Source organism: Magnolia sinica, chromosome 18 (genome assembly GCF_029962835.1).
Source record: "Magnolia sinica isolate HGM2019 chromosome 18, MsV1, whole genome shotgun sequence".
NCBI lineage: Eukaryota > Viridiplantae > Streptophyta > Magnoliopsida > Magnoliales > Magnoliaceae > Magnolia > Magnolia sinica.
In genome coordinates this window covers 32,511,939-32,656,117 of record NC_080590.1, presented here as the reverse complement: position 1 = coordinate 32,656,117, position 144,179 = coordinate 32,511,939, and the positions used below count along the sequence as shown (strand labels likewise).

The 144,179-nt window shown below is 40.8% G+C and overlaps 3 protein-coding genes, 1 long non-coding RNA gene and 1 pseudogene across 10 annotated transcripts; all 5 read left to right on the top strand.

The window, feature by feature from the left end:
* Positions 1 to 10,322: 10,322 nt before the first annotated feature.
* LOC131232344 (transcription factor bHLH36-like) lies at positions 10,323 to 11,844 on the top strand. Its single transcript, XM_058228576.1, has 3 exons — positions 10,323 to 10,705; positions 10,792 to 11,136; positions 11,475 to 11,844. Exons 1-3 carry the CDS (start codon positions 10,415 to 10,417, stop codon positions 11,553 to 11,555), a joined length of 717 nt encoding a protein of 238 aa, XP_058084559.1. The 5' UTR covers positions 10,323 to 10,414; the 3' UTR covers positions 11,556 to 11,844.
* Positions 11,845 to 46,689: 34,845 nt separating this feature from the next.
* LOC131232343 (uncharacterized) lies at positions 46,690 to 47,808 on the top strand (annotated as a pseudogene).
* A 527-nt stretch (positions 47,809 to 48,335) lies between these two features.
* Positions 48,336 to 49,217, top strand: LOC131233157 (uncharacterized). The gene is made up of 2 exons (XR_009165103.1): positions 48,336 to 48,396; positions 48,505 to 49,217. It is a non-coding gene; the product is annotated as an uncharacterized LOC131233157 (long non-coding RNA).
* Positions 49,218 to 63,261: 14,044 nt separating this feature from the next.
* Positions 63,262 to 125,839, top strand: LOC131233838 (YTH domain-containing protein ECT2). 6 transcript variants are annotated; one of them, XM_058230650.1, is made up of 9 exons: positions 63,262 to 63,419; positions 76,858 to 76,963; positions 117,662 to 117,891; positions 117,974 to 118,225; positions 118,726 to 118,802; positions 118,887 to 119,286; positions 124,342 to 124,493; positions 124,960 to 125,024; positions 125,459 to 125,839. In XM_058230650.1, exons 2-9 carry the CDS (start codon positions 76,864 to 76,866, stop codon positions 125,473 to 125,475), a joined length of 1,293 nt encoding a protein of 430 aa, XP_058086633.1. In that variant the 5' UTR covers positions 63,262 to 63,419; positions 76,858 to 76,863; the 3' UTR covers positions 125,476 to 125,839. The 6 variants fall into 6 exon arrangements, with proteins under 6 accessions (XP_058086633.1, XP_058086632.1, XP_058086638.1 ...); XM_058230649.1 differs by having other exon boundaries at positions 118,866 to 119,286; XM_058230651.1 differs by having other exon boundaries at positions 63,263 to 63,419; positions 118,866 to 119,286; positions 124,437 to 124,493.
* A 2,972-nt stretch (positions 125,840 to 128,811) lies between these two features.
* Positions 128,812 to 133,261, top strand: LOC131232596 (uncharacterized). Of its 2 annotated transcripts, XM_058228938.1 has the most exons (3): positions 128,812 to 129,122; positions 129,270 to 129,359; positions 129,744 to 133,261. In XM_058228938.1, the coding sequence occupies exon 3, from the start codon at positions 129,746 to 129,748 to the stop codon at positions 132,860 to 132,862; it is 3,117 nt and encodes a 1,038-aa protein (XP_058084921.1). In that variant the 5' UTR covers positions 128,812 to 129,122; positions 129,270 to 129,359; positions 129,744 to 129,745; the 3' UTR covers positions 132,863 to 133,261. The 2 variants fall into 2 exon arrangements, with proteins under 2 accessions (XP_058084921.1, XP_058084920.1); XM_058228937.1 differs by lacking the exon at positions 129,270 to 129,359.
* Positions 133,262 to 144,179: the final 10,918 nt, after the last annotated feature.

Here is a 144,179-nt window from a genome sequence, read left to right as displayed (position 1 = left end):
CTCCATGCAGTAAACCTTACATCTTCACCTTGATTGCCTAGCACGCCCTCTCAAATTGCTTAAAAACAGTAAGGGCGTGTTTGGGAACCACTAAAAAAAATGCTTTTTAACACATTTTTTTTCTCCCATACACTGGAGGCCTGTTTGGGAGCCACCAAAAAAAAAAAAAAAATTGCTTTTTTAACACATTTTTCTCTTGTGCACAATGATGTCAATGCGTATTGAAAGCATCCCAACAGCTGGGGTGAACCTAGGATTGTGGCCCACTCAATTGGAGCCTGAAATTGCATTGGAGCGTGCTTTTGTGACGGTGGATTTGTTGAAAAAGGAGGGGACAACTTTCCCAACAAATGCACGTCCACTTGCAAATTTAATGAAAAATGTGAAATGAGTTGCATCCAAACACACCAGAATGGTAGGTGTAAAGGGATTCCACCCGCACTCCTGGTGATCACCCAATGTTATGAGTGGCCAGGGAGCACGTGAGTTTGCTGACGTGTTGGATTTTAAGCTGTTGATCTGATGCGAGCCTGTGGTTTGGGATTCTTTGAATGGACCCTACTCTGTTAAAATAAAATTTCTTCCAACGGATTGAGAGCTTCTCTCTGTCTTAATCATTAATAAGTTGCAGCTCACATTGATTTAATCAATAGTGGGGGCGCCTACTTCTTTTCTTACTATGGACCAAAAACCTCCCACTTTTAAACTATTGTAGGAAACTTGCCTATCTATTTCTTATACGTCATACATCTGCTTGCGCCAACGAATGCTTAACGGATAGAGCTGCTAACAGTGGAAAAGTCAGTTTTATCTTTTGTTGACGGCAGATATTATTGTTTGACACTACTCATGTACAGACTGAAGGAGACATAGAAGTTGTAAGTCATATTTTCTTTCTCATTTCAGGGCATGGGCCCAAATTGAGGCAGATGTGAAGCCCAGGCGGGCCACGAGACAAGAAAAAGTGGAATTGAACGCTAATCATTGCAATAATTTGAGGCCATTGTGGGACCTATTTTGAGCTTTGGATATGCCTATTTTTTGTCTCATGCCTTGAAATGAGCTGACAAAATAGACAGAGAGAATTTCTCACAAACATCAAGGTGGGTCCTGCATACCAGTTTAGGTGTCACCAAAATCCAATTCAATAAAAGGACCGAAGAGGTTAAGCCAGGGTTTACCATGATGTTTTGATGAATCTACTCCATCCGTTATATTTTCCATTTCCTGTTAGGGCATAGGTTCAAAATTGAGGCAGATTAAAAGCTCGAGTGGGGCATATGACAGGAAACAGCACAATTGAGCATCCATCATGGAAACATCCTAGAGCCATCACGGACCAACTTGAGATTTGGATCTACATCATTTTAGGAAATACACTAAAATGAGCTAGAAAAACAGATGGACAGGTAGATAATGGGACCCACAATAATGTTTTTCACAAATCAGAAGCTCAAGTGGGTCATATGTAAAGCTGAGCAGAATCCGACTCGATCTGGCGAATCGACCCGATCCGGTGGATCTGACCCATTTTGAACCAAGCCGAAGGCCTGGATCGATGTGAATCAAGTAGGACCACTCAAATCCGATCGTACAACGGATCGAGTTCGGATCATGGTCAATCTGGACCGATCCGATCTGAAATCCAAACAAACCCTAACCCCTCTTTCTCTACCCGAAGGAGGCGTCACACCCACTCATCTCTCCTCCTTTCTCTCTCTCTTTCTCTCCAATTTCCCTCCTCTACTTCCTTCTCTCCTCCTTTTCTCTCCCAATTTCCCTCGTCTCCTCCCTTCTCTCCTCCTTTCTCTCCTTCTTTCTCTCCGGGTTTCTCACGTCTCTTTCTTTCTCTCTTCCTTTCTCTCCCTCTCTCTCCCTACACTCAACTCGATCCGACTCGATTCGGTTTCCCAAAACAAGTCGGATTCGAATCGGGTCAGGCCAGTAATGATTCGGATCAAATCGAGCTGGCCCTGTTGGACTCGGTTCCGAATTATATCGAGCTCAAGTCAGGTTCTTGAAAAATCGGATTGAGCCGAGTTGGACCCAATCTGGTCTGACTCGACTCAATGCCCACCTCTAGTCATATAACAATAAATAATGGGATTAAATGTCCACCACTCAAACATGTCCATCTTGGAGTCTAACTTTGAGCTTTAGATTTGCCTCATTTCTTGAACCATGCGCAAAATGAGGTAGAAAAGCAAAATGGAAAGGATAGATCTTTCACAAATATCAAAGTGGCCTAAGTACTGCTAATGTTAGGTTGGCACGGCAATCAATGCCAATCAACCGCCGGCTGAGATTGGTGGAATTTAATTCCAAGGGAAAGATTGCTCGACCATAGGTGCGCCTGCCATGGTGTTTGTGATCCATTAGATTTTTCATCTCATTTTGGGACATGGGCGAACAATAAAGAAAATTCAATGCTCGAGTGGTTCACACCTCCAGGAAACAATGGAATTGAACGTCTGCCATTGAAACACATTGGGACCATCATAGAGCCCACTCTAAGTTTAAGATATGCCTCTGTTGTTAGCCCATGCTCTAAAATAAGGTTGAAAATAGATAGGAGTAGATTTCTCACAAAATAAAAGTGGACCCATGTACGGTATGGGTTAGGTTATCACGGCAATCAAATGTGCCAATCAAAGTGCAGACAGCTTTGGTGGCTACTTAAGTCCTGGGGGAGTTGTGTGATCACCGTGATGTTTGTAATAAATCCACTCCATCCATATATTTTTTCTATCTCATTTTAAGACTTGCCGCTAAAATGAGGAGGTTTCAAAGCCAAGTGGACCAAATGATCATCCCACAGTGGGGATTGAACGCCTGCTATTAAAATATTTATAGGATTACATAGTATTTGTGAACTAACACGCTAACAAAAAAAAAAAATCCCTAGTGGGGGTGGCTAACAGTGAAATGTGAACTGAAAAAGGGGGGGGGGGGGGGGGCTTGGGCTGAAACAGTTCAAAATCAGGGCCGGGACCTACCCCAGGCCCGGCCTGTTGACAAGACCCATGGGACTTGGGCTGCGAAGTATGGCACACAGCGCGTAGGCACTGTTTTGCTGGAATAGCTCTGTAGTCCACACCATGATGTATGTGTTTTATCCACACTGTCCACCCATTTTGGAATCTCATGATAGGGAATTATCCCAAAAATGATGCAGATCTAAATCTCAAGTGGACCACACCATAGGAAAAAGTGGTGACTAGACGCCCACCATTAAAAATTTTTGAGGGCTACAAAAGTTTTACCTGTGTTTTCCCTTCATCCAGGACTGTCCGACCAGGTCTGTGCAACCTAATCAACAGGTACATGGCAAATAAACGTTTCAGTGGGCTCTAGGAAGTTTTTGATGGTTGGCATTCCATCACCACCGTTTCCTGTGGTGTAGTCTACCAGTGATTTGGAACTACCTCGTTTTTGGGCTCATGCCTCGTATGTGCTGATAAAAAAAATGGATAGACGGAGTGGATAAAATACATACATCATGGTGGGGCCCACCGAGCTTTTCCAGTAGCACTCAGTTCCAATGTGGGTGCTGTGTGCCACCCTACATAAGACCCAGATTATCCATGGACAGATAATCCATGGACAGATAGACTATCCACTCTCAAGGATTTGTGGGGTAATCAGAGGCTCGCTAATCCACAGGCACCTACACCCAAACATACTTCCCGCACACGTGACAACGTAGCTCATGCATTCGAGATCCAAGCTGTCCATAAGGAGGGGCATGGCATGTAGATGCACCCGGACCCAAGAAATAGGGGGCTCTGCTCATCGAGTGTGGAAAAATGTACGTTCAATGTGGGCCATTGGACAAGCTTTCAATCAACCATCCCTTTGTTTCTTGCACTGTTGCCCACCTACTCAATGGGCCAGCCTGATCATTGCACAATTTGCCTAACCACGAGGGCCAATGTAATGACCGACTTGGATTTCACACAAATGATGCATGGCCTGCTGGGCGTGTGTGTGTGCTCTGCAATACAGGCGTATCGTTTAAGCAGACCTCTGTACGGGTACATGCAAAATAAGTCTCATCTCATGCCTGAAGTTTTGATAAAGCAATCTAATATAAAATGTACAGAATGTGGACCACTAAGTTATTTTGTACTCTTATAAAATATAAATCCAATAAAGCTGCCAAAAGGGAATGCTCTTGAACTTATTTGCGAACCCTAACTTTGGAAAAGATGATACACCAAATCTAATAATAAAACATAGAAGAAGAAAAAAATGAGATTTTATCATTAAAGATGGCTAGGTTCCTTGTATGTTTTGATATCACATGTTTGCTTGTAATATATTGATGTGATAGAATAATATCTCATAATATTATTGCAACCATTAATTAATGTGTGGGGACTTTAGCTGTCGGATGTATCCTGAACTCTTGGAAAACTCAAGTCTACAGCATAAATTTTAACCCGAGAGAATCATGTTTTGTAGAATGGATGTATTTTTGCTTATTCAGTGATAGATATTGTTACGTTTTTTAAATACAATAGAAATTAAGATTTTTAAAATGTCTCAATTAATTTATTAAGTTGTAAAAATCTTCATTTAAATATTATCAGACTTCTATAGAAAACCAAAATCAAATATTTGGATTCAAACATTCCTTTTAATCTTATTGCCAAAATCGTTAGAATGTCGATGTCATACTACTTTCAAAATAAAAGGTTCTCTTACAAATCCATTTCAGACAAAAATAAGTTGAAATCCAACATACAAATTAACCTTATAGCAATGCTAAGGCAGTGCACAAAGACAGGCACAATAAACCCCACCTATGCAGATTGTAAATGTATAGGGAAGGAGAGGATTTTCTCCTCTTTCTCACTTTTCTCTTTTTGTCTCTTTATGTGGTGATGCCTGGGGGTATGGTCATCCATGGCTCTCTCTCTCTCTCTCTCTCTCTCTCTCTCTCTCTCTCTCTCTCTCTCTCTCTCTCTCTCAGATATGTGCCTCGAAAAATCAGTGTAAGCCCAATCTTATAGGCATATGGATGTGACAAGGATGATCTCAATCGTAGATCGTGATGACCAAGTTTCCTAGGTGAACATAATGTTATGTCTTAATTAATTCGTTATGTCACTTTTTTTTAATATGTGGTGTCACCCTTAAAAACATTAATAAGGGTTAAGTATAGGAGTGATTTCTCTAAATGTCCTTGGGAAATCGATATTAGACACAAGGGAGAGTTGTGGCACATGAATCTCAGTACCATGTTATACCATAACCATCATACATTTTAAGGCAGACATGTGGTCATAACATGATGAAAGGAATGGTCACCTTGTCAAGGGGACTGACTTAGGTCAGGATGGACAATCTCCGCCATTAAGGGCCAACTTGCTATTGATGGGTCTTCGCCCTACCTTACATGGGAATATGAGTGTGCAATCAATATAAGATCTTGTTGGACTTAATGAACACTTACATTAGTGGATCAAGATAAAGTCACAAGTCTATGAGCCCATTTGTCTAGACAACGATCAGACTTGATGATGTATGAAACCGGAGGACATATGAGAATTAAGATCTTTGTTGTATGGCTTTTGATCACTTTACTAAGCTACTGCATGGCCAATGAAATTGGATGTGGCTGAGTACTTTTATTAGAGTCTGTAGATTCTTACATGAGCCAATAAAGGATCTACTTGTTTCTTGGGAACATGTTGATGGTGAGATCTAATAGATAAATAACTCATCAAGTGATTATTTGCACTAGGTATAGGACTTGAAATATTTTAAATTTTTTTATGAGGATTTCTAACCGTTGAAGTTTGTGTTAGTTATTAAAAATATTTTCATCACACCTAATGATAATATGATGGTCCACTATTCGATCGGTTTTCTCTGTTAAAATACTTGGGATGCCAGCAGTTCGTCTTTGCCCCGAGTCGGTTGGGCCAATCAAGTGTGGCACACCCTCTTACCTCCAAAAATCTCCCTCTTTTCTTAGAAATTAATGCATTCAAGGAGCGATTCCGGTCGAATGCGCAGCGCAGGCCAGGGGGGTCACATTGGCGTCATAGTGTGTCTGCTGTGATCGGGCAGTGGGTCTGGTCCCAGAGTGTGGACCTTTCCCCACTTATTTCTCCACAGCGACAAAGCGATAGCGATATGGTCGCATTTCGCAGCCATTTTCGGTAGAAACCAGCTAGCAACTAGCTCCATCGAGGATCGGCTATGGCAATGGTGGAGTGGGCCCACTCTTGGGGGCTGGGGTGGGGTCCTGAATAAGCTGATCCCTACCATCATTCTTTGGGAGATTTGGAGGGGAAGAAATGAAGCAAAATATGAGGCTTTGCATCCAGCTTGGCAAAAGCAAGTAGCGCGTGTCATTGGGTGGGCCCATGCGATCATCAACTCGCGGGTCCCTACTCCTTCTAGAGCGTGGGATCATAGTGGCATCCTAGTAGGTCTTGGGATCCCGGATCCTGCTAGTCTCTCTAGGAAGGCCCAAGTTGTGAGGTGGGTTAAGCCCCCGGCTACATGGGTGAAGCTTAATGTGGATGGGTCCTCGTTGAGAAACCCAAGATTCGCAGGAGGAGGTGGAATTTGTAGAAATGATCTGGGTGATTTTATTTTTGGATTCACTGCGGGGTATGGGGTGTCGTCGAACACCGGAGCAGAAGTTAAAGCGGTCCACGATGGGTTGTTATACTGCCTTAGAAGGGGTTTGACCAAGATTATAATTGAATCGGACTCTCTCCAAGTAGTGGACACGTTCTCTGGGAAGTCCACGCTTGGTTGGAAATGGAACTATTGGAGTTGCAGGATCAAGGGCCAAGTCAGTTTACACCATACTCTCAGGGAAGGAAATGGGCCGGCGAATGCCTTGGCTAGGCTGGGTAGCTCCTCGTAACTCTCAGCTTATTTCTTAGCTAGGTCGAATCTTCCCTGGGAGGTTAGGGGGCAGATTTTTCTTGACAAGCTGGGGTTATATTCTCTGAAGGCTTAGGGAAGATGTCATGTTGTTCGCCTAGGGGTGGAGTGTGGGTTTTGTTTTGTTTTTATTTTTTTTCCCAGTTTCTTTTGTCTGTTTTACGATAGGATCCGCCTCGCTTCTTTCAGGAGGTCCCTAATCTGTATAGGGGGGGGGGGGGGGGGCCACCTGTTAGGCTGCCCTCCGGGAGTTTAAATGGAATATATTTTCAATCTTCAAAAAAAAAAAAAAAAAGGTACATCTGATGGATGGCTTGGTTATTTCTCCTGTCTGCCGAGATGGCATATGTATGCAATGGCGTGTGTGATGGCCGATTTGTACACGCGCGTGGGCTTAAGAGTCTCGACGCATTTCTTGCAATACGTCGGATGTATTGGAGCGAGTTTTTATAGGAAGTTTACAAAATAATACTTCATTAGTATCTTATTTACATCCTGGTACCTCTTTAAACTAACTTTTCATTAAGGTACATTATTATTGTAAAAATAGTTTTTTCTAATTCTGTCCATGTAAACTTCCTAAAATGACAAAAATGTCCACCAATGTCGCTTAGTTAAAGTTAAATAGGCAGCGAAATGTATATATCATAATTAGGTGCTAAAGTCACGCTGCTAACTAGTAGCTGGGGCTAGCGGCTGGCGCTCTAGGGCCCACCATGCTATATGCATTTTATTCACACCATCCATCTATTTTTTTTAAGATCATTTTAGAGTATTAGACCAAAAATAAGGTAGTTCCAAATCTCAGGTGGACCACACCACATGAAATAATGGGATTAAACACTTACCATTGAAAACTTCTTGGGGTCCACTGCAATGTCTTTCTTGCCATCCAATCTGTTGATTAGGTCACACAAACTTGTATGAAGGAAAAACACAAATCTCAGCTTGATCTAAAATTTTTGTGGCCCCTAAGAAGATTTCAATGGTGTGCGTTTAGTCGCCACTATATCCTACAGTGTGGTCCACCTGAGATTTAGATCTTCCTATGTGTTTGCCAGAAACTACCAATTAAATCATGGAACTTCATCAGTCTACACGTGGCATTATCTAAGCCTTCCGAATCATTGACCCGTTGTGGATTTAGCCTAGTCTGAAAATCATACTAACAAGAATTCCTGTTAGAGTTACACTAGATTTTTTTTTTACTAATATATATATATATAAGCTGGGGTAATTACAATAGAGGTTTCGGGCCAACCCGAGAACAAAAAGAACAGGGCCCGCCTATCATAAGAAGGAAAGTAAAAGGTGACAATTAATGCTCTCTCAGATTACCCAGCCTCACCCTGTCTAGAAGAAAAAGACCTTTGGGGAATGAGGGACCTCCATCAGATAATTGAAAATCTTACATGCTTGGGATCCACTACCAATTTTTGCTTCACTATCGGCAACACCATTAGCCTCCCTAGGGGTGTGAGAAAAGGAAATTTCCATCTCTCCTCAGTGCTATGATCCGCAGCCGACAATAGCACATAGACCAAGAAGAATGAGAAATCTCTAAAACAAGTGAGATAACGAATTTGGAGTCACTGGCGACTTCCACTCTAGCGAGGCCCAACTTAGCACAAAGGGAGAGGCCCTCCCAGATGGCCCTAATCTCTGCTTTAGAATTGGAGCCAAATCCATATCCAGAGTAGAATCCAAAGAGGAACTCGCCATCGCCATTTCTACCGACACCTCCCCCACCCGCGGGGCCCGGATTCCCAAGAGACAAGCCATCAACATTTAATTTAATCCAACCTCCCTTAGGCCTTAACCACCTAACAACTTGGATCTGTCTAGGCTTCAAGAAAGTTCCATCCATGCCCAATTCGGCTAAGATAGAGGCTGAGAAACGATTAAGCATCTTCGGAGGAGGAAGAGAATATCCAATCCAAGACATCCAGAAGAGGACAGAAGATATCACTTTGGTAGCACTGGGGAGATAGTTATCAAACCAAGCTGCATTTCTAGTTTTCCAAAGTTGTTGGGATTGATACTGCGGAATCGCACATATTTGAATCTAGGATAGCAATCCAAGAGTACCAAGCAAACACAAGTGAACATAAAGATTTTACGTGGAAAAACCTTTCGGAAAAAAAAAACTACAGCATAAAGCGACGGATCTTCACTATGAAAATAGAAATTACAAAGAAAAAGGACATACCCAATTCAAACAACCTCGAATCTCACCCTTGTTATACCATTTAGAAACCCTTGGAACCCCTTTAGAAAGCCTTAGCATACTTTAAAATAACTCTAAGGACCCCTATTTATAGTCTAGGAAACTCCTTTTTCACACCGACTTTGGAATATATAGTCTGGAAACTGTCTCAAATTTACGCAGTCTGCACACAATCTACATAACCTTCGATTAGTCGAGTCAAAGCTTCGATTGGTCGAACCTGTCCCTCAACTGGTCAAGCGTCCCAGAAATCCCAAATATATTGTTAATAGACTTCGAGTCGAACAGGCTTCGACCAGTCGAAAGGGACCTTCGACTAGTTAAGTCAGCCCCTCGACTCGACTGGTCAAACACCTCAAACTCAAGATTAAAGATATCTATTTTAACAACAAAAGTTCCCAGAAAATGACATCAGGGGCCAAGCTTCCAATAGATGAGTTTACACTAGATCCCCATGAATCAGATGGTTCTGGATCATCCTTAGTTTCCAGGACATGATCCATTCACAATAAGATCGATGGTTTGAAAGGTCCCGAGTGGGTGCCTGTGTTCGTGAACTGTAAGGACTAGTTTTCAAGGATTTACAGGGTGCTGCAGGAGAGTATAAAGATGATATACATGCACTATACATGGCCAAATAAGTTTTCAATGGTAAGCGATCAATCCCCGTTGTTTCCTGCGGTGTGGTCTACCTTAGATTTGGATCTTTCTTATTTTTGGGCTCATACACTAAAATGATCCAGAGAAATGGATGGACGGCTTGGATAAAACACACGTCATGGTGGACCCATAGAGCACCGACTAGTAGCCACCTGTCTGGCTCTTTAATTTTAAGCAACCTCGTTAACTGATGGGCATTCTTATCATTTTAGGAACTTTAACCGACGGAAGTATACCCTTTTAACAATAACTTCATTAATGAGGTACTTCAATAAAAAGTTAATTTAAAAAGGTACCAGGATATAAATACCATTATAATGAGGTACTATTTTGTAAAATTCCCTTAAACTTTTTTTTTACTTTCACACTCACACCCACACGCCTCAGTGGGTTCACGCTGAAACTCCTGTGAGTCTACCACCACTGAGCCATGAGTAGGTACTCCTGGAGCAAACCTCTTTATGAAATACCAACACCAAAGATAGTCAAAAGACAACCTACCCAAAGAAGCTTATTGAGTTCGCACCTGATCTCACCTCTCTGAGAGAGAGAGATGGCCCATGAGAGATCTCCTTAATCAACAGAAGATCTTGTTCTCTTCTCAAACTACTGAAAAGCATGAATTATATTCCACCCACCCTTTATTTCCAGCCGGGAGATGAGCTGTGCTGCCCCATCACTTCCACCTCGACTGTCATAGTTGAGGACCGCCATCAAATGCCTCAGATGATCAACCCCAAGAATCCAACAGCTCACATCGAAACTTCCAGCAATTGTGATAACAGCAACCAAAGCAGCAGCAACAAGAAGAAGAAGATCATGCACCGCGACGTTGAGAGGCAGCGAAGGCATGAGATGGCGATTCTCTACGCTTCGCTGCGGTCGCACATGCCACCAGAATATCTCAAGGCAGCCCACCTCCCCTTCCACTTTCATGGTTTCGTTCTTTCTTTCAGTATTTCTTCGGGAAGGTCTCACATTTACATGGTTTGTAGGGAAAACGGTCGATCTGCGATCTCATGAAGGAGGCAGCAACTTACATCAAACTCCAGGAGGAGAAGATCCAACGGCTGATGGAGAAACGAGATGGTCTAAGAAGTCTGATCTCACCATCCGCATTCAGTTCCAGATCTTCCTGTGTGCAAGAAGGCTTTCTCTTGCCTTCTGTAACAGTCAGACCTTGTTATGCTGGTGTCGAGGTAGTTATCAGAAGCAGCGGGCCACGAGATGGAGTTCTCTTCTCGACAGTGATTTCTGTGTTAGTAAGCGAAGGCCTTGATGTTGTGAGTTGCATTTACACTAAAATAAATGTGGATTCGATTTACACTCTCCAGTCTGAGGTAATAATCAAGGCCCAAGTTCATCTTTGGTTATCCTTAGATTACAAGAGATCAGTGAAAGATTTGGTTTTTCACAGCTCTAGGTCGGGTTTGGATGCACAAGAAAATTTGATTGCGAAATTTCAGTTTAACAAATAGAAGAAGCCCTCAAATTTTAGTTACATTTCCTTCAAGTCTTACTTGAATGTAACATAATCGCAATTTGGATTCTGAAATCATCAACAGAAATGCTTATGAAAAGAAGTATAATTTTGTTATTTAATAATTCATTAGCTTATGTCGCAATTCGATTTGGTAGTGCATCCAGAAGCAACCCTAATTTCTAATCCTAACTACAGGCCAGCAATCAAAGTGAGGTTGATTTTCATGCGCTGCAACACAGACTGAGAGATTTGGTTAGTTGTCAGTTGGGAATTTAGGATGACTGGTTGTTGCAAGTACTCATCTCCTACATCGCTTTCTACCATCTCCAACGTTGTGTGCAAGCTCGGGGATTCCTGTTAGAGTTAGGGTTAGGGTTAGGGTTTTCTAGTTGAGCCAAGAATCTCTTTTTCCTTTCTAACTGTTAAAACAATCAGCACAAGAAAGGGAGAAGAAAGATATTGGATTATCTATATTCCTTTTATGTGTCTGTCAAAGATAAGATCTTGTATGGGTGCATATGATGCTGAGTGAGAACCTACAAAGAATGAAAATTTTCTCCTTGAGTTGTATTCTTCACTTCCTGTTATGAACATCTTTTAAAAAAAAAAAAAAAAAAAAAATTTAACTGCCATTTCTATTCAAATCCTGTTATGAACATCTCATACACCATGTAGGTTTTGTTCAAGGACATACATCATCATGACTTCCTTCTCTGTGGAATTGCATTTCTTTTCCTTTCACCAACTCGAAAGTAATGCAATTTCCACTTGGAGACTGGCCTCTCTCAATAAACTTTCTTTCTTGGCTATCAGATTGCAATTGCTTTTCCCTTTCGAATCCAGTTTGTAGGTAATGTGATTTCTGCTTGGAGCCTAGACTCTCAATATGAATGTTAAGGAATGTAATTTTGATTTATTCATCTCCACTTTATAAGACTAGAAATTTCAATTCTATTCTATCATGCTTTCAAACACAACCTTAGGGCCTGTTTAGTAGATGCCTAAAAATGAGTAAACTCATTTTGGCTAATCATAATTATGATTTAGAGATCATTCGTTTTCATTATTTCTTTTCTTTCTGGACTCCCATGCTTGGCCTAGACTCCGATATCAGTTTTGCATAATTTAATAAATGGTGGAGACTCTTCAAACATACACAAGGGCAATCAAATTGTCAATGTGGTATTGGGTGGCTAGAATCGAGGCTCGCCTGGTCAATGTGATATTGGGTGGCTAGAATCAAGGTTCTCAAGAGTAGAATGGTGGTCCACCTTATTCACATTCCCAGAGAGGCGAACTCGGTGGCGAATAGGCTCGCTAGGCTGGGGAGTGCTAGACAAGGTAATAGGCAGTATATGTTGCTGGGAGAGCTCCCATCGGCCATCTGTGGCCTTCTATTCCTTGATAGAGTGGGCCTTGGCTCGCTGCAAGAATGCTAGGCCCCCCATTTTTCTTTTTTCTTTTTTGTTTTCTTTTCCTTTACAATAGGTGGGCCTGCTTCCTTATCTTGGTAGGCCCTCCCGAAAACTGTTGTCTATATATATGCTGATTTTCCATTTTTTTTTATAAAAAAAAAAAAAAATTAAAAAGGGCAATCAAACCATCAAAACCAGTGACCCAACTGTAAATGGAGAATAATCGAAAAATTGCGATGAGAATGTTCCACGGGATGCCTTGGATTCTATCAGTCTAAGAGTTGATGTAGAGCTCTGTTGGTTGGACCGACGGACTGTTAGTCCAACTCACAAAGTGCGGATTTTCTCATAAGTAGAGTATGGTCTGTCGGTCTGATCAACAAGGGGTTTGTTGGTCCGACCGACGATGTGGTCTGTCTGACCAATGGACTCTAGTTTAGTTATGCAATTTTGTGAAAATCAGGATATTTAAGTCTAATTGTGATTAGGGCTTAGTATTATGAATGTTTTCTCTCTAAGGGCAAAGGTCTTGCGAGGTGAGAGAGTTTTCTATTATAAGGGCTTAGGATGCAATTTTCTCATAAGGTTAGGATTTTTCTTAGGTGTGCATCGCAAGAGTAGATCGGGTGATCTTGTAATCGAAGAAGGAGAGTAGTGTAAACTCTAAAGCTTTTGATTATAGTGGAAATCTCTATCGTTTTGTGCCATGGTTTTTCCCACAAGGGTTTTCCACGTAAAATTAGTGTGTTCTTTATTTGCTTGTTTGATTGTTTTGATTATTCTAATTATTTTGATTGTTCTATATACGTTGAGCGTACTTTTACAAAGCACATGAATTAATAGTGGTATTAGATCTGAATTTCTAATACCTAGGGTTGATCCGGGTATGTTGTGGCCCGTAATGACATCATAGTGATGTGAGATAAGAGTTGGTTAACTTCAATAGGAAAGATAATATTAGCCATCTAATTTTCACCTTTGAATTTGGACAACCCACCATTCTAATTTTAACCATCCATTTTTCACTAATTGTATGGTTAATTAGAATCAACAATGAGACCCACAATTTAGCTGGTCTGGATAGCTGTACATCACTGCCACATATGAGACGATCAGTCACCACCATTTTTAAAGTGCTAAACTAAGATCCTGTTTCGCTGCTAATCAAAAATGAGTTCAGCTCATTTTAGTTAACCATCATTATGTTGTGTTAGAAATCACGATGGTTGGTTATCAAAATTATTTCAAGGGATTAAGACCAAACACCCCTCTCGTGTGCTTTCAGGACCACCAGCCCCCTACTCTATTTTTCTTGCAGGCGCCCAGGTCATGTTTCCAAAAATGCATTCTGAAAGCCATCTTGCAAAACGGCCTTGTTAACAAGCTAGACTTCCATCATAGTTTCAAACATATGGTGGTGACTCCTTAATGATTTGAGCAGCATAGTTGTGTGGCAATTCAGACCGTCCAAACCATTATCCAAATTTGAATGGAGCATTATTGAAAAAATACACTGAGAATATGATTTTAACCATCTGATTGGGGCCTCAGAATTTGGACTGGTCACTGTTTTAGTTTTACCTGCATAATCGATGGCCATCAACTGAGTAGTTACACTTGCTTGATGGTGTCATTTTAAAGACATGACCCGACCACAACTTGCCCAATGGTTTGGATGGATTAAGGAGGATGGGTCACCACCATTTTCACAATGGGGATGAACAGGCCACAAGGGAAAATTAAGCTAGTGGAGATTTTTTTTTTTCCTTTCTTTCTTTTTTGCTCTTTTTGTTGAACATAATTCCCAGTGTGGTTTTAGAAGTTCTATTGCAGATAATGATACTCATAGTAACCTTTATAATCCTCATTATCGTAGATGAGGCTTCCATAAGACATGATCCCTTGCAGATATATTATAGTGGAGTCTTTATATCCAATCAATTCCCTCCATTCACCATCTACATGGTTAAACAGGTTTCCATGTACATTTCTATGAAAGCTTCGAACAGTGAACATCGTTGCCTGTTTAAGTTTTTATGCATCGATGCAGATTATTGTATTAGCTAAAGTATTAATGAATAGCTCTTACTGCAATACTTCCCAACTTGCTGATATAGGTTAGACCGGGACTATAGCCATTGGATTTGGGGTCATGTTCCAATATCCAGACCCATTTATATGATGAGCCTGATGTGGAAGGAGATACCGGAAAGAAAACTCTCCGATTGAAATATTTCAACCCTTTATATATCATTTAATTCTTTTGCTTTCAGTACATGCTGTGAAAAGTTTAGGATCTTCCAATCTTGAAGATTTTTGAGGCATATCCTGTAACAATAGCTCAGGACATATTGTAGTACTGCTGTCTGATTTTTATTTTTATTTTTAACTGAAGTATAGATTGTATTCATAATAACAGAAGGTTATAGCTATGAAAGCACCTAATTCAGGAGGGCCTTCCAAGAAAAGGGGGCAGGCCCTCCTATCTTAATGGAGAAAAAGGCAGAGAAGAAGCCTAGGTCTCGCGAATCGAGCCTAGGCCCATTCTCTCCAGGAACATGAGGCCTCAGATGGAGGGAGGGAGATCTCCCAACAATAGGTAATCACGGTTATCTTGTGTACCACTCTCCAGCCTAGCGAGCCCATCCGCCACCGCGTTTGCCTCTCTAGGGGTGTGAATAATGCGGACATCCATTCTTGACTTGAGCTATTCGATTTTTGCCACAAAGTACCACAGGGACCAAGCACAGCATGTTGGTGTAAATGATATTTTCATACATAGAAAATATCATAGGATAAAAATATTATCCAATTAATTTATAAAATCACTAATTATAGTTGTTATCAACTATTTAAATTATTTGAATTATGATATATTGTAGCGATTATTGATTTATATTTTTCACTTCATAATATGTATTTTTTTAGAGAAAGATGGGAGCACACCACCTATAATTTTGTTGATAAAATTAAAAAAATAATAATAATAATTGTTGTCCATCCATTCGGGTGAGCCCAACAAAAAGAACTGGGTAATACCTATCATATACACTTTGCCGAGAGGAAGACCTATACAAAATACAGCTTAACCACATCGAAAAACAAAGCAAAACAAAGCCTTCTCAATCATACAAAACATGATGAACCAACTCCATCGACCTCTTCCCTGTCTCATTAGAGGTTCCATTGTTCTGGACAATGCAGGGCTGGGGCCAGATTAGGCTCAGCAAGAACAAGAAAGGCATAGGATGGCCTTCCTCGTCTGTCGCCCTGCTAGTGGGTAGCCTTCGCTGCCCCTCTCCCAGCCCCTAAGTGGAGCAAGACGAGCAAGCTGGAGCTGCTGGTTATAACGCTGATGGCCCCTGCTCTGTCTAATTGATGCACCAGGCCTGCATAGGGGCTGCTTCAGTAACTTCTATTGATCAGTGATTGTATTGGCCGAGATTTGGCTGTTGCGGGTTGGAAGTTTTTCATCCAGATATGAGGTTGATGGATCAAATTTTCTGACCTTGGTTTTTTGGGCTTTGATTGCTGGGGCTGCTGGATATCCCCAGGAGGAGTCGTCTGTGCGGTTTGCGTGGTTGCATTGCTCTTGTAAGTAGGAGAGGCCGGTTGAAGTTAGTCAAGGTGGGGTAGACTTTCCCATTCCCATCTTCTGTTTGCTTCTCTGTTATATGATAGGTGAGGCCCGTTTTGCTTTTGTGGAGCCCACCTGAAATCTGTCTTGTACACCCCCCGCAAAAAAAAAAAAAAACCTCCATCGACCTCTCTCAAGCCTCCACTAAAACCCAAACGCATGAATCAGGCCTCCTTGAAACTACAGTACTCGCCAATGGAGCAGCACCACAACAGCCATATGATCCTCAAACTAGATCAGCACAGCGGCAGCCACTTGACCAGCCGCATGCTGAACCACACAAGGGCAGGACGACCCATCGATCCAGCGAACTGAGCATTCATTTTGATAGATTTCAATTGTTTTAGTTCATGTATTAAGAGAAGTAGAAAAGGAATTATATACAAAGGAGAGAACTAGCATCTTCTCTAGAAAAGAAAAGAAAAGAAAAGATAATTAGATAATGTTGCTTCCTTACCAAAGAAGAGATTTCCATAGAATGGTTTCCATTTCCTTGATGCTGCAACTTTCCTTCTGAAATAATGGTTAGAGGATCTATGAGTGGTACCAAGTTGTAGCTAAGATGGCATGATTAGAGTATCTATGATAACTCCAAGTTACGTAGCTAATGTGATATCACTTTTAAAGAGTATTTTGTCTCCAGAAGGAAGATAAACATTTTTTATTTTTATTTTTAAAAAAAAATCAAAAAGACCCTCTCTTTGTTTTTTGGCCTTGAGGGGTCCGAAATAGTGTGCAAAATATTTTATCAATGAAGGAAGATAAACATATATTTGCCAAAGAAAAAGCACATGTGGAAGTAAGTAGCTTCATGAAAATCAAAGAAATCATATATATATAAGATTTTAATTAGGTTAATGAAATAATTGTTTAAATAAATTCATTTATTTCTGGATAAAAGAAGGCAGAAATTTGTGTTAAAAATGAATAGATGAAACAAGAGAGTTTCTTCTTCTTATTCTTCCAAGACGCTTGATCCTCATCTCAAAATTGCATACAGATGGTTACTTTGTTGCCATTGAAAAACACTGGATTTCTATCCATAATATTCCCATTCTCAGAATTAAAACAAATTAGAATTCTCAATTCTCTATGACCGCTAGGAGATGGAATATTTTCAGGAAAAGGCAAATTATAATGATTTTCATCATCATCTCTTCTCCTTCTTCTATTTTTACCACGAATTAATTAAAAACAAAAAAAAAAAAAAAAAAAAAAAACAGTTTTTATTGAAATCCAAGGACCATTACCTAAGCATTGCTTGAAGAAGTTGTAAAACTAATATTTGGGGAATTGATGGATCATACAATGCATCGTAGATGGGGTTCAATGAAGCAGAACACAAAAATTCGTACATGGTTGGGACATCATCGCTATATAACTGATGTTGTAGTCTTCCACACCTTACAGTCTTCAAAGAAGCACTGCGATGTGAATGGAAGCTTCAACATGTGTAGGCTTAGGGTCCCCGCCCTACTAATATATATATATATATATATATATATATATATATATATATATATATATATATATAGTTTAGAGGGTTGAAGAGTTTAAATCTCATCGAAACTCCTCTTCCTTAGGCCCCACATGAATTAGTCAATCCTAATCCAACTAGAACATTGTGCATGTAATATAGTTGTAGCGCACCATCCCTTACATGATTTTAGATAAATCACTACTAAGTGGGGTCCATTGGTACTCTCAATCACACTATTCAACCCTTATAGGGTGATCCAAACCGTTGATCAATAAAGCCCACCTTATAAAATTCTTACAAAAGTATCCAAACATGGAACATGTGAAGTGGGATCTAAACCTTCATCATGTGGGCTACATTGTTAGTCTAAAAATCAAGCATTTCACTCCTCAGGTGACCCATAGCATACAAAATATTGGATGGACATTAATATGGGTTTAACCTTATTGATCTAAGAGCATCCCTATTTGGGGGCGAGCAAAGTACTGTCGTGGACGATCTGTCCCAGACGGTTTGTTTAGGATAGCCCATCATGGACGTTGTTTGTCAAATACCTTAAATAAGGAGGCATAGAATGGATGGTAGGACAGTGGGACATGTGGGGAGCTTGAAGATGGATGTTGAGCCATGTAGCACATGTGAGGTCCCTTAAGATTGATAGGGACACATGTGGGGCGTTTGAGGATGAATAGTAGCACATGTAGCATATGTAAGTGGATTATCATATTAAAAAAAGTCCGATAAGGACACGACTTTTTCCTTTTTCATGTTCTTTGCTTCAACGTTCTATCCTTGAAAGTATATTGTCGAGAATAAGCAATCCTTGGTTCCTATGCATTAACTGGGGGAGACATACCAGGGATTCCGTTTGTCGGTCCCAGACAGATTGTCCCAAACAGAATTTTGCTGTCAACCAAATGGCCCATCAAATGTCTTTTGGTAAATGGAATGCAGACAACTTAAAAGCATTTAAAGTTTGTTTTGAAAATTTTAATTTTATTCAAAAATGTTGTTTGGATGACATTGCCAGTTTCATCTGTTTCCATAGTCATTGATCATCAGCTCAAAAAATCTTTTTTCGTGTGACCGTGTTAGTTTTGGATTCCGCAGATTTTTGTGTCTTCCCTTCATCTGGTGATTAACACCTGATGAAAGGTTTTGATGAACGATAGACAGTACAACAGTGGCCCCACAAGAAATTATGGTCAGCATCCCACTCCGTTGTTCTTGTGTTATGTTGATCTGCCTAATTTTTTGTCTCAAAGCATAGAATCGAGTAGCTCACTTTATGTACGGAGTGGATTTTACATATATGCATGGTAAGGCCCACATAATTTAAGTGACTAGCTTAGAGTAGGTGTTGTTTTATAGGATTCCTGCAACTCTGGACGGTACAATTGCTTTGAGAGAACAAAAATTGCCATTGTAATGTTTAGACAGTTGATAATAGACTCCGTGGGGCCGAACTGTGATATTCTTGTGACATCCACTCTGTCCATAGCTTCACCAAATCATGTCAGGACATAAATCCAAAATGAGATTGACGCAAAACTCAATTGGGTCACCCGATCGATAGAAACAGTGGATGACAACGCCCACCATTGAAAGTGAAGGTTTTATGCCATCCAACTCATTCATAAGGAAAACACAAATATAAGCCTGATTCAAAACTTTTGTGGGCCTTAAGAAGGTTTCAACCGTGGGCGTTCCATTTTGTAAATTTGCCTTTACGAAAGAATCAAATGTTTTGTAAAAAAAAAAAAAAAAACCAAAACTGTGGTCATTTGATCTCCATGGTTTCTTATGGTGTGACCCACTTGAGGTTTGGATAAGCCTCATTTTTTTTCACACATCCTACATTGAGCTATAGAAACTGATGGACGGAGTGGATTTCACACAGACATTGTGGTGGTTTCCACAGAGCCTATGGATTATACCGTAGGAGATAACTTGCACAGCACAGGGAGATGGTTTAAGAATGGAAATTTTGGTAGAAAAACAACCCTGTAGCTTTTTTCCCGATATCCTTCTTTTTTTTCTTCTTTTTTTTTTTCAAGAAAAGTGGACTCTTGCCACTGAATTTCATTGAATTTCATTAATCAAGAACATGTACATCCATTTGGGAGGGCCCCTACAGAAAGGAACGGGAACACCTATCGTAAGCTACGAACAAAGAAAACAAAGCTGGGGAGAACAGGAAAGCACCGAAGAGAACAGAACTGGACAGGGGCGCTCAAAGGGAAGCAGCAGGCCAAGAGAAGAGAGGGCCGAGGGGACTCAGGAACTGGGCCCCAAAGAAGCCGCGACCCGCCAAACTGGGAGAAAACGGGCTGCTCAGCCCCCGCTAGGAAGCGAGCAACAAGCCCTCCCAGGCTGGGGTAAAACCCAATCAACCTATGCCTTTCTTTGATCTGAGGTGCCTGAGTAGGCCCATAGAAGCTTTGTCCAGAAAAGAAAGCCTCTAATGGGCCTGGGAAGGTCAGCTTAAGCTAGGAAGAGCGAGTTGGGGGACTCGCTGCTAGCTAATTTGGCGAGACCATCAGCAACTGAGTTGCCCTCCCACAGGGTGTGGGAGAACTAGATGCGCACGGACTAAACAAGCTGAAAAATCTTACCCATATTATACCAAACTTTCCAGCAACAGGATGACCTGAGATTGAGAATCACATCATAAATCACTCGAGAATCAGTCTCTGCAATGATGTTGGAGAGCCCCATGTCCCTACATAGTTGAGGCCGTCTGCTATCGCTTAGGCTTTAACAACAGTATTGGAAACCTGACCATAGAAATTATGGAACGCAAAGATCATGCATCCCTGATGGTCTCTACAGACACCACCACCTCCACCAATCCCTGGATTGTCCCTAGCCGAACCGTCGACATTGAGCTTTAGCCATCCCGTTGGCAGCTTTGCCCAAGAGATGATCCGAACTCTGTTGCTGATGAAGTTAGAGGGAGAATCCAGCCCCAAAGCTTGCATGATGGAATTCCCAATATCCTATTTTCAAGCACTTCGAAGGCTTTATAAAGTACATTAATTAATATTTAATACTTGCAGTGGCTACCAAACAAAGCACCTACCATAAATATGTTGAGGAGAAATGCACATTTGCAGGGAATGCATTTTCCAGCATTTACCAAACAGGCCCTTAGTGTTTTAGCATTTGCAAAGACCCACATGTCATTCGCATCTTGGGACACAACCCTCTAACTTTATAATAGAATATATCTCTCTCTCAAAAGATATGCATAGAATATGATATGCAAGTAACTCTTCGAATATCTACGCGTATCTGGATAGGTTACCTAATAAAATAAGCTCAACGAGAATCAAATCGAATTCCTTATACATGTGTGCTGGCAATCAAGCAAAATAAACTCAAGTTTATGATAAACATAAATGATTGAATTATATTAGAAAATTTTGAGGTTACACACATTTATAAAGGAGGTTCCTTTGCCCTTAAGTTAACACTTTTTACACACTCACAACCCACACCCCACACTCACACACACACCCTACATGGGCATTTGGGCCATGTAGGGTTACACACACGCCCTCACATTTTTCTCGGAGGATGTTTCCCCAGGGCTGTGTCAGCCACCCTCATCTGTCTCATCCCCAAATTGGTCGCCCCGAAATCCTTCTCTCATTTCCGACCCATTAGTCTATGCAACTATCTCTACAAGATTATTACTAGTGTTATATCAGCCCGTCTCAGTGACGTTCTCCCTCAGCTAATCTCCCCCGAACAGGGCGCTTTTGTAAAGGGTAGATCTATGGCTGAAAGCATCACCCTTACTTAAGAAATGGTCAGGGACCTAAACAGGAAAGTGCGAGGGGGAAACATTATCCTGAAACTGGATATGGAGAAAGCCTATGACCACCTCGACTGGCATTTCCTCAAACTGGTTTTGCTAAAATTCAATTTTAGTAACCTTTGGGTGAACATGGTTGAAAAATGCTGGAACAACGTCTTGTTCTCTATCCTTATCAACGGAGAAGCTGCTGGATTTTTCAAGTCCACTAGGGGAATCTGCCAAGGAGACCCCCTCCCCCCTTCCCCTTTTTATTCTGGCTGTTGAAGTTCTAAGCAGAGGTATAAACCATCTTATATCCCTCAATCGTTGCTCTCCTTTCAAGCTCAGGAGGAATTGCCTACAGATTTCGCATCTTCTCTATGCCGACGACACCCTTCTTTTTCTTAATAGTGGCCAGAATTCTCTTCGAGTTCTCACTGCTTTTTTGAAAAAAATACCAGCTAACCACAAGTCAAAGGATCAACCACTGCAAGAGTGCCCTTTACTGCTCATCCAAAATTTCCTCATCCAGAGTCAGGGCCATTGAAAACTCATTGGGAATCTCCAAGTGCAACTCGAGTCTACTCTATTTAGGAGTCCCCTTATTGTTCGGTAGGATGACCCCTAGATCTTTCCAACCCCTGATTCACAAGATTGAAAATCACATATGTGGGTGGCGCGCCCGGTGTCTCTCCCAAGTAGGCAGAATGGTCCTCGTCCGCCATGTTCCAGGTAGCATTCCGGTTCATACACTGGCAGCTATGGTGGTGCCCTCCTCGGTTCTTGCCTCGCTTGAATGCCTTTTCACTAACTTTCTATGGGGCTGGGCTAACGGGAAAAACAAACGTCACTGGATTAGATGGAAATCCATAGTCTTCCCAACTTCCGAAGGAGGCCTGGGTATTAGGCTTCTTTCTGTCTCCATGAAAGCTCTTCGGCTGAAGCTGGGTTGGGCTCTCAAATGTAACAACAAAGACAGTCTTTGGAAAGCCTTCATGTGCTCGAAATACCGTGTGGACCTCTCTTCCCTGAGCCTGATCTAGTCATCCGCTTTCGCCTCCCTGTTGTGGAAGAAGCTCCTTGCGCTCCTTCCTTTGCTGGACCAACATATGCGCTGGCACATCGGGCAGGGAACCTGCTTCTTCTGGACCGACAACTAGACAGGGTTGGGCCTTCTGTCTCTGATTGCCTCTCAGCCTGTTCCCCAGCAGCTTCTTCAAACCACGGTGAACCAGGTCTTGGGCCCATCTGCCCCCCCCCCCCCCCCCTCCCTCATTGTTGAGGGTCAAATATTACATATTAGACCCCAGTTATTACCTGCTTTTACGAACATGATATTGTTTAATGCCCTATTTTAATCGTATTTATGTTGCAAGGTGAATTCACGAGCATGGACTGAAAAGAATGCTAAAAGAATGGATTTAACACTCTGATGTCACCAAGGCAAGGGACAGACCCCAAGGGACCATGATCGACAGATTTATATGCCAAAGATCCGAAAAAATTGAGAAATTAAAGCTCAAGTGGCCCAACGGACAGATCAACCCACATATCAGTGATTTGGGGCCCACATGGTCTCCGGATATGCTTCAATTTTGGTCTCAACCCCTTAAATTACATGAGAAAAGGAATGGACGGAGCAGATTCTTCGTATACATCAAAGTGGGACCCACCTTACATGGTGTGTGTGCACACCACACGCACAGGCGCTGTGCACCGAACAAAGCAAAGTCGGTCAGCGTGATGCTGACCGACGATTTCTCTCAAAAAAAATAAAAGACGCAACAGCGTCTTTGCTGCAGACGCTGGGTCTTGATTGTGGGCCCCACTATTCGTTCTTTTGAAAGATCAGATCCGTCCATTCGATCTATAGGATGGCCAAGACCAATTCCTAGGTGTTTTTTTCTAACATGCAAGCGAACGCGTGATTATCTTATCGAAACGGAGAACGGACGGTGCAATACAAAGTTCTGTGGGACACACAGAAATCAGGTCAGTCTCAGCCTGTATAGAGATTTTTTCGTCATAAAGACAATGGACGGCATGGATTTTCTATGCAACGTCTTCCTGGGGCCCACCGATCATCAAAGCTGCGGTCCATAAGCTCTGTTTGGCGACAGAGGTTGCGGTTGATCTCTGTGGGCCACCATCATGGTCCATATGATGAATCTGGACCGTCAATCAGGCTTTAAAAGGCCCTATAAACATGACCTAGGTAACCGAATCTTAGAAGACCGTGGAGATCAGTCTCCATTCGTCCAAATAGAAGACTGACGGTGCAACGAAAAAGATGTGTGGGACACACCAAATTCAGTCCAAAATTTGTCTAGTTTTTACTGAATTTTCAAGGGCGATCCAATGAACGGATTGGATTTTTCAGCAATTCCGATAATGGGCCCCACTTTCAGCACAGCGCAAGACCGTTACAGCAGGGAATGCGTAAAACTTCCACACCTGTGCGTAAAGAAAACGCCATCTCCACCGCCTCTCTATGTGGAAGTTCTTACCGACCTGTTTCTGCTATAAAGAGAAGAGAAAAGACAGGGTTGAGGCATTGAATTTTCCAGGGAAGCTGGGATGTCTGCACAAGAGTTAGTGTTTGTTTAGAGATTTTTTTTACTTCCTGTTTATTTTTGTTATGATATTTTGAGAGCTAGTCCAATCATGTTGGGCTAAACCTCTTAGTTAGGGCTAAGAGGTGAAACTTGTAGCGTGTGGGAGAACTTTTTGCTTGTGCCTTTTGTTTAGACTGAACTGATGTTGATTTTGGTTTAATTAAGGAATGTTTTTAGTTTTTAATGGTCTGTTGTGACTAAAATTACAATGGGACTGCGATAGCTTTGAGCATATCCATTTCCTTATTTTGATTATGACGTCCGGAAGCCTTGTTATTCACTATTGTCTCCTGGGCATGGTCGGATGACGATACCCTTCCTAACCTTCATACATCTTATGATTAGTTATTAGTTAGTTTAATTCTGTTGTTTGCCTTATCTCCTAGGCATGGTTTGGTGATGGAATCAATTCTAATTCACATACCTTTCATCTCTTGAAAACTTGATCAAAGGATGTTCAGTTTTGATTTCCATGGTTACACCCTTCACTGGATGAAGATGGGACTCTAAGTTCAGTTGAATTCTTGAAACAAGCATAAGATCTCCCTGATCTCTACAAGTGGATCCTCTAGTTTCCTACCTCTAAATTCTTTAAGTTTTAGATTATACCTTCATATTCACTTGATTTGAATTTCATCTTATTCTAGTTCTAGTTCTAATTACTTTCAAATTACGTACAGGTTTCAGTCCCTTTGGATTTGACCTCGGTCTCACCGAGTTTATTACTACATCACAACCCTATACTTGGGGCGTAAACACTCGTCATCCTTCGAGTTTCTGCCACAACAAGTTATTGATTTTATCTTCCAAGCGGGCTTCTGTCTTTCGGATAAACCAGATTCCAAGGTCTGGTCCCTCACCCCTCAAAGCAAATTCTCGGTGCGCTCAGCTTGGAACCTCTGTAGGACAACTCAACTGCGCAAGGCCTGGTCCCGCTAGGTTTGGCACTCTTGCCTACCCCCGCAGATCTTTATATTTGTCTGGCACCTTCTTCACAAAGCCATCCCTCTTGATGAGGCCATTCAACGATGAGGAATTTCGCTAGCATCCTGTTGTGACTGTAGTACGAATTCCTCCTCCAACTGCCGGTCGGTTGAATCGCTGTGCCATGTCTTTACTCTCAGCCCAGTTGCAGCGGCTATGTGGGCTTTCTTTGGGGGCATTTTCGGGATTGCATGCAGTAATACCCACTCCATCAACAGAATGATGTCTATATGGTGGAACAACGTCAACACTCATGGTAGATCCTCCCACCTGCAGTGGATTGCCTCTTGTGTTATTCTCTGGGAGATTTGGAAAGCCCGGAATGCCGTCAGATAAAACGGGATCAAGATCCATGCTCCATCCATTAGGGAAAACATGAAACGCTGCATCGTGTCTCTGGCCTCCCTCTACCCTGACGTCCCCCCCTCCCCAACATTTTGCCTTCAGCCGACCTAGGCATGCCTTCCTTTCGTCGTGTTTCAGCCCCTCCGATTGTTGTCAGATGGCAGAAACCACCTAGGGGCTGGAGTAAACTAAACACCGATGGATCTGCGATAGGGAGCTCGGGCCCTTCGCGCAGCAGCGGACTATGTAGGAATGATAAAGGCAACTTCATCTTCGGTTTCTCAGTTGCCTATGGCCCAGGATCCAATGTTTCTGCAGAACTTAGGGCCATTCATGATGGGCTCGCGTTTTGTGCTACCCTTGGCCTGCAGAATGTTATTGTGGAGTCTGATTCCAGACTGGTCGTCGATTTCTTAAACAGTTTGCTGAAACCCTCCTGGAAATGGTCCTACTGGATATGCCGCATTAATCGTTTTCGTTCGAACTTACATGTGATTTTCTCCCACATTTATCGTGAGGGAAACGTCCCTGCTGACGGGATGGCCCGCCTGGATAGTAGCTTACAAGCGTCCTCTTTCATCATGGACTTCTCCCTCCTCCCCGTCAGGTTAAGGGCAGTATTTTCCTCGACACAGTTGGCCTCGACTCCGTTTAGATGGCCCTAGTCAGTAACAGCTATTTCAGTCCGGGTGTCAATCGGTCCTCATTTTTCTTTGTTGAGGTTGTCCTTTTGTACATGCTCGATGTGTTCTGTTCTTAACGATAAGTCCCTTTTAGACTCTTTAATCCTGAAGGGGCCCGAATGTCCTCATGTACTTCTTTGCATATATGAATGAAATGCTCCTTCCAAAAAAAAAAAAGCACACACCCTACATGGACACTTGATCTCATGATCTTAGTATTCAGACAGAGTTGATCTACCATTGAGCGATCGAGCTGACCCAGCCCTTAAGCTAACTTATAGCTTAATTACTAAGCAAGAGAAACTCTAACATAAAATTATATCAGAATGTCCCTTAATCACAATTCATTAGAATGGTATCAGGATTACATGATCCTAGACTTGTTTGAAATCTTACTTAACTGGCTTTCAAATCTTATCAATTTTATATTGTTCGTACATCGTGTGATATCCAACAACTCAGCTACAAGCTCAGTGTCTTCAATAATATAGGAAATGTGCCATCAGACTCTTAGACTAATTCGAAATTAGATTAGAGTTGAAAATTTCTCCCTGGCCCAATGGGCACATCTTGGAAACATCCATCGGTTTAGATTAACCAAAGGATCATTCGATCATAAAGAATCAATTAGATCAGTCTATGAACCTCGCTTAATTTAGTTCGAATGGTTGGATCTATATTGTCTTGTTATGGGTATCATGTATGTGCATGTTTCATCATTGATTGTTGATCTTCGTTGGACATCCACTCATGTGGGATATGTGTGGCCCTTCGTGCCCTTGGTGGGAAGTGGCACACATGTCTAGCCACTTATGGCGATGTATGGTCCTCACACAGTGTCTCACTCCACATGGCCACGTTTGAGATCTTGGCCATTTGTTAGCCATTTTCTTCTACTGCCTATTTTTCTCATATACAGCAGCATCCGTTGATGAGCGAATTGTCCTATTGGCCGGGGCCACGTCATGTTGGGTGCCATCCCATGCATGACTAACGTATCATAAGTTGCCATTATTCAAACTTATGCTATCATGATTCCCATGATGAAACATAATAGATCCATATCCAGACCACTCAATTGGTATATAGAATATGGTCTAAAATATTTGAGATCAAAATATCATAATTGCTCAATTTTGAAAGGAAAAATAAAAATAAAAATGGACGGTTTAGAAAAGTTGACTACGGTCCACATTTGATAGACAAATTCTACCATTAAGCGATTAAATAAGGTCTGACTGACCATGCCGGGAAGGTTTGCAAGCCTCATTTATTAAAAGTACCAAACAAAGTTAAAAAGCCACACCAAGACTAGGGTGGAAATGGGTCGGCGGCCAGTTGGGTTTTGGAGCCCAACTCATATGAGACGGCCTCCCAATGCAACAGAGGCTGCTGGAATATGGATCTGCTTTGGAGCCCGACCAGACTTGGGTTTTGCAAAAGTAAAAATTTTATATTTAGGTCTCACCCAATCTGAGAACAGGCACATTAGTGGCCATTTAGATGCACTTTCTCCAAAGCGAATTTCAAGAGAGCTTTTTTTTTTTTTTTTTTTTTTGTCAACTTGACAAAATCAATTGGGTTGTATTTTGCCCAGTTAACATTTTAGAGCCTATTTTGTCAAGGAAGAGATGAGACGCACTTTGCAAAGTACATCCAAACGCGCACACCAGCAGCTGTTTGGATAAAACGGCCTTTTTTTCTTCTTTTTTTTTTGAGATCCAAACTCTGTTTTTTTTTTGGTAAAACCAAGATTTCATTAAATAATGAGAGGAATTACAGTTCTACCAAAACAAACAAGAAACCTTCGGACTCCCCATAGAAAAACGAAGGAGGAGTCTATCTTATGACAAGAAACTACCTCCTGAGCCTCCTTCTGATCGCTCCAAGACCCACTCTTTCAAGGAAGAGTTGGCCCCTCACCACAAGTGGGAGGTCTGTTTGGGAGGAGATCAGGGCACAACCTTGATTCTTACTGCCCCACTTGGCCATCCCATCCGCTAGCCCATTACCTTCTCTACAAATATAAACAAAATTTACATTACAAGTACTACTAATCTTCCGGATTCGAGTGATCCAATACGCCCATTTCCATCCCGGGAGGGAGCTACCCAGCAACAGCTGGACCACCAGAAGCGAGTCGGACTCAACTAAGATGTTATTTAGGCCCTGATGGATGCAATGTATAAGGCCATCATGGACTGCTCATAACTCAGCCCGAGTATTAGAAACATGGCCGTAACCTGCATAAAACCCAAAACGAAAATCGCCCTTGTCACCCCTGCATACACCCCCACCACCCGCCATACCCGAGTTCCTTCTAGACGACCCATCAACATTGAGTTTCACCCAACCCAGCGGGGGCTTACTCCAACGCACCACCTGAGAGATCTCTTGCTGAGACTGCCCTACACTACCCGACGAACCCAAAGTCCCTCCTTGTCTGTGCGCGCGGGAGGGCTGAGCTCTCCACCTCAAATCAATGCCCCGTAACCAGGCGGATACTCGGGAGAGCAGCAAATTAATGCTACCCAAGGACCCGTCGAATCTAGAGGCGTTTAGATAAAACGGCCTATAAGCCTCGTATGCCCTTTCAAAGGGTACATCCAAACAGGCCCTTATGATGTTAATAGGCTGGATTCGGCCTGAAATTAAAAGTCAAATTACTACTAAATGGGCTAGGCCTAGGCTGTATTTTTAGGACCATAACTAAGTCTGTTACCACCTCTAGTCATGATCTTATAACAGCAAAGGGCCTACTCCCATTATATTTGTAAATGTTGCATTTAAATCGATTGCATTATGGTTGTAACTAAGCTAGGCCAAAATGTGTTGGGGAATGATTGGTGATATAAAGACAAGAGGGCCTCAGCCAACCTGCGAGCAAGAGAAGTGGGCCCATGCCGGTACAGACCCACAAAACAATCATACCAGCATCGTTAAAGTTCAGTAGAGCTGAATATGTAAGGCCCGTATGCTAGCCCGTACTGTTTTGTTGGCTTTTGCGGTCCTCTCGGTCAAATTTCAGTGACTCGCGATCTGTAATCGGCAGTTGCGCGTGACCCTAAGTCGTATCCTATTTTCCAGAGTCGGCTCGACCCTAGACCTATACCCTTGCAACCACGTCGTCGTCGCGGTTCCGATAACGCATCTCGCTCGCCGAGGCGATACCCATGCCAGGAAGTGTGGGCGCGCGTTCAGTTCGAGAAAAACACCACACGTTGCAAATTTCAAGAGAATCTATCACATCAATCACATCACTTGTCAAAAGTACACCCATCACTCAACCCATTACTCTCCCCATGCCCAAGTACAAAAGCAACCCCAAAAAGTCAACAAGCACCTTACCTCACCCATCACTCACACCCATCCCTCTCTCTCTCTCTCTCTCTCTCTCTCTCTCTCTCTCTCTCTCTCTCTCTCTCATTTCTCCATTTTCAAGCAAGCTCCCAAGAGCAACCGTCCATGATTTTCTAAGGTGAGGAAAAAGTCATGTATGTCCCACCTCCCTAACACCCAATCCAACCATCCAATCTTCATCATTTTCCATCAAAGTTGAAGCCGAGGAGCTTAGCTTGTCATTGATCCAAGAAGAAGCGGAAGAGGTGGGTGATTTTCTTAATTGATTTGTGATTTGAGGGCCCACATATGTGGGACCCATCTTGATGTATGTGTTTAGTCAAAGAGGGACCCATAGTGGCGGGGTACCTCCACCATCCGATTTCTCCCTCTTTCTCTCTCCTTCTCTCTCTTTCTTTTTCATATGATGGCCCACCTTGATGTTTGATCTACACCGTCCACAAAGGGACACTAGGGCCCTGATGTGGTGGCCGCTCACGTGGGACGTGATCATTGACCCCCACCTTAATGTATGCGTAATACACCCTCATCGTCCATCTGCTGGACCACCAATTGCATAGCTGTATGGGCGACAGCAGGAGGTACGTGTTATATCCTGTCCTTCCATTTAGAGAGATCATTGCAGGGCTAGCCCGCTAGACAGATCCATCATCCAGCAGGTGTGGGACCGCCCAGATGTATTTGTTTTACATCTCCACCGTCCATCTATGTATAGGTGGAAGTCCTCTTGATGAGTGTTGTCCACGTGGACACCACAGGATGCATGTACCTTATATTCTCACCGTCCAGCTCTCTGGACGGTGGAATCCACCGTAATGTTGTATTTTATCCTCACCGTGGGATCCTCCATGATGCGTGTACGTCATCCACGCCGTACCTTCATGAACCCACTTGATATGTATAGATCCTAGCCGTTCATCTGTTGGGTTCCGTGCAGCGGGCAGCTGCTGCTGCCCTGCACGTCACCAAGTTTTGGAGCCGCTGATGAATGAGTTTATATCAACGCCGTCCATCCCAACGTCCAGCGTCTGGACGCTGGACATGCTGGATGGTTTTAGATATTGTATATAGTAATATAATATAATATTATATATATAATATACCTTTTATATCATGTGGTGGTGGTCCCATGTGGGACCCACCTTGATATGGGCAACGGATTGGTTGGTGTACACCACACCAATAAATTGCTGGTGGAATTGATGTCAACAAGTTCTGTGGGTCCCACGGAATGTACATGTTACGTCCAAGCCGTCCAGATGGTGGGACCCGCCGCTGGACTGATGTCAGCAGATTCTGTGGGTCCCACGTGATGTATTTGTTTCATCCACACCATCCAAATCATCAAGACGGTGTTGGACTTAATGGACAGTGCTATGTGGGCCACACCGTGATGTACCTGTTAGTCATGTCGTTCATCTATATTCTGGACGGGCAGGGCCCGCTTTGAAGACATGTTGTATGTTCGCACGTCCAACCATTTTTCCTTGTCAGCGGGTCGAACCCACCCTGATGTATTTATTTCATCCACACCGTCCAGATTTGTACTGGACGGCGCTGGACACAGTTTGGATGGTGCTGATACACATGGACAATGTTTAGATGGCATTGATGCACCTGGACACAGTTTGGGATTGCGCTGATTTATATGGGCAATGTTTGGGCAGTGCTGGTCCTCGTTGATGGGCCATGAGCCCCATGGATTGATAGTGTATAGTAATACACATGATACACCTATAACTATTGAAATGAATTTTGATGTAATCCAAGCTTACTTGAGGCCCGTTGTGCGGCCAATCTATGAGGCCCATCATGATGTATTTTTTTGGCCCATGTGCGGGGCCCACCTGTTTGTATTTGGCCCATGTGACAGGTCCCACTTGCCTTATATTTTGAGGCCCATGTGATAGGGCCCACCTGCCTTATATTTAAGGCCCATACAATGGGGTCCACCTGCTTGAATCTGAGGCCTCTGGGCAAGGCCCATTGTGATATATTCGAGGCCTATGGGTAAGGCCCATTGGGGTCTATTCATGCCCTAAGGGCAAGGCCCATTATGATATGTATTAGGCCCATGATGTGTGGCCCACATGATGTATTCGAGGCCCATATGCATGGCCCATTTGATGTATATGAGACCCATGTGTAGGGCCCGCATGCTGTGTGTTTGAGGCCCATGTGTAGGGCTCACTTGTCATGTATATGAGACTCATTAATGCGGTCCACTTGATGTACATTGAGGCCCATGGGTCATAGCCTATTATGATGTATTTGAGGACCATTGGTCATGGCCCATGGTGATGGATATTAGGCCCGTGTATTCGACCCATTGTGATGTGAATTAGACCCGTGTATGAGGCCATGGGCCCATTATATGTTGAGCCGTATGTAGGCCACCCCTTTGGGAGCAATGTTGGTTTGACGTCCACATTGATGGGCAATGATGCTTGAATGTCCACATTGTGACCTTCCCTTAGGCCTTGTTAGGCCCATTCGGATTCTGATTCTCATGACCGATTTGCCGATTCTGATTATCGATCGATCCGATTCTCATGACCGATTTGCCGACTCTGATTATCGATTGATCCGATTGTCGTGACCGATTTGCCAACTCTGATTATCGATCGATCCGATTGTCGTGACCGATTTGCCGACTCTGATTATCGATCGATCCGATTCTCGTGACCGATTTGCTGACTCTGATTATCGATCGATCCAATTCTCGTGACCGATTTGCCAACTCTGATTATCGATGATACAATTGTCATGACCGATTTGCCGACTCTGATTATCGATGATCCGATTGTCGTGACCGATTTGCCGACTCTGATTATCGATCGATCCGATTGTCGTGACCGATTTGCCAACTCTGATTATCAATCGATCCGATTCTCGTGACCGATTTGCCGATTCTGATTATCGATCAATCCGATTCTCGTGACCGATTTTCCGACTCTAATTATCGATCGATCTAACTGTCGTGACCTATTTGCCGACTCTGATTATCGTTCGATCCGATTGTCGTGACCGATTTTTTGACTCTGATTATCGATCGACCCCAATTGTCGTGACCGATTTCTGATTTCGATTAACGTGACCGATTTGTCGATTCTGATTGTCATGACTAATTGTCGATTCCGATTGACGTGACCGATTTACTGTTTCTGATTATCGATCGATTCTGATTGTCCTGACCGATTGCTGATTCTGATTGATGCGACGATTTACCGATTCTGATTATCGATTGATTCTTATTGTCGTGACCGATTGCCGATTCCAATTTGTCGAGGCCGATTGTATAGACCGATTCCGATTGTCGAGACCGAGTGTCGAGGCCGATTCCGAGTGTCGATTCCGATTGTTGAGGCTGATTTCGTTTGTCGAGGTCAATTTTGATTGTCAAGGCCGATTGTCGAGGCCTATGTGATGAGGCCCATTGTGATGCATTTGAGGGTCAGGCGATGAAGCCCATTGTAATGTATGTTAGGCCCATGTGAAAGGCCCATCTGATGTGTATTATGCTCTTGAGTGAGGCCCATGGTGTTGTATATTAGGCCATTTGTGAGACCATGGGTCCACTATATGTTAGGCTCTATGTGGGTCACTCCTTGGGGGTAATGTTGGTTAAATGTCCACATTGACGAGGCCAATAATCGATGCCGATTGTCGGTGCCAGTTATTGATACTGATTATGAGTATGTGACAGCATAGCATCATGATACATGCCTATACGCATCATCTGCATGTTTGTTATGAGATGTGGTTGACCATTGCATATTTCATTAGGCAGATTATTATGAGACTCTCTAATAAGCGGAGGTTATCTCACATGAGCGCACGGTATGCGTAGGGTTGATGCATGACTGGATTGTATGACTCATGCATCTTTCATTGTGTGCCCTAGCGACATCAGGGCTGTAGCCTCTACAGGCATATCGTGGATGGCAAGACGGGACACCGAAAATCTGTTCTACATGGGGTGCTATAGATATCCCTGGGTGAAAGTCCCTAAACCCTCTTGGTTCCAGAGGTTGCTCCAACGTCTAGACCGAGTGGATGCATGAGCGCATGAGGGTCGTATACCGTTAGGCCGCGTCTCCCACTATATCATGGTCGGTTGGAAAGGGGTACGACCTTACCTGCCAGAGAGGAGGGGGCAATGCTAGGCTGAGTCTGACCAGCTCGAGGAATGGGTCCGCTATCGACGAGCCGAGCCTGATATTGGCAGGCAGATAGTGAGGTCTCTTCCACTCATCTTGTTGCGCGCGATGGGGCGGTAATCTAGTTTGGAGTGTAATAGACCCCGGTGATTTTCCAGAGAGTAACTGTACTGATATGTGGACTTATTGAGTAGGAATTGCATATTCATTCATTCATTCTTTCACTATCCACTCGGGCTGGTGGTGCGTAACTATTTGTTACGTGTACCTTCGCATGACCAAGATTTCGGTTGGGCGCGCGACTAACCTAAGATTAAGAGTTTACCACATTGAGTCTGATTATCCAAATTTAGGTATGGGAATGGTTTGGATAGAAGTTCCTTGTGGTGGACCCCGTAGTCTGCAACACTACGTACTATTATCCCGACTTCACACTCCAGCATGCTCATCACATTCGCACCGTATATTACATTGCATCCGCAGTACTTAGCATTTGGGTTATATGTTTCTGCATTTATATGGCCTAAAGGGACTTAGCAGGATTTACATATTGCATTGTACCCTCGGTATCTGATATCTCTTTGACTCCTCATTTATATGGCTGATCTGAATTGCGTACTCTGATATTGTATGACTCATGGGCATACCAGTATAATTCTGCTTACTCTGATATCGTATCTTGTTAGTATTTTTATTTATTCCATTGCCTGATTTATGGTATTGTATTGCATACTTGGCACTTACCTTGTGCACACACTTTCACCGCCCTCTAAGCTTTCTATAAGCTTATGCATGATAGATGCGTGCAGGTGGCATTAGGTTGAAGCAGCGTTGAGCTTGGAGCATGCAGTTATCTTCTGGAGCTTTGATTTCGATATATGTATTTTCCTTCAACATTGTATTCAAATGATTATATTAGTGAATATGTGATGATGATTTTGCCTTTATGATTTGGGTATACTTGTGGTTATGCTTCTTATGAGATAAATGTACGTTGGAAAATCCTTCTTGTAGAATCCCAGGATCGGAACCTGGCGTACAAATGCTGGGAGCCGAGAATGGGGTACTACGGAGGCTATCGCACCAGGTTTGGCAATCGTGATTCATGTGAATCCGATTTCCGGGTTTGGGGCGTGACAGAATATGCGTAAGCTTAGGTAGAGTCTAATTAGTTAATGAGTCTGAAAGTGATGTAGAGCGGGTCGCGGATAATTTCATGGCCAAGATGGAATAACAAAGGCCTGATCACAGATAGAGATGATTCGGACCGTCAGAACGGACATATCTCCCAAACCGAAATGAGTTATCGGACCAATCATATATGATTTTGGGTAGGACGAGCTACTTTAGCCACCCAACCTGCTATGCTGGGTTGCCCACGCCGAATTTGCAGGATTCCATTAGATCGACGTCTGTAGGGAAGCGCAGAAGGTGATCCCTCAAGATCTGACGGTGTGCACGAGTTTTGGAACCCTCACAAAGCAGAAGATTGACGCTCCAACGGCCTAACTATCTACTACTGGAGCAAATGGTTCTATTCACACCTCTGATCCTACGGTATAAGTGGCCCCGGATCGTGATTTATGGATTAGATCGTCCCAAGGACAAGCCAAAATGGACAAATTATAGTGCACATTATCTCTCTCTATATATATATAATCTTGGTATTTCGTAATATTAATTTACGAGAGAAGCTTATCCTTTTTTATAGGAAATGAAGGAGATTGGATGAGACCAGATTATTCGGTCTTCTCCCTTATCTCCTATCCAAAATCAAATTCAAAATTGAATTTGATATTTCAACAGAAAGGAAAAAAACTGGAAGAACCCACTAGTGATTGTTCATGAGTGGGCCTCACTGGCCTACGTCTAACATCTCTCACTCAATCACATAATGGGATAGGCATAAAAATTTATCCATCTAACTTGCCTAATAACAATCAAAGACCAAACATCGCGATCAAAAGAATCAGAGGTGTGGGATCAGCTAAATCACCGTAATCTTCTCACAAATGCTTAAGTACTAAGTAACCACCTAATTAATACTCAATAACCCAAGCTTTACAATGCTGATCCTAGTCCGCATGACCATACCGGATGGAGTTAACTCCCGATCTAGAGTACTCGGCCAACATACGCACTTATCCAACTTATCGAGTTATTCTGAAAACTTGATTTTTCACAAACTTCGACTAAAACCAATTTAAAGCAATACTTATATATATATATATATATATATATATATATATATATATATGCTTTTTAAGAAAAATATTGTTTGCAAAAGTTTAAGAAAAACAACTCGATATTGCCGGCGGATAAGTCTTCAAGTATGTATTTATAGTTCTAGAAACTTGGTATAACTATCACGGGATCTTCCCCACGCAGATCTGTAATTTGGAATTAATCAAGCCGCTTTCCTAGCGTAACTGAGTCTGGCCAATCAAGGACATTTCGTCATAGTATACTAAAGTAGCAACACTCAATCTCATCCTTATATATACAAGAGAATGGTAGCTAAGGACACAAAGAGTCACCTACGGGACTAGCTACTCGCACGTTACAATGATTAGATTGAATCAAAGCAATCTATAGATAAAAGGTCCCAGCACATGGCTACAATCCACGTCCTAAAGTAGACAATACTAGGTGAGGGTCTACAATACGTAGGTCATTCTATACGAGGTACGACTCATCTCATAACCTCATAACCTAGCTATAAATTCAAGCCATAACATTGATCGCATGTAAGGAAATGGTGCGATTATGTTATTCGACTTTATCAGTCACATCTTCAATCTTTATAAGATTGTAGGCGGATACGACTCACTCATATCATCATCCTTTATTATTCAAAATAAAGAGAAATTCATACCTTAACGTATAAACATGGCCCCAAATGTACCTCTCTTGTACATTCAAGGTTGGTCTACCCATGTGAGTGGGTGACCGACCTGCCGACAAAAATAGAAATCCTACATGATCTCAAGGTAAATGCTGATAATCCGCTTACCAAGTTTATATTAGTGTTCAACACTGAATAAATGAAATGTGTTATTAATTAATGAAAGATCAAAGGTACTACAAAACAAGTACATCACTCAAGCTTTCCTCAATCCCATTTGCCTGATGTGAACTTAAAATAGATCTCTAGCTATAGGTTTTATCATGGGATCAGCCATCATCTTCTTAGTAGGAATGTAGCTTAGGGTGACTTTTTTATCTCTCACTTAATCACGGACGTAATGATACTTGATCTCAATGTGCTTAGATTTCTGGTGGTGTTTAGGGTCCTTCGTCAAGTCAATAGCAGAAGTAATGTCTATCTTCAGTGATATAGCTGACAAACATTCGGTACAACACGCAGATTCAATAGAAATCTACGAACCCATACACACTCCTGAACTGCAGCACAACATGCAATGTACTCAGCCTCCATAGATGAAAGAGCTGTGGATATCTGTTTCTTACTCGACCATGAGATAGCTCCTCCTCCGAGTAAGAATACATACCCTGAAGTAGACTTTCCCTCGTCGGCGTCATTACCCCAAGTAGTATCGGAATATCCTCTGAGCTTGAGGCTTATTCTTTCATAACACAACATTAGGTCTTTTGTTCCTTTGACATAACGGAATATATGTTTGACGGCTTGCCAATGAGACCGTCCCGGGTTACTCTGATAATGGCTGATTATGCCAACTGCATAACTAATATCCAGTCTGGTACAAAGCATAGCATACATTTCCCTACTGCGCTTGCATAAGGTACTGAGGACATAGCCAATTTCTCGGCTTCAGTCTGGGGACATGATTTCCTGTTTAGCTTGGTAGCTTTATCCATAGGGGTTTCAACAGCTTTTGAATTTTTCATCCTGAACCGCTCTAAGATCTTTTATATATAGGTTGCTTGAGACAAGCCTAAAAATTTCTTAGGGCGATCCTTGATGATTTTTACCTCAAGAATAAAGTTAGTTTCACCGAGGTCTTTCATCTCAAAGTTCGAGAATAGCCAATCTTTAGTTAATATCAATAATTGCATGTCATTATCAGGTACCAAGATATCGTCTACATATAGAGATAATATCAGAAAAGATCTTCCAGACCGTTTCATGTATACATAATAATCTTCTTCACTCATCGTGAATTCAAAAGTGGTAACGGCTAAGTGGAACCTCATGTACCACTGTCTTGAAGATTGCTTCAGGTCATAGATAGATTTCAACAACTTGCAGACTTTCTTTAGATATTTTTTGTTCACATAACCCATGGGCTGTTGTATGTATATTTCTTCATCCAAGTCACCATTTAAGAATGCGGTCTTTACATCCATCTGATATAACTCTAAGTTTAAACTTGCGACAATTGACAAGATCATGCGGATTGAGGAGAACTTTACAACAGGTGAAAAGGTTTCCTCATAATCAATGCCTTCTTTTTATGTAAAACATTTAGCAACTAATCATGCTTTATACTTGTCCATGTACCATCAGCCTTTCTTTTGATCTTTAGTACTCATTTGTTACCTATCGCTTTTCGATTGGAAGGTAGATCAACAAGTTCCCAGACTTTATTCTTTTTCATGGAAGCGATCTCTTCGTCCATAGCATTAACCCAATCGGCTGAGTTAGAAGATAATAATGCATCCTAATACGAATCAGGTTCATCATCATTAACCGCAACTCAAGAGAATGTTTGCCCCTCAATATCGAAGTATATTCGGGGAATCAATCCTATTTTGCTTCGACGTAACTCAGGAGCCTGCTGAGATATCCTCCCACTGTCCTGACGAACCATAGGAGCATCATCATCGTAAGAAGCAGAACTCCCACTCTCCTGAGATACATCAAGTATTTCAAAGAGTTCTATTGGAATCTTTTGCTTCATTCGACTGGGATATCTATCTTCGACAAAGGTCACGTCTCGGGATTCTATCTCAATCCAATGTTTATGGTCCCATAAACTAGAACGTATCCCTTTGAATACATGGGGTACTTTATGAACACGTATCCAATGGTTTTACTATCAAGTTTACCTCTATGCGGAGTAGGCAGTAAAACATATCCCAAAGATCCCCAAGGGCATAGGTTAGCTAGAGAAGGAATTCTCCCAGGCCACATCTCATATGGGGTCCTAGGAATGGATTTGGATGGGACTCTATTAAGGACATAGACAGTTGTTAACAGTGCGTCTCCCCAGAATGTGGTAGAGAGATTAGCTTGTGTCATCATTGATCTAACCATGTCCAATAGTATCCTATTCCTTCTCTCTACAACACTATTTTGTTGTGAAGTGTAAGCCATTGTGTACTGCCGAACAATGCCAACATTTCCACAATACGATTTAAACGTTTCAGATATATACTCGCCACCTCTATCAGATCGAAAGATTTTAATCTTTTTCTCAAGCTGATTTTCCACCTCAGCTTTATATTTAAGAAAACAATCAAAAGCCTCAGATTTGTGTGAGATAAGATACACATATCCATAGCGCGAGTAATCGTCAATGAAAGTGACAAAGTATTGACATCCATTTCTAGCATGTACATTGAAGGGTCCACAGATATCTGAATAGATTATTTCTAGTATACCCTTGGACCTAGCCGCTTTAGGAAATAGTTTCTTCGAAGTTTTTCCGAACGCACAATGTTCATAAAATGACAAATCAACTTTGGATAAGGAGTCTAACAAACCAGGACGTATTAGTCTTTTCATACGATCATTTCCGATGTGACCTAACCTTGTGTGCACTACAAGAAATATGGTTTTTACCTACGAAACTTTTACCTACGAAATTAATTTTCGTAGGTAAAGATGACTTTTACCAACGAAAGTCATTTTCGTAGGTAAAAGTAACCTTTTGCCAACGCAATTAAATTTCGTAGGTACAAGTCATATTTACCTACAAAAAATTTCGTAGGTAAAGGGACTTTTTAATCAACGGTTTACTTTTACCTACGAAATCTAATTTCGTAGGTAAAAGCCATCTTTACCTACGCAAATTTTCGTAGGTAAAGGGTGTTTTGAATTTTTCAAAAAAATAAACAATCGAAAAGATTACTTTTACCGACGAAATATAATTTCGTAGGTAAAAGATATCTTCACCTATGAACCTTTTAGTAGGCAAAAGGTGTTTTCAATTTCGTAGGTAAAAGATATCTTCACCTATGAACCTTTTAGTAGGCAAAAGGTGTTTTCAATTTTTCGGATTACTTTTACCAACGAAATATAATTTCGTAGGTAAAAGATATCTTCACCTACGAAACTTTTAGACGAAACTTGGCAAAAGACATCTTTACCTACGAAAATATTCATAGCTAAAGGGTGCTCTAAATTTCAAAAAATTGAAAAGTTTACTTTTACATGCGAAAGAAGGTTTCGTAGGGAAAACCCCTCTTTACCTACGAAAATATTCATAGGTAAAAGGTCTTTTGAAAATTGAAAAATCGAAAACCTTACTTTTACCTGCGAAATATAAGTTTGTAGGTAATTAGCTATCTTTACCTACGAAAATGTTCGTAGCTAAAGGGTGTTCTGAACTTTTGAAATAAATCGATAAGTCTACTTACGAAAAATCCCTCTTTACCTACGAAAACTTTGGTAGGTAAACGGTGTTTTGCAATTTTTAAATTAAGAAAAATCGAAAACCTTACTTTAACCTATGAAATTTAGGTTCGTAGGTAAAAGCCCTATTTACCTACGAAAATTATCGTAGCTAAAGGGTGTTCTCAATTTTTTTAAAAATCGAATAACCTACTTTTACCTACCAAAGCCATATTTACCTAAGAAAAAATCCGTAGCTAAAGGGTGTTCTGAATTTTCTAAATATCAAAAAGTTTACTTGTACCTACAATACTATATTTCATAGGTAAAATCCATCTTTACCTACAAATATTTTATGTCGTAGGAAAAATCCATCTTTACCTACGAATTTGTAGGTAAAGGGTGTTTTGAAATTTTCGATTATACCTAAAAGTCTACTTTTAGCAATGAAATTGGATTTTGTAAGCAAAAGTTATAGGGTGTTTTGAAATTTTCAAAATACAAAAATCGAAAACCTTACTTCTACCTACGAAATAAAAGCCCTCTTTACCTACGAAACTTATCGTAGCTAAAGGGTGTTCTGAACATGTTTACCTACGAAACTATTCGTAGCTAAAGGGTGATTTGAATCGAAAATATTCGTAGGTAAAGGGTGTTTTGAAATTGCAAAGTCTAAATTTTTACGTACCTACGAAAATATTCGTAGCTAAAGGGTAAAACCTATGTTTACCTACGAAAATATTCGTTGGTAAAGGGTGTTTTGAAATTTGGATCTTTCTGCTATGTCGAAAAGTCTACGTTTACTTACGAAATAAGACAGCATAGGTAAAAGTCATCTTTACTTACGAAAAGTTTCATAGGTAAAGGGTGTTTTGAATTTTTCAAAATATAGGTAAAGGGTGTTTTAAATTTTTCAAAATACAACAATTGAAAACTTTAGCTTTACCTAGTCATCTTTACCTACGAAAATTTTCGTAGGTACAGTGTGTTTTGAATTTTTCAAAATACAAAAAATCATCGATAAAAGTATTTTTCCTAATGTAAAAATGTATATATTTTTGTAGTAATGTTAAAATGTTTTAATTTTTAAAAATTTTTGCCAGTAAAAATGTGTGTGTGTGTGTGTGTGTGTGTGTATATATATATATATATATATATATGTTTAGTTTTTATATCATATGAATGAAAATTTTTTTATATGTATAATTAAAAGGTAATATTTAGATGATTTGTAATGTCTCATAAAAAAGAATATTGAAAAGCTTAGAAATTTTAACTATTTTTAAGAAAAATTTCGAGAACAAAATAATTCTTTTGAAGGAAAAAATCGGCATTTTGAAATTTTTGAGAAAAAATTAAAAATATGAGAAAATATTTGAGATTTTGAAAATAAAAATTCAAAATTTGTATTTTAAATATTTTTGAAATATTTTATAATAAAAATGATATTTGGTTAAAAGAGTAAAAAAAATAATACATTTTGGAAAAAAATGTTATTTTTAAAAGGAAATTGAAATTTATTTGTGAAAAATAAAATTACTAAATTATTAGGCACATCCACTAATTTAACCTTTAATCATTTTTGGACAATCTAATCAGCTCAAATTAAAGAGTAAATAACTTTAGATGTTTAAATCAAATTTCATTGAAATTGTTGATCAATCTTGTATGCCCAATATCTTTCTCATATATAGCTTGATTGAGGTTCCAAAATATTCATAATCATTTGTTAGGCCTACCGAGATGTGGTTCACAAATCTAACTCATCCATTATGTGTGTCCCACTTGGATGAGGAGTCAGACCAAGTTTCATATGCATGAAAATTTCAAGTGAGCCCAACCAAGTGCTTTTATATGTTTTAGGCATTTATTCACATGAATTTAGAAGGTATGGCCCACCTAAGATCCGTATACGGCTGATTTTTGGGATATCCCATAATTTAAAGGGGGCCCATCAAATGCACGGTGTTGATGTTTGACACATGTCATGGTGGAGCCCACACAACTTGACCTTTGTGTTTAATCCATGCCGTCCCATGAGGTCAAGCTGTGTGGGCCCCACCATGACATGTGTCAAACATCAACACCATGCATTTGATGGGTCCCCTTTAAATTATGCGATATGCCAAAAATCAGCTGTATACGAAACTTCGTTGGGCCATACCATCTAAAATCATGTGAAGACATGCCTAAAACATATAAAAGCACTTGGTGGGCCCCACCTGAAATTTGGATGCGTCTGAAACTTGGTATGACCCCTCATCCAAGAGGCACACACATAATGGATGGGCTGGATTTGTGGGCCACATCTCGGTGGGCCCAAGAAATAATTATGAATGTTTTAATGGAGGGTAATCCCTCTCAACTTTTGTATGTGGTGTGGCTCACAAAAGTAATAGATTGATTTGATTTTTAATCCCTTGGCCCACCATGGGATGGTGCATCTGACTGATGGGGTAGATGTTTGACACGCATCATGGTGGGGCCCACAGAGCCATACCAAACCAAGGATTAAATTTGGGCGCGCGCTTAAAAACAAAGCCGCGCCCAAAAAAAACCCCAAATCCCAAATGGCCAAATCTCTCTCTCTCTCTCTCTCTCTCTCTCTGTCCCAAATCTCTCTCTGTTCCCTAACCCAGATCTGGTCTGTCTTCTCCTCTTCGGTGAAAAGAGGCCGCGCCGACGGCCGAATGACAGAAACGATCCCAGCCGTTGGATGATACTGTCCCTGCCTATAACAAGGATCCAGTTCCCTTCAGAGTTTTCACACAAAAAGGGGTGAGAAATGAAGAAGAAAAGGGAGAAGGAGTAGAGCCAAGCCCGGCTAGGTAATCAGTCCACAACTCAGCCTCTCTCTTCTTTCCTTCTTATCTGTTTCTCCTTCTTCCATATGTGTAGCTATAAGGCCCTGATATAAGCCAAGTTTGGGGCCCCGATCCGTCCATGGCGGAGCTTGAATAGGGCCTGAATACGGTCCCTGTTTTGAGGATAAACGTGACCTGATTACGGGCCCTGTTTGAGGCCGAACATGGCCTGAGTTCAGGCGCTAGTTGGGGCCGAACAATGGCATGAAAATGGCCCCAGCTGAGGGCTAAAACTTAGTCCAGAAACAGTTCATAATCGGGCTCTGTTTGAGCTGCAACAAATCCCAGAAATCGGACTGATATCAGTCCGGAAATCCGGGTAAAAATGCCCCTGTTTCGGCCGTTCCTTGGCAAGAAAAACGGCAGCCACCGTGCCTCTATTTAAACTCTGATGAGGGTTGAACATGGGCCCCACTTGTACAAGTTGAAAACCCAAACATGCCATAGAAAGCCTCAGGCCAAGCATTATATATACCTCAGTTTATAAACAAAAAGCCAAAAATAAGCAAACTTAATTACACCTTGTTAATACAACAAATCCATCTTTGAGTGCCTTTAGATATACAACATCCTTAAAAACACAATGCAGTAGAACTCGAAGTCGACAACAACACTACATTCTTTTTTACTTGCGCATTAATACGTGATTTTGGATTTCTACTCTTACACTATTAGTAGAAAATCCAAAAACAGTTAAATGATATTCATGTGGATTTGAAAGAACTCTTTTGTTTTTTCCGAATACAACACAAAACATCCCCATTTGTTAACTTAGGAAAGTGATCCTTAATTTGTTCTTCTTTTTTTGTTTTTTTAAAAATTTTAATTTATTTTTTTTTCATATTCTTTGATTTTTTTTTTTAATTTTCAAAAAAAAAAAAAAAAAACAAACAAAACAAAAAATATGTTGTCGCATATGCAATTGCACATGATCAAATATGCAATTCAATAAAGTTGCTTGTCACAAATAAAAAAATTCTTATTTATTGCAATGTGATTGAACCACATTATCACAGACTACATTTAATGTAGCAATGTTGCCAATGTCGACGATGAAGAATTCAAAGAGCTTCATAGATTTGGAGTAGTTATCCTAAGGAAGACAGTGATCAACCTCATCATGTCTTTCCCTGAGTTAAATTTCAAGAAATAGATTCGGAGTAGATATTTTCTTTTAAGAATTGAATGGCCGTTTTATTTATAGTTTCACTATAGTTGATGGAACCATTGAAATCCTTCCATACTTTTAGAAGCTCTTGAAAATCTTAGATATTCATAATCTTGTTATTCCTTTTCTTTTGTAATTCAATATAGCAGTGTTGTTCGCCTTTTTGTACTTCCCAAGGTTCTGTCTCAGCTTTTGAAAGACTGTTGCTAGTTAATAAATAATTTATTTACTATACATGCATGCGATTCCCTTTTTATCTGATGCTCAATAATTTATCTGAAAACCAACAGTAATTTAATAAAAAGACAGGACTTTTGGAAAGGGGGAAAAAAAAAGAAAAAAATCTTGGTTGTCTTCGAGTCAACCAGCACACATTCATCTACCAAGCTTCATTCATTCTAGACTAAATTCAAATGAAGGAGAAACAATGGTATTAAATAAACTATATGGTTAATGCAGAGATCAGTCTTGTATTTGCTTTTGAAATAGAAATATGATTGCTAGGAGTAGGAAAGAGAATTTGGTTTTAAAGATGTATTTGGGAGGCAGACAGTCATGTGAACAGACTTGCGGCGGGTGACTGGATTGGAGCTAGTCATCTCCGATGCAATGCCTCTGTTGTATCTGAGCCCTTGTCAGCCCTCTCTGTATTTATGTTTCTCTTTCTTTAAAATAAAATCATCACTGATGTTTGGGAGAATGTCCTTTCATCTGCTATTGGAATGCAGGTTGTATAGGCACCTCCTCATTGTAACTTTCTCTGTTTGAGGTCCCACCTCCTCATTGTAAGTACTAGCAAATTTCTAGATGTAGCAAGTCTTATAGTTCCCCTGAAAACCAAACTTTTGCAGGTTCATCTTTTAGATGTTTTTAAAGAAGTGCCATCTTTGCCTTGAATTTGTTCACTGTTTGTCAACTTTGGGCTGCACTGAGTTTGTTTTCTTCCAAGTTCTTCCAGGCAGTCTCATCTGTCATTATGCATTTTCTAGTGAAACTTTTATGTAATTGTGTTAAAATGCAAACCTTTCTACAATTACGGCCATACTTGGAGAATCTCACCTAAATCTCTCTTTTCTCTATTGAATTTCTTACTTGTTTGTAGGTCCTTATGGTTCATGAAGACATCTCCCATGTATAGCTTGAATTGATTCCCATGATTCAGGAAATACTTACTCAATGGATTATTCTCCACTTGGTGGGAACAACACGATCTGAGTCACCACTTTTGGAGGATTTTAGCTCCGCCTTTCGTCATTGCGCATTGGTAACTGCATGTTATGCTTCTTATACAGCTGGAGCATTTTTCTCTTAGTTCTCAGTTTCCTTATTGCTCCATACTTAAATCACCTAATAGACAATTTGAAATTACTAGAGCCTATTGGCTGAGACAATTTCTATGCAAGTACCTATTAGCCTTGTTATTTTTTTTTGGTTCTTTTTTCAAGTTTGCTTGTTGCATTAATAAAATTTTGATTTGTGGTGTAAATGGACTTTCTTGGATGTTGGGTTCTGCTTTATCAGTTATTTGCTTGAGGAGGAAGATCTCTTTTTCCTTATGAGGTACCATAAGAAACTTCTTTTGCCTTTATACAAAGCACAAAATGTATCCTTCTTGTTGCTGAAGTGGGGGTCAAATTGGGTTGGGTCTGGAACCTTTATTGCAGTACATATGGACAAAACTAGACAAAACTCGGGTTCAACTTCCGAATTTGAAGTGTTGTGGCATATTTCTGCATATGGTATTGTTCAAAAGTTAAGAGAACTTTTTATCATCACATGTGGCATATTTCTGCATATGGTATTGTCAGATTTCTTAACTCAGCTCCTTGTTGAATCTTACAAATTTCTGTTACTACGAAGAATACTATACTCAGAAAGTTGTGCTGGTGTTTTTTTTTTTTTTTTTTTTTTTCTGGTTGTATTTATTAAATAAGTATGAGATGAGTTGCACTAGTAGGAGCCTCACCTACTTTGAATTGGGTGTGTATGGATGCTATCGAATTTGGTTGCAATTAAAAGTATACTAAAGTGGAAATAAGCAAAAGTTCCTGGCAATCATATTCAAGGACTTGGCTTCCAGTTGCAACTATGCCACTTTCAAGTCAGATTGGAAAGGAATATGGTTCCAGTTTGAGGCTTACTTCTTCATTACAATCATTAGGGAACACCATTAGCTTAATTGTACATACAAACTTGGGTTTTTTTTTTTCCTTCTTAAATCTTATTTTCATAAATGTTGTACTTCAATTTTTAAAGACAGTTGGAAACATATTCTCATGTGTCTCTAGTGTTTGTGGTTGATAGAAATTAAATGTAAAAGTTGATTTTTATTTTTCATTATTTGTTTTCCTTTAAGATTTACGTGTCCTTGGAGGGTGTGGAGCAAGAGAAGGTGGAAACTGTTTTCAAGCCTGTCTGTTGATATCAAATTCCATGACGTTCAAGGGAAGAATTACTGTTGTGCCATACTGAAGTTGAACAAGGAGATTGTGCCTGAGCAATGTAAGGTGGTTGTTAAGCCCAACCGAGTCATTGTCACACTGTCTAAAACTTCAAAAGGGAATTGGCTTGATTTGCACTTCAAAGAAGATAAGGTAAATGCCAATTTTTCATTTCCTCTTTCATTTCCTGTGTCTTTGGATGATGAAAGAACATATGCATGGCATGGTAAAAAAAGGCATTGTTATTATTATATGGCAATCCACATTACTGCTATCCAAGGAGTCAGCCTGTCTTTGGATGATGAAAACCGAAATTGATATTGTTTTGTGAATTATAGTTGAATGTATATGTCCACATGGGTACTTGGGTACCTTGGAGATTATCATCTTTGAACAGCTCTATACATTCCAACTTGTGTGGTTTTGTCTCGGAAATGGTTATAAGGTTTGTTTTATTATTTTGCAGTTGAAGCCAAATATGGATACATAAAAGGATCCAATGGCTGGAATTATGGATTTGATGAAGGTAAGTCCTGTATCCATTCTTTTCTTGGGAAATGTCCTATGCCTCGGCCTGAACTAGCAGTTTTTTTTTTGAGCCAACATTCTGTGCATATGAGTCCTAGCTTTTGTTGTGCCCCATTGTTGATTGGGTAAATGCTGTGGAAACCACCTCAGGGAGAAGATCCTCGCCATCAATAATTGCTTTCCTACAAATGGATGATTAAAAACTGAAAAGCAGTTATGCTAGCATGAAATGAACTGTCTGGATCACTGAAAAGCAGGCCTCAAGTGTCCGGCATGCTGACACAACTGAAAATTGCCCTTTTTTTCTATAGGCTGAGCATCATACATTACCTCCTTTTGTCAACCACCATGGATATCAAGGGGTTACACATTCTGGATTAAGCTGAGAAAATGACCTATTGCAGAACATGTATGAGGACGGAGATGATGACATGAAGTGGACGATTGCAAAAGCATGGACAGATGCAAGATCTGGGAAAACAGCTAACCCATTGCAGGGATACCGGTGATCTGAGAAAATTGGTAGGAGAACTGCTGGATTCTACCAGCTTCCAGCTTCCATCCCTGAAAGTATTTGAGATGTGTGCACCGTCTCATATTTGAATCCCCTTTCCCGTGACAAATCTGAAAAACTGGAATTTTTTTTTTTTTTTTTTAATTTTTAATCCCATATTCTGTCATTCCTAACACACCTTCGGAATTTTAAATTTGGAGAAAATGAGGAGGTATGGCCAGAATTACCCCCTCAGTTCATGGAGATTGCCAGAGTGGATTAAAGGTAAAAGATGTCTTTTCTTTTGGTGTTAAACCAAAAAATGGTAACACCTATTTGAGATTGGACTATTGGCAGCAACGAAAGCCTGCTAAACAATGTAAGAAAAACAAGAAAAGAAACTAACTGTTAATAAAAACCCACTTAACTTCCACTAACGAGCTCAACTATGTATATCCATCCCAAGAAAATACAAGCAGGACTACATCTCTAACTCATCTATGAAAGGATGAAAACCAATCACCACCGTTAAGGGCCTGCAATTCTATAGATAGCAACTCATTTATTCCTGCAACAACCTGCTACAGCCTACAGCTAGGCAAAGGTGAAATTCCCTCAGTCTTCTTTTTCTTTTCTTCTTTTTTATTTTTTTGATGTATTCTATTTGTATCACTTGTATTCTTACATAATCGTTTGCGATGTGTATTTTCAGGTAGTGGAGTAAGATATGTGGGTCCACTAAATTCGCTTAACAATTGGATGAATGTAGTAAGTAGTAACTATGAGTTGGTTCGATCATGTTGCTCCATGGATGGTGATCTTTGACGCAACATTTAGGTCTCAGGTGTGATCCCAATTTACCTACCCACAGAAAAAAGGGGGAAGAAACTACTATTTGGTGGAATATACAATATATTGGAGTTTTCTCCTATGCTTTATTGGCATGGAGGGAGGGGCTGGAGCTGGCTTGACTTCGTGATATTAAGAAATAATTTGAGTATTAAAAAATTATGAGTCTTAATGCTTTCTAAATGTCCAACTAAGTCTTAAAAATTGATATAACAGAAAATATTAATCCAAACATGAAAACATGATACAACAGTTTCATGTTTTTATGTTTTATTTGGAGAATTCATCACTGTTGCTATGTGCAACATTTTACTTTTCTGTCTGAGTTACAGTTCATTTACAGCAACATGGAGCACCTATGAAGTCTCCTGGTTCTCGGCTTCAACTCTGAGATGGTATGTCCTAAGGTCATAGGATCCAGCTGCCTATTGTGTTTTCTAAGATGTTTATGTTTTGCTTATAATTTCAATTGATGCTTCTGTTGATGATTGGAGCATCGTGATGCTTTTATGTGATTAGATTCCCATAGTTCACTAATTTTTCATGTTCAACTTGAATATAAAGAAATTGTTGCTTATTTTATATTTGCACTCAACGACACATACGTAAGAGCCGTTGTTGAACATGGATGCTTTACTCTAGGAAAGCATTGATAGGTTGTCCCCACGACATATCCAGAATCCTCTGTTTCTCTTTGTTTTCTTCAGTTCTGCTCTTGAAAAAGAAAAAGCAAAAAAAAAGAAGAAAAGATGGTGTTGTCGTCCCAACCAGCATTAGATCAAATTAGTTTTGTAGAAAACCAGAATGCCTCAGGTCAAGGATGGATGTAGTTTGTGTTTGTTTGGAAAAATGCGAATGTGAATATAATGAAATATATTGTAACAGGTGTATAACAGGAAATTTTGCCTGAATTTCGGGGGGAAAAAAGGAGACTTTTACCACGCAAATTTTCGTAGGTAAAAGGTTGAGTAAATAGCTATTAGCTACGAAAACTGTCGTAGGTAAAAGTCTTATTTAGCTACGGAAATGCTTGCAGAGAAAGTCTTAACACACTTTTTACCTACAAAAAAGTTCATAGGTAAAAGTCTTACCATTGTCAAGAAATCTTTGGCAACGGTGATTTACCGACGAACTATTTCGTAGGTAAAGCTCTTTGCCTACGAAATAATATCATTTACCTACGAAATATTTCGTAGGTAAAAGTCTTATTAACATTTTTAATTTCGTAGGTGAACGTCTTACCATTGCCAACGATGACATTTTTCGTCGGTAAAAACCTTTAGCCACGGTCTTTTACCAACGGAATTATCGACGAAATTTTTCGTAGGTAAAGCTCTTTGCCTACGAAATAATATCATTTACCTACGAAATATTTCGTAGGTAAAAGTCTTATTAACGTTTTTAATTTCGTAGGTAAATGTCTTACCATTGCCAACGATGACATTTTTCGTCGGTAAAAACCTTTAGCCACGGTCTTTTACCAACGAAATTATCGACGAAATTTTTCGTAGGTAAAGCTCTTTGCCTACGAAATAATATCATTTACCTACGAAATTTTTCGTAGGTAAAAGTGAAATTTCTTGTAGTGGTTGCGTTTGAGAAGAAGGTCTACAGCTTCATTCGACATAGCAGATAAAGCAAGAGGTGCATTATCATAATCTACATCCAGAATAAATAAATTTGAAATTAAATTTCCCCATGCAAAGATGAGGTTATTTAGTCTCAAAGAAACTCGTCCCAGAAAATTGAATATCAAAACCATCAAATAATAACCTAGAAATAGAAATTAAATTCCGACGCATCCCCGGTGCATAAAGGGTATCACGGAGGATCATTGTTCGCCCTATGCACATACGAAGGTGGTAAACATTAATCCCCAGTACGTCTTCAACAGCGTTATTGCCCATGTACAGCTTGTAACTTCCCTTGGCTACAGGTCGGAATTCCTCGAGTCCTCGACAACTCTGTGTCACGTGCTTTGTTGCGCCTGAATCCAAAATCCACTCGTTAGATATAGTATCAATGGAAAGAATTTCAGAATAAACGCCTATATACAAAGTACTTAGTGACTTATGAATTACCGTCTTTTTATGGGCACACTGTCGAGCATAATGGTTGGAATTTCCGCAGACAAAGCAAATTATATTTATCTTTTTCTGCTTCTTCTTTCCATTCCCCTTCTTGAGATTTGGAGGAGGTGTTGTGGACTTCTGTTCTTGGTTATTCTTTTTCGCCTTCTTACGAGCTTTGAACCGTTTCTTGTTAGCTTTTCGCTTATGGGTCTCTGCTACAAAAGCCTTGGCCTAACCTGGATGAATTACATTCATTTTAACCTCACGTACCAAGTGGCCACAAAAGTCTCTGAATGTAGTGATAAAATTAGTATTGTTCAGAATTCTTTTGATTTAGGCCCAAGATTTAGGCAAGGAATGGTGCATTACTATTATCTTTTGATTTTCAGTCAATTTACACCCAACATTCCTAAGGGCACCTATCATTTGCTCCATCTTACGGATATGATCTTTGATGGGGCAGCCGACTGACATCTTATACTCCTAGAATTCTAATTACATTGCCCAAACTCTCGCATCTAACTTCTGCGCATAGACATTTGTCAGTGCTTCCCAAAATCCCTTAGCGGTATCATGCACTTCATACATAGGTATGAGTTTTTTGTGCATAGTGCTAAGAAGGACATTACGAGCTGAACGATTTTATTTTCACCACTTATTGTAGCAAGTCATCGCAACCCTATGTTCTTATAAATTTTCGTTTTCAGTTAATATGGGTTCCTCTTGAACCTCATCGAGTGTGTGCGATATGTCGTCCTCGTCTAAAAGGCAGCGCACTGCGCGGGACCAGTCTTCATAGTTATTACCGTCTAAATGTTGTCATTTCAGTTGTTCAGCGATTAACGCTTTGATAGCCATCTCTACATTATATAAGTATCATTACTTGACTATGATCTGAGGTATTAACTCTAATCATTTGCATTTCTACGTGTTATACAAATTTTCAGAGTATAAAAGTAGTCAACACATCTTAATGAGATCTGAAAGTCCACATACCCGAATAGGCGGTGTAGAACAATCAAGTTCTCTTTTTAAGATGAAATTGGTGCTTTTATAAAATTACAATTGTATAACTTGCAACCTTCCATTACTTGATTGCATGCATCATTTGATGGAGGAGAATAAACTCCCACTCAAGTTATACACAACCTTTATATATAGGGAGCAGCTAAGCACTAAGTTTTATATTTTCCAATGAAAAATTAGGGGGGCTTAGATCTAAACAAATCAAGCCTAATTATATCACACATATAAACATTATCATAAAAAAAAATATAGAAAGTGCCTAAATATGAAGAGAGTTTATTTTTCACTAGTGATCATGTCCATTAGAGATAGATTCGATCATCACCGTTAATGATCATTGTTGATGATGGATCCTTTCATCAACATTGATCATCATGGTTGATGATCGTTTCAATCACTAATGATCTCTAGATCACTAATTCTCAAAGCAGAGTATATAGTAACGATAGCAACAACGATGACTATAAGCGCGTTGATCAATCATGTTTGGGCTACGACTTGAGACCCATGATTAATCGCTAGTTATCTTGGGCTTGCGTTTTGACCCAACAAGAAATACAGCCGGGCCTAAGTTATTTTGATGGTGGGCAAGCTAGATGGGCCCAAATCCTTAGTTCAAGGGCTAGGATGGACTTGGACTCGGGTCTATATGTCATGGGCTACACTGGAAGAATTGGGCCCAGCCCTGGTCCATTATCTACAATGGGTTATCCTTCATCCAACAGTGGCCACGGATCCTTCAAAATCAGAACCATAGAAGTCATCGCATCCTTCTACGACTCACTCAATCAATGATGCAACATCCAAGGTATGCAACCTTCTAGCCATTCAACTAATGGCCTACTAATAGATTGTTACAAAAAGAGAATGCAATAATGGTCCACATTAAAAAAAATTGTCCAATGATTGAAAGGTTAAGATCCTCCCAAATCCAAAAGATTTTTCTCTAATCTATCCACACTCACATGCGTGTGGGAAACACTTCCAATCCACATGCAGCCACATATGTCAATATGGGATAGGTGCATCGATGTTATTTTTGAATCAAGTGGGAAACATCGTTTAAGTTCTACTGACCTCAATATCAGCACATTTTACATATCAGGTAGGCCCCAGAGTAACATTAAAAAAAATGGACATTATGACTAAACTTGTATGTCTTCAACTGCCCATTACATTTACCCTACAAATTGTCACCGTTACATGTGTACAGTATGTAAGATAACCAATCATATGGTCATCTCAATGCACCTGTGCTATACCAAAAATGAGTCTGGTCCGCCCATCCAGCGAGTTACATCTATGTTGATATCGGATTTTCTGCTTAGGAACATTAACTGCGTGGGCTATACATCTATATAGAGTCCTTAGACAGCTATTTGACTGATCATATATGGGTGTAAACATGCCATATAATAGGGATAATGAGATGGATTCAGTCAATCACCATCACAAATATATACAAACATACATATTGGAAAGTACATGCATAGATCTGCTACCATCACTATTGGTATCAGCCATTCGTTTTGTTGCTGACCCTACTCGAGAACCAACTCGCAGCACATGTGGCAACCTAGCAAGCACGTTTCATCTAGAAGGTTCATCACATGGGCCCACATAGCATGTGCCCTTTTGAGGGTTGTACTACTCTTGCTCGACAAGTGGTAACACGTGACATGTTTGGATGGTTAAACCATCGACCAAAAGTTCGCATTCGATTAGCAGGTTGGGCCCACCTAATTAGTCGATGTTCATGAAGCAGATGGCCCATACGTCCATTGAAAATGCACCATTTTGATGTTAATCAAGGCCACTATGAGATCCATGCTGAGTATTAGGTGGGGCACAACATTAAATGCACAAAGGCATGTTTGCAGCAGGTTGCCTCCAATTATTGGTCTGATTGGTCTAGTTTTCATATACGTGTACCACTTTGGTGTCTGTGCCACAAAATGGACGGTTTGCATACAACTTATACCATGTGATCAAACCCATATGAGTGGTTGACGTCAATATAGCTGGTGCGGTGAACATCAGCCAATCTGCTTCTCTAATACAGCAGCTATGTTTTGGTGGTGTATTTCAATACAACAACTATTGCTAGTACGATGCATATCAGCCAATCTGCCTCTCACATTCATAGTAGCGAGATATTTTGTGTAATGTACACGCATGTGGTATAAAGCTGTTGTGATGTACACGCATGGGGTACATCACGTGGACCAATCCATAAACCAACAAAATGGTGTACATAACGTGTATGGAAACATAAAGGTCTACATGATCACCTTGATCCATCAAAATCTGGCTTACATGCACATGGCATGCGTGTATACAAAATCTAATCCACCGTACACATGACTTTTCATATATAGAATCAAGATCATTCTAATTGACAGGCCATGGTAGTGGGTACTACCCACTAAATTTTATACATGCACATACTGATCCGATACCATTCGAAAGCCATAGATTCCAATCTAAAAAGAAAGGATAGGCCACTTACCTTTTTAGATAAAAATAATCGGAGATCCACCCTTGAATGCTCTGATACCACTATAGGGAAGCGCGGAAGGTGAGCCCTCAAGATCTGACGGTCTACACGAGTTTTAAAACCCTCACAAAGTAGAAGATTGACGCTCCAACAGCCCGCCTATCTACTACTGGAGCAGATGAATCTATTCACACCTCTGATCCTACGGTATAAGTGGCCCTGGATCGCGATCTATGGATTAAATCGTCCCGAGGACAAGCCAAAATGGACAAATTATAGTGCACACTATCTCTCTCTCTCTATATACTCTCGGTATTTCGTAATATTAATTTACGAGAGAAGCTCATCCCTTTTTATAGGAAAGGAAGGAGATGGGATGAGACCAGATTATCCGGTCTTCTCCCTATCTCCTATCCAAAATCAAATTCAAAATTGAATTGGATATTTCAATAGAAAGGAAAAAACCAGAAGAACCCACTAGTGATTGTTCACGAGTGGGCCCCACTAGCCTATGTCCAACAACGTCGAAATCCCTGTTTATTTTCATTTTTACTATTTTTAATAAGTTATTTGATTATAACTCTCCGTCCGTTACGGGACGCAGATTTCTTACGAAAGCCTTTCGCATAAAGTTCTTGCACTGGTATGCTAGGTGGGGTCCACGGTAATGTTTGTGACAAATCCACATTGTCCATCTATTGTGGGAGCTCATTTTAGGAAATTCTACCAAAAATAAGGTGGATCCAAAACACCAGTGGGCCGGACAAGAGGGAAAACTGGGGAAAGAGTTTTCTACCGTTGAAACCTTCCTGGGATCTAACTTGATATTTATATGCCATCCAAACTATTTATAAGGTCATTTCCATTTGGTGAAAACACCAAAAACTTCACCTGATATGAAACTTTGTGGCCATACGAATGTTTCAAACGGTGGTCACTGAATCTACTGTTTCCTCTCATAAAGCCCACTTGAGTTTTGGATACACTTCATTTTTGTCCGCGTGTCTTAAAATAAGCTCCCAAAACAGATGTATGGTGTGGATTTATCTCAAGCATCACAGTGGGACCCACCTAGCATCCCAACGCAAGAACTTCCTGCGAAAGGCTTTCACAGGAAATCCGCATCCCTTCAAGCATTATGAGTTGTGTTCAACACGAAAATTGCTTAGAAAAATTAGGGGAGCGTCATGGTTCCGCCAAATAGGACACCTACTATTTTTGGCTGAAAACCATGCGCACTTGTAGGAATCACGATCATCGATAAGTTTACTATTTATAATAGGTCGTGATTTTTAGGAGTTCTAGTTATAGGATGATTCCGAAACTTCTTCCTAGGTTGGTAGCCTTATTTAAAGAGTTGTAAACTCATTTTTCATCATTAATAAAGTTATTTCGAATTTTCTAGAATTAATTTTTATTTTTCCTTGTAGATTCGAGGCATCTCTATGTGGAGTCCAGGAAAGTTTCATGGACCCCCCCCCCCCCCCGAGGAAGACAGTACTCGACCTCAACATATATTTCCTTGCATTAGAAAGCTCAAGATTAAGCACAATTTAAGGGCCTCAATGTTAGTCCAAAGCAGGATGGACTTAACTCGGGTCTAGGAAAAATAACCCAGTAGGCCCCCAAACATGGACTGTTGAACAACAAACAGGGCTTGTGAGTACCTAGACCAGCCCCCGACTTGCCCTTGTGGCCAAATTAATTGCCAACTGAGAAGAAATACAGCGGCGGTTCACATGCAAGCTATACAGAGAGAAATGAAAGGGTTAGACATGTGCTGTGTACTCAGCATAAAATTAATCGGGTCTCATCAGGTTTTGTTGATCTTAGGCTTGAAAATTTTTTAACGGGAGTTAGGCCACCTGATAATGGGTTGCAAGTTAGGTTTTAGTAGACCGGAAGAGTTCTAGCTATTAAAAGGATGCTAGGCATTTCACCTACTTGGGATTCCCATTTTCAAAGGAAGATCCAATCCCATTCTTTCAGCTGCTAGTGGACAGAATCAGAAAGTGCACATCTAGTTGAAAAGGAAGATGCTTAGATTAACCATGTCCTAGTAAGTATTCTCATCCATGATATGGCTGTTGCAGATTTTTCTAAGCAAGTCTTTTGAGTTATAGGAAAAAGTTTTGCAGACTTCTTATAGAGATGGATGGATGGAAAGAAAAAGCACTATTGGACTAATTGGAACAAAATTATGTTTCCGAAATTTAAAGGTGGGCTGGGAGTTAAAAGGTTGATCCAAGTTATGAAGGCCCTTTGCTTGAAGTTGGCTTGGTTTGAAATCTTTTGGATCATTTTTTCATCTAAGGAGAGCTAGCAGCTAAGGTATAAGTGCTCTTTTCCAACCTATGGGATATACCTTTGTTGGGGGACCAATTGGTAGCGGGGCGGGCCTCTCAATGATGGAGGAAAGCCTCATCTGCTGATTGTGTGGGTGTGTTAACTCGTATGCTGCCATGCTTCATCTTCTGGAAGGTTTGTGTTGTAATAGATGTCTTAAATCAAGTCTGTTACTGGGTTTGTCGATGTCATCGACAGTCTATTCGATGTCACCGTTGATGGTATCGAACAGTTCTCGATCCCATCAATGTCTTCTGGATTTTCTTCAGTTGATTGCTGGATTAACTAGGCACTTTTTCGATGTCATCAATGAGTGTTTGATGTCGTCGAGAATTTCTGAAAAATCATGTTTTGTCTCTAGACAATTGAGGTGTTAGTTCGATGCCATCAATAGGGCTTCGATACCATCGACAAGATTAGTTCGATGACATCTACAGGCCTTCAATGGCATCGACAGATTCTGCGCAGATTTTTCACAAAACTGCGAAATTGCGGGATTTGTTTCCGATTTCATTTAAGATTCTTTCCAAGGCTATATATATGGGTGTAAAGGGGATTGAGAGTCATTCCAAGGGTTTCTAAACAGTTATAGGGTTTCAAAGGGGTGTAATAAGGGTGAGATTAGAGGTTGTTCGGATCGGGTAAGCCTTCTCTCTTTGTAATTTCTGCTTTCATAGTGAATTTCTGTCGCTTTGTGCCGTAGTTTTTTCCCGAATGGATTTTCCACATTAAATTGTTGTGATCTCTTTCCTTTTGCTTGGTGCTTTTGGATTGCTATCCTAGATTCATCTCTGTGTGATTCCGCCGTTCTCCCAACAGTCTGGAAGGAGAGAAATGGATGTCGGGAGTGGGCAAAACCATTGGCCATATTTAGTTTTAGCTGAAACGCATAAGCCCTTTCGTCCCTCCTCCTAAGGACTCTTTGTTGGCTCGATAGCTGGCTTTCAAGTCATTGGGGATAGTAGAACATAGAAATTGCATGATTTTCTATTTGCGTTTGATTTATTTGAGGAAATGAGAAATTCATATGTATTCACAAATAACACAAACCAACACATAAAAACATGGTGTTAGGGAGATGCTTTTTCTTCCATAGATTTCAAATTTTATACATTCCAAATCCTGATCTGGCATGAGCCTTAATTACATCATGTAAATTACCCTTGATTATAAGGCAAAAGACCATGTCTGCAAGGAGACTGTATCCTTTAATATAGTGGTCGCTTGGGCCATTATGGGGACTGTTTGAATTGTGACAAGCTAATTATATGACCCATACCGTTTCGGCGAGTCAAGTGTCTATGTCCCATTTCTTTTAGTTCTGGACAAAAAGATTCACTAGCTTTTGATCAAGCAGTGCAACACTGGGCCCGCGTCCATCTCTAGGATGGGTGACCAATGGAAGACTTATTGTGATTCTAGGCGTTATCGAGTCATATCCGCAAAAACCGTTTTGAATGGCTAAGATAATCACTATTGATTATATAAGACACCTAAAACCTTTTGGATGAGATGGATCTTTAAAACTTATGTTAGTAGCACCAATCACTCTACACCACTCAGTGTCCTGCCAAACCATTGATTTAGCCTATGATATAGTTAATATTGATTGTTGGTAAGTTGAGAGTATTTTGAGTAAAATATACATCATTTCTTCTCTTTATCACAGCCAACAGCACATATAAGCTACTAAAATATGGGTAAGAGCCCAAAAAAATTTCGGCCTAATCAAGACTTGATATATCCTGATATGTATAATAGAAATGTAAAACAATGGGTAGTACACACACATATAACCGATCATTTGTTTTCATATGGGCCCACTTGTGTTGTAAGGTGAGAACTCGAGTATATTTTGCGTATCTCCATAATGATCATATTAATTTTTTATGGATTGTTTGATCATATTCTCATAATTGGGTTATTCTTTGGTCAATTTGAGCCGACAGATATTTTCAAAATGTACCAATTGGGCTAGATAGCAAGATTCAACCTAAACAGATATGAAATTAATCAGATTGGTTCAAAACAATCTATGGGTGGCCAGTATCAATCCGACCAATTTTGTATAGTCACTGTCCAATCCAATTAGACCTTCTTAAAGCGCACATAGAGAATCCAATTTGGATCAAATTTCATCTCATTATGATCAATAAATCATGAGATAAGGTCCATTCAATGAACAATGAACAAGCAATATTGACTGTCTAATTACTTCGCGATTCAAGCTTTGATTTAAATGAGTAACCACTCGTTTCAAAGGTCTTAATGAGTAAGACAAGATGGTTGACTCGAATCTCCTAAATAGAGATTTAAACTAGACAAAAAATGGCTCATAAGTTGGTTACATAAAAAGGGTTGGGTGATCCAGGTACGTTTTATGGGCTCTTCACAATGATGCATGGTTGAGACGTTGCAAATTGCATAAAGATGTATGAACCTTCACAATTGGAGATTTTCAATTTTTTGTTCATTTTAAAATTTCTATTTCAAAATAATTTGAGTCGTAATAGGTTTTTTAAAAATCTTCAAAAAATGAATTCTAAACCAATCATATCAAAAGATGATGTGACAACCGATAAAAACAAGGTGGAGAGAGAGAGAGAGAGAGAGAGAGAGAGGATGCTTACACCCTCTCCCACTCCTCTCCTTCGCGCATATGTAAGATGACCTAAGAGAGGTAGGGGCACTAATGTGGACGTGGCCCCACACGGCTAGTCCTGGGATTATTTAAACCATCCATTTCATTGCTTTTTTTTCAAGCTCTTTCCAACAAGACCCATATGTATGTGTGTATTTTCCTTCAGGTTCGTGATCTAATTTCAATGGCTAAGAATTCAAACCTATAGATCCGCATCTACACCATGATTACAGTAAACTCGAGTGGTCCATTATAATAAGAAACATTAAATCTATCAATGGACATAAAATCTTAAAGGATACATCTTGAAAAGGCTAAAGCATGGCCTCTTCTTAGAGGTGGTATAAACATGTGATGATCATGGGAATATTAAAACATCATCCATCTAAGTTTTTTTAAAAAAAACCAAATCAATACACACACCACGCATCATATAAAAATAAATAAATGATTATGAACAAAAAAAAAAAAAATGGTCTAAATTTACCCAAGTACCCTCAAACAATCTTTTCTTCAGTTTACACCACTGCCGTGACGATAAAATTAAAAGAGTTAAATCTCCAAATCTGGAAATCTATTTGTGCTGAAATTTGGTTCCAATCTACAATCTAACCAGTTCAAGCACCAAAAGAATACCAATGAATTCATTGGCTAAATCTAAAAATCAGTGATTATTGAGAAATAAAACCGCTGATATATCACTTGTTGGATTTTTTAGGCTGAAAACTCAATTCAATATGTTAAGCTAAGGATTTTCATTACAATAATTTCATATTTCAGTTGTAAGTTTGAAAATTTTGTTGGCTAAAGGATCGCCTTATGCACCAATTATAGAGACCTTAAAGGATGAGATTGAAACTTAATCTTTTATACTTTACACCATTTTTAGAAACTTAAATAAAAGATATTTTTTGTCTTTACATAAGTGAAGGTAGAAATATTTTATTTATAAAAATGAGGGTAAAGTAGACCAAACCATTACAAACTCATTCTCTCATAGTCTTCAAACATCTCTTTGAAATATTTTGCATATGCCATACCATCCAAGTGCGTCACGTATCTAAATTGATTACATTTATTATGAATTTACTGTTATGCTTAGTTCAAATAATCCAACAATCATATCCAAATCAATTAATAGTGTGAGGCTCATTTAAAGAAGCCTTCACCCAATACTCTACCTATGCCATGCCATTGGTCCTCATTTCTCACATATTTGCCACAAGCGAACCTTTTCAATCCCTCGCACGCAAACCCGACAAGGACCTGAAGAAGTGAATGGGATAGATATGTGCACATGGATAATGTGCAAGATCCTCGTGTACCACCTATAAGGTGGGCCACACTTTTGATTTCTTTCAGTCATCCATATTCTCTATTAGGTCACGACTTCAATGGATCCTTGATTGTGAGGCCCACGTTGATGTGTATTCCTTACATCCATGCCGTCCATCCATTTTGATAGATTATTCTAGGACATGATCCAAAAAATGAAGCGGATCCAAATCTTAGGTTGATCACACCACAGGAAACAATGATGATTGAATACCTACCATTAAAAACTTCATGGGAGCCATCGAAAAGTTTATTTGCCATCCAACTTGTTGATAAGGTCACAAAGACCTGGATGACGGGACGCATAAATATCAGCTTAATCCAAAACTTTTGTGGCCTATAATAAAATTTTAACGGTCAATCACCACTATTTCGTCAGGTGTGGTCCTCCTAAAATTTGGATCTTCTTTATTTTTTGAATCATGTTGTAAAATGAGCTTTCAAAATGGACATAGGTCATGGATTTAAGATATCAATCGAAAATGAGATGGATACATAGATCAAGTGAACCACATTACACAATGAGTAATGGAGGATTAAACGTATAGCCTTGAAACCATTTAGGGGATTATTGGAGTTTTGGATCAATATTATATTTGTTTTTCCTCTTCATCCACGGTTGTATTACCTTGGGAACATATGGAAAATAAATGTTATGATGGGTTTTACAATGTTTTAACAATGATAATTATCGTCCCCACTGTTATTTGTGGCGTGGTCCACTTAAACCTGGGATATAGAACATTTTTGGGTTCATGCTCTAAAATGATCTAGCATAATGAATGATAATAAATACATCATTTTGGGGCCACGTAACTTTGATCTCCCTTGAATGTTGGTACAACTAAGAGCATGAGGAGCTGCGGTGCTTGTCTTCGTACAACACTTACCCACACCAGCCAGATAAGTGGTGTGTGGTACACCGGCCAATCCGCTCCCGAAGCCGCACCCCTTTTGGTAGGCCCGGCCTGACGAATGACGGTCCTCTCGGATGGGAAGCGGATTAGTTACTCCCTTGCCACCCGCCCGATGGCTAGTGGTCGGTGCTCTGTGGGCTCCACTATGATCTATGTATTTCATCCATGCTATCCATATATTTTTATAGATCATTTTATGTTATGAGAGAGAAAACAAGGTATATCGAAATCTTAAGTGGACCACATTATAGGAAACAGTGTTGAATGAAAGTTGACCATTAAAAATGTTTTGGGGGCCATAAAAGCTTTGGATCAAGCTGATAGTTATTTTTTCCCTTCATCGGGGTCTTTATGACCCAATCAACAGATTGGATTTCAAATAAACAGTACGGTGGCCCTTAGGAGGATTTTAATGGTGGATATCCAATCATTATTTTTTTCCTGTGGTGTGGTCCTACTGAGATTTATATCCTTATAATTTGTTTTATGAATCTCTGAAATGATCCATAAAAATGGATGAACGGAATGGATGAAACAAATACATCATGGTAGGGCCAGGGAGCACCGACCACCAGCGACGGGGCTGGGGTAGTAGCCAATCCGTCTCCTATCGGATGCAGGGAGCCGATTGGCTGGTGTACCACATAGCAGTGACCTGGTGGTGTCCTCGAACTGAAGTTGTAAGGGCAGTTGAAGGGAGATCAAAGTTACATGGCTGAAAATGATGTATTTATTATATCTACATTGCTCCTACATTTGGATAGATAATTTTAGATCTTGATGTAAAAAATGAGTAGTTTCCCAGGGTCAAGTGGACCACACCACATGTAGCACTGGGGATAATGATTTTCACCGTCAAAATATTCATAGGGTCCATCATACCGTTTAATTTCCATCCAAACTGTTCATAATGTCACATAGATGTGGATGAAAAGAAAAAAAAATAAAATCATATTGATCCAAAATTTATTTGACCGCTGAAAGGGTTTCAATAGCAGGCATTCAGTCCTCCACTGCTTGTTGCAGTGTGGTCCACTTGATTTTTGGATATGTCATATTTTTCGGATCAAGCCTTTCGACAAGCTCACCAAGTGGATGGATGGTTTGGATATAACTCATACCTCATGATGGGATCCACATAACTTGGTGACGTCAACACACTAGCCACATCGGTGGTGTGTGGTACACCAGCCAATCCGCTTCCTTTGGATGCGACGGCACATTTGAGAACGGATTGGCTACTCTCCTTCGGTGCTCTGTGGGCCCATCATGTTGTATGTATTTCATCCACTCCGTTCATCCATTTTTACGTATCATTTTAGACTTAATCTAAAAACATGAGAGGGATATAAATCTCAGTGGACCACACCACAGGAAAACAATAGTGATTTGATATCCACTGTGAAAATCATCCTAAGGCCCACTGTACTGTTTATTTGACATCTAATATGTTGATTAGGTCATACAGACCCAAATGAAGGGAAAAAACAAAGATCAGCTTGATCCAGAACTTTTATGCCCCTAAAAAGTTTTTAATGGTTGACGTTCATTCAACACTGTTTCCTGTAATGTGGTCCAATTGGGATTAGGATATAACTCATTTTTGGTCTCATACCATAAAATGATCTATAAAAATAGATGGACAGCATGGATGAAACACATACATCATTCTGGGTCCACAGAGCACCGACCACCAGCCATTGGCTGGTGGCAGCGGAGTAGCCAAACCGTTTCCAGCACATTTAGCTGGGCCCCACACCGCAATGCTTCGCCAGGATCTCTAACACGTGCAACCGCCGCGGCATCCTTCTCCACAATTTCCCCTTTCACACGGTACATGAACGCTTGATTGCAGCAGAAAGTAGGGTTGTTTGAGCGACAGCAGAAGCCGCCCAACCTCCAAAAAAATTCTCTTCCACTTTTGCCCCTCTCGCTCTCCCTCAGGTACTCTCTCTCCCTTCTTCTCTTCTTTGCCATATCCTCCTCTTCTTCTTCCATCTTCTGCATTTTGCTCTGCTATTATTATTATTATTATTAGCAGTTTTGCAAACTCTCCTGAAATCAAAATAGAAAATAGAAAAAAAGAAAAGAAAAAAAGGTCATCGGAATTTCGTTTTCTACACGTAGCGAAATTCTTCCACTCGGTCGATTTTAGCTGCTGCATTGAACCATACACATGGGATACTTCCCTTAGCAAATCGACTGGCGCCCGTCTGGTCCACGGTCGCGATGAAGTGGCATGTACTTGCATGGTCTGGACGGTTCTTCTGGTGGCCCCTGCAGCACGTTTCCTGAAATTGGGTTGGAAGGTGGGCGAGACGGGTGTGAAAAAAATGGGCAGTTGCAGAAAATTGACTCAAGGTCCATGTTTAAATGCACGCGTGGCCCTTTTTATGACTGCACAGGCTTTGTTTTCGGGCCATGGGACATGCATCGCGGGGCTCACCCATTGTTCAGAGTATCTCTGATCTTATCGAAATATCCCCGACATTATCCCTATATCCAGCTCGGCGATACCGATAACACTGGTAGCGATATCAATAATACTGGTAGTCTCAGAAATTTAAGGTATCACCAATGTATTACTAAGTATCGTAATGCAAATCCTCAAAGCGGAAGCAAATATATCAATAAGAAAAGAAAGAGATTGCAGGAAAAACCCGCCAATTCTCTAGCTGAATGCTAGAGATAACGAATGCAAAACCGTGAGCAAGCTCAACAATCCTCTAGTCTTGAACTAGAGCTCACTTTCCTCCCTTCAACAATTACCGTGGAGAAAATAAGAGAATTTCATAAAAGAGAATGTTATCGAACTTATCTTATTCCATTGGCCATAAGGCTTATTTATAATCAGTCCTTACAATCCGCAATAAAAGCTATGGAATCTAAAGACAAAATTCCTAACTAGCCAATATTTGAGAAAATAGGAAACTACTTAAATAAGAAAGCATTGTAATTAAGAAAGTGCCTAAATAAGAAAATTCTAAAATTACTTATTGCCTAATATAAAGATATGAAAGAAAAAGAAAATTTGAAAGAAAAGGAAAGTATTAATGGGCTAAAAAGAGTAAGCGGTTCTTTTCTTGTACACACTTGTAGAGTGTGCATGCTTGAGACGTGGGCCTTTTCTTCAAATCTTGATCAATCAGCTCGTGTGGCCATTCGGTTGCACCAATTCCACCTAGCTTCGGAAAAAAAAAAAAATCATCATCGAGTTTAAATTGGTAGTCATAATCTCTTGCAAAGATCCTCGTTTGTAGTGCGTCTTCTTCGGTTTTATTGGCCTTTGATGGCAGAGATCTACATGCCTAATGGGTAGCTTGTGCATAATATGGTGTTAAAACAAGCACCATCTTTTTTTTCTTTTTTCTTTTTTTCTTTTTTGCTTCTTGTTGGTCCTCTACGTTTTAGATGTTGATTGTGGCCCATTGGTCATAGTTGGCTTCCAACTTACATACCTTGATTGATTTTGAGATGGTACTATTGTGTTGACCTGTATGGAGTTTGCTACTATGATTATAGCACTATCCATCTCTTTGACCATTGGATTGTCCATATCTATCAAATCTTCAGTCTCTTCAATTGGATCATCCATCAGTTGATCCTTTGGTTTTACTTGAATCTCATCCGATCTGACCATTGATCCATTAATCAATCCAAAGGAGAACTCCTTTTGGGTTGCCACAGTATCTATAACCACGTCACTCCTTGGAACACTAGATAAAATAAATGAAGCCCATAAAGTTTTTCTTGATCAATCAAGGGCTCAAAGCAAGCTATCACAAACTCCTTGAGTTCCTTGACTTCATTTGCAATATCTTCCTTGAATACCTTAATCTCCTTCTTGACCTCTTGCAAGTTTTTCTTCCGCATCTTTTGAACATTCTTAGGCGTCACTGACATTTCCGTGCGATAGGATGCTTTTGGATAACCGATATGTGGGGAGGGGCGTTGAAAGGAATCACCATAAGGCGCATATGAAAATGGGTATGACTCAAGATGGTATGAATGTCGATCTTAATCATCGAAGTAACTCGGATAAGAATAGTGCGATGGATATGGAAAGGCATGGGAATCCGAATAGAGATAATTGTACGACACATAAACATCTTCCTATCCATGACATCTCCTTTTATTCAATATCCTAAGAGCAGAACTTGCTCTGATATCAGTTTTATGCAAATCCTGAAAGGGGAAGCAAATATATCAATAAGAAAATAAAGAGATTGTGGGAAAGTCCAAACAATCCTTTACCCGAATGTTAGAGATCACGAATGCAAGACTGTGAGCAAGCTCGACAGTCCTCTAGTCTTGAACTAGAGATCACTCCCCGCCCCCCTCTTCAACAACTACAGTAGAGAAAATTAGAGAATTTCATAAAAGAGAATGTTATCCAATTTATCTTATTCCATAGGCCATAGGCCTTATTTATAATCAGTCCTTACAATCTGCAATAAAAGTTATGGAACTTAAAGACAAAATTCCTAGCTAGCCAAGATATGAGAAAACAGGAAACTACCTAAATAAGAAAGCATTGTAATTAAGAAAGTATCTAAATAAGAAAAATCTAAAATTTCTCCTTGCCTAATATATATATATATATATATATATATATATATATATATATATATATATATAAGAAAATTTCCTAATCTAGAGATTTGAAAGAAAATGAAAGTAGTGATGGGGACTAAAAAGGAAAATTGGTATTTTTCTTGTACGCATGTGCAGAACATGCATGCGCGAGATGTGGGCCTTTTCTTCAAATCTTAATCAATTAGCTTGTGTGGCCATTTGGTTGCATTATATCGTCAATGTATCACCAATATTTTCGACTGTGTAAATTCCAAGCATCGCTTGTATCGCCAGTGTATCGGCGATATTTTGATACTATTGCCAATGTATCTATATCACCAAAAATCTATTTATTAAAAACTCTCCATTTCAATTTTTTTTAATGGGCGCATGGTTATATTCAGTGTTCAAAATGTTGACGATAATATCGATTATATCGCCATATTATCGTTATCAGAACATGGGCGATATCGAGACCACAATCTTTTGTTTCCTTTCTAGTTATTGACGATTTCTCGACTGTCGATATTCTGAATTATCGATAGATATTTGAATGGAAGGTTTGATGTATAGATGGGATTGTTGGACTGGTTTCTTACAACGTTACATTCTTTTAGGCCCCCATTAAATGGAAACTTATTATGTATACATTCTTTTTGCAATTTTTAATTCCTATATATTCAAATAACTATATTTTGTCATCTCTTGAAGTTTCATTGAAAAAATCCACCGTTTTCCCCATGTTTTCCCACATTTCTGGTTATCGACAATATTATTAGCAATATCAATATTGTTTCCATATCCCCAGCCAGCAAAACTTGTAGCAATACCGATACTTTGAACATTGGGCTCACCGGATGAACATGCTTAATGTTGTGGACATTCGCCACATTGGCATTCGTAGAGGAAGAGGATTCTGATGGCTCTTTGTTATTTTATCAATTGGTTTTAATGGAATAGGAAGAATAAAAAAAGAAAGAAAGAAAGAGGAGAGAGATGCCCACTTTGAGGGGGGCAGAAGCTTCCAAGGGTTAAACCCAATTTTATTTTTTTCTTATTTCTCATGTCGCCTTTACAAGGCCTGTTATTCCCTTCATATGTAGGATACACTAAGACTTCCTATATTGCCCATGACATCAAATGCCCTTTATTTAGAAAGATTTCGATTTGTAACACTTCCCCTCATTTTCCAGCCTTGCCCTCAAGGCTGATTTCCATCAAACTCTGGAAATCTCTCGTGTATGGAAGATTTCCCAAGTGGCATTCTTGATTGGTATATTAGCCCATTGCATTAGTACCCCCTTCATCACCCAATTATGTCATTTGAATATGCGTCCACCCAGTATAGCATATGAATTTTAATTTCCCCATCAGTTGTGGTGTCCTGCAGTTGGCTATGAGTGATGACTTGATCTCCCAACTCTTCTTTAGGCATGAAACATCAAAGACCGAGGGTATTTTGGATCAAGCAGAGAGATCTTATTGATAAGCAACAAGTCCTATGTGTTCAAGCACCTTATATGGCCTGTAGAAACGAGGGTGAGTTTCATTGAAGCAGGGACATTGGTTGATTCTTTTCCGTACTGTAGGGTTGTTGGCATAAGAAAGAATACCCAGTCTCCAATCTGAACTCCAACTTGAAATTCCAGGTTGGTGCAGCGTTTGTCTGCTTGTTGCTTGATCCAGGCTTTTGCTCCCTGCAGATTATCCTTAAGAAAGTCCAGAATGTGACCTTTATCGTGTAGATCATAGACAACCTGACACACGTGTAGACCCATGAGAACATGAAGAGATGAGAGGTGATGAGCACCCTTACACGATCTCAAAGGGATTCCCATTTGTAGCTAAATGATAAAGCCATCGGACCCACTCCTTCGGTCGATTACTTGAGGAGCATCACAGGTAATTTTCTGAGTCGCAGCTCACCAGCTCAGTCTGGCTGTCAGTATAGGGGTGGTAAGCAGCGCTCATATTCAACTGCCCCTTGCAACTGGAAGAGTTCCTTCCAAAACTTACTAGATAGGATCCCATCACCAACAATGGATCCCCGCATCAGCATTCCGGCAATTTGAAATTATTATCGATAAAGAGTTGGTAGCTATAAAGTTCAAAAAGAAAAAAAAGAAAAAAAAGAAAAAAACGAAAAAAGAAAGAAAGAAGAAGAGTTGGTAGCTGTAGTATATGGGTGGGACAAAAATGGGTGTATCTTGTAATTGTTCACAACCACAAAGATTGCATTTTTGCCATGTGAGAGGGGTAGCCCATCCACAGAATCCATATAAATGTCTGACAATACCTGCATAGAATGGACAATGGCTGAAGTAGACCCAGCTTTACCACTGTTTTTCTGTTATCTCACTGATATGTTTTTCATTTTTCCACAAAACACTTGATTGCCTTTCGCATTCCATTAAAAGGCCCGTGAAATTTGTTCTATCTGGGAAAAAAACACTGAGTTGCCTGTTGTCATTGAAGCATCAAATTCGTAGGGTATATTGGCCTTTGAGTGGAGTTAGCCACCACTACGAGTCACATGTTGTACCTAAGGTCCAACTTGTCACCTGTATAGTGTGGAATGGCATTTGGATCAATCTTCAAATAAGGTTTTGTTTTGTTGAATCAGAAGGCCATTTGTTTTTAATATGGCCAAACGCACTTCACAGGCATCGATATGGCTGCAATCTCCACATTTTTGGTAAAAGTGACAGTGCATCAACTACTACATCATACTATCAGGTGATACTTAGGGTGGTGCCAGGGCGCATACTTTCCCTATTTGGTCCCATGGAGCTCCGTCAACTCCGTCAAAGGTGGCAGCATTTGCTTGGCTTGTGGGTTGGAATAAAGTATTTACTATTGATAATCTGCGGAGAAGGGGTTTTACCATCGTCAATGCATGCTATTTATGTTGGAGAAATGAGGAATCTGTAAATCATTTATTTATTCAGTGTCCTTTCTCGAGAGACATATGGAATAGTATGCTGGGTCATTTTGGTGTTAGCTGGGTATTGCCGGAAACGATTGTTGACTTTTTGGTCCAATGGCACGATGTAGGGCTGGTCTCGGAGGCAGGGAGAAGATGGAGATTGTTCTTGTTGGCTGGTCTATGGTCTATATGGCTTGAAAGAAATAATAGATGTTTTCGAGATAAAAAGTTCATCGTGGAGTTTTTTTTCTAAATGTATGGCTTATGTAGCTAAATGGGTTGGGGTGTTGCCCGTGTAATTTTCTTTTGTTTCTTTTGTTTTCTTGTTTGTGCTTTTTTGCTCTGTTCTGTTGCTTTTTCTGTTTTGTGGGCTTTGCCCTTCTTTAATAAAGTTGTCATCCTTCAAAAAAATCAACCACTACATTGTATGCCCCTTTCTTGTAGACGATTTTGTTGTCATAACCAGGTGGTTTAGAGCCCCACTTGTGTTGCTCCATGGATGAAATTCGTTGTTCCATGTTATACTTCATGCTCTTATGATCAATCCTCATCTAAAAATGTCGGCCGATGAGTTACAACCGCCATTTAGTCACTTCATGAACAATTGCAATGGCCTCCTTATCATACACTGAAATATCTTGATGTTGCCGTGACAACACCTTGCTTATAAAGGCCAAGGGTCAGCCCTCCTGCATTAGCACTCACATCACAATGCCCAATGCATTGCACTCACCATGGACAATTTAGTGAAGTCGGGTAGTGCCAAAGTTGGCATTTTGACATCGCTTAAATTCTTGAAGGCTTTATTGGCATCTAGGCCCCACTTGAAGACATCCTTCTGTAACAACGCTGTTAATGAAGCACTTATTTTGCCCTAGTACCGCACAAACCTCCAGTAATAGCATGTTATGCCGAGAAACCCTTGCAATGCTTTAATGTTCTTTGATGTTGGTGATTCCACCATAGCTTACGAAGGATAACCTTTAAATGATGCAAATGGTCTGCCTAAGAAGAATATAAGAATGTTATTGAGAAAAGCTAAGATAAACTTACAAAGATATTGGTGAAAGATATCATTCCTCAGGCTTAAGAAGGTGGATGGGGCATTTGTTCATCCAAAAAGGCATTGCCAAATGTCCATAGTGATGCAGGACAATTAACCACTTGCTCTAAAAGCTTGAACTGATAGAGCATGGTGAATTAATCCCTTTATCTCATAGCTCAGGCCCCACATCGCATGGGTTAGGACCTCGGCCAAACCCCCCTCGTGGGCCTCAAATCACATGGGTATTGCCTCACACGAGCCACCCGCCTCACACGAGCTGTCCATCCCAAGTGTGCCCCTGCATCCCGTAAGCAACCCCACTCGAGCCCATTGTGAAAATGCCCCTGTATTAATCACCCCCGGTGAGGAGTCTCGAACATGAGACCTCCCGCTCTGATACCACTTTGATGCAGGACAATTATCCACTTGCTCTAAAAGTTCGAACTAATAGAGCATGACGAATTAATGTCTTTATTTCATAGCCCATGCCCCACATCGCATGGGTTAGGACCTCAGCCAAACCCCCCTCGTGGGCCCCAAATCACATGGTTATTGCCTCAAACGAGCCACCCGCCTCACATGGGCTGCCCACCCTAAGTGTGCCCTTGCATCCCACAGGCAACCCCACTCGAGCCCGGTGTGAAAATGCCCCTGCATTACATAGCCATCATGGTTCCTAATCTATTGTTAGTGCATCGGCTCCGTGATCATGAATAATGATACCATAAGTATAGATCTGACTTTGAAAAGCATAGGCGTTAAAATTGGAGTTAGGTACTTGTCCTTGATAATTATTTGATTTGATGCTCGCTAATCGACACACAGCCCCCAGGTCCCATCCTTTTTGTGAACGGGGTTGGCCAAAGAGGAATATGGGCTGATATTCTGATACCAGGTTAAAAAATCCCTATTCCAAGTATCTGTTGCAGGACAATTAACCACTTGCTCTAAAAGCTCGAGCTGATAGAGCATGGTGAATTAATCCCTTTATCTCGTAGCCCTGGCCCCACATCCATGGGTTAGGTCCTCGGCTGAACCCTCCTTGTGGGCCCCAAATCCATGGGTTCCGCCCCCTTGTGGGCTCCAAATCACGTGTTCCGCCTCACATGAGCCACCTTTCTCACACGGGCCCCAAGTCACATGGGTTCTGCGGGCCACCCACCCCGAGTTTTTCCCTGCATCCCACAGTCCACCCCACTCGAGCCCGTATGAAAATGCCCATGCATTAGTATCCCATGGAATAACCTATTGATCTCAACCTTTTGTATGCACGGGAAATGATAGCCCTCACGTTTGCTGGACTGCTACCTGGAAGTTAGGTGTTCTAGGGCCGCGCGAATCCTGGGGTAGCAGTCCTTCAGGCTCATCGAAACATCAGAAAATTCTGACAGAAGTGCTGGCACATTGATAGACGGTCTGGAAGAGGATTCTGCTATCTCCATCTGTCTCATTGTTTGAGGATGACTTCTTGTTCTTGCTTCCGAAGCATCTGCTCAAAACAGTGATTGATAATTGTTGTTATGCTTCCCCCATTTTTTCTTTGAATTACACCAATTTCCCATTCATCATGAAGTGCATAAAAAGTTCCAAGTGTGATACTTGAGAGTATGTAACCATCGGGCTCCCAAGACTAGATAACAAGCATCCAAAAGCAGGAGAAATAGGTCAGTGGCGAGCTGGGTTCCAGTCCTTGCCCGAGTGGTAGACTCCGAGGAGTTTCAACACGAGGCCTTGGGTTCGAAACCCATAGGTGGTGAAATCCCACTACGGCATGTGTGGGTGTGTGGCGGGTGCATGTGTGCAAAAAAAAAAAAAAAAAAGGTCAGTGGCGAGCTCATGATCTTGCACTGAAATTTTCACATTGGACCATTTCCAATGCTTATCAAGAATCACCCATCTGCTACCTTCACTTCAAGTTCATCAATAGGTTCTGTTGAGCAAGTAACCAATTGGCCATTTTTATTCCAATTATTGGTGCTTTTGGAGTCAATCAAGATCATCACTGGTTGATGCTTGATGAAGCCTTTAACTTGCATTGTTTGGGGTGTGAAGAAACCTTCTCAAAACATTAATAGAGACGACCATTGTGTCATCATTAACTATGGGAGTAGCATCCAGATCCATACTGTCATTATCATGTTCATTAGGGGTGTCAGATGCATCATTGGAACCATTAGATCCAACTGGCTCATCAACAGGTTTAGTAAGAAATACTTTTTCTATTTATAATGGTGGCCCTTTTGCCACTTCTCATCGCAATGCTGACAAAGTCTGTGTGCGGATCTTTGATTGATTTCCTACCTTGTGAGCTGCTTGATGGGTAGATTACAGCTTGTGGTACTTACATTTGATAGTCTTTCTCTAGGTTACTCAATTGGTTAATCTCTTGTATGTCCATGATTTTCTTTGGCAAGCCTCTCTTGCAATCGAGCAAACGACCCATCAGCAAGTTTTCCACCACTAGAGCTAAGAATATGTGAAACAAACCTATCTTCCTTACCAGTCATTAGAGGTGTACACGAGTTGAACCGAGTCGAGCTTGGCACAGCTTGGCCACTAGCTGACCCCAGCTTGAACTCGGCTCAGCTCAGTCCTCGAGCCTGACTGGCCAGCTCGGCTCAGTTCGGTCAGCAGCTCGGGCCAGTTCGAGCCAAGATCAAGCCAAGTTCGCCTGTGCAGCATTTTCACGAACACATGGACTGCACCTTCAAATTCTCATTGTACATAAAACAGCAGTAGCAGTTTTACAAGTATTTCATCAAACACTCAGTAGGCAACATCAAAATCAAGACACAATGGTATTTGCTTCATATCCATACCTTCCTCGCCACCAGCTGACACCTCATTGAGTCATTTCATCAAACACCTGGTGAGCAACATCAATATCAAAATAACCAAGTCACCGAACTAGTTCTATCCGAGTTCAATTCAAGTTGGGGTTTGATCTGAGTCAAGGCGAGCTCGGGCAAGCTTGAACTCGGTTTGAAATTTTTTCGAGCTCAAAAAATCAGCTTGACTCGGCTCGAACTCAGTTTCGAACCAAGTCAAATTGAGCTTTTTCAAGTCGAGTCGAGCAAGCTAACCGAGCTAACTCGGTTCGTGTACAGCCCTACCAGTCATATATGATCTAAGACCCCTGAATCAATGATCTGGGGTGTGGAGGAATGAGATTGGAATTGGGAGGCATGATTTGCAGATGCAGGTATACCTGGCTGCTTATTTGTAGTGAATTAAGCTGATGCTTTAAGGGCAATCCCTTTGTTTTTAGAGATCATCAATAATTGTGCTGGAAGAAAAACTACGATCATGCTCCCCCTCAATCCGAGCAGAGTTTTCAGCCAGAACAATATTTCGTGGCTTTGGACAAAGATGGGGATTTAAATCTAAACACCACTCCTTAAGATGTATGTGCTTTCTGTGGTGAGTGCATTCGAGTCTTATCTCTATTAGTAGAAGAATGTGGTAGATGGCATCGTCCTTTCCTGATCCACTTCCTCTGAATGTTCGAGAGTTTGTGTCAAGAGCAGATCTCTCTGGAAGACTGGAACTATGTCCAACATTGGTGGCTTGCCGACCAGCTTCTCCTCTGATGTAGTTGTAAACAGATTCTAAGTAGAGAATATCTTCCAATGACCTGCACTCTCTGTAATTCGAGATCGGCATGTAGCTTGGCCAATAATGCAAAAAAATTTATATCGCATGTAGCTTGTTCAATTTCCTTTTTAATCCCCTTTGGAGTACTCACAGCCAGCAGCAGGCTGACAGTGGTCTAACTCCTTACACTTCTATCACATCTGCAAAATAGTCCTCATCTCCCCTTGTTGCATATTTGTTATTTCACAATGCAACTGATAATACGAGTCATATCGTCTTGCTGAGAGTATGTCTTGACCACAGTGTCCCAAATATCCTTCCTGGAATAACAATCCACATCAAATATCTGGTTGCATGAAGTAAAGTAGCCATGACCCAACTGTCAGATTATCACTTTTCCAATCATCATGGGATGGGTCATTTGCAGGAGGATTATTTCCAGTTATAAAACCAAGTATCCTTTGTTTTCCAATAAACATTTTTTTTTTAATTGGGACCACTTTGGATAAATTTTCCCGTCTAGTTTGACTGTGGTGATCCTTCCACAAATTGCCTGTAGAAATTCACATCTTCAGTCAACTGTCCTTTGTCACTAAACTGTTGGTGAATTTATTTAATTGGAGTATGGTATGGTTTACTTCCCCAATATGCCTATGCCACCAAGCAACAAAAGCACATACTCCCTTTGCCTAACTACTATTCACTCTTCATGGTCTACAATCTTTTAGTCTCTAATCTATATATATGCAAGTTCCATAGGCCTGTGGTTCTGAAACTCTTCAAGTGATCCTTAACATGACCTTACCACTATTTTCACACACAATGAAATTAATGTCATTTCATAAACAAGAGCAAGGACAACCCACCTGCGGGTTATTTATTTAAGTTATCTATTATTATTTTCTTTTGAAGAGTAAACTTTCAGATTTTGACATGGCAAATCACCTTATTCGCGTTGCCCCTGAAAGGAATGCAGATTAAGTTCTCAAAGCCTGCTTTCGACCGTAGATTGCAAATGTTCATTTAATTTTCATAAATGCAATCCAGTGTTTTAAATAGCTATGCTATGTAGCGTGTAGCTTAGCCTTAACGCTACATAGCTCTCAATAAAACTTAGTTAATCTTTTCAATGCTTCTAGTAAAATAATACAAGTAACAATATTAAATTAGTTTCATTGCTCTTTCTTTATCTTTATACTTAATCATTGCCCATTACTTTAGGTTGCATTTCGTTGCACCAAATATCATAAAATTTTGTTAAATTTCATTATTAATCAATTCAATTTGCTGTAGAATATCATGAAATTGGTGCAAACAAGTGCCTTTCGAAAAAAGAAAAAGAAAGAAAGAAATTGGTGCAACCAAGCGCAACCTTGGTTAAAAATCTAGAAGTAGCGTGTAGTGTAGTGTTCACCCTTTGAAACTGACTGGCACTGATGTATCAGTCTGTCCCAAAGTAGAGTAAGCTACACGCTACTTCTAGATTGCATCACCTTGCTTGCATTGCCCCTGAAAGCATTGCAAATCAAGCTCTCAAAGCTTGCTTTAGACTGTAGATTGCGAATGTTCATAAATGCTTCAAGGACTCTCAAAATGATGCACAATGGTGCAACCCCATGATTTTCGTACTTGCTTGGACCGACTCATTTCATGTTAGGTTGGGTTGTACCCGAAGATTCGGGGGTGACTCTGCTGCGTGGGGCTGAGTCACCTCCGTTTTCTCAAAATACTTGGAATTGGCAATCCTTACCGTAGAAACTGTACAGTGTGATGAGGCTCCTATTTCCATCCATCTGGGGTGTGTAGATTGGAGATCCAAACCATTGATCTGACGGACCCATGTGTACAGTGGTGCCACAAATGGAAACTTCACCACATTGTGCATTTGCGAAGGTTTAGGACCTTACAATTCCTCAATTTTGCAGAACAAATCCTTTTGTGCACCCCTCACCCACTTTCCTTCAAACCAAGTTGTCTCTCTCCATTGCCTTCCCATCTGCCTACCAATTAAGAAAACCTTGCACTCCTAAATGCTTTTGCTCGGGTAAACTCAGCCGTATAGACTGCCCTAGCACTTAATCCAAGTCGGCCCAAATCAGCCCTGCATTTTAGGATTCATGATGTCAAACTGTATCAGGTCTGACGGATTCCAAGCAGACTCAGATGAGTCGTATCGGACTAGTCCAATTCTGGAAACCATGTGCAACACCCTCTTCTCTCTGATCTGATCCCACTTTCATGATAACTGTGGATTAATTAAGGATATAGAAGCCTTTCTTTTCCAATCCTTCAATACATCCCATTCCATATTTTCATATGTGTAAAATACATACATGCATAGTTTGGCATATGTTATGTACACCTATATGTTCATGCATGTTTTATCTGAATAACATCCACACTTCACCTATCACGCTCAAGAAACAAACCATTTTGATTTTGTTCTACATATGGTATGCAAATGGAAAATGTTAGAGGTATTGTTTGTAGTTTTATTTTTTTAATTTTTTTATTTTAATTTTAAGGCAACAAAAAACAAACAAATAAATAAATCATAAGTTGGCTTATTCTCATGGCTGCATCGAAAGTTAAACGACTGGTTGTCTACCTGACCTCAATCTTTCTTCGGGACTGACTGATGCATCAGTGCCAGTCAGTTTTGTATTATAACATTATAGAATGTTAATTTTTTATTTTTATTTTTTCCTTTTCAATCTTTATGCTGTTTTGGCTTGGGCCACAAGAAAAATTATTCACAAATTATGGAATTTCCAAAATTCATGAATGCTACTTGTGCAGATATATAAAAACTCTTTTCTCACAACAGAAAAAAGGTCCATTTCTTGAATTTTGGAAATTCTGCTAGGATTAGAAATTCCACGTCACAAATGATTTTTCTTCGCTCTCGAAATGGCTATGATCGTTCTGTGTGGTTCTTTCCCCTTCTCAGCATTGGTGATACTGGATTTGTATAGCTGACCCCAATTAGTTGGGATACGGCTTAGATGATGATGATGATGATGACCATTGGTGATGCTCTTTATATTTTTACCTTCATTGTTCATTGAGGCACTGATGTGTTGTGTTCATTTGTTCCTGCTTTCGATTCAGTATCAGTATTAGAGTTGCCTGAAATTTATTTCGTCTTTCATTCTCTGTCAATGGCTACAGTATTCTGCTAGCAAACCATGCTGTTGGTTGTACTTACCTAGCTTATTTTTGCTTCATTGTCTTGAATTTAGGGTTCAATGAAGGATTCCTCACCTGACATTAACAAAGAAAATGCATCTATGGTTGGTTCTTCCTTGACTGAATCTAAACAAGACAGAGAGAACTGCGATGATCCAGGTAATAAGCGACTATGCTTTATCATGCTTCCTATTCTGTTGCTCTTTTGTTTTTCGTAGCACATGAATAGACTTTTTTGAAATTGGAAATCAACTACAGTCAACTTGCCTAGTAGAAGTTGGAAATGATGATAGACAGGTCGCAGGTGCATTGGTCAGGATATTGGCTAGTTGATTGTTTCTATCAATATGTGGGGTATCAGAAGTCTGTGATAATTTTACCCCTGGTATGGCATTTATGCTTAAAATTTAAGTCTTGGACATGAGACTACGTCTAGGACACCCATTTTTTAGTGTCCAGTAACATAGGTCCCTAATGTAGCTGATCTTGAACAAATTGGCAATCACCTTAATGAGTATTGTTCATTTGTTCTTACACGGAACACAGAATTAGATGCAACATGCCATACATCCTCACAAAACATGCTCATGGTTGTGGAACTAATATTGTTCAATTTAGTGCCTCTTCTTCTTTTTTCTTTTCTGATCAGCAAATGAATATATTAATACTGCAGCCTGAAGGCAAAAAGACAACAAACAACTGGTTGCTCATTATTGCCAATCAATACTGTAGAAAAACATCATTACTTAACCCCGAAAACTCTTTTAATAACCGGAGCCCATGAGCTGGCAAGGCATTGAACTCTATGCATCACCTTGGGAATCAGTTCACTTCTATTATCAGGAGATCAACTATTCCTTTATTTCCAGATGGCCCATAAGACTGCCAAGAAACAAAAATTCCACAAAAGGCTTCAGTTGCTACCCCTAGGACCCAGTTCCTATGCTTCAAAAAGGGCAGCAATAGAATTGGAAATCACCCATTGCACATTGAATTGATCAAACACCAATTCTAAAGGGCAGATGCAAACAAGCAATAGATGAACGGGTGATTCACACTTTCGTCATTATTCAAGCACATACAACCATTGTTTTAAATTTCATCCAATACGACCTAGGATCATCTGAGTCATATTGGTTTTGGTCCAAAAAGATATGAGTCACCGTACTGATAAGGGATTGTAGCCAACCTAAACGGACTTATGCGAGGCAAACCGTACAGGTTTTGGTCCCCTGGCATGTTGATGCAGGGACATGTGATGGTCTAACTCTAGATGCATGTATAATCAGGTTGATGAGATTCCAATAATAAAATTAATCAACTAACTGTTTCAATCAAGGGAATTAAGCAAATCCCAACACAGAGATGAAATCATTCTGTCAGGATCATGCCCCTTAGCATAAAATCATGTAAACAGTAAAAAAAGGGAGGACCTAGGGATATGAGGATATCCTAGATCTAGCATTAGTCAGTTCACAGTCAAGTTGGGATCCAATTCTGCTGACTAGTCATCCCTCTTTTACGTTCAAACCAAAAGGGAATATCCAGAGAGGAACGAAAGAGATGGGTTCGAGATGAGAGTATGGATCTCAGGTCATTAAAGAAAAGAAGACGGCTGATTCTTACCTTTTTCTGCACCTCGAAGATCTAGAAAGAAGAAAAATTTGAAACCGGGGTGAAATCCTCAACGCCCAAGCGTCAATCCTGAAACCCTCATCTCTTTGGTTAAAGAGGAAGAAAGCATACAAATTCTTATTCATTCACTAATAAAATAGGGTTTCTCACAATGTATATATAAGCCATGGAGTATGAAATCCGCCCCATGGGCCTACAATCAGGGTGTAGTCATGCCGCTCCTGCACTCGTAGCATGTCAGAAAATGGGTCCAATGGACCTGATGTCCATACACATCAACTCCTCTACTCTGGTACTTTATCGGCGATGCCTCCTCCTCTTGTACACTCTAAAGGGTGCACCAATGATGTCCGCATCACATGTCAACACTCTGAAACCGCTACTTAAACCCATGCATACAATAGGAGTCTCATGGGCTAGTTCCAGCATGTATGCCCCTCAATTAAACCTTTCATTTAACAGGGGGTTTCAAGCGTATTTTGTTCCCCCTTTTTTAGTTTTTCTATGGTCTGTATTTTTTATCGTTGGATCCTTTCTAAAATTAAAGAAAATAAAAATCCATAACCATTAACCAATACCATGTTCTTGTTTAACATATCTCCCAAGCCTCTCGCAGCTGGCAATAGAAGAATTTAACTAAGAATGGCCAATTAAGGCTCCCATTTCCATAGGAGCTGATCATGTTTCCATTTATCAATAGCAACAAACTGCAAGAAGTCCCATTTAGATTCCTTCAATCAATGATTTATGCAATCCCAAGTTATAGAACCTGCAAAGTACCCTTTGCAACATTACCTCACCACACCAACAGTCCTCCCAAAAACTGACCAAAGGCCTCCAATATGAAAGGCTATACCTTGGCTAACAATGGTGTCAGCAAGGTATCCCAAATTGGTAACAGTAATGGCCGTGACCACACGACATGAGGTTGAATTGGTGTGGGGCTAAAATTTCGAAGCGTAGTGGCTGTTATGGAGCATAATGGCCATTACCCCATAATGGCAATTTTTAGGAAAAAAAATTGAAAAACATTCGAAAAGAGAAAATTACTCTTCTTATTCTTCTTCTTCTTCTTTAGCGGTTGCTGCCAAGGTATTCCATAACGGTAATAATGGCCGTAATGGCTACTGCTGTTACCTTTATGATTTTTTTTTTTATTTTTTCGTTGAAAAAAAAAAAAAACCGAAACACCTGTATTGGCCCCTTAATGGACCATTACGGGGCCGTTATGGCCTTTACTAGGGGCGTAACTGGTTGTTACAGAGATGTAACTTCTGCTATGGTTTATTATTTGTAACGGCTGTTATGACCCTGTAACGTGTAACAATTGCCGCCATTATCTTTACGTAACGGCCATTACGGCACACCGTAGCTGTTGCGGCTACGACAACAGCCCGTCCTCTTCTTTTTCTTCTTATTTTGGTGTTGTGATGCTCTCTCTCTCTCTCTCTCTCTCCCTCTCTTTTTCGTTCCTCCCCCCTCTTTTTCTTTTTTCCCTTTCCTCTTTAAACGAGAAAGGACGACGTGGCCATGTCACGACCATGTTTTATTTTTTATTTTTAAATACTTCGATGGCATTTGGTGTTAAGTGCACTTGCACTATTTCGTGGGGCCCACCTTTATGTATGTGTTGTATATATATCCATGCCATCCATCAAATTTTCCAGCTCATTTTAGGGAATGGTCCCTAAAATGAAGCAAATCCAAATCTCTAGCGGACCACACAATAGGTATTGAATGTCCCCCATTAAAAACTCTTTTGGGGCCACAGTTTTGGATCAAGGTGGTATTTGTGTTTTCCCTTTCATCCATGTCTGTGTGACCCTATCAACAGGTTGGATGGCAAATGAACATTACATTGGACCCTGGGAAGTTTTCAATGGTGGGCGTTCAATGACCACTTTTTCCTGTGGTTTGGTCCACCTGAGATTTGTATCTTCTTCATTTATTGGATCATGCCCTAAAATGAGCTTGCAAAACATATGGATGGAATTGGATATACAACACATACATCGAGGTGGGCCACATGGTTAGGGCCTCACCCACCCCTATCTCACCTAATCAACCCCTTAAAAAAAGTGTACACTACTTGGCATATGTTTATTCAAAAATTAACCAATTGAATTATGGGACCTGTTGTTGCTAAGTCGGTCCCAAAATTAAATTGTTTGAACAATTTTAATTATTGATTTGCGGACACTTGTTTTTAAAATAGGACCATTGAATTTTTCCATTCTTCATCGTCCAATAAATATCCATTAGTTTGGGGCTAATTACATTAGTGTGATGAGTGCCAATTAATTGTATGAATTTGAGGCTGATTTAGGGCATCTAGTGGTCCCTCAAATCGACGACACGATTCATCCAAATTTAATTTCAATTTTTTTTCTTAAAATTTGTTGGTGGAAATTATGTCAAATGGCTAGGAATATGCATTAGTGGAATGGGTGCCATAGCTTGCATGATTTAGGGTCAATTTGGGGCCATTTGAGTGGCCCCCCAAATTGGTGTCATTATTCATCCAAATTTAATTCGATTTTTTATCTAATAATTACTTGGGAGGAGTGATGCAAATGCTTAGGGATATGCATTAGTGGGATGAATACTATGCATTATTTGAATTTTGGGACTATATGGGGGCATTTAAATGGCATCCAAATTTAATTTCAATTTTTTCTTAAAATTTTTCAATGCGAGATATTTTGGTATTACATTCATTCTAATATATATATATATATATATATTGAAATGTAACATAAATTTTATTGAAAGCTTGCGAAAAGCGAGAAAAGAATACAAAGAAACAACAAAAAAGAAAGACAGAAACTGCCTAGGAAGGAGAGGAGACGATCCAAGAAGAGATCCACCATTTATTCTTAGAAATGGTGGTAACCACCTCATCCCTCTTGTTTCGAAAATAACAATCGTTCCTCGAACCCCAAATAACCCAGAGCTCCACCATAAAAGTCATCCTCCACTTGGTAATCCAACAGCTTCAATATCTCTGATACGACAAGATGACGACGATGACAACGATGAGGAGATGATGATGACGAAACGAGATCCTCCCTGTCGCTGGGGTGATTCCTCCACTAATGACTCTAGCCGGAGCATGGATAGCGCATATACCCGCGGCAAAAGAGTCTTGATAAACGATCAGCCCGAAGGATCTACTCCAGTTGAGGAGGAGCGGACAGTCCAGGGTGAAGAGGGCTGGCAGGTGGCCGGTTGCCAGAAAGCATCTCACGACGGTTCTTCACTAAGGAATCGTACTCCCTACCCTACTCTGTTTGTTAAAGGTTTCCCTAAGGGGTGGTCCCCCTCAATATTGAATGCATTTTTGGCTGAGCTGGTGCGGTCATGGATGTCGTGATGCCACGAGATCGTTATTCCGGGGAGTACAGAGGCTTCGCTCTGGTTCGAATGTCATCCAAGGAGGAGCTAGCTCGAGTTGTTGGTATGCTTCATGGCGTCAAGTTCGCTGGCTGCCCGATGCTGGTGCAATGAGCGAGGTTCGGTCCTGCATTCGCTAACATTCAGAAACCTCGCCCTGCAACCTCTAAGGTATATCGCCCTAAGCCTCCCAATCCTCCACCCCACCCATTACCCCACCCCTATCCTCCCCTACACTACCCCAGTTGCCGGAAGCTCCCTCCTTTAAGGATGCCCTCCTACATCAGAATCCCAACCGGCCTTCATCGAGCCGCCATCCTCGGACTTCATCTAGCCGCCCTACATCACCCTATGCCCCTCCCCACCCCACCCCCCCAGCCGGTCCTCCCCGATCCACCCTTTTCCAAACTTGATGTTCCCATTGCCGTCGATAAGGAACATTTTTGCAAGGCCTGTGATAATCTCAAGGATTCCATTGTCATCCTTTGCAAGGAAGGTGCGTCCATTTCTTAGATGAGAGACTGGATATCAGAGACAACGGGCCTCCGGCCGAGTAATTATCAAATTAAACCTTTGGGATTCAATGAATTGTGGGTGAAAGTCTACCCGGGTATCAACCAGGAAATGCTGCTGATGGCTGGCCACCTCCATTCTGGCGGTCTGGTGGCCCATGTCATGAAGTGGGAGGACTTCTCCATTTTCGGGATGGAGAACGTATGGTTCCACATCTGGGGGATCTCGTTAGAGCTTTCGTTTGATGAATTTTTCATTTCTATGGCGGCATATCTCGGGAATTATATGGAATTGGATCCGAAGACGAAGTTGGGGGAGGAGATCGGCGTCATCCGAATCAGAGTTAGACGGAAGAAAGGAACCATGCCACCTTCATCGCTGAAGGTGATTGTCGAGGATCGGACCCTTAAATTTCTGGTGATTAAGGAGTCGCCGGACGATCTGATTCCTAGGTGGGGCGATCTGTGGCGAACGAGAGAGGGCCCTCTGCCACCAGCGGTGTCGGAGTCCCGGTCGTCTTCCATTGACGAGCGAGCACAAGCGCAGTGCTCCCGCGGAACTCTCTGCGTGATCCTGTCAGCGATGAAGTCGAAACCCATCATCACGCTAGCAGCCCATCAGCTCCACGTGGTGCACCTCAGCTAACGCAGCTGTCTTCTCCTGCTGACGCAGTGCTTCGAGCGGCACGCGCACTGATCTTTATTGCCCTCGAGGAGACGCATGGCGAGTGGGGTCGGAAAACAGGGAGGGGCTTCTTTACCCGGGGGTCCAGACGGCGGATCCTTCAGTCTAGGCGTCCTACGCCTGTACCCTGTCAGAAGGTCTTATTACACATCAGACGTCTCCCTCTCCCACACACTACGCTGGACGCGTGTCTCCTCCTGCCCGTCTAACGTCTCCCTCACGCTACACTCGACGTGTGTCGCCTTTTAATACTTCTCAGGTGGGACACGTGGCTGACATGTTGCCTTCCCTTACTCCCTCTCACCACATGTGCGATCCCGTTTCGGGCATGGTCCCGCCTCTTGCGCAGATATCCTCATCCTTCCCCGCTCCCACTCCCTTCCCTCCCTGCTCTACTCCTGTCTCCCACTTAGACTCTCCCGCCCTCATTTGGAAAACCCCGAACCTCGCATTATCTCCCCTTTTGCCCTCTCCTTTCTCGGATCTTGAAGACAAGTCGGGAGGGAGAGATTCGTCCAACTGCAGCCTCTCAGAGTGCCGGTCTCGCCCGTCATCCTTTAACTCGCCTCCCACCTCTTGCCCTCCTTCCATCAACGCTATGGATCTTGGACCACCTACCATTTTCGATGAAACCTTATCTGGTGAAGTCTTAATGGTGAAACCTCTTCAGATGATCGTCGATCCCCAGTTATCGGCCTCGCCCTCGGGTCGGGTAAGAGAGGATTTAATTACCAAGCTTCAGAACAAAAGGTGGATTAAGAAGGCCATTGGGAAGGTTGGCAGGTCCCTGGGTCTATCTTTTGGTGATCGGCTGGAAGACTACGTGGCCTTATTCCAGTGTATTGAAAGCAGAGGTAGACCGATTGAAAGGTGTAGTTCGCCAGCTAAACATCTATCCAGACAGTCCAACAACCGCGAACTCCAGCGCCTTAAAGCTAGCCCGGGGTACATTATAGCTTCTAAAGAGTCCTCTAGGAGGCAGGGTATCCGGGGAAGCATGGTTATCCAATGAAGATAGTCTCTTGGAATGTTAGGGGGGTTGGCTCCAAGCATAAAAGGAGTCTGATCAAAGCCACGATTTCGGTAAGAAATCCGGACGTAGTGTGCTTCCAAGAGACCAAGGTCTCTACTTTCAAGAACAGCCTGCTGGCTTCCTTATGGGGTGTGGCCAATGTGAAGTGGTTCGCCTTGGATGCGGATGGGTCCTCGGGAGGGATTCTGATTGCTTGGAAGTCCTCCTCCTGGGTTCTCCTCGACTCATTTCGGGGGATCTATTCAGTGACTGTTGAACTCAAAGATAAGTGCTCTCCCTTCCAATGCCTTATTTCAGTTGTTTACGGTCCCAACTCTGACTCTGCCAGGCCTTTGTTCTGGGAAGAGTTAACTCTGGCTAGACCATCCTTTGCAGGGCCTTATTGCGTGGTGGGTGATTTCAACGCCACTTGCTCCGCGGTCGATCATTCCAGAAGAAGATGCCCGCCCCCCGCAATGTCGCAGTTCTCGGATTGGATCCAGCTTCACCAGCTCATTGATCTTCCTTTATCAGGAGCTCGGTACACCTGGACCAATGGCCGCGCAAACCCAATCCTATCCCGCTTGGACATATTCCTTGTCTCCCCGGACTGGTTCGACGCTTTCCCGAATGGTCAACAAATCGCCCTGTCGAGAACAACCTCTGACCACTGCCCGATTTTCCTCTCGGTGGAGGAGGAGAACTGGGCCCTGAAACCTTTCAGGTTCAACTCCTCCTGGCTCCAGTCAGAGGCTCTTTGGCAGAACATTAAAGATTGGTGGGCCGAATTCAAGGTTGAGGGGTTTGCTGGCCATTAGCTTATGTGTAAGCTCAGATTTCTTAAATCCAAATTAAAGGAGTGGCATCAACACGAGGTTAAGACGAAAGAAGCCGAGGTGGTAGCTCTTCAAGAGGAACTCCAGTGCATCGATTCTGAGGCAGAAACCACTCCTTTGTTGCCTGATTCTCTGTCGAGGCGAGTTGCTATTATACAGTTGCTGTCGAACAGAGCCCTGGAGGATGAACCCTCGTGGAAGATTAAGTCCAGAGCTAAATGGATCGCTGAGGGCGATAAGAACACTAAGTTCTTCCACAACTTGGCTAATATGCATGCTCGCTCGAAGGCCATTCTCAGCATCTTCGACAAAGGAAGCAGTGTTGATGATAAAAGGGAGATTGAAGATCTTGCAATAGCCCATTTCAATGATCTTCTGACGGCTGAGAAGTGGGGTAGACCGCGTCTGGACAACGCCCCTCTCCCCTCCCTGACTTCCACCGACGCTGACCTGTTGGAAGCCCAATTCTCTGAGGAGGAGCTGAAAGCAGCGGTTGATGCTTTGGGTGGGGATAAGTCGCCAGGCCCCGATGGCTTCCCGCTTAATTTTTTTCAGATCTTTTGGGACTCGGTCCGCCTTGACCTTCTCCTGTTCATCCAAGAGTTTCATGACCGGGGCAAGTTGTCTAAAGGGCTTGGAGCGTCATTCATCTCGCTCATTCCAAAGGTGGCTGGAGCCAATTCATTTTCAGATTTCCGTCCTATCAGTCTGATCGGGAGTCCCTATAAGATTCTGGCCAAAATTCTATCTACTGGGCTCTCCAAAGTCATTGGTCAGTTGATTTCTCCCAACCAGAACGCCTTCATCAAAGGAAGACAGATTACTGATGGAGCGTTGATTGCCAATGAAGTCCTCCATTCGTGCCACAGGTCTAAATCAATGGGGATTTTCTGCAAATTGGACGTGGCTAAGGCTTATGATCATGTTGACTGGAGTTTCCTGCAATATATGATGCTCTGGATGGGCTTCGGGGCGAAGTGGAGACAGTGGATTGCCGCATGCATTGGATCCGCTCATTTCTCTATCCTCAATGGATCCCCTAAAGGATTCTTCAAGAGCTCCAGAGGCCTGCGCCAGGGTGACCCACTTTCTCCCCTTCTTTTCCTGATAATCGCTGAGGCGCTCTCGAACTTGCTATCTCGGGGTTAGGAACACAGTCTTCTGCGCGGAATTGCAATACCTGGTCTGCCCGACCCCCTCACCCACATCCAGTTTGCGAACGACACTCTTATCTTCTCGGAAGCTTCTGCGGAGTGCATCGATAACCTACTCATTACCCTGCATTGCTTTGAAGCCGTCTCTGGTCTGCATATCAACATGTCCAAATCAAGATTGCTAGGCATTAATGTTCCAGCCCCTTCGCTTCAGGCCTTCGCTGACTCTCTCGAATGCCAGCTCGGGTCCTTCCCCACCCTCTTTGTGGGCCTTCCCCTATCTGTGGGACGTCCACCCCTCTCTATGTGGGATAAGATCATAGCCAAGTTTCACAGGTTCCTCGCCTCTTGGAAATGTCGATACTTGTCCCTGGGTGGTCGCCTAACGCTTATTATAGCCGCTCTGTCCAGCCTCCCTCTCTATTTTATGTCGCTCTTCAGGTGTCCCGGGAGGGTCCTTAACATGATCGATAAAACCAGAAGAAACCAGAAGAGACTTCCTCTGGTTTGGTTTTGATAGCCATAAGAAATTCCATTTACTTGATTGGAATGAAGTCTACCAGGCTTTTAGGGAAGGAGGAGCGAATGTGAAGAACTTGAAAGCGATGAATTATGCCTTGTTAGGGAAATGGACGTGGAGACTAGCTACTGAGAAGGAGGCGCTGTGGGCAAGTATCATCAAAGGAAAGTATGGGTCTTCCAGTGGGGATTGGTGGCCTAGACCCTCCTATTACAAGGCCTCCCACATTTGGAAAGGGATTCTCAAAGCTAAAGACCCGGTTATTCAGAACAGTTCTTTCGAGCTGGGAAATGGTGCTTCAATCCGCTTTGGAAGACCCATGGATTGGAAATAGGCCGCTGATGCTCCAATTCCCGCACATTTACCGTCTTTCCCCCAAGAAAGATATCTCCATCAGCGACTGCTACTCCGTTTCCTCTGCCCAAATCGTCTGGGATATCAGAATTCTTAGAAATCTCTCGGATAATGAAACTGAGGAGTTTCAAGCCCTCATGGAATGCATCCTAAGATCTGCCCCCCGCAACAATCAACCTGATGGTCTCGTTTGGAACCTTGAGAAGTCGGGCCTCTTCTCCATTAAATCCCTCTACAGCGCTTCGCGTATTCGGCATCAACAGCTGTATCAGGCTTTGCCTTTCATCTGGAAGTATCCGGTGCCTCCAAAGTTTATTCGCTTTGCTTGGCTAGCAAGGCAGAACAAAATTTTGACGATTGATAATCTCATCAAGCATGGCATGCAGCTCGTGAATATCTGCTTGTGCTGTATGAATGATGCAGAATCGACAAACCACATGATGATCCATTGCTCCTTTATGTCAAAAATTAGGGCCGATTTCTGCCAGATTTTTTCTGTACCTTGGTGTGCTCCTCAGTCCACTTCTACCTTCATGCAGGCTTGGAATGGGCTCAACTTGGGAAGGGTTAAGTCTGCTATTCGGCGTATGGCTATTATTGCAATATGGTGGGCCGTCTGGGAGGAAAGGAACGATCGATGCTTTAATGATGTCTCTTCGTCTGTCTCAGTGGTGGGGTCCAGGGCTAAAAGATTAGTGATCGAATGGGCTTCTAATGTTAACAATCTTAAGTCTTTCGACTTTAGTTCCCTAGGCTTTTAGGGCCTTTCTGCTACCTCAGTAGCAGCGTCCCCTTTTTCCTTTGCCTAGTTGTTTTCCTTTTGTAGCGCTTTTCTCTTTTTCAATGAATTTCCTAGTTGCTTCTATAAAAAAAAAGAAGGTCATCCTCCACTTAGCTTTACCGATTCGCCCCCTCCACACCAATGCCTAGCCATAGAGCGACATCCACTGATCTCGACATAACCCAAATAGTTTGAAGCTCGCCAAGAAAATGATGCCGAATTTTCGAGGCAAATGAACAATGAAGAATTAAGTGATCAACCGATTCTGCATCCTCCATGCACATGAAAAAAATGTTGGGAAGAATCAATGGTCTCCTCTGAAGATTATCTATAATAAAGACCTTTTTTTCCAACCCACCGACCAAACAGAAGCTGCCACTTGAGGTAGAGCTCCATAAAACCAATGCCGGAAAGGATAGGGAGACCGGAGAGGATGAGGTGTGGAGGTGATCAACACAAAAAGGGAACAAACCGAAAATTTACCAGAACTATGCCCTGACCATGTCATTGAATTTGTTTCAGAAACCAAGGGGTCGATATCCTTAAGAAGATCTAGCAAACCAACCAAATTTGCGATCTCATCATCCATCATATTCCTATGGTTGGGGGGCTCCAAACCGGTTGGCCACCTCTAACCGAAACACACTCCGCGATTGAGATTAACCTATCCGAAGTAAGAAAGAAGAGGCAATGGAAGAGATCCTGGAGCGTGCTATTACCATACCAAACATCCGTCCTGAAAATGATTTGCCTTCCATCACCAAGAAAGAATGCAATGCCTCTACGAACTAGATGCTCCATTTTTGCTATTGCCTTCCAGATACTTGAGGCTCTATAGAGGGAAGGCCTCATGACAAACTAGTCACCCTCTTGCACCTCATACTTATTGGCTATGACCTCCCTCCATGGTCTTCCAGATTCCGTACCAAATCTCGAGATCCACTTTCCAAGAAGGGCAATATTCGTCTCGGCCAAGTTCCTGAGCCCTGCACCCCCCACTTCCAGTTGCCTACAAACCCATTGAAACCCAGAAGAAATGCCGAGAAACAAAATATAAAGAGAAAGAACTGGAATCATAATTGATTATCTTTCAAAGGTCTGATTTCCACGCAACTAAAATCCCCCCAACGGACCCTACAACATCCACTGAAACCCAAGCTTTGTGCTTACCCCACCAGACAGAATCTACCATACCTCTATCAATCGCTTGCAACTTCATTTCTTAAATAGAGATTATATCGGCCTTCACCTTTCTGCACCTTCTCTTGACCTGAGCCCTTTTAACCTTGCACTCCAACCCACGCACGTTCCAGAGAGAATAATCATTGGAGACTGACTTTCCCTGTTCTTGCACTCTTCCCACCATTGACCTTCCCTATAGATTCATAATTGATAGAAAATTCAAGGCTGACAAGTTCTCTCCAGCCCTTAGGAGATTTCCTTGGCTTTTGCAATTGGGCCTCCCGCTGCCACATGGTCCCTCTGGACTTGACGTAGTGAAGAAAATCAAACATATCATCATCCTTGGCTCCAGCCAACATGCCCACGAGACCTCCCACCCTTTTTAATGTATCCTTAGCCCATCGAAACTGTTATTTTGAAATTTGAACCCGAAAGTGCTGTTGATCGATGCTCACGACTTGGTTTGAGGCTGTTGCCTTCTGCCCTAATCCAAACTCGAAACCATCCTTGAATTTCTCAGTGCACAAGGGTGTGACAACTAAAGCTTCTTCCAACAAATCATCCTCGGGATGAAAACTACCAAGCTCGAACCCACCTGATGCCGGAATGAGTGCCACCAGAGAAGCTCTAAGGAGAAACCTTCCGCGCTTCGTGGTTATGGCTCCTGTAGCTTTGATGCACAATAGTTCAAGGGTGCTGGTACCACCTGAGGGCTCATCAAGGTTTTGGAAGTCAACTCCCTAGAGACAAAAGTAGCATCGACCCCAAAGTTTTCTCCTGCTTCACAAAAGGCCCTCTCGGGATCTTTATCCTGGAATCTGTGTTCGGAGAGCGAAAGAAGTTGCGAAATGAAGGGAGAACTAGAGAATCATTAGTGAATAGCTTCTCACAAGCTGGTAGCTAAGATCACACATGGGATTAGCAAACACGTGCAACCTATTATTATTGCACTTGTCGTGCGGCTTTGCCTCAGACATGCATTTCTACATCGCATTTCCCCATGTCATCTCTTGAAACATCATCCCTCCCATCATCTGAGAAATCGTCGCCGCTGAAATCATAGTTCGATTCATCATAATCATTTGTTGCGATCGAATCGTCACCGTTGCTACCCTCTTGCGTAGAACCCACATCTTCTTTTTTTTTTGGTGGTCCATTGAAGAAACGATGGGAATAAAAATGTTCTCACTCCCCGCGTGACGATCTTGGACACTTGGATTGCAAGTCGACGATGTAAAAGAAAGAAGGGGCTCTTTTAATTGCCACATGTCACGAGCCTTACTCCGGTCTTGGACAGTCAGTGCTTCAACTCGACCCGTGTCCCGAACCTCGCTTCTTTCCTAGATAGTTGTTGAAGGAGCCGTGAGATTTGGAACCGAAGCTCACGACGTGTCGAAACCAGTGCTGTTATGAAGGTTTGGTTGAGGCCAAGATGCTTTTGGAGGTCCCGCAACGCACATCTCTGTCACTAGGCGCGTGACATGTCTCCACCTTTGCAATCAATGCACCGCGAGGGATACTACGCGATACGCCCTCTTCATCTGGCCATTGGATTCTAGAGGAGATCGTTGATTCTTCCCAGAACTCTAGTGGTATCTCTCAAATTAGAAACCATGAGTCGTCCGTGGTAATGATGAACAATCCTCCCACTTGCGAAAGCCATTTGATCAGAGCATCAACACATCTTGTAGCACCTCGACGATCTTTTCCAAATCAACCTCTGGCCGAAGAGAGATCCAGCGAAAGAAAACTTGCAGCATTCCTTGTTTGCAAAGACGAGAGTCAACACCTCTGGAATCACCTGAACAATAGGCGTCCCCTTGGGGTTATCTACAAACACCCATTTCTTGACGGGATGGTGGTTACGGACAGAGGAAGCGTTGGTGTCTCATTTAACACACCTAGAACATTCTTCACCGAACCACCTCAAGCAACCACATCTCCAAATGGTTAGGAGTTGCTTACGCTAGGGTTCTCAGACACCCGAATGGGAACTCGATCTTTCCCAAGATCGATAGGTGCTTTCTGAGAGGAGATTGCCCCACTCAAATAGTGGACCATTAAACATAGGATTAGGGTTGTACACGAACCGAGTTAGCTCGGTTAGCTCCCTCGACTCGACTCGAAAAAGCTCGATTCGACTTGGTTCGAAACTGAGTTCGAGCCGAGTCGAGCTGATTTTTTGAGCTCGAAAAAATTTCGAACCAATTTCGAGCTTGCCTGAGCTCGACTCGACTCGAATTGAACCCCAACTCGAATCGAACTTGGATCGAACCAGTTCAGTGACTCGGTTACTTTGATATTGATGTTGCTCACCAAGTGTTTGATAAAAATGACTCAACAAAGTGTCGGTTGGTGGCAAGGAAGGGTATGTATATGAAACAAATGGCCTTTTTCTTGATTTTGATGTTGCCTACAAGGTGTTTGATGAAATACCTATAAAATCGTTGTTGCTGACAAAGAGAATTCTTACCATTAATGACCTTCAACGGAGATCTCTTATTCTCCCCGACATTTGTTTGATGTGCATGGAGGATGCCGAGTCCATCAATCGCTTATTTGTCCATTGCACCTTTGCTCGAAAAAGTGTGGAATTATTTCCTTGCCGAGTCTCACATGGCTTGGGTTATGTCAGAATCTGTGGATGTTCTTCTTTGGGCATAGCACGGAGGCAATGATGGAAAGGCTAGTAAAGTTATTTGGAGGCTCCTCGTAATGGTTATTGTTTGGGCAATCTAAAAAGAAATGAATGATTGGTGTTTCAGAAATAGGAAGTCCATAGTGTACGGGGTGATTAAGACGGTTGTGGATTTTGTTATGGGATAGGCTCCTCATGTGTATGCAGCTAAGGCTGCCTCTCTCTCTCCTCTTTTTTAGAGTTTTAGTGTAGCGTTGTATTCTTTTCCTGCCTTTTGGCGAGTGTTTCAATAAATTTTGTTCTCTTAAAAAAAGAAGCCAATAGCTATATTTGCACAACCATGTCCAATTGCTAAGTCTACTCTTGTACACACTTGATCTTCCCCCACCCCTCTCCCTTCATTTGAATTTTATAAAAAAGAAGCTTACAGCCACAAGGAGCGGCAACCTCCATGCCCTCTAAGCTTGATTCTTGAGATGCATCTCGTGAACCGCCTCCATCAAACTTCCAATCGACACGGGCATGAACCAATGCACCTTGAAAGAAGATAGAATACAATCCAAATCCCCTTAGACCCTTAAATAAATCCCAAATCCCCTTAGAGAAAGGACAATGGATGAACAACAAAACAAGTTATCTATTGACTGCACATTATCCATAAATAAGACATGTTCAGGATCATCATTCGCCTTTTTCATAAATTGTCGATTGTCAAGACTCTCTTTCTTTTGAATAACCATGCAAAGGCCGCCACTTTCAAAAGGGCCCTATAGTGCCAAAGCATTGCTGTTGGGGCCTGACCCTCGCCTAACAAATGACGAAATGAGAAATGGGAGCTAACCGAAAAACAACATGAGCTTTCCTTGTGCCAGATCATTTTATCTTGCTCCCCATTCAATGGACAAAACAAACAAATTCTTTGGAAGGAGAGAAACAAAGTCTTCCAACTCTTCATCCAACAAATTCTAATGACACAGAGGCATCCACACCCTCGAGGCTCCACTATCCAATAGTTTGCAACCAAGATGTCTTCATTTGTCGCTAACCTCGCCAAACTTGGGAAGTTAAACATCAAGGGGGTCTCCATCACCCAAGCATCCTTCCAAAACCTGATATAATCACCATTGCCCATCACAAAGCTTATCCCCTCCTTAAAATTTGCTTTCACACTAGCTACGCCCTACCACAATCTTGATGCTCTATAAAGGGAAGAGTCTCTTGTCCACCAACACCTATCCTCACATCCGTATTTAAAAGTGATCAATCTTCTCCAAAAAGCAATGACCTCCACCTCAAAATGCTGCCCCCCCCCCGTTGAACGGTTGCACACCTCCTCCCAAGCCAGAAGATGGAACTTGTTCTTGTCTCCAATCGAGCTAACACCAATTTCAGACATATGTAAAGGACGTAAAGTATAGCAGCATGTTAGATAACACTAACTTGATGAGCGTTATACTCTTTTTTTTTTTTTTAATCATTCACGAGAATACTAAAAGGAACAAATAAAAGAGAGAATACAACCAAGAGACATCATCCCAATAGGAACCTACATAAGTCATTAAAAAAAGGATCTATGTACCCTACTCTTGGTACAAGTATCAATTATATCAAAGCAGAGAAGTGGGTCATCTAGATCTTAAAAACCCAAGATATAGTGGCTAGAGGTGTACACAAGTCGATCTGATTCGAGCTTGGCACGGCTCGGCCACTTGCCGACCCCAGCTCGAACTCGGCGCGGCTCGATCCTCGAGCCTAACTGGCTAGCTTAGCTTAGTTCAGTCAGTAGCTCGGGTCAGTTCGAGCCAAGTTCGAGCCGAGTTCGCCTCTGCAGCATTTTTGCAAACACATGGACTGCATCTCAAATTCTCACTGTTTGTAAAACAGCGGCAGCGGTTTTTACACGTATTTCATCAAACAACTTGTAGGCAACATGAAAATCAAGAAAAAGGGGTATTTGTTTCACATACATACCTTCCTTGCCACGAGCCGACACTTGGTTCAGTCATTTCATCAAACAGTTGGTTTGGATTTGGGCGAGCAAACGGCCGAGAGGATTTGGGTGAACGGGTTAGGATTTGGGTGCTGGCCGCTGGGGTTAGGGTTGGGCGAATGAGTAAGGGCTTTTTTTATATAAAAAAAACCTATATATACTCGACTCAAAAATCGATTCGAGCCGGGTTGAGCTAGGTCCAGCTTAGACTCGACTTGAAATGTTTCAGTCTCATTAAAACTGGCTCGACTCGGCTCAAACGCAATTTCGATCCGAGTCAAGTCGAGCTTTTCCGAGTCGATCCGAGCGAGCTAACGAGCTAGCTCGACTCATGTACACCTCTAGTTACGGCAATGTTTTGTTAAAATCCATATGAATAGCCATGTTTCAACATTTTATCACAATTTGTCCATTCTAATTCACTCTAATCTCGAAAGTCTTAATAATCAGTAGGTTAAAGCCAATGTTTTAAATATCGCCGATATCGGCCGATATATCCCACGATATATCTTGTATCCTACTTGTTTGATACGAAATGCACAGGTAGTGCCGATATTTCCCACATGTTCGATTTGGTGAGCATTTTCAATTTTCACCCCATTTCTTTTAAATTATGTTAAATCAATGTCAAATGGTTATAAATCCATTGGTTATTCATGTTTTGCAGAGTGGCCAAAGACAAATTTCTTGGACTCTTCTTGCATTAATGAGGAGCTATGTGGTATTCTGGCTATGTATGAAGCTTGATACGTAGGCACATAGAAACGGTATATGTAGCATATATTAGCTCAAATTAAACCGACCAAATTGTGCAGCCCATTGTTACCAGTTGTCGTCCAAAAATCAGATTGTTTGATCAATCTATCTTAATATCTGATTCATGGACATCCGTTCATAGAAATAAGACCATCTTCATCATCTAAGACTTATCCCAACAGATTGGGGTCGGCTACATGAATCCGTTTCCACCATTTCATCTATCGAGGCCGTTAACTTCAGTTAGACTATAGGTCACCAAGTCTTTCTTACTACCTCCACCCACATCCCTTTGGGCATTCCCCTTGCCCTTTTAGAGCCCCCTCCTTGTACCAACTCACTCCTAACTAGTGCAATTCTCTGTCTCTGTTGCATCTTGCATGTAACCAAACCGCCTAAGTCTACTTTTCTTCATCTTATTACCTGTTGGTGCTACTCTTAAATTCCCTGGAATGCATTCATTTCTAATTCTATCTTTCCTATCTAATAGTCTATTACATTGTGACTTTGCCGATCCCTAGCCTGATTAAAGGAGGCTTGTGTCAAGTTGGCATCGGCTTCAAACTAATGCCATAACTTCCAACATGAGTCCGTTGAAATAAGACCATTGAATATTTTTATTTTAACCATCATAGAATGTTCACCAAGCTATGAACCTGAAGCCAACCATGTGTGAGATCGTCTATGTTGCGGTCGAAAGTGGCGTTCTTGGATTCATGAATGTGTGAGATCGGCTTCTTTCTTGGTCCTAGATAATGAATCCCTTAAAGGTTTCTTCAAGGATTTTTTATTTTATTTTTTTTTTTTTTGGGGGGGGGGGGGGGTTTGGGGTTACATCAGGGGGACCCTTTATCCCCGTTACTTTTTGTGGTGGTGGCTGAGGCTCTCAGTAAGATGCTCCCAAAAGGTCAAGAAGTGGGTCTTATTCGGGGCTTTAAGGTGGCAACGACAAGTCCCATGGTCTCCCACCTTCAATTTGCAAATGATAACATCATGTTCTTTGGGGCGAATGTTTTGATGGTTGACAACTTGTAGAAAATTGTGACATGTTTCGAAGTTGTCTCAGGTTTGAAGGTGAACTTGTCGAAATGCGAAGTTCTTGGGGTGCATATATCGAGGGGTGAGTTGAGCCGATTTGCGGAGACATTTGGATGTGGAGTTGGGTCTTTCCCTTCTACTTATCTTGGCTTGTCTTTGTGCATATGGAAACCAGCCAAACATCTTTGGGACAAAGTAGTTGAAAGAATTGAAAGGAAGCTCTCAAGCTGGAAAAGTCGCCATCTATCGTTGTGAGGTCACTATGATCAATGCGACTTTCTCAAATATGCCTCTCTATTTTATATCCTTGTTCAAATGCCCTTGGTTGGTGCTGCTTATGTTAGAAAAACTTAGGCATGACTTCCTTTCAAGCGATGCAGAGGGAAGGAAAAATTTTCACCTTCTCAAGTGGGACTCCTAAATTCAATCATGAACTGTCCTTTGTGGTAGGAGATGGAAGTCACATTCGCTTCTGGGAATATTTATGGTTAGGCAATAAAGTGTTCAAGAAGGCTTCTCCTAGTCTAGCCCTCTTAGCGCCTGAAAGGAATATTACCATGGCTTAGTGTTACTCCATATCCGGTGAGGAGATGGTGTCAGCACCCCTATGTCAAAGAGGTCTTTTGGATGAGGAGGTCGAGTATATTAATCTTCTGGATAGGCTAAAGTTTGTCAGGCCCAGGGATTTGTTGGAAGATTCAGTGATTTGGAGGATGCATAGTTTGGCGAGGTTCTCGTTTCGATCCTTCTACAGATTGCTAACCACGTCTTCTTCCCCCTCTTGTCATAACTACTGGCTTTGGAAATATGGACCCCCCAAAGGTAGTTGTTTTGTTTGATTAGTGGGAAGGAAAAGAGTATTCATTATGGACAATCTTTTCAAGCAGTCATTGGTGCTCCATAATATATGTATTGTGTATGAGTGATGCCGAATCAATGGACCATTTATTATTTTATTTCCCGTTTGCAAGGGAGATTTGGGAGCGCTTTATCCCAAGTCTTAATATCAAGTGATGTCGGGACCGATATCAGACTTTTTGGCAGCATGGTATGATGGAGGTGTGGGAAAGGATGGGAAGGTGGTGTGGTGGTTGGTGGCTATGGCGGCTCTGTGGGCCATTTGGTGTGAAAGGAATAGTCGGTGCTTTGAGAACAAGTCCAAATCTATTAGTTTGGTTGCTTGATGATCGCTTCTTGGGTGGTCGAATGGGCCTCCAGATTTTTAGAGTTAGATGCTTGTATCCTTATTATATTCTTTTCTGTCATCGTCTTGATGCAGCTTCTAATTAAAGTTGCTGTCATTCAAAAAGAAAAAGTCCACCAAGCTAGGTAGGCAAAAAATCAATTGAGCATGTGTTTTTGTCCATGGTATATCTAAATTGGTTCCCATAATTTGGACAGTTTCAATTTAGTTTATATGCAGTTTTTAAGTCATGTACAAGTGCCTATGTACCATCCAGCAGTGTTTCCTGAGTATCAAGGATTTCTCTCTAAAGAATAATTGACAAAGGGTCTTAGAAATGATTAAAAAACCCTAAAAATTGGTGAGTTTGCCACACCATAGCATTTTAACTCACCTGAGTGACTCGTTAAAACCAATGTTTTCCGTATCGTTATCAGGTAATGTATTGCACCCTTGGGATACATATATATCGGCTATTGCATGGGATATTTCGGTTGTACCGCCGAATTTATTGCTATTGTTGGGAAACATGGGGAAAGATTAGGAAATTGATCGAATTTTTCAATGACACTTCAAAGATTGTTAAAAAAGACACCAATACACACTTACAAATAAATAAATAAAATTACAAAAAGCAAGTGCACATAATAGGTTTCCTTTGTATGGGGTCCTAATCTATGCTCTATCTGACTGAACTAATACAACTACATTCAAAGTCAATTTATAAAATTTATAAATGTAAGAAGACATATATGGAAACATAAGCATTACATTCAAAGGCAAAAGAAATGGAAAACCAGAAATGTACTTTTGGATTTCTATTAAAAAAATATATATTATTTACATTTTTTAATTTTAAAAAAATCTGAAAAAAATCTCCAAATTGCCAAGAATGTGTAGATCAGGTTATATAAATGTTTGATTTCATGTTTGGACATTAAGATTACAATTGATTTGGGAAACTTGGAGAAATTTCAATTTTCCACAACTTGACTCATCTCACTCAACTCTCAAAATCGAAGCCCCAAATCTATAATTTTTCATGCAAAATCTGAAGAATCATGGTTTTCTTACAACTTGACACTATTTACAACATATAACGGATAAAAACTTAAAAATATGCATCTTTTATAATCTGGGCCCAAGAAGCTTCTAATTGCGATTTCGGAGAAATTTCAAAGATTTTCTTCCAACAAACTAGAGTGGACTAGCTGAAATCACCTTACAATTTACTAGGAAGAAGTTTTTTTTTTTTTTTTTTTAAATAAAAAAAACACATTTTTTTTGTGAATTTTTTATGATTTTCCAAACAAAATGATGCCAGATTCCTTTTATCCCCTTTGATATCGCACTTGATATCAATATATCGCACAATACATTAAGAATTTATATAGTGCGGATATAGCACACGATATCACAATATCGTGCGATATATTGCATGATACCATGAAAAATGGATATTAAAGATAGGTTTCATATTGTCTTGTTGGAATAACAGATATATCGTGGGATACATTAGTGATATTGCAAGATACTAAAAGCACTAGTTAAGACTCACTCAGTCAGTTCTTGTTTTTAAAACGTGCAATGTATGGCGTCACAATTCACAACTTGCCTGAGTTTTGTTACTTAGATGAGTCGTCGAGCCACTCAAAAACTTAGGCAAACTCGTCTTAGTGATGCCTAATTTTGACACCCACCATGTCTACTCTAGTGAGTCTCAAGTTGACTCGCCGTGTCGGCCAACCTTGGGTTAAATTTTGAAATCCTATCATATATTAATTTTCCTTTTATATCTAGATTTCCAATATGTGAAATACTTTTATCCAGTGTTCGAAGTATCAGTATCGCTACAAGTTTCGCTGGCCGAGGATACGGAAACAATATCGTTGATAACCGGGGATGTAGAGAAATATAGGCATGACGGTGGAATTTTCAGCGAAACTTCAGGAGATGTTGAAACGTACATATTTGCACATTTAGAAATAATAATTTAAAAAAAAAAAATTGCAAAAAGAATGACAAGTTTCCATTTAATGGTGCCTTAAAAGTATGTGTTGTTGTAAGAAACCAATCCAACCATCCCCTCCGGCCTATTTAACCATCCAAACATCCATCGATATTGCAAAATATCAACAACACATGACATTTCACCAAGAAATCATCAACAATTGGAAAGGAAACGAAAGATTGTGGTCTCAATATCTCGCATATTGCGATATCGATAATATCGAGATATTGTCAATATTATCAATGGCAAATTGAACACTACATACAATCACGTGCCCATGACAAAAAAAAAAATTGAAATAGAAAATTTTTCTAATAAACAAAATTTTGATGATATCAATATGTTGACGATATTATTGAAATATCATCAATACACATATGATACAAGCATTACCTAGAATTTACATAGTCAAAAATATTGGCGATGCATTGGCAATACAAGCAACACCTAGAATTTACATAGTTGAAAATATTGACGATTACATTAGCGATATTGATACGTTGGCAATACTTAGCGATATATTGCTAATACCTGGAATTTCTGGTACTATTTGCGTTATCGGTATCGCTACCAGTGTTATCGCCTTATCGGTATCGTTGAGCTAGAGATAAAGATAATATCGAAGATAATTCGAACATTGCTTTTATCTACTGTCTTTATCCAAAATCTGAAGACTCTTGAGTCATGAGTGTCGTAGACTGGAATTGGCATCCCAATACAATGCCGAGCACAATGAACACTGTTTAAGCCTTAGCCTCACAATTTTCTTTTCATTGGTCACCCTCTTAAGATGATCAAAGTTAATGTCTAAATGCTCTTTTAAATAGAAGCTTTTCTTCCAGTAGTCATGTCTCCAAGTATATGACCTATGCTCCTAACTTAACTAATCTTATTATAGGAATTGCCTTCCACAATCAAGGGATTGGAGAGTGATCAACAAAATCCTTTTTACATTGGCCCCCTGTACGCCAGTAGAGCCCCACCTTACTATCACTAGCTGCCAATTGACTAAAACAAAGCTCACTGGCACTTGGTTGTTTTCAATACTACCATCAAATGTAGTATCTATCAGTAAGGGGCTTCTATCACACCACAACAGACTGAATCCCCACTTTTCTAAACCCCCATTTCCCAATTTCTTGACAAGTTGTCCACTTGTTGTCCTCAAATTGTTTCCCAATTTCCCATCCAAGATTTCACCATTCCTTTAACTTTCTCAGATACCCCCAGACATTCCCCCCTTTACCCTTCAAAGATTCAACTATGTTGTGCCTTCTAAATACTTCACCGTGCCATTGGGGAACAGAGTTGTCTTAAAAGCCTTTTCTTGAGTCCAACTTGAAATGGAGTTATCTTGAGTCCCTTCTCCTAATTCCAACTTGAAACTCAAATATCTTGAGAGCCTACTCATAAGTCCACCTTGACTCAACCTACTTAGCCAAAATAATAATAATAATAATAACAATAATGGGCTAGCAAAACCAGTGTACAAATGGTTCATGGTCTCCTTTGTCAAACAACACATGTGATAACTTATGACATTTCATAAATTGAATATGGTGGTGGTAACTGAGGTCACTGATGAAGTATCAAAAACCATGACTACATGGGAGGAGCTGAAGCAACGTTTCAGTAGTTCATCATTTTATCCATTGCCCTTTTGCAAAAGGTATTTGGGATAACTTCTTGAATCTATTTAGGATCTCTTGGGTGATGCCGAGTTCAATGGAGAGCTTTTTGCTAGCATGTCACGATGGTGGGCGTAGTTGGCAGGGAAATCTAGAGAATGGTGATGTTGGCGGGCCAATGGTTTATATGGGGGAAAGGAATAGTCGGTGCTTCAGAAATAGAAGTGGGAAGGTATCAAAGGTTTTTAATATGGCAAAAGTAAATGTAATAGAACAGGGTTTGGCATCAAATTTATTAGGCACAAGTTTTTAGTTTCCAATTTCATGGTCGAAGTTGTAATTTTTTAGGCTTAGGCCTTCTATCAATAAAATTATCATTTTTCCCATACGTGCGTGTGCACGCACGCGCACACACATCCCCATCATGAATACATCCCCATCATGAATGAGCATCTTAGAAGAAAGATCAACTAAGAAATGTCCAAGAGGGGAGTGATGGCTAGATCCTCTTAATCCCTTCTTAGCTCAGGACACCCAACCTTTCCCCACTCCTCTAAAGGTCCTTTGAAACCTTAACATCCCTATTCATTGCCATAGTTTGCAAACAAAGTGGGTCAACCTGGGACTTAGCCACGTCAACCCGACTTTGTCAATGACCTAGTTACCATGTCAGAAAAACCAACAATACCCTGGTTAGGGTGAGACTCAGACATGGTTTCCTTAGTTTACACGGAACTCAGTTGACTTGGATGAGTCAAATGAGCCTGCCCTGGTCTTTTTAAGGAATATTGTAATTTCAACAACAGAGAAAATGGCATTTCCCCTTGTCCCATACCTCCTATTGTACCCCCACCCAATGAAGGAGAGAGGTTAGTCTTTAAAAAAAAAAACTAGAGATTAAACTGCTTGCCGTTAATTTACTGTACGAATTGATTTTTATATTTTCGTATTAATGGAACTGCCCTCACTTTACCGCACTTTGCAATCTCCCCTCGCTGCCTTGGGATTCATGGGCGTGCCACCTTGTTATTTGTGAAAAATCCATCATGTCTATCTGTTTACCAGCTTATTTTAGTGCACGAGCCTAAAAATGCGCCAAATCCAAAGTGCAAAGTGGGACCTATAGTGGCCCCAATATTCTTCAACGGTGGATGTTCAATTCCCACTGTTTCCTGTCACTTGGCCCACTGGGGCTTGTTATTGGCCTCATTTTTTGGTTCATGGCATAAAATGAGCTAGAAAAACAGATGGTCTGGGTGGATTTGTCGCAAACATCCTATAGCTCAACGAGTATTTTAGCGGTGAGCTTTTAATTCCCACTATTTCATGTTCGTGTGACCTACACGAGCTCTTGATCAGTCTCGTTTTTTGTCCAATGCTCTAATAATAGGTGGTAGAACATATGGACGGAGTGGATTGGTCACAAACATCATTGTGGGCCCCACTATGGTCAAACAACCTCTGGACGTAATCTGCGTGTGGCCCAATGGAGCTTGGTATCGGGCTTATGTTTAGGCATACCATAAAATGAGTTGAAAACCTGAAGGACAGGGTGGATTAGTATAAAAAAAAAAGAAGAAAAAAAGATCCTGTGGCCAGATGAATAAACAATGGGTGTTTATTTCTCAATTTTTTTATGTACGTTTGGCCCACTTAAGCTTTCGATCGGCCTCATTTTTAGATACATGTCCTAAACTAGGGTAGCAAAACAGATGGATGGATTGGATTTGTTACATAGATCATGGTGCGCCCCACCTAGGTCGAGCAACCCTCCCCCTCTGGACTTAAATGTCCATCAAACCTCCTGCTTGTCATTGCTGGACGTTGATTGTCTTGCCCACCTAACTCTGACCATTTGTTGGACCCACCTTGATGTTTGTGAGAAATCCACCCCGTTCATCTATTTTTCCAGCTCATTTTGGGGCATGCACCCAAAAACGAGGCAGATCTGGAGCTCAAAATGGCCACACAATGGCCCTAAGAAATTTGGGGCCCACAGAACTTTGCCACATCAATACAACACCGAGGTTGGTGCTCTCTTGTACATTGTAATCCAAGTTCGTCTAAATCAATCCTGTCCGTCCGTTGGGTGGCCTAAAAAAACAGTTAAAGTAGAAAAATGTCAACTGTACATGCTCATCAGATAAATTCATAGCTAGATACGTGTGATCGATGTGATTTTGACGATCTAGATCCATCACTGCTACGTGATTGGTGGATGTTAGTTTAAAAGTAGAGCTGGGCATCGGACCGAGTCGGACCGGATTGGGTCCAACTCGATCCGATCCGATCCGAAATCTACCTAAGTTGTTCCAAACTCGATCCGATTCGGGACCGAGTCTGGGACACCTAGCTCAAACCGATCCGATGCATGGTTGGCTGAACCGAGTCCGACTCGGTCAGGGAAATCGAGTCGAATCGGGTTAGATTTGTGGGTCAAACTATGAGATATGTGTTATATCCAAACCGTCCATCCATTTGTAGAGTTCGTCTTAAGGCTTGAGCCGAAAAATAACACAGATCTAAAGATCAGTTGGCCCACACTGCAAAAAACAGTGGGGATTGAACGTTTACCATTGAAATCCTTTTGGAGATAATAGAAGTTTCAGATTAATATGAAATTTGTTTTTCCTCTTTATCCATGTATTTTTAACCTTAATAACAGATTAGATGGAAAATAAACATTATGGTGGGCCCTACAAATTTTTTTACGGTGAAAATCATTATTCTCGCTGCTCTTTGTGGTGTGGTCCCGTTGATCTTTGGATATGATTTTTTTTATATATAATGCTCCGAAATGATCTCGAAATATGAATGAACGTTGTGGATATAATAAATACATAACTGCGGGGCCATGTAACTTTGATCTCATTTGAGCCGTTCGTACAACTCGGAGCTCGAGGCCTGTCACTGCTCTTCTTTGCATGACACGTATCTAAACCAGCGTGCTGGGCACGAAATGGATACAGGCTACGGCCTGTGACGCGGATTCGATACTGAGAGGTTGAGTTGGCGTTCTATGGGCCCCACTATGATGTATGTTTTATATCCACACCGTTCATCCATTTTTAGATATCATTTTAGGGTACGAACCAAAGAATGAGGTAAATAAAAATCTGTGGTAGACCACACTAAAGAAAACAGTGGGGAGAGTGATTTCCACCGTTGAAACTATCCTAAGGTCCATCGTAATGTTTATTTGAAATCCTACCTATTAAAAAGTTTTCATGCATTTGAAATCGGATTGCGTATTGAGTTACTCAGTACGCTTTCATCGTACTTTGTAAACTCCGTTGGGCCCACTGTGAATGTATGTGGTCTATCCACACCGTCCATCCATTTTTTCAGCTCATTTTAATGGTTGAAACCAAAATTGAATCATATCCAACGGTCAAGTGGACCATACCATAGGAAATAGTGGGAATAATAATTTCCACCGTTGAAAGCTTTCTAGGGTCCACAGTGATGGTTATTTGTCATTCAACCTATTCATAAGATCACATAGACATGGATGAAGGGAAAACACAAATATTAGATTGATCCAAAACTTCTGTGGACCCTATGAATTTTCAACAGTACACGTTCAATTCACACTATTTCCTGTGGTGTGGCCCACTTGAGTTTTGGATATGCTTCATTTTTGGGCTTAATCCCTAAAATTATCTATTGAAATGGATGTAAGGAGTGGATAGAATACATAAATCACGATGGGCCTCGGTACGCAACTTCCCATGCGTTGCGTCTGCAATCTCTGGGTTGGCTCAAACGGGGACAAAAGGGGGCAATACTGATCTTTTGCAAAGGTAAAACCAAGGGAGGGCATGAAACAGTAATATCTGCGATTAACCAGGGGTAAAATTGACATTTCAGTAGCTAATAGCTGCATCTGTCAAGCATCCGTTCGTGTAAGCAGCCACAAAACTTTTTTGAAACAGGTGGGCGAGTTTTGAGAAATAGTTTAAAAGTAGGAGGTTTTCCGTCTGTAGAAAAAAGGTGGGCTGCCATATGGAAAAATCCCTATAATAAATATAAATTAAAAATAATAAAATATTTTTTAACCCGCCTGTCGACCTGGGAATGCAGGTCAGCCCAACTGAGCAAATTATTGAGTCCCAAGCTAGGTCCGGCTCTGCAAACTATGTTCGACACCATCCTTTAAATTCTATGATTGCTTCTAAGACCAAAGATTCATCACACATCAGATATATGATTCCAAGAACTGATTTTATGGCCTATCCCAACCCTGAACCTAGTCCACCATCTGAACTTACATCTCACTTGATAAATAAATGGCAGAGACAAAATCCTCTTACCTACCTATCGAATCGGAATTGCAATCCCCGTGGCACCATTCTTATTCTCAATGACTTGTCTCATCAAATTTCATGCTCCTCCCTAACCTCCAATTCCGTCTTTTTCCCAACATCAGTCCATCTAATTTTTATAATATCTAGAGATCTTTTGGACTACTGTCCCAACTAACAACATGGCGCCTACCACCGTCCCATTTGTCTCTCTATATGAAAACTCTTCCATCTGTTTCAAGTCCATCTGGTGCAGGACCAATGCATGAACTAAGTAACATGTGAGATCAAATAACCGAATTAAGATATTTAATTAAAAAAACACAAACATCTCTATATTCATCACAAATATCATGAAAATCAAAAGAAAATCATGCATAATCCTGACCTAAGCTACCAACATCGTAACACAAGATCATTAAATAAAAAGAAACTAAGATCTAATGAATGTAGGAACATCCAATTAGCATAGGGTATAGTTTATTTCAAAATAGGAAACCTAATACAACCTAGGGTAAAAATTAGGGTTTAGGTAATTTGGGAAAGTAGGAAAATTGGAAATTTTAGATTTAGAGTTAGGGTTTGTATGGTGGATGGGTATGGGAAGGTTGGGTTTGGGAGAAGACAAATATCTGTGATGGGGAGAATGAAGAACCTGAAGAAAATACCTGGATGGGAAAAAAAAAAAAAGATGGCGTAGGGATAGATGGAGACCTCGCACCTCCGTTGATGAAGATTAGCCTCGCACCAATCTTCCTTCCAAGTCGCATGGAAGTATCTTCAAATCGCATGAAGATGGGAGAAGAAAGCAAGAGCTTTTCTCTTCTTTTTTTTTTTTTAATTACGAAATTCAATGGGAGAGAGGTCACACGCCCCCCTCTTTTTATAGATCCAAGAAGCTTCAAAAATTACAAAAATCCCCGTCTTGTGAATTTTAACGAAAATAGCCTTAATCTAAATCAAATCAACTAAAACACTCATAATGTGTCCAAATATAAAATAATCAAAAACTAAATCCTAAAATATGATAAAGTCTAAAACTAATGTGGATGATCAACGATCAATGGCCCGATCATCGCGTCCCTCCAATCCAATGGTCTAGATCACTCCATAAGCAGCCCATGTGCATCGTCCCAGTATGGGGTCGCACATGCACATGGGGTCTTCAGCACGATCACGGGTACTCGCCTAGCCACAGGGAAATCGGCGCAGCCCGCCTCCTCCTCTGATACGTACACAAGGGCGTATGTGACATGATGTCTTCATCACTATCCCTATCCAATCACGACATTTAATAAAGAGATATGAAGTGCAAAAGAATACTTGAGAGCATAACCGTAATGAGCTTTCTTGGATCTTCTACACATAGCCACAATATCTTTGGCTGGGAGACTCTAAAAATGAGCTCTAGATCGTTTTAGATGTTCCTCTAAATGCTCGATATGATATGGGAAAAGAATGAGGGATGTTGGGTTATCGTATTGCAGAGGTTTGCAAGTTCTCCTGTTTGAAAAAATGGCAATGGTTTTCAAGCTATATTGGACTTCATTTCTACCTATCCCACCTATGAAGATAAGTTGAGCATAGCTTGAAGATGTAGTTTTTCATTTCCCTTATATTTTCTTAAAGTGTTGGCAAATCTTGCCCATGTTGATGGAAATTGGCGAGTGACGACCTTTCCCAATACTTGATCTTGTAGCATTTGAAACTACACATAAAGACCAAACACCTGCAATGTCTTTTTCCAGTCTCACTACCTCACTTTCTTGTTTTCATTCCAGCTCTTCCCCCCCAATTACCTAAGTAATCTCATCTACCCTCTCCATTTTAAGGTAAACAGCAACCAGGCATTAATGTTTTTATTTATTCCTATAATACCCATATTGTCTGGTTTTTCTACGTTTGCATAGACTAAGCCGATCCTACAAGTACTATGTGTGCGGCCCCATCATGGGTGTGGGAATGGCATACCAACATGTCCATCAAGGTTGCCCCATTGAAGTTTGGACACTGAAAAATCATGCCAATCCAGCCATCATGTAGGCCACCACATGAATTTTGAGGTTTTTGGATGGTTGTCATTGCTTTCAATAATGGGGTCCACCATTTTGTGTTATATGCAGTATTTCAAATAGCGCCCGTAGCGTAGCGGTGGTGTACGCTACGTAGCATAGCGTGGCCATAGCGCTACGTAGTGTCCCAAATAGCGTAAATTCCCCGTAGCATACGCTACAGGGGTCGTAGCGTACGCTACAACTACGTAGTGAGTAGTGTTCGTAGCGTAAGCTGCAATGTTTTTTTTTTTTTTTACTATTTTAGTTTTTTATTATTTTTTCATGTTTTCTTTGTTTCTAATGTTGAGGAAAGTGACACTTGTATTGTGCTTGATACTTTTAACTTATGGGATTTTTATTTCTTTTCATAATTGTGACTTGTGGTTTCAATTAGACATTATTAATTAAAGTGGTTTGCTTAGAAAGTTGTTGATGTGATAATTATTTAATTTGGCTTATATATGTGGATTGGCTTTTGATAAATGATAACTAATAACTTTTTTGAACATGCTTATAATTGATAAAATGAATCATCTTTTAGGCATTTTTATATTTTTTTTCCTTTTTTTTCACTATTTATTATATTTGTCCTATTTTTAAATTTTAAAAAAATAAAAGTATCGTGTAGCTTATGCTACACGCTACGTATTTATGCTACACGCTATAGAGGGTTGAGCGCTACGCATCACGCTACCACTATGTAAAACACTGGTTATATGCCATCCAACCCATGCATTAGCATATACAATAATTAGGTGGACTAAACTAGGAAACAATGGACAACCATTCAAATTCACAGGGCAGGCTACATGATGGTTGCTTCAACCTGATTTTCGAGACATTCGACTTTCATGGTAGGGAGACCCTTTTGATCTTGTTGGATTCCATAAATACACTCAGTGGGCCCACACTCAGCACTTGTAAAATAAGCCTATCCTACAATCACATGGAGAAGAACTGGCCTCATACATGAGGGAGGGGTTTTAACAAGGTACAGTGCCCCTACCACAGTATTGTACGAGGGTGGGTTTCCACCTTGGATTGCATCTGATGTGAATCGTTCATGTTGTAGTTACAACCTTATAGAAGTTGAGGCTTTAAAATCATGTTTCATTGATAAACCTAACAGTTTTGATTCCTTGGATTTGAATATGAGTCATTTAAACTTTTAAATGTTCTAGATTCATCTTCACTCTAGATTTATAAGCAATCATCCATTGAACAAATGTTTCGTAGGAGGGCGCCCCCATGGCATAGAGTCCAGACAATGAACAGTTCAGATCATTATCTAAAATGCAGTCTGGGGTGAAAACCTACCCCATATGGTAGCTCTGATACAGTGGACACCATATCCTGGAGATCATACAAATGAACGGAATATGCTAGTCATCATGAACAATACACGTGGCAGTGTTATATGTAAATCAGATTCGCTCATACGCAGGATCCTAGCCTAGCATGGGTGATGTAGGACAACTAACCACTTGCTCTAAAAGCTTGAACTGATAGAGCGTAGCGAATTAATCTATTTATCTCATGGCTTAGGCCCCAAATCCATAGGTTAGGTCCTCGGCCGAACCCTCCTCGTGAGCCCCAAATCCATGGGTTCTGCCCCCTCGTTAGCCCCAAGTCCATGGGCTCCGCCTCACACGAGTCACCCGCCTCACACGGGCCCCCAATCCATGGGTTATGCGGGCCGCCCACCCCGAGTGTGCCCTTGTATCCCACAGGGGACCTCACTCGAGCCCGGTGTGAAAATGCCCCTGCATTAATCACCCTGATGAGGACATCGTGCACACGCATGCCCGCACACCACCAACCCTATGCACGTACGTACGCAGGAGGAGGACCCCACCATCGATCTGGCTCGATGACGACGTCCAGGGAGGGCCTCCTAGCTAGAAGACAAGTTTTGGTTCAGAAAAGTGGGCCCGATAGTCAAGAAAAGCCCATCATGGGATCTCATGATCGTGGCCCACTCGTCAGATTGATTTCATATTTTAGATTTTGTTTATTGTTATTATTTAGAACATTGTGAACGCTTTAGATTTCTCTGTTTGGTTTTTATTTTAGTTTACTTCATCGCCAAGTAATAGGTTACGCACATGGTGTGAGTTTTGGGGTATAGGATTTTCCCTATAAATAGGCATCCCTTGTAGTTCTTTTAATTCATTGAAGTTAATAAAAAAATTTCTGCTTTATTTTTCTGCTCTCTTCGTGAGTTGTGGAAGAATTCAAAAGTGGGTGTGAAGCCCTCCCTTTTCGAAAGGCTAACTACCGTGGTGCAAAGCCACATCGATCCCGATTCACCCCCATCCTTCATCATCTTTTTTTCCGTCTTCCCCCACCATCCATACTTTAAATTCGTCCTTTTGTTGCATCAGATTTCTTCATTACAACAGGTTTTCAGATTTTGGCCCGCAAGCGAGCTGAAACTTCGACGGAGCACCACGCACAAACCGTACATTGGATCGAGCTGAGATTTGGGGGTTTTGGAGACCATCCCTGGCCGACCAGGGCCAAGGTGGGCTTTTTCTGAATAGTGGGCCCCACACACATGCGGCTGGGATCACACGCACGTCCGTCTGGCCATTGTTGATGTCCACACGTGAGATCGTCTTTTGGCTCAGGTTTTTATTCTCTTTTATCCTCTCATAGCCATTTTTCATGAATCCTAGCCCTAGATTACGTTTTCCCTAAGTTATTTGCCAATTTTCTTACCCTAGGGTTCCCCGAATTGGAATTTCTGAATCCCTTGGATTAGGGACTGATTACTATGCATGCGTGGATGATTATTTCTTATCTTTGAGTTTTGTTTGGTTCATAATTTGTATTGATCCAGCCCTATCATGTGTAGGCCTGGACCCGCATAGATTCCCTTTAATTGAGTGTTTGGACTTTCATGTGGGATATGGAATTTGTGTAATTGTTTCTGAACTAACATGATCTTAAGCCTGAAATCTCGCATATCATATTTAATTTTCATGTCCTACATCAAATTTGGTATCAGAGCCTAGGGTTCTTGTAGGGGAATTCACCGCATATTTAGGGTTTAGTTTGTTTGAGTCCTTCATGCATTTAGTCCATCATATATAGCTGAATTTTAGTAACGGTATGTAGTCTCCTTCATATAGAGTCTTGTAGGGTCATTTAGTTTTTTAGACACATATAGTTGCCATAGCAGGTCCTTAAGATTGAGTTAGCCTATTTATGCCCACACGTACGGGTTGCGGTTTTGGTTTGCACCCTACTCTAAACATGGAGCAACTACAAGAATCAATGGCCCAGTTAGGCCAGCAGGTGAGTCTATGTCTAAGTGCTTGGAACAACGCATAGATCAACGCCTTAACCAATTTGATGATCACGTAACTCAAATAGAGGCCTCCCTCAGGGCAAACCCCACCATTGGGGAAGATGTCCATTCTCAGGCAGGTTGTCAGGAGATTAGACAAAGGAATGGAGGCGGCCAAGGAGTTGGTCATGGGCGCGTACCTGTGCACCCACTCCGTGAGGGACATCATGACCAATATTACCCAGATGCGCAACTCCTCAAGGGAGTTAGAGTAGATGCCCCTACTTTTGATGGCCACTTAGACCCTAAAGCTTTTTTAGATTGGTTGGCGGATATGGACCACTATTTTGAGTGATATGATATGTCGGATGCTCGACGAGTCCGATTCGCCAAGATGAAGCTTGTGGGTCAAGCAAAGAGGTTTTGGGCGACGGTTGAGCGAAAAAAAAAGAAAGAGTGACGGAACTCCTAATAGTCCATTGGGGAGAAATGAAAGAAACGCTGAAAGAGAAGTACCTCCCTTTCTCTTATCGCCTGTGGTTGATTGAGGAGTGGCAATCTCTTCGACAGGGTTCCATGAGTGTTGTTGACTATATTGAGAAATTCGAAGAGCACTTGACCCACTGTGAGGTTGATGAGGACCCCGTACTCACCTTTGCTCATTTTAAAACGGGCCTCCGTCCTGACATTAGGAGAGAATTGTTCGCCAAAGACATAGACACTATCGAACAGTTGTACCAAGTTGTGTTAGATGTCAAGCAATACCTTAAAGCATCTGTGGGAAGGCGGTTTGACTTTCGCGAATCCGGTGCTAAGGCCAACCCCTCTGGGGCTAGACCTAACACGGGATTCCAAAATAAACCTTCCCCTAATGTTCAGCCCAGACCTAAGGATGATAAGGGTAAAAAGATTGTCGGGTCTAGTTCACGTGGAAGTGGGGCGACTAAGTGTTTTAGGTGTCAGGGGTTTGGTCATTTTGCTCACCAGTGCGGCACGAGAGGGCACCAAAGTACTCCTTATTGATGGGCAAGTAGAAGTAGTGCCTCCAGAGAGTGATAGTGAGGAGGAGGAATATGAGCCAGTCGGAACCCCTAGTAATGAGAAAGAGGGAGCACAAGAGTCTGTGACCCTCGCAATTGTGCGTTGCGCCCTGGCTCAAGCCAAGAACACTGATGACTGGCGCCGCAACACGATCTTCTACACTTATGCAAAATGTGGGGAAAAGAGCTGTAAGATGATCGTGGATAGTGGTAGTTGTGCCAACATGGCATCGACTAACATTGTGAGTCGTTTGGGCTTGAAGATGGAAGTCCATCTTCAACCCTATAGAGTCTCCTGGATTGATGAAACATCCATTCCAGTCTCGACCACTGTCTTGTCCCTATTCAGTTCGGATCTTATAAAGACACAATTTGGTGTGATATTGTTCCTATGGATGTGGGCCATATCATTCTGGGTAGGCCGTGGCTCTATGACAGGGATGTGACCATATTTGGTCATTCAAATGTGTGTACATTCTGGTTTGATGGCAAGAAGGTCAAGTTAAATCCTCTGCCACCCAAGAATACAACTGGAAAAGAGTTCACCACACAAGTGGTGTGAGCGGCCCAAAAGAAGTGAAGGAGTCGAAGTCCAAGTCCAAACCGCTCCATATTTTGAATGCCAAAGACTTTGAGCAAGAGACGAAGGTGGACTCGATGATATAAGCCCTTGTGGCTAGGGAGAGTGTACTAGAGACTAGCGTAGAGTTACCCACTGAGGCCATTTATGTAGTACATGAGTTTCGTGATGTCTTTCTTGATGATTTACCAAATGAGCTTCCCCCTATGAGGGATATACAGCATGTCATTGATTTAATCCCTGGGGCAACTCTACCAAACCTCCTGCATTACAGAATGAACCCGAATGAGCACGTTGAGTTGAAGAGGCAGATTGATGAACTCCTAGAGAAGGGTTTCATTCGAGAGAGCATGAGTCCGTGTGCCGTGCCCGCCCTTCTTACACCTAAGAAGGATGGCACATGAAGGATGTGTGTTGATAGTAGGGCCATCAACAAAATCACAATCAAGGATCGGTTTCCCATACCGCGTCTTGATGACATGCTAGATATGATGGCCAATGCTACTATCTTCTCAAAAATCGACCTCAAAAGTGGGTATCACCAAATCCGTATACGCCCTGGTAATGAGTGGAAGACGGCCTTTAAGACAAAGGATGGGCTATATGAGTGGCTAGTTATGCCTTTTGGGTTAACTAATGCCCCAAGCACTTTCATACGTGTGATGAACCAAGTGATGAGACCCTTCATGAGAAAGTTCCTGGTCGTATACTTTGATGATATCTTGATTTATAGCATGACTAAGGAGCAACACCTCAACTATTTGAGGCAGGTTTGTGGGATCCTTAGGGCCGAGAAGTTGTACGCCAACCTAAAGACGTGTGCGTTCTTGTCTAGTAGTGTGATCTTCTTAGGTTTTATTATGTCAGCCAAGGGCGTATCGACGGATCTCGAGAAGGTCAAGGCCATCGTTAATTGGCCTGAACCCCACAATATTCATGAGGTGCGTAACTTTCATGGCTTAGCCACTTTTTATAGGCGATTCATTCGAGGTTTCAGTTCCATTGTGGCTCCCATCACGGACTGCATAAAAAAGGGAGAGTTTCAATGGACAAAGGCCGCCTCGAAGGCCTTCAAGGAGATAAAAGTCAAGATGACCGAAGCTCCAGTCACGCGACTTCCAGATTTTTTAAAAGCTTTTGAAGTCGCATGTGACGCGTCAGGAGTTGGCACAGGAGGAGTACTTAGCCAGGAAGGGCACCCTGTCGCCTTTTTTAGTGAGAAATTGAATGAGGCGAAGCAAAGATATTCCACCTATGACAAGGAATTCTATGCAGTAGTGCAATCACTACGCCATTGGCGACATTACCTGTTACCGCAAGAATTCGTTTTGTTCTTAGATCACGAAGCCTTAAGATACTTAAACTCTCAGAAGAAATTAAGCCCCAGGCACGCTAAGTGGGTTCAATTCCTTCAAGAGTACACTTTTGTGCTTAAGCACAAGGTCGGTGTAGAGAATAAGTCCGCCAACGCGTTGAGTCGTCGAGTCGCATTACTCAACTCCATGAGCGTTGAAGTTACGGGCCTTGAGCGCATCAAAGAAGAGTATACTGAGTGTCCAGATTTTGGGGTTGTGTATACGTCTTTATTAGAGAGTTCGTCAGGAGCTAACAGTGAGTATTTAATTTTGGACGGGTATTTGTTTAGGATTGACCGCTTGTGCATACCACGCACCTCCCTTCGCGATTTTCTTGTCTGGGAGTTACATTCAGGGGGGGCCGCAGGTCATTTTGGTCGTGACAAGACCATTGCCCTAGTGGATGATAGATTTCATTGGCCAAGCCTCAAGCGGGACGTGGCTAAAATTATAGGGCAATGCCGTACTTGTCAACTGGCAAAGCAGAGGAAACAGAATACAAGATTATATACACCTTTGCCAGTCCCATTCATCCCTTGGCAGGACATCAGTATGGACTTCGTGCTTGGACTTCCCAAGACTATTCGAAAGCATGACTCCATATTTGTTGTCATGGACCGTTTCTCTAAAATAGCCCACTTCATTCCTTGTTCTAAAACCTCTGACGCCTCTCATGTTGCCAAGTTGTTCTTTAATGAGGTCGTCAAACTGCATGAGTCACCAAAAACCATAGTGTCTGACCGTAACGTGAGATTCATGAGTTACTTTTGGAAGACACTATGGCACATGATAAATACTAAGCTCCAATTTTCTTCAGCCTACCACCCTCAGACCGATGGCCAGACTGAGGTGGTTAATAGGAGCCTAGGGAGTTTACTTCAATGTTTAGTGGGGGAGCATACCAGTACATGGGACGTTTTACTACCCATAGCCGAGTTTGCATACAATAGTTCTGTCAATAGGTCCACAAGTCTAAGTCCTTTTGAAGTCGTTACTGGTTATAAGCCTAGGAAGCCTATTGATCTTATCCCCATGTCATTGACCCATAAGCCATCAGAGTTTGCAGAGTCTTTTGCGCATCACATACATTCATTGCATCAAGAAATCAGGCGAAAGATCACTACTAATAATGAGCATTACAAATTTTTTGCAGACCTACATAAACGTCTCAAAGAGTTCAATATTGGGGACTCTGTGATGGTCCGCATCAGACCCGAGCAGTACCCTCCAGGGCCCGTTCGTAAGTTACACGCGCATAGCGCTGGGCCCTTCAAAATTATAAAGCGAAACGGTCTCAATGCGTATGAGGTAGATCTTCCACTTTTCATGGGAATTAGTTCCACATTCAATGTGGAGGATCTAGTTGTTTTTCAGGGACTCACTGATACTTTGTCCGGCTCTTTGCCCACCCATCCTAATGCCCCAACCTTACCCTTTGATCTATGGCCTCTTCCCGACCTTTCATCCCAGCCTCTGCCTCCCATACCTAGCCTTCACACACCTAGAGAGGAAATAGAGGATATCCTGGACCATAAAATAATTTCCACGTCGGATGGCGGGTTTCAGAAATACCTAGTTAAATAGAAGTCACGCCCAGCTTCAGATAGTGCGTGGCTCATGGGGAGGAGCTTCAGAGACTTAATCCCGACATCCTAGAGCGGTTCAGGAGTTTTATTTCACCAGTGGCGAAATCTTCGCAGCCAGGGAGAGTTGATGAGGACATCGTGTACACCACCACCCCTACACACTTACGTACGCAGAAGGAGGACCCCACCATCGATCTGGCTCGATGACGACGTCCAGGGAGGGCCTCCTAGCTAGAAAACAAGTTTTGGTTCAGAAAAGTGGGCCCGATAGTCAAGAAAAGCCCATCATGGGATCTTACGATCGTGGGCCACTCGTCGGATTGATTTCATATTTTAGGTTTTGTTTATTGTTATTATTTAGAAAATTGTGAACGCTTTAGATTTCTCTGTTTGGTTTTTATTTTAATTTACTTGATCGCCAAGTAATAGGTTACGCAAATGTTGCGAGTTTTGGGGTATAGGATTTTCCCTATAAATAGGCACCCCTTGTAGTTCTTTTGATTCATTGAAGTTCATAAAAAAATTCCTGCTTTATTTTTCTATTCTCTTCGTGAGTTATGGAAGAATTCAAAAGTGGGTGCGAAGCCCTCCCTTTTCGAAGGGCTAACTACCGTGGTGCGAAGCCACATCAATCCCGATTCACCCCCATCCTCCATCATCTTTTTTTCCATCTTTCCCCACCATCCGTACTTCGAATTCATCCTTTTGTTGCATCAGATTTCTTCATTACAAAGATTTCAGCCCGCAGGCGAGCTGAAACTTCGGCGGAGCACCACGCACAAACCGTACATCGGATCGAGCTGAGATTTGGGGTTTTAGAGACCATCCCTAGCCGACCAGGGCCAAGGTGGCCTTTTTCTGAATAGTGGGCCCCACACACGTGCGGCCGGGATCACATGCACGTCCGTCTAGCCATTATTGCTGTCCACACGCAGAATTGTCTTTTGGCTCAGGTTTTTATCCTCTTTTATCCTCTCATAGCCATTTTCCATGAATCCTAGCCCTAGATTATGTTTTCCCTAAGTTATTTGCCAATTTTCTTACCCTAGGGTTCCCCGAATTGGAATTTCTGAATCCCTTGGATTAGGGACTGATTACTATGCATGTGTGGATGATTATTTCTTATCTTTGAGTATTGTTTGGTTCATAATTTTTATTGATCCAGCCCTATCATGTGTAGGCCTGGACCCGCATAGATTCCCTTTAATTGAATGTTTGGACTTTCATGTGGGATATGGAATTTGTGTAATTGTTTCTGAACTAACGTGATCTTAAGCCTGAAATCTCGCATATCATATTTAATTTTCATGTCCTGCATCACACCCTCGGTGAGGAGTCTCGAACACGAGACCTCCTGCTCTGATATCAATTTGATGCATGACAACTAACCACTTGCTCTAAAAGCTCGAACTGATAAAGCATGGCGAATTAATCCATTTATCTCATAGCTCAGGCCCCAAATCTATGGGTTAGGTCCTCGGCCAAACCCTCCTTGTGAGCCCCAAATCCATGGGTTCCGCCCCCTCGTGGGCCCCAAATCCATGAGCTCCGCCTCACACGGGCCCCAAATCTATGGGTTATGCAGGCCACCCACCTTGAGTGTGCTTCTACATCCCACAGGCCACCCCACTCGAGCCCGGTGTGAAAATGCCCCCGCATTAATGGATGGTTTGTCTCAAAACCTATCAAATAATTCTATCCATTTGACCTATGGCTGTTAAACTGGTTGTGGAATACAAAAACGAGGGGTATTGTCCTGTTGAGTTCTTACTTTTTCATGTCTACAAGCTGGTCCATTCGATACTATAGGGACGAGCCCAATCCAGAATATGAACCATAATGAAAATACCCATTGAACCAATCACAGGAATATCAGTTACAGTACCTATCAGCCAAAGAGGAATCCTTCTAGTAGTATCGGCCGTTTACCCCACTTCCCTCCACATTCCATCATAGTCAAATATGCAACGGAATAAACTGTACAAAATGTAATAGATGGTATTGTCCCATGGGTTTATTTTTAAAACATAAGCCTTCTGTCCTTGTGCCAGGATATGGGTGGACCCAATTGAGACATCTCTTTCCTATGTTTCTTATACGAGAGATGGCTCCACCATATTTCCAGCATGAGAGAGGAGATCTTCAAGTGTGGTAAGAGGAAGGACGCAAAGAGACTTTTGCATGTTTTTAGTGAGTGGAGGGTAAAACTAAAAAAAATTAAAATAAAATAAAATAAAAGAAGCAAAAAGCTAAAATAGGGAAGTCAACGAAGATTATGTTAATTAAGGGGGTTTGCTGGAATTGAAATTTAAAGGGGGGAGTAGTTGGTTTGAAAAATATGAGGGGTATTTGGTCCTTATCCCTTAAAACCACTTGGGTTGGGTCGACCTGTTGGTTTTTTTTTTTAATTACTTGAAACATTGTCTAGTGCTCTCTTGAGCAGTACTACCATGGTGCTGCACAAACTTCTATCATGCAAATGCATTAGAGTTAATTAGATTTCAGTATTGGCCATGACCAGTGTTCGAAGTATCGGTATCGTTACAAGTTTCGCTGGCCAGGGATACGAAGGCAATATCGATATCGCTGATAACCGGAATGCGGGGAAACATAGTAAAAAACAGTGGAATTTTCAGCAAAACTTCAAGAGATGTTAAAATGAACATATTTGCATATTTAGAAATAAAAAATTTGCAAAAAAGAATACATACATAATAAGTTTCCATTTAATGGGGCCTTAAAAGCATGTGATGTTGTAAGATATCAATACAACCATCCCATCCGGCTTATTTAACCATCCAACCTTCCATCCAAACATCCCTCGATATTGCAAAACATCAACAAGACGTGATATTTCGCCAAGAAAACATTAACAATTGGAAAGGAAACAAAATAAAAAATCGTCGATACGTTGGCAAAATTTTCTAATAAACAAAATTTTGATGATATCAATATGTTGGCAATACTATTGAAAAATCGTCGATACACTTATGATACAAGCATTACCTAGAATTTACATAGTCGAAAATATTGGCAATACATTGGCGATATTGATGCAATGGCAATACAAGCGACACCTAGAATTTACATAGTTGAAAATATTGGCAATTACATTAGCAATATTAATACGTTGGCGATATTTAGCAATACATTGCTAGTACTTGGAATTTTTTATACTACCAGCGTTATCGGTATCGCTGAGCTGGAGATAAAGATAATATCGGAGATAATTCGAACACTGGCCATGACATAATTCTTTCTTTTGCATTTCTAGTTGTTTTGGTAATGTTTTTGCAAGTGGTTCTATAGGATAATCTTTTACTCGCCTTTCTTTTCAGGAAACTCGAGCTACAAAGAAAATGAAGAGTCATATCCTATTAGGGCAGAAGAACAAGATCGACCATTTGATGGGATAGGAAGTTTAAGTACTTCGAGAAATGAAAAGCCAGATACAACCAGATACTTCGTCATTAAAAGCTTAAGCCATCATAATATTCAACTATCAATTGAGAAAGGCATTTGGGCGACACAAGTTATGAATGAACCAATTTTGGAGGAAGCCTTTCATGTAAGAATTCAATTTAGTCACATCTAATGTTTAGAATCTCAATTTTGATGGTTCTTAGATTAGTGTTTGCCCTTTTTTGCAGAACTCCAGTAGAGTAATTCTAATATTTAGTGTCAACATGAGTGGCTTCTTCCAAGGGTATGCTCAAATGATGTCTTCAGTTGGATGGAGGCGAGAAAATGTTTGGAGCGAATCAAATGGTGGGAGTAACCCTTGGGGCCGCACTTTCAACGTCAAATGGCTTCGATTAAACAACTTGCCCTTCCAAAAGACTCTTCATCTCAAGAATCCATTAAATGATTACAAACCTGTCAAAATTAGCAGAGACTGCCAGGTGTTCTTAGATTGTGCCTCTGTTCTTTTCGTTTCTTTTTTTTATTTCTTTTTTCTTTTTTCTTTTTGCATTAAAGAATTGTTGGATCCTGATGCATGCACACATGATTATCATCCTGATGCGCTGGTTCCATACAAGTGAGTTCATCGTTCAGTGATCCAGACCATTGATCTGATGAGTCCCCATTGTGGATGTGGGTGCCCTGGAAAATCCAGCCATCCGAACTTGGCCTTTTCCCAACCATTGGTGTAGTTTTTTCTTGTTTGTTTATTTATGTTCCATATATTGAACATTTTAGATCTTATCTGGAAGATTTTTGGGTTGCCTGATAAGATCGATGATCAGGATAACTGAACCATGAGTTCCTTGGGTACAGAATGGGCTCATTGGTGCATTATTTCCATCCTGATGCTTCCGGAACCCAAAAAATCTCCTTGTATCATACCTTGACGAACTACAAGTTTGAATTTATGGCAAGCGATCATGTGTTTTCTTTGCAGGAGTTATCAGAAGATGTTGGTGAAGCTCTCTGCAGGCTCATTGACGGAAATATTGATGTGGATGGAAAGCTGAAGAGGTACCGATAATAGCTTCTCTATTTAGTTGGGTACATTTCAAAACCATATATAATTTCTTCAAGCTTCTCTGTAAGTTTATGCAGGAATAGTGATTTTAGGGATGAATTCCTTCTAAAAAGACCTTGTAGAGAGATTGCAGTTCCTTTGCAAGACGAAGATTATGCCTCTGTCTCTTCATCAAATATGGCATGGGCTAGAGCACCCATTCTGTACCCTTCCTTGTTGTATCAACAATCCATGCTAGCTGATTCTCATAATGCTCAGAAAATGCATGGAATGTCTTCTGGAGTGTCTCTTCCTGATCATTTACCCACCCACTTGGAGGTACCAAATGTTTCACAGATGAAGCATTCTCGCGTTCGTGGGAATTCGATTAACAGACGAGATAAGAGGGATCCAGTTTTACAACTTAATAAAAAGGATCTATCTGATGAGAGAAGCCCCCTAGCTGATTCCATGTCCGAGGAAGATATTCTTGATATGGTAATGCAGTTATATCTTGGTGCCTTATGTTCCTTTGGATTGATTTTGAAGCTTTACTTGATACTGTGAGGGATTTATCAACTGACATGGAAGCCATTGCATTTGTGTAGAAATGGTACTCATGATCTTGTTATTTTAGATCATGTATTTGATTCTGCATTTGACATCTCAATCTCAACTCATGCTGATTTCTAACTGCCCAACAACCTGACCATACTTCTAAAATATTTTCCATTGAGTTTTGTAGCATGAGGCATGCATACTTCATCTTGGAGGCACATCTCCATCACATCCACTCAGCACAAATTTTATTAGAAACATCCTCATCAATCCTCCCATCCTTTTGAATAATAGAGCGAAGGTAATGAAATACATTGCATTGGGGAATCTCTTCACCATCAATTTTAACTAAAATGTTTTGTCTATGACTGCTTTCACTAAAATTGCATTCCAAATACTCCTCTTGATTCTGTTAGTTTTTTTAATCTTCCTCCAAACCTCCAATTTAGCATTTTCCCCTCTCTATTCTTGTTGATCAACACCATGTCATCTGCAAACAACATAAACTAAGGAGAGGTCCTGGGCACTAGCAGTTAATCATCTACAGCAAGTGCAAAATGTTAAGGGCTTAGTGTTGCCCCTCATGAAGATTGACTACTATTGGTAACTCAACAGTCCCACCACAAGCAGTTCTCACTCTTGTAACGTCATGCATGCCTTTATTGATGTCAATGCATCCAGTGTTTCCATTGTCGACGAAAAAGCAATAATATCGCCGATATTATCGTTGTCGCTGGACCGGCAATACCAAAACACCAAAAGATTCATTTCTCTTCCTAATGTCGACGAAATATCGGCAATATTTTCGATTTTATTGGGAAAAATATATTTATAGTTACTAGCGACAACTCTCCCTACTATTTCAAAAAATCAAAATAAATATAGGAAAAAAAAAAAAGATCTCTTACCTTTTTTTTCTCAAAATATGCCTGCGGGAGTGGCTTTCGGATGGATTTGGTGGGCCAATCATGGTCGATAGCGCCAGATTTTCAAAGGTAAGAAATCCCCTTTTTTTCCCTCTTTGAAAAGAATAGATTTGAAAGAAACCCAATATTGGCGAAGTTGAGGGGGATTTGGGTTGGGATTTGAAAAAAAAAAAGAGAGAAATTTCAAGAGAGAGACTCGGGATTTTTTTTATTTTATTTTATTTTTTATTTTTTTTACAGAAAAGACGATTGAAATCGTCATTTGAGGTTTTCCAGAGAAGATGAGATGAAAGCTCTCTCTCTCTCTCTCTCTCTCTCTCTCTCTCTCTCTCTCTCTCAAAAAGAGAGTGAACTCAGTGCGACTTCAGCTTTAGAAAAGATGGTGCGGCCTTCATGGTGAGGCCCACCTTGATGTATTTATTTTTTATCCATGTCGTCCATAGGTTTTTCCATATCATTATAGGACACTAGCCCAAAATTAAGCAGATCGAAATCTAAGGTGGACCATATTCTAAGAAAGAGTGGTGGTTGAACCTCCACCATTAAAAACTTTTTCGAGCCCACAGTAATGTTTATTTGTCATCCAAACTATTGATAAGGTCATGTAAACCTGGATGAATGGAAAAGAACAAATATCAGGTTGGTCCAAAACTTTTGTAACCCATGAGAAGGTTTTAATGGTCAATCACCACTATTTCTTATGTGATGGTCCACCTAAGATTTGAATCTGCTTCGTTTTTGAGATTATACCCAAAATTGATTTTTAAAAATAGATGGACGGCGTGGATATACAATAAATATATCAAGGTGGGCCCCACCATAAGTGTCGCACTGTCTTGGGTCAGGCCAGGGCTGCCACTCTGCTCCCCTTACACCATTGGAACCACTAAGTGGGTGGGAGTCAGTAGTGTCCACCTCGATGTATGTACTACACATCCACACCATCCATATGTTTTTATAGATTATTTTAAGACATGGTACTAAAAATGAATCAAATACAAATCTCAAGTGGACCGCACCAAAAGAAATCGTGGTCATTGACGACCACCATTAAAAACTTTTTAGGGTCCACCATAATGTTTATTGACCATCCAACCTATTGATAAGTTCATACAAACCTGGATGAAAGGGAAAAACCAAATATCAGCTTGATCCAAAAAGTTTGTGGCCCCCAAAAGGTTTTTAACGGTCAACAACCACTGTTCGTGTGGAGTGGTCCACGGCCACCTGTGCTTCAACAACCACTGAGAAGCTGCACACGTGGTATGGATGTGATATAAACATCATGGTGGACTAGGGAGGTTTCAACGGTAGGCATTTTCTTGCACACTTTTCCCTGTCATGTGGACCACTTGAGTTTTGGATATTCCTGTTTTTAGGCTCAGGCCCTAACATGGTCTGGATAAACGGATGGACAGAGTGGATTTCTCACAAACCTCATGGTTGGCCCCACTGATAGGATGTGAGGGTAAGAAGACCTATTTACACACCAAAAAAATTAAAATAGGAGCTTTATTATACTCCACCTGCAATTAACCCTTCACGCACAGGCACTCGAAATTGTACACATGACATATTTATTAAAAAGGAAATTGAATGGAATGAGCTGTTAAAACCATCCCATTTCACGAACACTTGTTTATAATAATACAGCCATTAGATTTATTCATTTTAACTGTCCAATAAATGTCCACCAATCTCATACTGAGATAATAAGATCTGATAAAGTTCGGGTCTACTCAGATAACTACACTAAGTACTGTATATTGGATGGTTTAATTTGACTAATTGTATGCCACGTGTGCAACTTCTCAGTGCATGTGTATTGTCCGTGTCACACACTTACAAACACTTTGCCAGTATTTAACCATTGATCGAACGATGTGAGTCCCTAATCGTGGGGCCTACCTTGATGCCATGTATTCTTTTTACAATTTTTTATCCCTAAATATGTAAATATGTGTATTTAGGCATGTCCTAAAGTTTCACTAAAAATTTCATCGTTTTTCCATGTTCTCCTGATTTCCGGTTATCAGCGATATTATCGGCGATAACGATATTATTTCTTTATCTCTGGCCAGCGAAACTTGTAGCGATAACGACAACTCGAACATTGGATGTATCCTCCTATGACACCTCATCAACCACCATGAAACCTCCCTTGTTTTTTTGTTTTTTTTTTCTTTCTTTTTTTTCTTTTTTTTTTTTTTGGCTATAAAACCCTGTTTAGATTCTTCTTCTTATCGTCGTACTTTGGCATCAATTGTAATAGTAGAACATAGCTTCAATGTTGATCTCCGTGCATGAAGCCAACTGATTTAATGCTTGTAATGTTTTATTTTTATAGTAGTTTAGTGACCATTTTATTCATTTTCCATGAAATCAGGTTTCTTCACAAGAAATTAGAGATTTTTGTCAAAGTTTGTGCTCTTTTCACTAGGCAATTGTGCAGGCGCATACGGATACCTAGTCTATTTTAGGCATTTTTGACTAACATGACACTAGACTATATTAATACATTACTACCATACAAAATGTGGTAGAAAGTCCATGTACTATGCCATATACAATATATACATTTATCTATTGCACATTATATACTGTTTTTTTTTTTTTTTTTTTTACACACCCACGCATGCCGTAGTGGGATTTCACCTCCTATGGGTATCGAACCCAAGACCTCGTGTCAAAACTCCTCAGAGTCTACCACTGAGGTAAGGACCCGAACCCACATTATATACTGTTAAGTAATGTATAATATATAGGTTATGCACAATAATAGTACTTAATTGCGGAAGCAGTATGAAACCCATCTGCTTTAGCACTAACTGCAAGCCTGCTCTGCTTAATATTTTATTTCTAACCCACCCTTCTTAACTCGGTTTAATTAGTAGGTCATTACTTCTACTATTATTAATGTGTTTCTCTTTTATTTTTTTATTTTCGCTCTTTATATTTTGTCTTTCCTCAATGTCTTCCTCAATCACCTAATCTGTCTCAAGATCACCTTACCAATTTTTATGTCTGTAATGAATGGAGAAAAGTTGCCATTTCGTGAACTCTACTCTTCTTATTTCAATTCGGAGAGTGAGAGGTGCATGTACAACAAAGAAATCCTAGCTTTCTTCCTTGCTGCTTTATCGCTTGGATGTAAACAGAAGGGGAGCTAGTCGAGCCCGACTTGAAAGAGCCTCAATTGTTCAGAGCTTTAGCCTGACCTGAAGTTGTTCGCTAAGGCATCCACCCTGGATAAACTACCCAGAATATGTGAAAAACATAGCTGCAGAGGTCAGGGGGAGGAATCCTTTCATTTGTTGGACATCTTCCAAAGCATTGAGAAACATGACCTTGGTAAAATGTGCAAATACTATCTCTGACTGAAATCATATTCTAAGCAAATGAGAGTATGGAGGAAGATTATTATTTCCATCAACAACCGCAAGGTGGTGAAAGGGTTTTGAATGTCTCTTCATGATATCCTTCATATTTCTGGATAATCCTTGTTTTGTTTCTCTCAATTGGATGATGTATTTTTGATATTGTATGAAAATATGTCCAAAGGTTGATGGTTTTGCTTAATGACAGCTGCCAGTGTGATTTAAACTGACAAAATTGAACCCTTGGGTCTAAAATCTCGTTGAAGTTGGTCTTCTTAGTGCATTGACGAGCACTAATTCCCAAGGGTGCATCTGGAAATTCCACTTTTAGCAGTGGGCACAAAGCACTCTGCTCCCATCTTGATTCAGATAAGAACTAGTAAGAGTTTTTTCTTATCCCAATTGCAATTTGGAGCAGGGAAATGGAGTCTCACTTAAATGAGATTTCCGGTTTCTATACTGCTGCAAACCCAGAGTTTGTGTTCTACTGAAATTGCAGAACTGATCCCAAATTCATGGTGCTTCCAAACTGGCTCTAGTCTGATCTTTTGGTTTTTAAGGAACCTTGAATTCCTTTTGCTATGGTCCGTAATTTGTTACCCATATGCATATGCTGTAGTAGAAACTTGGTAGTCTCATTCTTCTGACAATCAATAGTAACTGTTTTCTTTCATCGCTATAATTGGGTTCAGGAAGAACATCAAGGATCAATTAGAAAGAGCTTGCCTGCTTTTCATCAATTTGTGATGCCATCTCACGTCCCTTGTACATTGTTTCATAATTACAGACATATGAAGAATACCTCCGGGCCCGTGGCAGAAGCAATGTGGCATCTACCCATCTGGTTAGCTCCTTAAATGATTTCCACATGACCTGGATTGGAGAAATTCAGAAGGCTACACTCTGTAGGATTTCAAATCCTACTCTCCACACGTGTCCGTGTTTCGTGTTGGGCAATTCAGGGTCGTTCATATTTGGGCCCCATTGTGCATACCCTGTGCCTAATCATTCCAGTTCAGTAACCGGGTGGGCCACACATGTATAAAACAAGTGGATGGATGGTGAAGAGGAATTGACCAATCTTCCACATTTGACCTGTGGCTCACAAGGTGATGGCAGCAGACTGATTATCGGGCCGTGGCACATACACAGGGAGCCTACCCGATGAGTGGCCAGATGGCACATGCACATACCGATATTGCAGTTGGGGGGAGTGTGGGATTTGAGATCCTACTAGTAAGCCTTAGCAGGTCCAATGGGTCATTTCTGTTTCACTCACATTTGGATGATGGCAATTGAACCTCTTACAGGCAACAACAGGACCATCACGGTCGATGCAGAGACCATCGATGGCTACAGAGAATGATGACGATGGGTAAGTTTTGAATGATCTTAGCTTAAAAGGAACTATGGAATCCTGCTCATCAACTAGTTTGAGTATGTGCAGGATTGCTAACATGTAGAACCCATGTTTTGGTGGTCCAATCCATCAACTTGATGGGCCTCACTGGGTATGGGGATGTTACGGAAACCTTGCAGATTGGCATATCCAAAGCCTATGAGACAGTGGCCGATGGCTAAGAGAAGAAAGTTTAGCAACAGTCCAAATTCAAGGGATATTGCCAAAATTCTCAAAGGTTGGTTTCTCAGATTCTGGATGTTTCCTGGGCATCCTCCCATCCTCGGTGGGATCGAAGAATGGTTTGGATCACCAACCAGGGTCCCAGTATGGTGAATCCCTTGATTGGAAGAGCTACTGTTGTGACTTAGAAGCTCTAGTGATTGAGTGGGGGCAAGTATCATGTGCAGGTACTCCAAATATCTAGCTGATTGGTACCGCTCACAAAACAATAACGTCAACAGCTACTACCAGCCTGCCTACAAATAAGCGAGTGATGCTTCTCCATCTTCCTTTGGCATGAAGCGACGAGTGTGATGGGAGAGGTTTTCCCATTTCCACAAGGATCAGATGTGTAAAATAATAAAAAAAATAATTTTACACCTCAAAATCGAGCTGTTTCGTAATTCATACTGTACTCTTATACGATCAATTTGTTTTGATTCTGCAATCGATTTGTACCGTTCATACAAACACTTGTACAGATAAGAACTGAAATGGTGAGTCTGCCAAAGCAACCATATTGTATTGTAGTGATAAACAGCAAAGGAAAATTGTCTTTTTGGATGGTCGTAGGATGTTAGCTTTCCTTCTTATTTTCATCTTTTTTTACTTTTGTAAATTCAGCTCATTTTCTTTTGAAGAATTGTCTGATTATTGCCATAGACATTTCTCACCTTTGGAAATTTTGGGGTTGTGCAAGTTCGTACAAGTGGAGTTTGTGGTGCCCTGATTATCTTCCAATCAGAGAGATGTTCTCAGGCAGGATCCATCTGGAATAGGGCGCAACAGAAGAATGGATCTGGGCTACTGTGTTCCTTGTAACAAAGTTGGGAATGTTCTACTGGTATAGCCGTTCAACTGGTGGACCTTACGGTGAATGGGCCATGGTCTAAATGATACAAAGGGCCTGTTTGGATCTTGTAAGTTTCTTAAGATAAGCTACTTATTTCACCAGTAGCTTATCTAGTTTCTTCTTGTGAAGAAGATAAGTATGTTTGGCAAACAACATACTTAGCAACTTCTCCTCTCTTTCATCGATCTCGATGTCTTTCTTCAGCAACTTACGAAAAGTAGAAAAGCTATCTATAAAAAAATTTAACTGAATTGATTATGTACTTTTTAAGTAAAAAAGTTACTTATACTAATCATAAACCAAACTTATCTGAAATATGTTACTTATCTACTGCTGTAAGTAGAAAAAGTAACTTATTTGCTGGTATACCCAAGTATCGTAGGCGGGGGTCATTCAAGGTAGTGTGATTGCATTCCCTAAAACTCCATCAATTGAAGTGTTAGGTCTTGTCTGGTTGCTACTTTGAAAAAATGAGTTCATATAATTTTAGTTATAAGTAATTATATATTAGGGATTTTGGTAGTAAGGATTTAAAAAATTAATAACCCATGATTTATATAAACTATCATTTCTAATGCTAATTATGTTAACTAAAAAATGAACTCAAATCTCTCCCTCCATTTCTTTTAGTCCTCAAAGTGAGGGTTAATTTTCCATCCACCATGGAATTGATGTGGATTGACCAAACCATTTCCCCACTTGTTGGAATCGCAAACCCATGCCTGGTCAGTTGTAACTCGACTAAGTTAGGCTGGTTTGACGGGTCCAAGTTAACTCAGACTAGGCATTTCAAGGCCCAAAACAAACAGCCCAAACCTAGTAATTAATGATTGTGGAGATATCCGGGTTGTTCATTAGGCATGCTGTCCTGTGGGTCCTTACTCAGGGCTTAATGGTAGACTGTGAGTTTCAATACTGAGATCAAGGGTTCAAGTGCACATTGTAATAATGTGTGGGTGTGATTATGGCCCGAGCAAACAGGCTCTTAGGACATAGTTCAACTCAACCTAGCTCAATTAAGAAATGACCCTGTCGTGTCGCCACACATGCGGTATCATGAGTCGTGGCGGAGGCAAAACGAACGTGGAATGAGTACTGAGTAACTAAGTACACTATAGAGTACTGAGTAAACTATATGAGGCCCACCGTGATATATGTATCTTATCCACACCGTCCATCCATTTTTTTTCAGCTCATTTTAAGGCATGAACCCAAAATTGAAGCATATCCGAAGCTCATGTGGACCATAACATATAAAACAGTGTGAACTGAAGGCTTACCGTTGAAAACTCCTTGGGGCACAGAAGTTTTAGACCAAGCTGATAGTTGTGTCGACCCTTCATCCACATCTGTGTGACCTTATGAACAGGTTGGATGATGAATAAACACCATGGTGACCTTGGAAAGGTTTCAACGGTGGCCCTCATTATCTCCGCTGCTTGCTGGGGTGTGGTCCACTTGAGATTTGGATATAACTCATTTATGGGATAATTTCCTAAAATGATACGGTAAAATGAACGGACTGCGTAGATCAAACACATATGTCACGTGTGGCGGGTTACTCGGTACGCAATCCGCGTTCAGGCAGCGGATTAGCTACTGACAGGTTAAGTAGTGAGACTGGCTACTGAAGTGACGTCACCATGTTACGTGGGCTCCATCATAATGTATGTTTTATATCAACACCGTCCATCCATTTGGTGAGATCATTCTAGGGAATGAGCCAAAGAATTAGTCAGATCCAAATCTCAAGTGGACCCCACCACAGAAAAACAGTGGAGATTGAACCCTTACGTTAAAAACTTATAGGGCCTACAGGAGTTTTCAATCAAGATGATATTTATGTTTTCAATTCTTTCATGTCTGTGATAAATTATGAACAGGTTGGATCTCAAATAAATATCATAGTGGACCTTCGGAAGGTTTCAACGGTGCCGTCACTCTCCTCACCCTTTTTATGTGGTGGGGTCCACTCGAGCTTTTTATCTGACTCATTCTTTGGCTCATGGCCTGAAATGATCTATCCAAGTGGATGGACGGTATGGATACAACATATACATCATGAAGGGGCCCACAGAATATGATGACGTCACTTCAGTAGCGAGTACTACTCAACTGTCAGTAGCTAATCCGCGTCCGTTCGGGCCAAACGAGCTCCATTCCGTAGGACGCGGATTTCCTGCAAAGCCTTTCGCAGTAAGAAGTTACCGAGAAACTTAGGTGGGGCCACCGTGATGTTTGTGAGAAATCCACCCCGTCCATCCGTTTTTTGAGATCATTTTAGGACATGAGGCACAAAATGAACCGGATCAAATACTCAAGTGTGTCGAAAACGTGAGGATTGAACGTCCGATGTTGAAATATTCGTGAGGCCACAGAAGTCTTGAAACAAGATAATATTTATGTTTTCAGTTCATCTCGATAGGAATGATGTTATGAACGGTGTGGATGGCATGTAAACATCACCATCGACACCAGGGAGGTTTCAACGGTAGGAATCGCCATACCCACCTTTTCCTTTAGTGCGGCCCACTTGAGTCTTAGATCCTTCTAATTTATGGTATCAAGTTCTAAAATGAGCTCACAAAACGGATGGACGGGGTAGATTTATCACACACATCACAGTGGACCCCACCTAGGTTTCCAGCGCAGCAACTTCCTGCGAAAGACTTTCGCAGGAAATCCGCGCCCCATTCAGAGAGAGAGAGGAAGTTCCAACCATCGCCATAGCTAGGGTTTCTCGAATCCTCCACAGAAAAGAACGCCAACGACAATCTCCTCCCTTCCCCAAAACCCTAACCTTAAATATTGCTCCTTTAAAGAAAAACCAACTTTCATCGTTTCCTTGAATTTCTTCTCTTTTCGATTTCGTTCCATTCGATCCCACCGGGGATACTAACATCCCGTTCATATATACGTTGTCGCAATTTTCAGTTCGGAATCGAGGTTTCGCAGTTCAGAAGGATCGAATACCCTCAACCGAATCCTCCTTGGGACAGGTAAGATTTCTCATTGATTTAATCAATCCCTTGCTCGAAATTTTGAATTTTTCTTCTGCTCTTTCTAGGCTTTCGATTTTGCTTTTGTTAGTTTGGATGAAAGAATTAAATAAAAAAATGTAACTGAGATGATTGTTTGATATCAAGTGAATTAGGATTTTGTCTGCCGAGTATTTTGTTCCGGATCTTTGAAAGAGCCCGACTATGGTGATAGTTCACCACCACTTTTGAATGTTGGTGAGTCATCCATCCAGCATACATGTGGGATATACTTGATAGAAATCAAGTCCATCCAAATCGCCTTATTGTGGATGAACCATTGCAGAAGATTACACGTCTAACAGTTAAAGTGATTAGATCACCATACTTGGTGGGTTAAAGCAGATGGTTGTGATGGTTTGACACAAAGCCTAGGCTCCGTCACAAGGGAGTCCTCAGTATTTGGGTGGTCCAGATTGCAGTCCATGCGTGCCACGTGTACCATGGAAGTCACCACCATTTTGAAAATGTTGGTGAATTATCACCATGGTATTACCTACATGAGAGAGAGAGAGAGAGAGATGTGAGATTTTTTATTCTTTTAATTCTTTTTGTTTGGTTTGTTTTGGTTTGATTTTGTAGAAATGGGTGATGCTGACTCTGGCGGTGACTGTAAGAGAATTCGAAATATTTGCATTCTTGCCCACGTTGATCATGGCAAGACAACACTTGCCGATCACCTGATCGCTGCATCTGGCGGTGGAGTCCTCCACCCAAAGCAAGCAGGCCGTCTTCGCTACATGGATTACCTCGATGAGGAACAGCGGCGGGCGATCACGATGAAGAGCTCTTCAATCTCCCTTCAGTACAAGGACTACTCCATCAACCTCATTGACTCTCCTGGTCACATGGATTTCTGCAGTGAGGTCTCAACTGCGGCTCGCCTGAGCGATGGAGGCTTGATCCTAGTTGACGCCGTTGAAGGTGTACACATCCAGACCCATGCAGTCCTTCGCCAAGCCTGGGTCGAGAAGCTCACACCTTGTCTGGTTCTCAACAAGATTGACCGTTTGATCTCTGAACTGAAACTGAGCCCGGTTGAAGCCTACACCCGATTGCAGAGAATTGTTAATGAAGTCAATGGAATTATGAGCGCATACAAATCAGAGAAGTACCTTTCAGATGTTGATTCGATACTTGCAGGGCCCATCAGTGATACAGATGAGAATCAGGAGGTTGTGGAGGATGATGAAGGAGACACGTTCCAGCCCCAAAAGGGGAATGTGGCCTTTGTTTGTGCTTTGGATGGGTGGGGATTTTGTATAAATGAGTTTGCCGATTTTTATGCTTCAAAGCTTGGGGCGAGTGTGGCCGCATTGCAGAAAGCTTTGTGGGGCCCACGGTATTTTAACCCAAAGACAAAGATGATTGTTGGGAAGAAGGGTATTGGAGGTGGGAGTAAGGCTCGACCAATGTTTGTGCAGTTTGTGCTTGAGCCTCTCTGGCAGGTTTACCAGGCCGTTCTTGAATCTGACGGTGATAAGGGGATGATTGAGAAAGTGATCAAATCTTTCAATTTGAAAATCCCTCCTCGCGAGCTTCAGCACAAGGATCCGAAGGTTGTGCTTCAGGCTATTTTCAGCCGGTGGCTTCCTTTATCAGATGCGATCTTGTCAATGGTAGTTAAATGCATGCCCGACCCTATCACAGCCCAGTCAATCAGGATCTTGCGTTTGCTTCCAAAGAGGGAGGTTTTGGATCATGGGATCAGTCCCAATGTGCTTGCTGAAGCGGAGCATGTGAGGAAGTGTGTTGAGGTTTGTGATTCTAGTTCGGAAGCGCCATGTGTGGCGTTTGTTTCTAAAATGTTTGCTGTTCCATTGAAAATGCTCCCGCAAAGGGGTCTGGACGGGGAGATCATAAACAATTTTACAGAAGAAGTTGGGGAATCAGATGAATGCTTCCTTGCATTCGCTAGGATTTTCAGCGGGGTTCTTTCCATCGGTCAGAAGGTTTTTGTGCTCTCTGCTTTATATGACCCTACGAAAAGCGAATCCATGCAGAAACACGTGCAAGAAGCCAAGTTGCATTCACTGTATCTGATGATGGGCCAAGGTTTGAAGCCAATTGCATCCGCTAAGGCTGGAAATGTTGTGGCCATTCGAGGGCTGGGGCAGTATATTTTGAAAAGTGCTACACTTGCATCAACGAGACATTGTTGGCCTTTCTCAAGTATGATGTTTCAGGTTGCGCCAACTTTGAGAGTGGCTATCGAGCCTACAGATCCAGCGGATATGGGTGCTCTTTTGAGAGGCTTGAGGCTTCTAAATCGCGCTGACCCTTTTGTGGAGGTTACAGTTTCTGCTAGAGGGGAACAGGTGCTTGCGGCTGCAGGAGAAGTGCATCTCGAGAGATGCGTAAAAGATTTGAAAGAGCGATTTGCAAGGGTAAGCTTGGAAGTTTCACCACCTCTTGTATCCTATAAAGAGACCATTGAAGGGGAGGGATCTAATCCACAGGAGAAATTAAAGGTTTTATCCGGCAGTGGTGATTATGTTGAGAAGACAACTCCAAATGGGAGATGTGTTGTTCGGGTACAAGTCATGAAACTTCCGGCTGATTTAACAAAAATTCTAGATGAAAGTGCGGATATACTTGGAGATATCATAGAAGGAAAGTCTGGTCTGAGCAACAAAACTTTGAAAATGCAGAGTCTAAACAACACTGCTGAAGATGAGAATTCAGTTATGGCACTTGAAAAGCGGATCATTGAGGCTATAGAGAGTGAAGTTGAGTCTAGCATGAAAGAAATTGATAAAGACAAGGCTGAAAAATATAGAAGCTTGTGGTTCCAATTTTTGCAAAGGATCTGGGCACTTGGGCCTCGACAGGTTGGGCCGAATATTCTCTTTGTTCCTGATTTAAAAGGGAATACTGATTGCTCTCATGGCAAGGAGTGTGTTATCATTCAGGGTTCTTCTCATGTATCCCAAAGATTGGGCTTTCTGGATGCTACTAATTTGAAGACCGAAGATGAGTTTACTGCCACCAAGGCGTCGTCTATAGCAGCAATTCAATCGCTGTACATGGAGGCACAGAGTCTTGAGAGTAGTGTCATATCGGGTTTCCAGCTAGCTGCAGCAGCCGGGCCGTTGTGTGATGAGCCGATGTGGGGTTTGGCATTCCTTTTGGAAGCTCACATTTTACCGGCAAGCCAATCCGATGATTCCGAGCTTGCCCAGCAACCTGATCAGTATGGGGTGTTCACAGGACAGGTAATGACGACCATCAAAGAAGCATGTAGGGCTGCTGTGCTACAAAAAAATCCCCGGCTTGTTGAAGCAATGTACTTCTGCGAGTTGAATACACCCACCGAATATTTGGGACCCATGTATGCTGTGCTTGCCAGGCGGCGAGCCCGAGTTTTGAAAGAAGAGATGCAAGAAGGTTCTGCATTATTTACTGTGCATGCCTATGTACCAGTTGCTGAGAGCTTTGGATTTGCAGACGAGCTTAGGAGGTGGACGTCAGGAGCATCAAGTGCTCTGCTGGTATTTAGCCATTGGGAAGCGCTTCCAGAAGACCCTTTCTTCATACCGAAAACAGAGGAAGAAAAAGAAGAGTTTGGAGATGGTTCCAGTGTTCTGCCAAACACCGCAAGGAAGCTTATTGATGCTGTAAGGCGACGGAAGGGCCTACCCGTGGAGGAGAAAGTTGTTCAGCATGCAACAAAGCAGCGGACTCTAGCTCGGAAGGTGTGATGTGTTTACTGAGAGAAGTGAAGAGAAATTCATCAACCATATGCTTCTTAAGTCTGCATTTGGCTTATGGCCATACCAGGAGCAGAGGAAAATAATTTGGTTTTGGAATTTCTACTCAGTAGAATTTCCTAAAAATCGCAAAATTGGGTTCTTTTGTGCTGTGTTGGAAAGAGAGAGAGCTCTCTGGAATCCACATGATTCTCATATCATTATTTATGTAAATTTCACTGAAGAGTACCAAGCTAAAAATGCAGACCTGTAAGTCAATACACAAGTGATTTGTAGCAAGAAATATAGAAACAATACTCAAACTCAATTTTGGTCGTGAGTTTGATTCTTGTAACTGATTTGGCTGAGATAAGCTTGATTATAATGTAAACCTTCAAATTTTTCCGTAGACAGGCAAGGGTTTCTCTGTTGGATTTGTCATCATTATCATCATCATCATCATCTGAGCTTTTCTCCCGCCAGTTATCGCCTGGCTTTTTTCCTTTCATTCCTTTTCCCCTTTTAAAATAGGTAAGAAGGTATTGAACCCGAGACCTCAAGGTTGAAATGCACGCCATACACTGTCTACCATTGAGCCATGGGCTCAAACCTCAATCCCAGGACTCGCCCATATTGAGGGTGACTCATGTTCGACTTGGATGAGTTGCATCGACCAAGATTCTGTCCACATTGAGTGGCAATTTTTTCAACTCAGAGAAAATTTTCTGCCATATATCTTTTTTTTTAAAAAAAAACTCTCTGCCTCCTGCTCTTGCAACATAGACTGGACTGAAGCTGGTGACATAACCAGATCAAAATCAAGATTCTTGTCACCGTTATCATTTCCGAGTGATACTTCAAGAAGGTCATTGGTGATCTCTTGAAGGCTGAGATCTTCTTTGTCCTCCTTTAAGAGGGCATCAGTGAATTTTTCAAACAATTTTTCTTTTGTTATGTATGGATTTTCAATTAAAATCTTTTGCTTGAGACTTTCTTGAAGAGATTTTTTTGTGATTGCTGATCTTGAAAAAATAGTTGGAGCTTTACCTTTTAACGTATAATCATAGTTGAACTTATCCCATCATTTAAGACTCTTTTGTCTTTTTAGAATAGGTGGAAAAGATTGTGAATCAATAGAGCATCCCCACGTGAGAATCCATGGTAGAAAGTTCTTGATGAAGAAATACAGGTAGTAGAATTGATGTGGAGTAGAGGAGAGTTTGGTTTTAAATTCTTAATTTTTTGTCCAAGAGGAGATAAAAGGACTTCAGACATTCCAAAAACCTTCCCACCATAAGAAGAACCAAGCAAGAAAGCTCGACTTAAAACGAGAGTCAAATTGAAGGAACTATGAGTGCTTAAATTGGCAATGTTGATAGAAGATTACATTTGATCCATGCTTTTACATAGTCCCGGTGGTTATAATAATATTGTAACGCTAATTTTCTAAAGCTTGTAGAGTTGGTCCATTCCCCATTTTATGGGAGAACTAATATTAAATATTGTGAATTTTGAGTGTACAATTTCTGAGGAGTTTTCTCTATAAAAAGTATTTAATTTGAATACTTTCAGTCCCGAAGAAGTTTAGAACAGTATTCTTAATTTTTGCCATGAGATGGGGGAATTAGGTATTCACCACCCGAGGGAAAATATTTTGCTACAATGTGATGAATGAGATAGGAAATATCTCGAGGTTCAATTGGTAGAACACGGTATGCTTAAGCATCAATTTATGGCGTTTGAGTTATGACTCGTTCATTTCACTGTTGCAAACAAACAGTTTAGGATTTGTCAGTTTCTAATATTTCTTGGCAAGTTCTTTTACAACCTGATGAAGAAGAGGATCCCTCATTAGGGGTTCCGAGCCAGTGGCAAGTGTCTCGATAGGCCATGTGGAGACTGTCCTTGCAAATATTTTTGAGTAAGAAAGTCAAGAAGAGAGTGGCGCCGTTACTAAACTCAATTTCAAAATCAAATGGCTAAAAGGCTTTGCTAACAGGCAAAAACCTGCTTTGAAGCTAGATTTTTTACATCCTTTTCAAGCACTTCTAGCACTTTTGCAATTAATTCTAAGAAGAAATTTTAAGTTCGAGGTCATATTGGAATTTATTGATACAATGGATGATAGATAAAATTTCCTTTTTTATTGTAGAGTATTTTTATTGAGTCTCATTCCACAATCTAGATGTAAATTTTACTAGTTGTTCATCATTGTTGATTTTTTGTTTTAGTATTCCACCATATCCTATGCATGTCTCAACTATTTTAGCTACTACAGGATTGGGAATACAAGGCATGGAAGAGTTGCTACCTTTTATTTAATTCATTGAACAACTCATGTATGGTTGAATGATCGAGCTGGAGGGTTTTCTTTAGCCTCTGATTTAACAGTTTTGTTCTTGAGTGAGATTTTGATTAAAAAAATAAATGTAGTTAAGGCAACCAAAAAATCTTTATAGTTGAGGTTTTTCTTTAATTTCATTTGGGAATTTGTCTTCAAACTGAATGACTCTATGGATCAGGGTGATTTTTCCGTTATTTTGTGACCCAGAAAATTAATTTCTGTTTGAAATAGTTTTATTTTCTTTTTAGATATAACTAACCCATTATATTTTATTAGGTCAAGGAACACATTTAAATGTTTCTGGTGTTGATCCATGGACTTAGAGAAGATTAATAGATCATTTATATATACGATTGAAAAGTTGATGCAAGGATTAAAGATTTCATTTCTTATTCATTGAAATTCAGATGGAGCATTTTTCAACCCGAATGGCATTACATTCCATTCATAATGTCCAAATGAAATAATAAAGATTGTCTTATGCCGTTCTTCTGGTTTATATTGGATTTGTCAGAAACCTATTTTCATATCAAATTTAGAAAAGATTGTAACATTGTAGATCCGTTTTAATAGGTCCTGTTTATTTGGAATTGGATATCCGATCCATTGTAGTACCTTATTTAAGGGTTTATAATTTATGTCTAGCCTCGGAGCTCATCTCTCAAGTTGGTCACATTCTCAATGGAAAAGGCTGGGCAGCTCCAGGGTGATGAGTTGGGTCTTATTAAGCCCTTCTGACGAAGATTTTTATTTCTTATTTGCATATTTCTAAAAGTCTAGAACTCATATGGATTAGACCAGCTTTAGTCGGGATATTTATTTCATTAAAATCTTTAATATATGGCAGTCCTACTTGATGAAGTTTATTATGCCAAAAGACAGTAGGGACCTCGAGTAGACTTCCTTTTCCATTTGATCTTGTAAATCTTTAACTTTTGAAAGATTTCAAATTTAAGTTTTTCGAAGATATGCTTAATACAAACTTCTTCTCTTAATTCGTTTATTAACTTTTTCTCTTTAAAAAAAAAAAAAAAGACTGAGTCTTTTAATTGGTTTATTATAGAGATTTTTGGCTTTTCACAGAAGTTAAAAGTGATTTCTGTTCCATTTAAGATGGCATGAATTCTGTCTTGGTCCATTCTAAAAGGTTTGATCATGGTAAGGAATTGAGTTATTTTGTTTTAAATCTAAAGTTTTTCTATTACAAATATAAGTATTGGGAATCTCTTTCCATTTGCAGCACTCACTGTTTTAGAAGTTTTTTGAAAATATTTCGAAGGAATTTATCATTCTCATATGTAATTAACGTCTGGTCCAGAGTCTATTAACCCAGTTGTTTCTAGAATAAGATCTTTCATTTTGATCGTGAAATGAAAGTACCATTTTTTAACAGAGATTTTCTCTACTAAATTTATGAATTTCTCATTTTCTGACTCGTCTTCATATTCAGTTCTTCCTTCTTTGTGGGAATAGAAAGGTTGCTTAATTTCAAGTATGTTTATATGTGCCTTTAAAACTTTTATTTTATTTATTTTAATTTATTTATTTCTCCTTATAAGTCTTGAATGGTCACTTGGGATGGCAGTTTTCCTCAGGTTCTTTTAAAGACTTCTTCAAATTGGTGATGTTCCATTACGGTCTTGCATTTATGTTGTTCACTAATATGATGGGATCTTTCTCATAACCTGTCATTGCTTATTATAGGGGATTTCATCAATTAAGTCTAAAATAAATTGTTCTTCATATGTTAATACATATAAATAATCATCAAAGTCGGACTCTTATGTAGAAGAGTTGTTGTCACAATTGCAAGGGTTGGTAATTTGTTCCTCATGTCCTGAAGCTTCTTGATTAATTAAGTTTTGGATGTTAATATTAAATTCTTTTGTTTCGCTCAAGAATATCTTCCTTTAAGATTCATTTAGTTTGTTTTTTAAGTTTTGTTTAAAACATTTATTGCCGTAATGGCCCACGTACCCTTCTGTTTACATTTGAAACAAGTGGGTCCAAGTCTCTTTACAAATTTTTTGTTTTGATATTTTATCCTTCTAATATTCTTTTGAGTTACCCGTCCGAGGTTTGGGCAAATGGCGAGCATAGTAGGTTTGCTCCCCACAAACATGGTTTCGATTCCCCTACACATGCTTTACCAGATGCATGTGGTTTGCAGGTGATTGTCTACATCTACATGGAATTGCCTCGCCTTCAAAAGGGATTGGGACACCCTATCGTCATTTAAAAATAAAAAACTTTTTGAGTTGTTTTTGCAGAATTTTCTCTTTTTAAAATGTTCTTTATTAGCTTTTGTGTTTGTTTATTTTTAAAGACAATAGGTGTATAACCAAACCAATAACAAAAGTTTCATAGTTCCTTTTTGCTAATAATTTTTTCGTTTGGGATTCAATGATTTATTTTTAAATCATTACAAAGGGCTAGTTCGATAATGTTGATTTTTTTAATCAATTCTCCATATGGAAGATTTGTAACATTTCGAAAATTTTACACGCGTGCACAGGTGCTTTTTCAAATATGATTGAATTTAGATGACGATTTTTTTATAAGGGTGGTGGTAGAACGTAATAATCTGAAAATTTTTGCATACGAGTAGGTACAAGAGTTCTTTTTCCATGTGTGTATTTTAGTGATTAAAAATTAAAAATTTAAATAAATAAATAAATAAAAAGATGATTTGATGAACGCATATGTACACACCTTTATACTTGCACACACCTCCAGACTCTCATATATCCTAGTATTCACGAACGTTCATTAAATCAATCAAATCAATCGAAGAAACAACTCAAAATCATTAGATTAGGATATTTGATTGTCCACTTTGCTTTTAGACAATCCGATCGTAATAAACTAACTATAATATCTTCATATTGAATCGGACCCTTTCATCTTACTTGTCATCATCGTGTATGCTTAACCAACCCTTGTCCGATGTGCATAGACACGTATTGGCATTTACACATCTCTAGCCTATATTTCATTACATACTCGATCTAACATCAAAGCAACCCGTCAAGATAACTCTCTATGGATATTTTAAGTTATCCAATCATTTAGATTCCAATATAGACCCTTACATCATCATTAAATAGATAGCAGACACAATTTAATTCATTAATACCCAATCATCAATAAATCTGAACTTTACATCATGATACTGGTACACTTAGGAGTGTTTCACACCATTAAATTCAATCCTAATGGTTACTTATGTACCATTAATTGCCTTAAGTCTTTCAAGGTCTATATGTTCATACCGACACTGAACCTAACAATCGTAATGATATCTTAGACAGTGCCTAGTTAATCCAATTAATCCATACCTTACCAATTTTGAGACCTAACTCAAAAGATCCACCGTCCATCGTATTTCATATCATATTCACTGGATGATCCGCCTTGAAAATCAGACAACGTGCATCTTTACAATCCATAGATGATCCCCAATGAATCTATTAGAATATATCTCACATCGACCACTCCTTGACCTGATTTTGGAGCTCTTAAATCCTTCAGAGAGGACCTCATGATTCTACACCTTCTATTTAAAAAAAAAAAGAAAAAGAAAAAAGTTTAGTAAATGTGAATACACACCGCACCATACATCATCATCCAAAAATGTCACAATCTGATTACTCATTGGAGGACAGACCGAATATCTACACCTAAGTACCCAAGGTGGACACAATTTTTCTGCAAAAAAGTCTATGGCAGGAAGTTCCTGCACAGGGAACTTAGGTGAGGCCCACCATGATGTTTGTGGGAAATTCACCCTAGCCATCCATTTTTTCGAGACCATTTTAGGGTATATAATTAAAATTGAGCAAGATCTATGAGTCAAGTGGCCCACACGATAGAAAACAGTGGGGATTGGGCATCCACCGTTGAAACATTCCTATGGCCACAAAAGTTCTGTACCAGGCTAATTTTGTTGTTGTTTCAGTTCATCCCAGTGGGAATGACCTTATAAAGGTTTGGATGTCATATAAATATCAAGGTAGAGCCAACGAAGGTTTCAACTGTAGTAATTTCTTGTCCCAGTTTTCCCTCTCGAGTGAGCCACTTGGATATTGGATCCAGCTCATGTTTGGTCGAATGCCTTGAAATGATCTCAGAAAATGGATGGACGGGTGGATTAATTTCTAACAAACATCACAGTAGGCCCTACCTACGTTACCTGCGCAGTAACGTCCTACAAAAGGCTTTCGCAGGAAATCCGCGTCGCGTCCCCAGGCACCCGATGATCCCTTGATTTCTGATTTTAGAGTTGATCTGACCGTTCCCTTTGGAACTGAGCACTCCTGACCATCCAAACTTGAATAAGACGATCTGAACTGTACATTAGATGAACCTCTAAACCATGACTATTGAGTAAACTATAGCTCAACCCTAACCACCACATGTGCGTGCATATGTGCTACCAAACTGGGAAACTCAGAGATCTCGTGCAACATATGAACCACATTGGAAAGAGAGGAAATCTGAAGTCTAAAGACCGAATCTGAAATCTGAAGCCTGAAATCTAAAGCCTGAATCTGAAATATGAAGTAAAAAGACTTGTTTGATAATTATGACTGAAGTCTAAAAATTAAGTACTGAATTCTAGAAATGTTTTACATTATAAAAAATTTATTTTTTATTAAATGAAAATAAAATCATTATATTTAATTCAAATAAACTAAAATATTATCATAAGGTCCTCTATTTCTCTTGGTGGGAAGATTATCACTATGTGTTGTATAGGATTGAACACCAGTAGCAACAAAACATTCAAATAAGGCCCACCTTATATTTATATGATATCCAAACCATTTATAAGGTCATTCCTAATTGGACGAAGTAAAAATATATTGATCCAAAACTTCCCTAGCATATTTAAGTTTATTTTCCATCCAATATGTTCATAAGGTCACAAATACCTGTGTGAAGAGGGGAAAAAAAATCATATTGATCTAAAACTTCTGTGACCGCAAAAAGGGTTTAAATGGTATACGTTTAATCCCCATCTACTTTTTGCAGCTTATTTTAAGTCTCAAGCTTTAATATGAGCTTGCCAAATGGATGGATGGTTTGGATATAACACATACCTGTGATGGGACCCACAGAACTTGCTGACGTCAATACAGCGGCTATATAGCTAGTGTGAGATACACCAACCAATCTGCATCCTACTTAGACGCGAATTAGCTACTGACAGGTTGAATAGCGAGGTTCGCCACCGAAGTGACGTCATCAAGTTCCATGGACCCACTATGATGTATGTGGGCCCACTATGATATATGTGTTTTATCTACACCGTCCATCTATTTGGAGATTTAATTTTAGAGCATGAGTTAAAGAATGAGGTAGATCCAAATATGTAGTTGACCCCACCACAAAAAACAGTGGCGAGATTAATGCCTACCATTGAAACCTTCCCAAGGCTCACTGTGATTTTTATTTGAAATCCAACCTGTTCACGAGTTAACACAGACATGAAAGAAGGGAAAAAAACAAATATCAACTTGATCAAAAACTTTTGTAGCCTATTTAAGTTTTTAATGGTGCATGTCACTCTCCCCACTGTTTTCTGTGGTGAGGTCCACTTGAGCTTTGGATTTGACTCATTCTTTAGATCCTTACCTAAAATTATATTTCCAAATGAATGGACGGCGTGGATACAAAACATACATCATGAGGGGCCACATAACTCGGTGACGTAACTTCGGCAGCAAGTCTCCCTACTCAGTCTGTCAGTATCCAATCCGCGTCCGCGGAAACAAATTGGCAACTACCCTGCCACCAGCCAATGGCTGATGGTCAGTGCTATGTGGGCCCCACCATGATGTACGTGTTTCATCCATGCCGTCCATTTATGTTTCTAGATCATTTTATGGTATGAGATCAAAAATGAGGTATATCCCAATCTCAAGTGGACCAAATTACAGGAAAACAGTGTTAAATGAACGTAGATCATTAAAAACTTCTTGGGTGCCATAAAAGTTTTGGATTAAGCTGATCTCTGTTTTTTCCATTCATGTAGGTCTGTATGACCTAATCAACAGATTGGATGTCAAGTAAACAGTACATCGGGCCTTAGGAGAATTTTAATGGTGGATATCCAATCACTATTGTTTTCTTGTGGTATGGTCCACCTGAGATTTATATTCCTCTCATTTTTGGTATCAAGCCCTAAAATGATCTTTAAAAATGGATGAATGGAATGGATGAAACACATATATCATGGTGGGGCATAAAGAAGTTTCACATATTAAAAGTTGATTTTGTATTGCCAAACAATTTAAAGAGAAAAAATTGTCGTAGTAACTTGAAAAGGGGTAATTTTAAAAGAAAAAATTTTTGTTTAATGAAAAATTCAGTAAGCGCATTCCGCACTTTCCTTCTTCCGCGTTAACGACGCATTAACAAACACCACTAAACATGGAACATTTTTCCAATTCCGTGTTAAGTGCAGAAATTCAGCGTTAACAAACAGGCCCGGAGAAATCTGAAGCCTAAATCTAAAATCTAAAGCCTGAATCTGAAATCTGAAGTAAAAAAAACTTGTTTGATAATTATGGCTGAAGTCTAAAAATGTACTAATCTGAAACAAACCATCTGTTAACAAACATCTTAAATGTCTAAAATATGTTAATTTGACACATTTACCCCTATCTCTAGTTTGGAAATGTTTTACGTTATAAAAAAATTATTTTTTATTAAATGAAAATAAAATCATTATATTTAATTCAAATAAACTAAAATACTTAACAAAAAACTAAAATATCATCATAAGGCCCTCAATTCTTCTTAGCGAGGAGATTGTCACTGTGTGTTGTATAGGATTGAACACCACTAGCAACAAAACCTTCAAATAAGGCCCACCTTATATTTATATGATATCCAAACCGTTTATAAGGTCATTCCCAATTGGATGAAGTTAAAAAAGATTGATCCAAAACTTCCTATGAAGAAGGAAAAAAATTGATTGATCCAAAACTTCTGTGACCCCAAAAAAGGTTTCAATGGTAGACGTTCAATCCCCCGCTACTTTTTACAGCTTATTTTTCATCTCAAGCTTTAATACCAGCTCACCAAATGGATGGATGATTTGGATATAACACATACCTTATGATGGGACTCACAGAACTTGTTGACGTCAATACAGCAGCTATATAGTTGGTGTGAAGTACACCAACCAATCCGCATCCTACATGGTCGCAGATTAGCCACTGATAGGTTTTTTTTTTTTTTTTAAACACACGCGCGCACACCCCACACACTCATGCTAGTGGAATTTCACCACCTATGGATACTCGAACCCTTGACCAGGTGTGGAAACTCCTGAGAGTCTACCACCCTAGCAAGAATAAGGATCCTAGCCACTGACAGGTTGAATAGCGAGATTCACTACCAAAGAAACGTCATTAAGTTCTATGGGCTCACTATAATATATGTGGGCTCGCTATGATGTATGTGCTTTATCTACACCGTCCATCTATTTGGAGATTTAATTTTAGAGCATGAGTTAAAGAATGAGGCAGATCCAAATATGTAGTTGACCGACCACAAAAACTAGTGGGGAGATTGATGCCTACTGTTGAAACCTTCCTAAGGCTCACCATGATTTTTATTTGAAATCCAACTTGTTCACAAGTTAACACATACATGAAAGAAGGGAAAAAACAAATATCAGCTTGATGAGAAACTTTTGTGGCCTGTTTAAGTTTTTAATGGTGGGTGTCACTCTCCCCACTATTTTCTATGGCGAGGTCCACTAGAGCTTTGGATTTGTCTCATTCTTTGGATCTTTACCTAAAATTATATTTCCAAATGAATGGACGGCGTAGATATAAAACATACATCATGATGGGGCCCACATAACTTGGTGACGTAACTTCAGTAGTCTCCCTACCCAACCTATCAGTATCTGATCCGCGTCCGCATAAACGAGAAATTTACTACTATACGACCCATTTACGGCCCAATTACCTTTTTAAGCCCACCTCTTTTTACCTCACCAAAATAACCCCTAGCTGTACGGACGACTTGCCATAGAAGGACTGTCCGGGGTGGGCTCGCCGAATTGGTGGCCCCCCTACCAGTTGCTGGCCTGTCCGGCAAGACCACGCCGATCTAGTGAGGCCACACCCATCTGGCGGCCCCTATGGCTGCGGATTATAACTGTAGCCATAGACAGACTGCCACGGTGGCAATCTGTGCATTTTTATTTTATTTTTTTTTTACATGGAGAACTTTATTCTACCTATAATTTTCTCTAATACATATTTATATAAATATGTATATATAAGCATATAAAAAAAATTTCTCTCTTTTTTTCATTTCTTTCTTTATTCATTTAACAAGAATATCTTCTAAACCAAAATTAGTTACTTGACGTACCCTATATGATTTTGGGGTAGGAGAAACTACTTTAGCCAACCAACTTGGTTATTATCCAAGATTCCATCAGGTCGATGGTCAAAAATCCATTTCATTCTTTTCGCGGTCAATTTCAATCAATTCGCGGTCAATTTCATTCATTTCATTTACTTCGCGATCAATTCCATGCATTTCACAGTCAATCCCAGCGATTCCCCTTCACTTCACGGTCAATTCTATGCATTTCACAGTCAAGTCCATTCACTTCACGGTCAATTCCGTGCATTTCACGGTCAATTCCGGCGATTCCCCTGCACTTTACGGTCAATTCCCCTTCACTTCACGGTCAATTCCCCTTCACTTCACGGTCAATTCCCTTTACTTCACGGTCAATTCAATGCATTTCATGGTCAATTCCCTTCATTTTCACGGTCAATTCCATGCATTTCACGGTCAATTCCCTTTACTTCATGGTCAATTCAATGCATTTCACAGTCAATTCCCTTCACTTCATGTTCAATTCCCTTTACTTCATGGTCAATTCAATGCATTTCACGGTCAATTCCCTTTACTTCACGGTCATTTCAATGCATTTCACGGTCAATTCGC

Bases quoted from the DNA above. Each gene is read 5' to 3' on its own strand.
- LOC131232344 (XM_058228576.1), top strand. From the start codon at position 10,415: ATGAATTATATTCCACCCACCCTTTATTTCCAGCCGGGAGATGAGCTG. The intron at 10,706-10,791 runs GCAGCCCACCTC...CATGGTTTGTAG, and splicing joins TGCCACCAGAATATCTCAAG to GGAAAACGGTCGATCTGCGA. The intron at 11,137-11,474 runs GTAATAATCAAG...TCCTAACTACAG, and splicing joins TTTACACTCTCCAGTCTGAG to GCCAGCAATCAAAGTGAGGT.
- LOC131233838 (XM_058230649.1), top strand. From the start codon at position 76,864: ATGAAGGATTCCTCACCTGACATTAACAAAGAAAATGCATCTATGGTT. The intron at 117,892-117,973 runs GTAAGAATTCAA...CCTTTTTTGCAG, and splicing joins TTTTGGAGGAAGCCTTTCAT to AACTCCAGTAGAGTAATTCT. The intron at 118,803-118,865 runs GTACCGATAATA...AATTTCTTCAAG, and splicing joins GTGGATGGAAAGCTGAAGAG to CTTCTCTGTAAGTTTATGCA.
- LOC131232596 (XM_058228937.1), top strand. From the start codon at position 129,746: ATGGGTGATGCTGACTCTGGCGGTGACTGTAAGAGAATTCGAAATATT.